At 40.4% G+C, this 144179-nt stretch overlaps 8 protein-coding genes across 11 annotated transcripts; 6 read left to right on the top strand and 2 right to left on the bottom strand.

The window, feature by feature from the left end:
- Positions 1-471: 471 nt before the first annotated feature.
- ubr3 (ubiquitin protein ligase E3 component n-recognin 3) lies at positions 472-5674 on the top strand (the record flags this gene model as incomplete). The annotated part of the gene is made up of 7 exons (XM_071522780.1): positions 472-524; positions 714-821; positions 1054-1179; positions 1505-1684; positions 2824-3033; positions 3247-3386; positions 3592-5674. Coding segments are annotated over 7 exons (935 nt in total), but the record flags the coding sequence as incomplete, so codon positions are not given.
- A 1638-nt stretch (positions 5675-7312) lies between these two features.
- myo3b (myosin IIIB) lies at positions 7313-68189 on the top strand. The gene is made up of 35 exons (XM_071522785.1): positions 7313-7329; positions 12527-12710; positions 14462-14596; positions 15289-15393; positions 15672-15771; positions 16428-16504; positions 17248-17393; positions 23727-23792; positions 26211-26366; positions 28413-28497; positions 28610-28726; positions 28870-28974; positions 29124-29207; positions 31158-31360; positions 31440-31538; positions 31692-31806; positions 31897-32023; positions 32293-32503; positions 33349-33496; positions 34750-34903; positions 35128-35216; positions 35705-35834; positions 42800-42879; positions 45096-45173; positions 46259-46464; positions 48272-48383; positions 48574-48736; positions 49204-49284; positions 50766-50862; positions 52435-52489; positions 53389-53512; positions 61718-61818; positions 62196-62242; positions 62658-62811; positions 68133-68189. Exons 2-34 carry the CDS (start codon positions 12564-12566, stop codon positions 62788-62790), a joined length of 3876 nt encoding a protein of 1291 aa, XP_071378886.1. The 5' UTR covers positions 7313-7329; positions 12527-12563; the 3' UTR covers positions 62791-62811; positions 68133-68189.
- Positions 68190-72160: 3971 nt separating this feature from the next.
- On the top strand, positions 72161-74184 carry sp5a (Sp5 transcription factor a). Of its 2 annotated transcripts, XM_071522789.1 has the most exons (3): positions 72161-72279; positions 72723-73166; positions 73203-74184. In XM_071522789.1, the coding sequence occupies exons 1-3, from the start codon at positions 72229-72231 to the stop codon at positions 73797-73799; spliced, it is 1092 nt and encodes a 363-aa protein (XP_071378890.1). In that variant the 5' UTR covers positions 72161-72228; the 3' UTR covers positions 73800-74184. The 2 variants fall into 2 exon arrangements, with proteins under 2 accessions (XP_071378890.1, XP_071378889.1); XM_071522788.1 differs by having other exon boundaries at positions 72723-74184.
- Positions 74185-83838: 9654 nt separating this feature from the next.
- Positions 83839-94352, top strand: gad1a (glutamate decarboxylase 1a). Of its 2 annotated transcripts, none has more exons than XM_071522777.1 (16): positions 83839-83914; positions 85612-85674; positions 87050-87205; positions 87930-88172; positions 88341-88431; positions 90899-91011; positions 91234-91349; positions 91529-91608; positions 91696-91750; positions 92226-92342; positions 92482-92546; positions 92789-92867; positions 93006-93155; positions 93296-93403; positions 93838-93927; positions 94179-94352. In XM_071522777.1, the coding sequence occupies exons 1-16, from the start codon at positions 83839-83841 to the stop codon at positions 94350-94352; spliced, it is 1776 nt and encodes a 591-aa protein (XP_071378878.1). The 2 variants fall into 2 exon arrangements, with proteins under 2 accessions (XP_071378878.1, XP_071378879.1); XM_071522778.1 differs by having other exon boundaries at positions 83839-83908.
- Positions 94353-102883: 8531 nt separating this feature from the next.
- On the top strand, positions 102884-109672 carry LOC139646978 (Golgi reassembly-stacking protein 2-like). Its single transcript, XM_071522786.1, has 10 exons — positions 102884-103016; positions 105691-105771; positions 105860-106063; positions 106439-106525; positions 106613-106743; positions 107406-107538; positions 107618-107750; positions 108005-108091; positions 108199-108315; positions 108742-109672. The coding sequence occupies exons 1-10, from the start codon at positions 102954-102956 to the stop codon at positions 108975-108977; spliced, it is 1272 nt and encodes a 423-aa protein (XP_071378887.1). The 5' UTR covers positions 102884-102953; the 3' UTR covers positions 108978-109672.
- Positions 109673-110015: 343 nt separating this feature from the next.
- On the bottom strand, positions 110016-126294 carry tlk1a (tousled-like kinase 1a). The gene is given in 24 exon segments (XM_071522779.1): positions 110016-111107; positions 112701-112808; positions 112891-113002; positions 113123-113258; positions 113429-113598; positions 113705-113794; positions 114050-114141; positions 114245-114326; positions 114618-114715; positions 115349-115415; positions 115729-115917; positions 116936-117072; positions 117165-117275; positions 117530-117622; positions 117748-117834; positions 117926-118018; positions 118236-118279; positions 118382-118457; positions 118562-118600; positions 119710-119781; positions 119938-120059; positions 126003-126052; positions 126054-126079; positions 126081-126294. Coding segments are annotated over 24 exon segments (2307 nt in total). The 5' UTR covers positions 126123-126294; the 3' UTR covers positions 110016-110936.
- A 435-nt stretch (positions 126295-126729) lies between these two features.
- mettl8 (methyltransferase 8, methylcytidine) lies at positions 126730-134248 on the bottom strand. Its single transcript, XM_071522782.1, has 10 exons — positions 134190-134248; positions 132847-133011; positions 132182-132273; positions 131098-131441; positions 130848-130897; positions 130240-130300; positions 128179-128318; positions 127529-127635; positions 127286-127351; positions 126730-127194 (listed from the first exon to the last, which is right to left on the bottom strand). The coding sequence occupies exons 2-10, from the start codon at positions 132996-132998 to the stop codon at positions 127040-127042; spliced, it is 1167 nt and encodes a 388-aa protein (XP_071378883.1). The 5' UTR covers positions 132999-133011; positions 134190-134248; the 3' UTR covers positions 126730-127039.
- On the top strand, positions 133889-142944 carry dcaf17 (ddb1 and cul4 associated factor 17). Of its 2 annotated transcripts, none has more exons than XR_011695501.1 (14): positions 133889-134392; positions 134485-134588; positions 134966-135056; positions 135188-135324; positions 135410-135488; positions 137833-137922; positions 138020-138127; positions 138330-138432; positions 138570-138712; positions 139677-139786; positions 140023-140110; positions 140334-140479; positions 142405-142560; positions 142646-142944. XR_011695501.1 is itself a non-coding variant. In XM_071522781.1 (14 exons), exons 1-14 carry the CDS (start codon positions 134270-134272, stop codon positions 142751-142753), a joined length of 1524 nt encoding a protein of 507 aa, XP_071378882.1. In that variant the 5' UTR covers positions 133889-134269; the 3' UTR covers positions 142754-142944. The 2 variants fall into 2 exon arrangements, 1 of the variants encoding a protein (XP_071378882.1); XM_071522781.1 differs by having other exon boundaries at positions 140334-140417.
- The last annotated feature ends 1235 nt before the right edge of the window (positions 142945-144179 follow it).

The following is a 144179-nucleotide window of genomic DNA, read 5'->3' on the forward strand; positions in this document are numbered from 1 at the left end:
TGCCAAAAGACCATATAATTATCATAAATAGAGCTGATGGGTGAAACTCTTATCTCTCCCAAGTATGCACTGATGGGTAACTCTGCTCTCTATATATATAATTAGAGAACAGAATACAGAACACAACATAAAACTACACCAACTCAGTCCTCTATTCATAATTTCTCTTTGGTCAGTTAAACTTATTCAGACAGACGAACAGCTTATAATGTTAATAGCATCCTGCCACTACAGTGGCACAGCATATCAACAAATGAAACATTAGCCTGGTTAGCCTTGTGTATAATGGAAATGCATTACGAACCAACTGGGCTTTGCCTTCATCAGGCTCAGTGCACAGCTCCGCACAGAAAATCTTACATGGAGCACAGTGGCTCGGCGGTTGACACTGTGGCCTCACAACAAGAAGGTCCTGGGTTCAAATCTTGGCCCTGGTCCATCTGTGTGAAGGTTGCGTTCTCCCTGTGTTAGCGTGGGTTTCCTCCAAGTCCTTCGGTTGCCTCCTGATGTCCAAAGACATGCAGGTCAAGTGAATTGGAGACTATAAATTTTCCATAGGTGTGAATGTGAGTGTGTGTTTGATGTAGTATGGTATATGATATGGTATTTTAAGCCCTTTGAGACATGCTTGTGATAAAGGGCTGTATAAATACCTTTAACTTTTGCTTACATACGGTCAAAATTTTCAAATTAATTTTTTTGTGCTGTCACAGAATGCTGCCAATGCTGAGAAGTCTTTCGAAGCCCTACTCAGCCATGTAATCAGTGAGCTCTCCAAGGACAAGAGTGTCTACAAGGTGAACACTGAAGAAACATCAATGGTGAGACATGAAAAAATGACTACTGTTTGAGCCCTTCAGAACATTACTGCCAATAGCATGTTGTCTCTCTTCTCTGCCGTTTTTGCTGTGCTCTTTTCTTTTCTCTCACAAGATGAATTGATCATTACCCTAATATCTCTACTAGTCTCTGAAAGAGATATACATCACGCCATTATCAGCCAGCTGTTAACTGGCTATTGATGAAGTGTTACTGTGGTGCTTCTCTCCCCAGCTGAGCTCCAGTGTGTGGTCCCCACAATCCATAGAGTTCAGCCTCCAGCAGTTCTGCCTGCCCTTCCTTCGCCTCTCCTGTCTCCTGCAGCATCATCTCTATGGAGACAACCTGACTGGCTGCCTGGTATGCCACCACATATCATCATAAATGTCATCATCGTAACTGCTTCGACTACTTTGTATCCTGGCAGTTGGTGCACCGTAACATTAGTCTGTCTTGGCTTATCCGCTTATCTGGCTCAAGTTATTTTTAGGTTTCTCACATTGGTAATGAGCAACATGAAGTCTTGCCAAGCATGATTGCGCTATCAATAAAAGCAACATGAGACATTTAGGTAGTTCAGTGAAATAGAGTGTAGAACCTCTGACATCCTGTGAATCACAGGAGTAAGGGAAAGCAAAGAGACAGAGTGAACTCACAAGTCCATTTCTTGTCTGTGTGTTCTCAGGAGGAGGAGGAGTTCTCATCCCTGGCTGTGTGTTTGGGGCTCATAGCCTCGGCCCCGCAGCCTTCCAACCCCATGCACAGTGCCTCATGTCTGGAGTGGGCGGTCAGCGCCTTCAACTTGGTGACACAGTGGTGTGCTGAGGTCACAGGGGTCTCTGAGACGCAGGCAGAGCAATCATTGGTGGGTCTGAGTATTTCAATCTTTATTCAGAGTTCCTACAGAAAATTAATGGAAAATGACATATATTCAGAGTCTTTTCTCCATGGAGTCATGGAGAAGTAATCGGATTTAAATTATAAAAATTCATTTGAAACCTGTCAATACAGTCTCTCTATGAAATCTTTAAAGCACACATTAATCAACATAACATTGTTGTCCTGCAAATGATTAATATAACTAATGTGCCAGTGTGCTATACTATTGTGACACTTTGAAACAAGTTTCAACCTTGGTTGACAAAGGCCATTGCTGTTGTTACGTGTGACTCCGGCCTCTCTAGTCTCCTAGGAGTGATGGCACGACAAGCCATGTGTCTCATACCCTCTTTGTCATTCAGTACTGAATTGATCTTGGACGTCGTACATCATGAAAAGTTGGAGTGCTTTGCTCGCCAATTTAGATTGTTTCCACATAACCCTTAACATAGGACATTATTTATTATTACATTCTAAAGCTGAAGGACAGCATAAAGACCACGTAGAAGTCAAGAGTCTTGGAAGATTTATTCAGTAAAGGCTGAAAACAAGTCAGATTTTTTTCCCCTCACTCAGGCTTATTTAAAAAAAAAGTCTGATAACGGCTAGGAAGCACAGTTTATCATGTCTTCGAGAGCTTTAAAAATTTCATCTTTATGAGAAGTCATTTTTCTTCTGATCTGGGTGTACTGATAGAGTACAATGAGCTATGAATAGAAAGTAAAGTATTTCTTTCCCCAAGTTTGTAGAAGACCTGAGGTGATGAGTCCCGTGATCAAGATTCAGAGTTAAATGTAGAGAGCTTCAGATAAAGCTCCTGGGAGGATCAACACTGAACAGTGAAGGACAGCCAGGGCACCACAAATAGCAAAATACTGAATTCAATGATCTTTGAAGTTGATGTGGTTTGAAAGACCAGAAAAACTTCAGTGTAGCATTTAATCATAAAGACCGACATATTGGTCATAGTAATTTCACCATAGTATTTTCCTTCTCACTTCCATGACCTTTACATGACAATGTGTTGGAATCCTAAATTCCTATTCCAATTCACACACAATGGTGCACAATAAATCTGTTACCTGAACACGTTTGAAATAGTGCTGTCTTCCTTTTCCTCCCCAGACTTTGCTTGTCCAGGATCCTCAGTGGGCAGCCCCCCGCCTTCTCCAGCTACCTGACAACTACAATATCATCTTCCAGTACTATCACAGGAAGGCCTGCACTGCCTGCAAAAAGGTGCCAAAGGACCCTGCGCTCTGCCTCGTTTGTGGCGCCTTCGTCTGTCTCAAAGGGCTGTGCTGCAAGCAGCAGGGTATCTGTGAATGTGTTTTGGTGAGTTTCCCGACTTCTCCTTAAAAATAATGAAATGTCGTAGTCTTGCTGTCTGTTTAAACGATGATGCGTGAGGACCAACACCAACTAATTTGTACCTGTTGACAAAATTATAAATTTTTACCCCAACTAATGCAAGCTGAATTTGCATGGCTACTTGACAGTCTCAGGATCAGTTTTGATAATGTTGATATTTGTCATCTCTCACTGCAGCACTCCCAACTCTGTGGTGCAGCTACAGGCATCTTCCTACTGATAAATGCCTCAGTCATCATCATCATCCGTGGACATCGTTTCTGCCTATGGGGTTCTGTTTACCTGGATGCCCATGGAGAGGAGGACCGCGATCTACGGTACGGTACTTCACATGCACACAGTGCATGTCATATTAGCCACACAACATTGTGTAATGAGCCTTACGCAGTTAATACATTTTTGATACTCCTGGTTTTAGTGCTTATCAGAAAACATCAAATCATGTGAGGTATTGCAATACATGCTGCAGTGGGGGGAAAAAGGCACAGCACTCAATCTTATTTCCTTCTGCCCTTTCTCCAGCCGTGGCAAGCCTCTTTTCTTATGTGAAGAGAGGTATCGAGTGTTGGAGCAACAGTGGGTATCGCACACCTTCGACCACATCAATAAGCGTTGGGGGCCTCATTACAATGGACTCTAAGCTCTCCCAAAGCCCACTAAAGAAACACAACCCCTGATGGAGAAGAATTTTTTCTGGCTTATGTGTCTGCCTCGATTAAAATATTTGGGAATCTTATCATGTGATATACACAAACATGCAGTGAGGGTATTTCTGCCACAGCCTTGGTTTATGTGAAGTTTGGTGTACAATCATGCCTAAAGACTAACAAGTGTGTGTGTTTATTTAAATGATTTAATGTGTGGTTTTCAACAGGGAGAAACAAATTTGGTCAGTTCAAAGTGAAAGCACAACTTTGCCCAGAAGTAATTGGTTTGGAAGAGGCTTTTGAAGCCTCTAATATTTGTTTGGTTTGAAAAATATTTAATGCTGAATGCCCCTGCAAAGTTTGATTATTTTTGGCACCATTTATAATATTAATGCATATCCCTCATTTATCAAAATCTGCTCTGCTGTGCTGGCATGAGTTTCAAGCTCCTGATGAGTGTAGCGATGTTATTGCGATGTGCACTCATGTTTGTTGACATGTAATGGTAGGCAGGACAAGTCCACCCATCAACACTAGAGTTTATTGCAAACAAGCAAAGGCTCTTTTTATGGGTCTAGTTGCAATCCATCCTCAGGAATTTTTTTTCTTTTTGTTGTTTAAAATACAAAGTTTTAGATATTTAAATAAATGCTGCTGCTCATTGTTCAAGTAAGTAATTTTACCGTTTGTGAAGATTTGTTTTCTAAGAGGTTTTGCTTTGAGTTTATGATAGATGGCTGGGAATGTTGAGGCAAGCTCACTTTAATGTCTAGGGAGGCATGCAGTCACCTCTTTGTTCCGCTCATTATAATTTTTGCAGTCCTGCCCTCCATCACCTCCTTGGTTCTGGTTGGTTCTGAAGAAGAGACTCAAACCCAACCCCAAGGCAGGTTTGGCTACACCAGGTCAGAATGAATCAACTATCTAAGGTGCATTTGTCCACTATTCATTGTCACTGCTCTCCATAAACCCCTGATGCCCAAGATATGAAGTAGGTGTCGGTTTTACAATAGTTGAATTAGCGTACATTTTTAAGGCATTAATGTCATTGCACAGATATGGTATTCCGCTGCAATGGCAAGTGTAAGCCATATGAAAGCAGTAATACTTTGTTCCGTTATGAGTTAAGACCCTAATACATGGAAAGGGGCATGTATCATGCATCATTTTGGGATATATATATATATAAAATAGCCTTGGGTCTTAAAATAAGAACTTGGTCTTCTATCAAGATATGAAACTCAATGAAATGTAGTTGAAGATATGCCAATACCCTTCATCTTTCTGTACTGTCAGGAAAATAGTTTGTTTCATTTTATGCTTTTGACTGCCAAAAGTAATAACTGCAGTACAGTACATTTATAGTGATGACTATCCCTCACACATCCATAAGTTGTACAAGTCAGCTAGTTGTGAATCATAGGTGCATTCCAACATAACAAGATTATCAGACTTGAGTATCCATTATACACTGTGCATGACACCCTTTCAGCCACCGTTATTTGAGTTAAGTGTCTTAGCTACTTAATTTTCTGATTATCATCTTTTTCTCTGGAAGAGAGGACACTTATCCAGTTGTGCCTGCAAGATTAATGTTACTTTTTTTTTGGGGTGATCAACAGCATACCAGTGATATCCCTGATCCCAGGTTTTGTAATGCTGGGCCACATCGTGTTAACACTTGAACAATCTCCTCTTGAATTCATGCATGCTGCTTCTCTGTTTACTGATTTTCCCTCTATTCTTATTTTGCAGTACCCACTTTGTAAATGACCGCAACCAAATAGCCAATGAGTAATGGGTGTAAATTCTAATTGAAAGCTCTTGTGTGTTCTCCTGTATGAATGAAGAGAGAATACAGTACATTACTGTAGGTGCTGACTCAAACTTTCTGAGTTTGACCAGAAAGTATGACTTGGACATTTAATGAAAAATGTAACATATGTGAATAAAATATAAACACACTGATTTGTGTCCTTTTTTAATTTTTCCTGTTGCAAGTTTTGTTTCATCTAGTTTATGTCCTTAACTTGTACAAATGATTTGTCACTGACAATGCCTTGTCTAGCCACTTGTATCTACACATGTCCTTTAAGTAAAATTTATTTTGGCCTGAAATCATCTCTAAGGAAAGTGACTATTGACCAAGCATGTGCCAGTTGGGGGAGAGGAAATGGAAACTGCAAGAGACTGGTGTCGTTTCAGCTCTTTAAATACTACGTTTTATCATGGACTTTCTCAAATTCCTTAAACAAGCCGTCTGTTCACTGATGTAGGCTGTTATGGGGAAACTTGTCTTTGGGATACAGACAGTCATCTCAAGTTGTGGCCGCCAGGGGTCTCAGTTCATTGGAGCAGAAATCTGAAGGGGGAAAAGCCATTACAAGCTGCATAGATAAACACAATGACATTTGAATTTTTTTTGAATATATAATGTAACTTTTTATATCGGAATGCAAGGTTATCTTAATAGGTGTAGCAACTTGGCCTACAAGTTACAAAATACCCTTTTCAAAATGAGAGGAAGAGCTGATAAGCTTCTGATAGTGACCTCATTGCTGTAGGCCCCGTGCATCAGCACACACTCATTTCATTGTAAACCAGTTTCCAGAAGGTACGCTATTTAATTTATTGTTTTATAGCTCATGTGGATTCTTTACTTTTTTGTTGCAGGGAAAATCAGCTTAAAAACACCATAAAACTGTACACAAGTGAGTGTAATGTCTGCAATATATACGCATGGCTTCTTTTTATGTTATATAATAGTTTATCTAAATACTTTACTGCCCTTTAGTTGAATGCTATAGCCTACCGAGATTTCTGAAAGAAATTTCACTGCGCAATGTGTTTGGAGGATAATTGGGTTGAAGTTTGATAAACAAGGGAGGCCCTCCGGGTAATGACCAATGGGCTCACAAAGCCTCTGTTTCATGCCAATTAGGGAAAAAATGTAGGGCATGTAGCAAATACCGGCGGAGGATTTCTGTCAGCATTTAAACACTGAGATTGTGAGAATAGGTTCATACTTTGAGCACTTTGAGATGTTGGTGTTACAGGCGGTGCTTCAACGAGCATCGTTGAACATTTGCTCAACCTCGAATTTAAACAGCTCGGTGGCTCCACGCTCAGGTAAGCATGTGGGTGCCTCGCGCTCAGAGTGGATGAATAGACCATTGAGGGCTGTAAAGTCATATTTGGCAGTTCTGTGTACAGCTATAGTCCCCAATCTCTTTGCTCAGTTGGAGTGGATGTTGCTTCCTCTCTGTGACGGCATGCGCAGTTGCCTATCAAGTTACTGTTAATAATTAAAATCCTGCACTGGGAAAGCAGAAAAATCAGTTCGGATATGTTGCTATGGACGGTAAGCTCTAGGACTACTACAGAATTTCAGCAATAAGTTAGTTTAACAGTAGTGGATTAATTACAGTAGGCCAGTACAATACGGTAGGTGCCTTGTTAAACTGTCTCCAGTATCGGCGGCTTGACCCCCTGGAGGCAGCTGTCTAGAGATGGACGCTTGCCTGTGCAGTAATGTAGATCAATTGATCTTTAACATTGTTTCCCCCTAATTTGCAGATATTAGAGATGGAAATACGGAGGCAGCACAGACAAGGTAGGAGTGTGTTTTCTCCTCTAACCTGCTATAGGCCTACTGAGAACGTATACACTGTGAACTGCAACTTGACAGCAGATATCGCTTTGTTTGGATAGATTTTACTCAATTGTAGCCTACATGATGAAATGCATTCTACACAGTGGTCAGTAGTTCCACAACTGCCCATCATAAGCAATAGAAACAGGTATTGATGACCTCTCTAGAGTTTAAGGACAAGACATTATAGTAAGAAACTACATAAAAAGATTAAAAACAACAAATGATCATAAACAGAGACAGGCCTGCTTGGTTTAATAATTAAATGGTTGAGTTGAATATAAGGTGGCAGGTTTGGGAATATGAGATACAATTTTAAGTAGCTAGGGATACCTCCAATGTATTTTTATAGTCAAATTCTGCTACAACATGTTGGGATATTCAAGAAAATAGCTCTGAGTGGATGTCATCAGGTCTCCAGGTTCACAGAATTATTGATGGGACCAATATCAGGTAGAGGTGTAATTCTCAAATCTTTTCAGAATCATACCACAGTTTGGTGCGACAACTGCAAGGCACATCAAGTTAGTAGTTTGTTGGAAAAGTCATATAAAGCTTGCATTATTATATAAGTAAAGGCAGCAATATACATTTTCAACATAATTCTGGCCCAAAATGCGTAGAGAAAATGCACTTGTTTCTTAGCCAGTTTGGTTAAATTTGATTCAAATGACATAATCTTACCTAATATTTATATCTGACATTTATTTTTTTTATATATACATAGCCACACATGAGCTCACTGTACAGTATTGTGCCAGCACACAGCACTGGAGAAAACTGGCATAGGGTGCTGAAACATCTGTTAGCTGTGATGTTTATGGCACATGGAGTATCACTGCTGACTGTGGTTCAGTTTTTGAGATTGAATCCTCTATCTTGGATAATAAGGTTGGCTTTTTATCAGTTTGACATACAGTTACACACAGTTTTGGGGGAAAGTTTGATGAATAGGATACAGGTTTGTGTATTAGAAGTTGTCACCTGGAGTCTAGATTATTGAGCATGCATGTGCACAACTAAGATTAGGGGTTAAGTTCCTGCTGAGGCTGCAAGTTTGAAAAAAAAATGTGTGCCCACTGGACTTTCCTGTCTTTGTTTCTGGTTGTGTGAGACTTTGGTCAGCCAGGGTGAGAACAAGGGCATGATGCTTTAGGCCTGGCTGGTGGCTGGTGGAGGTTTACTGCAAAGCCTCTCCACATCCCCTTAGCAGGGATTATAGTTGAGAGTATTTTTTTCCCCCCCAGACTTACCATAGGGCTTACCAATTGGAGTTGCGGTAAGGCTTACCAGAGACGGTGGGATTGTGTGTGAGTTTGACTGAAGCAGAAAATGAGATTACTCACTTTTACTTTGCACTGTTTCTGGTGACAAAGACAGTCTCTGTGTTGCAGCTGGTCACATAACCTAAAACAGAACTCTAGATTTACTGAATGAGGGGCATATTGCTCTTGAAACATTTGCATTTACGACTTCCCAGTACTGTAAGCAACATGCAACCATGCACATATTCCAATTTTTAGACGTATGTCCACGATATTTTATTTGTCGGCTAATGCTGCTTTGATTTTTATTCAGACCACTTCACAGTGTTTCGTAGAACAGCATTGCCAAGCACATTGAACACCACATACGTCATGTCTTATTGTCCTATGGTGACACACTATGGTAGACAAAGGGTAACCTGAGCATTGCCATCTGCAGCTTTGGTGTCCTGTTCTAAAGCAGCAATGGTGTATCTCCTGTCCATTTAAAAGAATAGTGTTTGGGTTGTTTTCTGTTTGATTGCTTTGTGGTGATAAGACAAATAAAAACATCTTTGACAGCAGGTGTATGATTGAAAGAAAGCTTCTGACATGAAACAATGCAGCATATAATATTGTTATTGCAACTGCTTAAACCATTTAAACAGCATCTGCTCATTTTTTTGTAGTCAGTTACAGTAAAGCTCTGCTTTTCTTGGAGGGCGATACATTGGCATTATTAAGGCTCCTTGGAGCTGGTGTGATTCTCTTTCACTTCGCAGGATCCCTTGGGTTTTGAACTCATGGCAACATAACATCTGGTGTTGTTGCTTCTCAGGTGGAATAATGTCTTGTTTTTAGCTGTTGTCACTCAGCATGCAGCTACCGCATAGTCCAATATTGTTTCCTGTGTTGTTATAATTAGAGGATGCCAGGACCAGGCTCAGTTATAAAGTCTTACAGTGATACTAAATAATGGAAAGCATTATGCTTCCCTGCATTACTCTAACCTTGTATTCCATGTTGTTATTTGACTGTGTAGACAAATTATGCTAACTGATAATCTAACAGTATTGGAATCCTTTTGCCATAACATTCCTACTGATGGCACAGGAATACAGCAATTAAGAGATATTCAGTTATATTGTTGTCAGTGATATACAAGAGACTATAAGACATCAACAGTTGTCTGAACTCAATCATGGATGACGAAGCAGCAGTTGTAAGTAAAGATGACATTATTTACAAAGGGGAGACAGGCAGAGGTCATGTGACCTAGCAACTATCATGAACTTCCTGGTTACCTGTGTGCAACCTGAGATGCTTCATATCAGCCACCATTATGAGTGGATACATCTGCCACCTGAATATTTAAAACTAGATCACATTGCAGATTACTAGCGAATGAATTATTAATCCTTTTAGATTAGCATGATTTAGTCAGCGGCATTTTGGTGGGAGGGATAGACGCCCAGACACTTTCGCAGACAGTGACACAAAATCAGCAGACAGGAACAGGTATGTATGACTTAAGGTTTTATGATCTAAGCGTTACTCATCTTTGAAAAGAGATGTCATGTTTTGCACAGTTTAATTGTTAACAGAATGATGTCTGTACAGTAGTTAAGGCTGATGAGCGTGCGGACCATTGGTCTAAAATGTTACAGCAGTATTTGTTGCAGGTCAAACAGTAAGGTAGATGATTTGTTCTGTAACCTAAAAGCCATGCATTGTACTGAAGACTGATTGTACTTAGTATTTTCAGTGCTCTTTCAGAAAGAGATGGTTGTTTGTAATAGACATTAGCCATTGAAATTAGTTGTACACTTTACGTTAATTCACTAAAAACAATATTCAGCTTTATGGTGGATGCCATCGCACTTTTAAGACTTTAATCTTTGTTTTGAAGGTGCAGGAGAAAGTTGATATTGTAGAATGGGTATCGGATGCTGCCAGCCATTGTAGATAAACAGCTGCTCTAGAGCAATATGAGCCTCCTGTTACAAAAGTTGGTGATGGTGCCTTGACAACAGGTGACTGGCAGTGTATTCAATGCACTATGAAATGCAGTAGATGCAGAGCAGCATAGAGAACCAAGCGCCTTACAAAACAGAATGACAGTAATAAATGGCAACAAAATAGGTTTGGATCTTGTTGATTAATAAGGCATGTGCGATGCATTATTCACCGGCGCTTGCAATGGGTAATTAATTTCAGAATGATCAATGATAGATTATTAGTCTGAAGCTGAAACTGGACTTGTAGCCAAATGATTTGGTATTCTCTCTGTGTAATCCCTATTTAATCGTGTGCTACACAAACACGCGGTTAAAAAAAGCGACTTTATTGCCTCCCTTGAAGGACACAGTGAAGGATATCGGCTGTATCTTTGCAAATCTCCATAGAATAGTGGTATATCCATCTACCATTTACCCTTACACTATTGCTCAACCTACACGCACAACAATTCATAAATCCATCCTCATGTGTGTTCCCAGAGCCCTTGAGGGTTAAACATCATTCAAGTTTTCCACATCAATCTGCTGAACTCCCCCAAAACGACTCTCCCTTCCCCCCTCAGGGTCACACAGCCTCTGTGATGCATCACACATCTATGACAGGTACAACAGTCGTGAGATTATACACAAACATTATGCTCAATCATGTTTATTTGAAATATCTATCATTTTCTGAAAATGGGATACATATATCCCAACATGTCAATACCACTTCCTCATCTATCATGTTATTCTAGTTACAATCTCAGCTGTTTTGACACTTCTCGCTTTACATCATTGATCTTACATGTGGTTGGGCACAATGACATCGCTTGAAGACCCACTGTAAGGATGATTTATACTATGTTTCGGGATCGCTGTCAATCATTAGTCCTTGTGACTGTGTCATTACATGAAATGCATCTTACTTGGTCTTGCATAGGCTGAAGACGCCTGCATCATTTCACAAAACACTGTATTTGTGTGGAGGTGGAACTGGTTCACTGCTCATTCAGGACGCCACTGGTGAAGTTAATCTCTGTCCAATCCAATTGATCTTGAAGAGATTGCACTTCTTAGTGGGCAGTGACAAGGTCCCTGTGGAGAGAGGGCTAATTCAGTGTCTCTGTGAAATGCTACTTGTTACCCGTCCTCCTGGGGAAGCGAGTGTTGCTGCTATTGGTATTGTTATATTATGATCACTTGAGACTCTTTAGTTGTAAGTAATTTGTCTCTGCCCTGATGAGTCAGAAGAAAATAACACTCGCGATGTAAGTACAGTACCGTCATCTCAGCCTACAGCCATCTGCTTTGTTTTTCGTTTTCATTTCTCCTGTTTTAACCCTGTTAAGTGGCTCCCTTGGCAGATATATTCATGTCACTGAGCTGAATCAGCAGGCCTGTGGGAAAGAATGGTTGTACTATACGTATATACAATGTAAACAGTTCATACTTTTGAATTACTTGGCACTCTTTGAATAATAATATTAATTGGGAAACTATGTGTTTTGCTTTCTTGCTACAATAGTGTCAACGCCTGTGTGAGGCTCAACTATGTTAATGTTTTTCACTTTGACTCGATTAAGAAGCTTTCTCTTGACGAAGTATTAAGTATTAGAAAGGGATTAACATTTCCCTTAGCTTCTCAAATTTTTGCACTCACCATAAAAAAGTCTACAATCTTTAATGCATTGGAAAATTCAGTTGGAAGTCTTAATTCCTCAGAATATGCAAATTTTTTTTTACCAAGGAATCATTTTCAATTTTGGTCTGCCATTGCGGAACTTGAAATAGAAATACTGAAGGACTTGCATGCATTCTTTATGTTCAATGTCATAGTTTCATTTGAAAAAGTTATATATTTTATAAAATCACATTAAGCAAAAAATATTGATCTGGTATGTGCCTATTCTGTAGCAGGTCACTGTATGGACTGTATCCCTACAAGTCCAGCATGATTGGCCTGGAGAATCTGGGGGATCCATCAGGTAATTGGGATATAGTGGAGACCATTGGTAAAGGAACCTATGGCAAAGTCTACCGAGTGACCAACAAGAAGGATGGGAGTCAGGCAGCAGTCAAAGTGCTGGACCCGATCAACGTAAGTCAGTTAAAAACATGAGTTCACCATGGCACCTTGTGCAGAACCAGAAAAGGATAATGTTGCTTTTTCTGCTTTTCACCAAAAAAATCAATGAAGACTCCCTCTGGGGAAGCATGCACAGTAATGCCAGAGCAATTTTTCGATTAGTTAATTTAATTCAAAACCCAAGACTTCTGTTGTAACGTTGGATGTGTAAGCTATTGTACTGGCTAAAACTTGTGAATAAAATGAGCTAATATTAACAGTGATCTGGTATTAGTATGTGTGCCTCCCCATTGGGAGTTTTTATTACCAGTGTTGGTTAGTTAATGCACCACAACCATACACTTTTGACAGTTTTTCTTGACTCCAATGGACTGTTAAGTGTGACAAAAAAAATCAGCTCATAGGCAGAGGCTAAAACAAACGATTTTGTTTTTCTTCACCGTTGTTTGGCTTGTCTCAGCATTCGAACCATACAAACAGAGTAAGTTGCCGGTACTTTTTCCTCACCCAGTCTCCTCTCGACTTTCTTGATGCAGTTGTAGTTGTACGAGCTCTGATGATATATATCACCTTCTCCCCGTTTCATTTATTTCCTGTCATGTTAAGTCTCACACATCCTTACCAGAAAGTGTAGCTCCTGAATTGACTATATCCTCTCTGTATATCCATTCATTTGTCTGTGTGTGATAAGGATGCTGTAGACCCTGCAGTAGCACCATACTGTGTTAGTAAGACTTGGTCTGAGGCTTGCTTGTGATTGTGTCAATGGAACAATCCCCATCCTGGCAGTGCTATCCCCTATGATGCTCCCCTGATGGCCATGAAGATGAAGCTGCCTCCTCTCTCATCCCTCTCCCTGATTAGACTGCTGACACTATCACTCAGACATCCAGGAAGAGAAATTCTACCTCTCTGACTGTTGCTCTTTCCTTTCCTCTGAGATTTACTTTGATAGAAAAGCACTTCTAGAAGTAGTTTAGTACCAGAGCCCGTCCCTTCCTTTGTTTCTGAGTTTATAACCCTAATTTAGGGGTCTAATTTTAGCTTACTTATTACCTGGTTTTCTGCTCTGTGCAGAAATTAAACACCATCGGAAATATTTAAAGATCTAGTGCTGATTTTCTCAATTCCATGGTAAAATTGAACAGAGGACCTGTTAATGTAATGTTACCCAAATTATTATAACTGTCAGCTTTGTGGAAATTTGACACCATTTGGAAAACTCCCTCTGGTTGTCAACAAAATTTACAGAGTTTATAGATTTATAATTTTTCTTTACTTCCTGGTGTAAATGACCCATGTTTTAATTAGTGCTCTGATTGGTCAACAGTATGCATAGTTAATCAGGTGTCCCATACAATCTGTCCATAAAATCTTTGTGCCTCCATTGTTGCTGGGTGCCGAAGTTCCAACGCTGGATATTTGTTCCTCAAAGACAGAAATACTGGCCTGCAGTTGATGGCACAATCATAGGCAAGGTTAGACTCTCACTCTGTCCTACAAGCTTTATACCATCTAACTATCACAAACTGAAACAAATGATGCTCATTGTGTTAGAAATCAGCATCAAATCTTTCCTGACTTAGTTGAAATCATTGCACTGGATCTTTAAGTATCAGCGTTACTGAAACTTTAGAATTAAGTAGTCTTTTTATTGTTGTGTGACTGAAGCTGATAATTCATGCTGTAACACACTTGCCTAACTGCATCATTTCCAACGGTACTCTGTTCTCATTTTGCTTGTTTTCTTGTGTCGCTCAAAGGATGTGGACGAGGAGATAGAGGCAGAATACAGCATCCTGAGGTCTTTGTCCAACCATCCTAATGTGGTGAAGTTCTACGGCATGTTCTACAAGTCAGACAACTTGGCAGGCGGACAACTGTGGCTGGTACTGGAGGTGAGTTACATACATACCGTACATACGTACAGGAATTCAACATGGTCGGTTGCTCATAAAACATAGCACAACACAATATTTAAAAAGTAGTAGTATTTAGGAAATGGGTCTATTAAAAGTAATGCATAAAAAGTAGTATATAAGTAGTATATAAAAAAAAATCTAAGAAAAATGAGAAAAAAAACTACATGCGTGTACATGAAATCACCATTGATTTTTCAGGATTATAATTATTTAGGATTAATTATGACTTTGAGGTCATTGTGATGAATGTTATGGTTATATAAATACAGGCCCAGGATTGCAGTTTGTTGGTTTCCCCTAATGCATCTTTACACAATATGGCATAGCATTGGTGGGTTTAAATAAAGTGTATCAGTTCTGATAGCTCTGTGTTTACCCTTAACTCCTGCTTATCATTTCCATCCAAATACTGTACGCCTTTATTGAAACCTTTTTTTTTATCTACTTAAGTGTACAAAGTAGTATATTCAAGTAGTACCATCAGTTTATCACAGCTACCCTCCTACACGAGTCTTGATGCTATCCCGCTGCCAGGAGAGGCTTCATAGCTTTTGAAGAGGAAGCCGTGACTCTCGTACTTCTGTGTGTGGGATAGCTCTCCCCATGAATCATAATCTAGAGTGGTGAGTGATGGAGGAGTCACTGTTGTTTCTCTCTCTCCCTCCCAGCTGTGCAACGGCGGCTCTGTCACAGAACTCATCAAAGGCCTGCTCATGCGAGGCCAGCGTCTGCAGGAGCCCGTTATCTCATACATCTTATACGGTGCCCTCTTGGTAAGATAGCCCGCTGCAAAGCTGCTAATGGTATAGGGAGGGAGGGGGTTGCATGCAAACACGCACAGTGCGTGCTAAGGATTTATTTAGGCAGGGGTTGTGTGGCAGGCAGTAATGGATTTCTCTCCTTTTCAACAGCTGTGGGTGTCCTTTTATATAGATGGCACTACCCCACTTTGTATGCAACAGATTCAGATTATACTAATCACAAATGACTAATAATGGGGCTACTGATGCATGTTAAGCACCATGGTGTTTTCTTTCCTCTGGCTTGGAAGGGTCTTCAGCATTTACACAACAACAGGATTATCCATCGTGACGTCAAAGGCAACAACATCCTTCTGACAACCAGGGGAGGAGTCAAACTTGTTGACTTTGGTAATGGTCTTTGTTCGCTTGTTGAAAGAGGCAATTTAGCCAATTCATGGAAAGAGACTGATGCATAAACAAGGCTTGAGAAGTGTTTCTCAGCATTATCTTTTCTCTGAGGTCATTATTAGATAAATGAGTCATTTTTGGTCGTTGACTGTTAATCTATGAGAAGTGTCCACAGCTCATCCCTGTGACGTTGTTTGTAAAGAGCATGAGATGAATTCAAGCACATGGATAAATCATTTAATGTGCTCCACACTTTAGTTCCTTGCTCACCATAACATCTTTTTATTTCATGGACCATAGCCTTAACCCAAGGCTATTATTGCTCATTTAAATTGCATTATTTGAGCCTTTGCATATTAAAAGAAAGCTGTTATGGCAAATGACTTTGAGTCACCCCCAGGCATGTTTATGTCCTCTGTGTCGTGGAGATGAAGTGGACTCATGCTGATAAAAATCTGTCCTACATAATTTGAAATGATTATGGCCCATTGTTATTGCTGCTTGGCAGGTTGCCACACTAAATTATATGCCAGAATTTATTGATTAATTCAAACATTTAGCCTGTACTATAAATTTAATTCACATTCTTAGTAAATTCACACTGACATGCAATCGTAATTTTTTTTAAAGTAGCCCATGAATATTATTCTTTTCAGGTGTCTCAGCTCAACTGACAAGCGCACGTTTGCGGAGGAACACATCAGTCGGGACTCCTTTTTGGATGGCACCAGAGGTCAGATTTCATGTCTGTTTATCTCTAGTAATGCAGTAGTAGAATAGCGGGTATGTTTTCACGTCAAATGTGTTTAATGGAAAATGGTGAACGAGCAAAGTCTGATATATGTGTTTGTGTTAGAGAGAGAGAGAGGGAGGGAGAGAGCTGTTCTTTGTAACTCCCTCCTGTGTCATTGTGTATTCCCCTCCACGGGCCCAGCTCTTGAGGTCACCTCAAGGTTAATAGCTGGGAGTCTGTGGCCCCCATCTTACTCTTTGGCAGAAATGAGGTGCAGTGATTGGGCTGGTAGGAGGGGCCCTCAGGGGCAATTAGAATAAACCCAGCTGTAAAATGTAGTGTCAGTAATAATTATTGACGGTGGAAAAGAGAGGCAAATGCCAGTGGCAACTCAGCTGACCTACCTTCCATGTTCAAATAGTCTTGATGTCTGTAACTCGACCAAATCTTCAGTCAATAAGAGAGTGCTATGACAAGTAAGAATAGAAGAACAGGAGATTGAGATGCAAAGCTGATTTAATGTCAGCTTTAATGATCAATATCTGTCCAATGCAAATCTATTTTTAACAGAATTTTCTTGATAAAAGTGAAGTGATCAGCCTTATTTCAAGAAATTGTCAAAACATTTTTTACTTGTTTAAAGGAAAACAGGATTTTGAGGCTTGATACGAGGCTTAATGAGTAGTTAAGAAGGATATTTTTGGCAGTGTGGTCTCATGCTCGTGCTCTCCATGTGGCGGCAGGTCATAGCCTGTGAACAGCAGTATGACTACTCGTACGACGCCCGCTGTGATGTATGGTCGCTTGGCATCACAGCCATCGAGCTGGCTGACGGAGATCCCCCGCTGGCAGAGATGCATCCGGTCAAAGCGCTCTTCAAGATCCCACGGTGAGGCCACTAGAGGGCGCTCCTGCCACACAGCTGGAGGCAGCCCACACAAGGACACTCACATGCTCCACAATGCTCTTGATTTTGTCAGAAGGACAATGACAAACTGAATTTGACAATGGATCACTGCAATGTGGAGGAGGTGAAAAAAACAAATGACAGAATATATTTTTTGCACAATTCTGAAATTAAATTCAGAATGTGAAGGTGCATTAAATCAGATCTTTGTGGTTTGATGCATATTTATTATTTCCATTGTATTTTCCTGTTTTTTATGTAGAAGACTACATCTGCTGAATAATCAGTGTTTAGAATTTTTATGATCAAAATATGTAGTAGTGTTTGGCCTTAAAATCAATGCAGTGATTTAATCTGTAAATTTTCACTGCAGGAGACAGTTTGTGTGTGATGATCATTTGAAAGCTTTGGTGGTACATGCAGTTGACCTTTTGTTATCAGCACAATCATGCAATTATCTCCCAGTTAGGTAAAGATATGCCCTTCTGATTGCAATTTGCATTGGTGATTAGCTCCATTCACATTGAGATGAGGCTGTCACTACCCACCCGTCACAATGTTATCTCCTCCCCACCAAGCCAGAGGAGGAACATGCGTGCCTTGTGTCGCAGGAATTATGGGCGCTACCACAGCAGTTTATCACAACCAAATTCAACAAGAACGTAAAATACATCACAACAATTAAAAGATCAGGGACGGCTGAGAGGAGGATGTCTTGGTAAAATGGATGCTACCAATTCGGTGTACCTAGAATTGGCTTATTCTCAGTTCAGCAGGAGGCATGCACCTTACGTCACCTTTCTGGGTAGTGTGGAAGTAGCCTAGGGATTGTATTTATTTTTGGGCAGGATGAAAATGGCAACCTGGAAATGCATGAATGTTTTCAGGCAGGTGATGAAGGTGGCACAGTAAGTGTCCTTATCAAACATTTAGCTGCAGTCATGATAAGAGGGGGGCGTAATACATTTCCCTTCATCTATGTTCAATCCCATTTCATTGTTACAGTTTTCTAAGACTTTGACTTTGGGGATAACTAGAGGGATAGCGTGAATGTGAATAGAATTAGACACATGCAGTAAACTGACATTACTGAGTCTCTTTTCAAATCAAAATAGATATTTTGCCCTGGTCCATAAATTGTATGAATTGGGACCTTAGGCTGGGCGGGTCCAGTATAAATCACAGAGTGAGTGTGCTGAACCATGAAATGATTCTGTTAACATGTCATTTATCTCAAATATATTTCCCCATCAATGCAGCAAGGCAGACAAAATCACAAGGAAAGGCTGTGTGAATTATTTCTCCTGTACGAATTCCTCTCTAAATAGGGAAATGTGTTTCACCTTTGTATCTGTGACAATAGTAGCACATTGAGAGTGATACACAATGATGCACATAGGAATTAGAGTGATGCATCATACAGGTTTTGATGATTGTGAAGATCTAGATTTTATTTTTCTTGATGTTTCTAGAGATTGCTGCCCTAGTGCTCTTTCAATTTAATATGTCACAAGCCATTACAGCAAGGGCTTATCCTGGTAAAGTATTGTCCTTGGGTAGTATATATTTTATGAAATCCTTATAGGCACTAAAACATGCAGTAGGTGTTGTCATCATTCTGATATTTTACAATTGGACACATTCATGTATTTCTAGGCTGCAGGACTCACTGTCATGCAGTATATCTTGTATGTATTGTCCTTCTTATCATTTTTCTTCTTTGAAACACATCTACATAGCAAACATAGTCAGAAAACTCCAACCCAGTTTTGGTTCATCTTATACATTTTCCTCATTGAACTATGTTATAGCAGCAGTAGTTGTCGTTTTTGTGGCTGTGCACCTAGAGCATGTAGTTGGCCCAGCAGCTGTGGTACTGTCTCTCACTCTACACGTCCGCAATGCTGTTTGCTATATGTGAACTCTTTTTCTTTTCTGACGTCACATTTATAAGCCCACGCTGGAGAATCTCCCTTTTGTCAAGCAGAAGATGTAGTGACTTAGGGTGTGGACCACTTCACTACCCAGGACTATCATCACTCTGGGACTAGTGGCACAGCAGTACCATAATCATTATGATACTGTTGTGCTATGGGAGCTTGCACAGGTGAAAAGTATTCCCTCCTACCAGGCCAATAGATGGTAAAGAGGAGCTCCGGTCTCTGTCAGGGGGGACACTGTCGAGCTCCATGAATTAGGGTCACCTTGCCATAGATATCATTATGCTGTTTTCATTTTTCAGTTTCTGTTAATTTTTCAGTTGAATTCAAGAATCAAGCTTATGCAGGTTGTCCAGTGATTGTCCGCTCTTTGTTGTGATGAAAAGCTTGATTGTAATTGTGTGTGCTACACTATCTATGACCGATATGTGAGGACTATGGTAGCCATGAGTGGAGGTAATGAAGCATGTGAAAGGGTAAAGTTGTGAAATCGTCAGCTGCAAAATCAATTATGGAAACGTGAGACAATGATGTGTCTGACGTTCAATATGTGGGAAGGTTAATTGCTTGAGCCAGTGTTCTCTGTGCAGTATACCCTTAGAGTGTCCATGTAAAGTCAAAAGAAAGTGTGTGTAAAAAGGCTCTGAAGGTTACAGACCATTGGCAAAGACGTCCAAGGTTGTGTTTATTCGGCCAGATCCCTGTAGATATTAGCCACATATTTAACAGTACTTGTATCTGTCTGAGCAGAGACCAGAACGAGCGAGATGATAGAAGTAAATGATGGCTTGTCAAAGCCAACAAAGGCTAATCAAATCATGGGCTTAGCGCGTGCAATCCAGACCAGTGTGCTGGGGAGAGGCAGCGTCTCCAGCAGAAAGCCACAGTTAAAGTCTGTAGAGCAGAACAGTCAAGGGTGATGGATATCAACACAGTTTCTGCTATTTCTGATAGCTAGAATGGATTCTCTCAAGACATTAAAAATCAAGTATGGAATGAACCCAAGTCAAGCGGCAGTGCTTGACTTATGTGTTGACATGTCACGTCAAATCTACGCATCACTGAACTCTATAGATTATAATATAATAATAATTACAGATAATAATGCTGTTTAAATCATGTTTTATGTTCACTATGAGCAACTGTGCGTTTCATTCACCCGTACTGTATTTTTCAGTGTGAAATCTGATTGCCTCTGGTAAAAACTGTTATATAAGGTCCCTATACTTATCAACAACACTGAAACCTTTTACTTCTGGAAGATTACAATTGATAACCTGTCAGCTCTTCAGTGTGTCACAGAAGGACTCCAGCAATAATGTTCAATCGAAGACTGTGTGTGACCCATGCCAATATTTCTCTCCGTATGTTTCCTTCAGTGCAACAAATTGCTCATTGTTCCTCTGTGAATAGGAAAGGCATCATTCATAAGAACTGAGATGACCACGGTTTTCTACGTTGACGCTTTATTTAAAAAAACAAGTGTCGGTTGGGTAGAGTGAAGCAGCTGTAAACCTTAATGTCACAGATTCGCAAGTCCCCCCATCCAGTAATAGGCGTTGTTCCAGTCTTGACCTCTGACTTGAGATCAGTGGCTGGTTGGGTGACATTCCAATCATGAGCAAAGGGTTTAATAGCTCCCTCTTTGATGCAGTTATTTTACTGCTCTGTGTGGTGCCCAGCACCCTAGCATGTGGCGATGCTGTTGGTGAGTTTCAGGACATGATAAATGTAGCAGTAGCTCTCCGTGTTCATTCATGTGTGCGCAAAGAACTGCTGGTGCTCCGGCTGCGGTGATGGATGAGCTGAAATTTTGAGCGGGTGGTCCATTCGCTGAATAAGTCTTTATTTTGGGCCCCTGTACTTTTTCTGTGTTACGCTTGTCTAAAGGCCATCCTAGTTTCATTATGGCGCCCGCTTAAAGGGTGTTACACTGAGATCCTTTTTTTTGGTGCTGAAAACTTTGTACTAAAGAAATACATTCAAATTATTATTAATCGTGAGTGCATATTTGATTCATTTCAAGGCAAGTTAATTTATCACAAACATGTCTCAAAGGACTTTACAACGAATGAGCCTACCTAGATCTAACTAATCAGCAATCAATCACAGAACAAAATTATGTAATTCAGTATGCAACAAAATAAAACACAAGGAAGCAAAACAAAAAGACACCACAAAATAGTCTGTTATAGAGATATAACAAGCCAACCTAACCTACATAGCCAAGCCTAGTCTACCCGGCAGCACCAACCTTAGACCCTCTGTGCATGCAAGGAAAAACTCCCAAGAAAATCTTATTAGGAAACTAGAAAGCGCAGACCTCTGCCAAGGCTTGTGCTATTATTGCTTGTTTGTGAGCTGGATCCGGATCCGCTCCAAAATTTAATGGGTTCTTCCTTGGCCCATGCTACACCCTTCCACCAGGTTTCATGAAAATCGGGCCAGTAGTTTTTCCGTAATCCTGCTAACAGACAAACAAACAGACAAACAAACAAACAAACGGCACCGAAAACATAACCTCCTTGGCGGAGGTAAAAATGGGAGAAACCTTGGGTGGGCCAAATCCAAGAGGGATCCCCCACCAGGACGGCTGAGGGTGCAATAGGTGCCAGGACAAAACAGTAAAATCGACAATAACAATGAGAAACATAATGAAAGACATAATGACAGATGGGACCAAGGCCAGCTCTAACATCCAGAGAAGCTAGAGCAGCACCTGTGTCCACTGCCAGGTAGAAACACTGCTTCATTTATAATTTTTGAGGTACATCACTGCTCACTTTTGAATTTTGACATCAACTAAGCAGCAGTTCCTAACTGAACCAACAAGAATATTATCATTATATTATTGTGATTATGGTGATCTGAGGTCTTGACAGCTCCTCTTGTGTTTTTCTGGTTTCAAAATGAGAGCTGTGTGTAGAATTACAGAGAAAGAGGGCGCAATAATACTTTAAAATGTTAAGTGACTCTTGAGTTATCACTGACACTGTTGAATTAAGTGAAGCAGTCAAAGTGTAATGCTACTCTGTAACTCTACCTAAGAAATTGCTTGAATGAATAATCAGAATGTGTTATGTCTCATGAGAATTGGAGGAATTATGAATTCTGCATACCAAGTATCATATTCATATAGTGCATGGGCATGATTTTTGTCTTTCTCCATGGCTTAGTTACAGCCTTCAAGTGCTGTTGACACCTCTCTGATTTTGCCTCAATCCACTTTGATGAACGTTTGACAGTACAAGCACTGCCTGGACCTAGATTTGAATAAGCCATTTGTGTTTACAATATGAGCCAGCACTCTCACAAATACTGAAAGAAAAAAAAATGCCTGAATTTGCTAAGCACAATGAGGGCACTTGACAGTGTTATCAGCAATGTGCTGGTATATTGACTTTGTAATGTATAAGCAGTATGGTACAACATCAAGGCGAGAACGTGGCTTCAGGCTCATATTAGAGGTTGCATTGAAGCAGTCAGTTACCGGCTTTGATCTGCACTTCAGAAAGGATTGCCTGTCTGAATCCTTATCAAAGACTCGACTAACTTAGTGCTGCGGAAAATGACAGATTTTGTACCCAAAAAATATATATAAAATAAAGATGTTAAATAGGTTGTCGTTTAGTGTGTAACTGCATCTCGCTTAGCTCTGGATGTTTTGTGATAAACAAAATGAAAGTAATTTGTTTTTATTTATTAAAAACCTTAAATTCATGCAGTTTTTTTTTTTAATCCTTAGTTTGTGTTCACTTTGTCATGCCTGATAGCTTTGTCAAACAAGACATGCATGAACTAATTAATATCAGTTAATTAATTGATATCTTGAACCAGATTCAGGTTGCCTGGCAGTAACAAAATTCTCAACCTCCAGCTGTCAGCCTGGCAACTCCTGGTGTAGAGGACTGTACCGGTCCAGTCCAGCCTTGGTTCCCTGTACAGGCCCGGTTCCTGTCATCGCACACACTGAAGTACTTGAAAAGTGTTAGCCTCATTATAGATGGCCTCCGTAAATGCTGCTGACAGAGGTATAACTGGCTCCCATAACTTTTGACTCCCCATGGCAGATGCTAGCTGCCAGACAGTGGAGGAGCTGTTATCATTTGTCACTTCTTCTTTGGCTGCCACAGACCTGGACCCCTACCAGCTCGTCCCTGGACCAAAACTCCTGCGTAACTCTCACAGGAGTCTGATGGTCACACCCTGCCAGCTATCATTTGTCAGCTAATACAGTAGAAATGCTCAATCTTCAATTTCCAGTGATGTCAATGCCATTTGAAAGCTTATTATATATTATACTGTATGGTGAATTGTAGAGGTTATTGCAGGTGAAAGGACTGATTTTGGTATGTATGTATTGATTTTGTTTCAGGAATCCTTCCCCTACATTACGCTGTCCAGATCAGTGGTGCAGAAGCTTCAGCCACTTCATTGGCCAGTAAGTGTCCTCTCCCTTCAACCTGTCCTTTTAGCCCTATTCCTGTTTAAGTCTTAATCATTTTCCAAAAAGGGATGTAAAAGTATATAGTGAACAACAATGCTTAATGTTCTTAACCCAGTCTTTTTGAGGGCAGATAGTTTCTGTGTCCATAATACACATTCCCCTGTAATAAAGTTGAATCCCCTGTAAGAAAGAAGTCATTTAAACTCAAATCTCTGACAGAAACAGTCTGACAGTCTGAAGCAAGTCCTAGCTACTATGAATGCCGCTTACAATGTGCTTTTATTGGAAAATGAGTTAAATATAATTATGTGGTAAGTGCTTTGAACCCTCAACTGTAAGAACTCCTGAATTTTAAATACTGTACATCTGCAATTATATGCTTGTTTTCTGTCTTTCTATGTTTTGAATACTTGGTCTTTAACCTTTATTATAGAGGACTTATAAGTAAATATTTATTTGTAACAGCAACCGCAATGCTGTTAAAAACAACATACAAATAATTTGTAATTTTGACAACTACAAAATGATAAATAATAAATATGAATAACGCTATTTTGAATCAGGCTCAGTCAGAATAGCTGAACATTAGCTACAGCACATTGTCAGTATCAAGCATGAATGTGCATGTAAACACTGAGGGAATTGAAATTGATATTTTATAGCCAGATTCTATCAACGCTCTTGTCTCTCTGTTCATTGATTTTCATTTGTGTAAATCTGCCACAGAGGAACAAACTCATTCACCTGAATTATCAGTTCTATCTAAGGTCCAGATAAGTTATCATTTCCTCCATTGCGCAAAGCTAATAATGTCAGTGGTGGCCTGTAATGGTTGCTCAAAATATACAACCTTAATATCTACCACGCAAGGCATGTGAGCCGGACTGATAATGAGAAAATAAAATTCAATTTGTTTGGAGAGTTATTTGTGTGGACATGGTTTCTGTCTTACATTTATGTTATCATCAGTGGACGGATGCATTGAAAAGTAATAATTGAATAGAAGTAATTGAAAAAACAAACAGTACATCCAGGAGACATCAGCCTTTCTTTTGCCACCTGAGTTACTGATTAGTCAAAACAGAGTCAAATGTATACTCAAGGGATACAACCACTTAGACCAGCCAATACATGTTGTAGTGATATTATGTTTTTACACATTTTATGCTACATAGTGTCATTGCGATGGTTTTCATTGGATAGTTTTTGGATTGCGCTCTCTGTAATGTGGGGTAATGGATTGTGTGATATCATATCAGGAATAATCTCCTCAAACAAAGCCCACCAGGACACAATGTGGGGAGGCTGGACAATCTTATCAAGCTTTGCAGGCTGTTTGTGGAGCCTTTTCAGCCCTGTCAGACCACAGTGTGTGTGTGTGTGTGTATGTGTGTGTGTGTGTGTGTGTGTGTGTGTGTTTGTGTGTATGTGGGGGGTAGGGGGGTGTTTTTCGGAATAATAAATGCATCACCAGTGTCTGCACTTGTGCAGCCAAAGAGCTGCCTTCTGTGACAAAGTGGCCTGACGTTCAGCATCCCGGCAGCACAGCACTGCTAATAGCAGCAACCTCTGCTTAATGTCCTGACGCTAATGAATTCATGGAATTAACTTCCAGAGCTGCACAAACTGATAAAAGAAACAGAATTTCAGTGCAGATTAGGTGGTAGGAATTAGATTGTTGTTTTTCTCCTATCTTGCCTCTGCCTGCAATTGTTAGTGTTGTCGTATACTTACACACATATTCAGACACTTAAGTCTTTAGTTGAACAAGTAGATGAACAACACAATGGTGGGTTGTTGATGGCTGTTCAAATGCATTTTTGAGTTCAAGTAGGGGTTTTCAAGCCTTTTATGTCACCTAGTTGTAGTATAGCTCACTCTGTGTTTTTTCTCTCTTATATGCCCAAACTGTTAAGAAATAAAACCTACCAGCTACCAGATACCTACCAGCAGCTAAGCAATGCTGACATAAAGCCACTGGCCAGTATCTCAGAGTGACATTACCTCTTGGCAAACATTGCACATCACAGATAGGGCTTGCTGCTGTGCCGGAGTGGGGCTTGTTTGGACTCGGGGGCCATGGTGATGGTGACCATGTGGTACTCAGACAGAACAGAAAGTGACCCAGACTCAGAAACATTTAGCAAGGAGCTTCCCACTGGTGTGAGTGTGTGACAGAGCTAATCCAGATAAATCAGCTTTCTGAAATGCCCAGGTGCTTGCACAGTTTGTTTCTCTTTCTCGTTTCCTCTGTTTTGAATATTGAACACTGATAATATGGGATCTTCCTTGCACAATTGGGAGATTACCTAGCTGGAATGCCTGTAAAGGTGTCCAAGATTTTCTCTGTCTCTGCACTGATGGACAGTATAAAGATGAGGTAACTGTGTGGGGTTTTCTTTGTGTGTGCAGGTGTCTGATAAAGGATTTTGAGGCACGTCCATCTGTGACCCACCTCCTGGAGCATCCCTTCATCAAGCAGGCCCACGGCAAAGAAGTGGCACTCGGTCAGCAGTTAGCTACTCTGATCCGGGAGCAGCAGGACCTGGGCTGCAAAACCAAAACTAAGTAAGTCTCTTGGCAACGTTTGGTTTTTCATTCTGAATTTGCCCTTATAGGAGAAATGATACTCCTAGCTGCTCATTTGTGTTCTATTATTACCGTGATGTTCGTTGATCATTATGGAGGCAACATACTGTAGAATGGAAAGGCATGAAATGACTGGAGGTATTTTTTCTGTCCAGTAGGGGGCAGGGTCTCATCTGCTTACACTCCAGCATAAAAAGAAGATGAGCCCAAGTAATGGACATTACAGTATGTGATTAAAGAGAAGTTAGGGGAGTGCGACTAATTCGGTAGGAGTGATTGTGCTGACTAACCTTAGATTAATAAATGCCATTTAGGCCAATGGATGTGGCAACCGTCTGATGTGGAGTGTTTAGTACAAAGCACTCTCCCACCCGTGTGATTAAACCAATGAGGGAGTAAATATTCTGTCCAAGATTGATTTACTTCTGGAAAATGGTAACGTTTCAGTACAGTCTGCATTCTTTGTCAATGAGCTAATGAGGTTAATGAATGAACCATTTTTATTCGCCGAGGATAATGACAGTTCATATGGATACAAGTCTACAAACTAGATCTTTCTTTGGATGGGGTGATGTTGTTGCGTATATAAAATGTGAACATTTATAGATAAATTTCATCCCAAAATGCAGCATGATGGATAGTTCACTTGCATGCTCACACTGCAGCGAGTGACAAAGCAGAACGTCTCCTGTTATTTGCTTGAGAAATACTGACTTTGGAAATACTTAATCTTCATTACAAAGGAGTTCGCTGAACCTGCCCTTGACTGAGAGTCTTGATGTTGTGCCAGCTCTGTTTACTCCCGAGAGTGTGTATAGTGAGTGCCTGAGCCTGATCCTGAATTCCTGTCCACAGTGAAAGTGGATAATGGGATTAGGAGCTTGTAGGGCGAGAACTGGGCTTGCCCAGTTTAGTCTTTCACGCCATAGATCAGCGCACAGTGACTTCAGATAAGAATAAAGACACAGACAACTTTAAAGTAGCTGCAATAGGTAGAATAGTGCAGTATGCTTCAAAGCGAAAGAGAGAGGTAGAAGCCGGGGATCTTGAGTCATTTTCTGAAGTTACATCCTCTGGAGGAACAGATGGCAAGTATTCACTTTACCGGGGCCAATATAACACCAGACAGGATGTGACTTTATTTCCACTCTGTTGCATTTACACTATATTCAGAATAGAAAATGAATAGGAATGCAGAGGGGGAAACAATTCCTAACCTGAAGCCTGAATATTTTGCTATGCACATCATATGATTGATTATTTATTGTAATAGAATATAGATAGCTCTTGTGAATGCAGAATTTTATTGTTATTGCAGTTGTGAACAATGAGAGGTAACCTGAGAGTTGGGAAGATGTTTTATGATTCTCTGTTTTAATTTCATAGGAATGGCCGTTTTTCCACTGCACACTGCAGCCCATTCTACACATGCACACTTGTATTTATAGTATTCTGTTACATCACCACATGGCCATCTTAGTAGGAAAATAACAGGTGATTGTAATAAATTAACAGGCGATTGTAATCAAATGACAGCCACAGCCAATGAGCTGTGTATATGGTAAAGCACCATATTGGTAGGAAACGCAGGTGACATCATGGGAATACTATGAATAAATGCATATAAGCAGTTGCATACACACATTTGGTACTGCACATAAAGAAGCAGGCACACACAGACAACCCTCTCTCTCTCTCTCTGTCTCTCTCTGTCTCTCTCTCTCTTTCTCTCTTTCACACACTCTGTGGTGTCCCTTGGGGTTTTGCACAGTCCCGTTGAGCCAGCTGGCTCTGTGTTGATCTCTGCCCACTGGGTCCCATTGGAGAGTGATAGGTCAAAACATAGATGAAGTGCAATCACAGCCTGTGATAATGGGCGAGGCGTCCCCAGGGAAAGGCCTTAAGGGCTTCAAACAAGCCAAGGAAGTGAATGGGGCTTATATCCAGGCTGCCGAATTATTGTTCCTCATTTGTTGGTCACTTTAAAGATTTCTGAGGTATTATCATGTCCTTGGCTTCATACAGGCACGAGCGGATCAATACTCGTAAAACCCTCATAATAGAGAGCTGTCCCGATGATGATCTGGTAAACCTGGAGTTCTTAGATGAGGTAAGATTTAATGTGTTTACCTCATTGTGCATTGATCGGTTCTAGGCACAGTGCAATTGATACTCGGTTGGTGCACGAAGCGATTTTTATGCAGGCTTTTCCTTTTCTGCAGGAGACAATAATCAGCCATCTGCAGAAGAGGTATGATGAGCTGCAGATATACACTTACGTTGGTGACATCCTCATTGCTCTCAATCCTTTTCAGAATCTCAGCATCTACTCTCCTCAGGTTGGTTACGGACTAGTCTCACACATTTTCTTAATGGTTAAACTTGGATTTTCACAATGGATATGATGAATAATCACTCATCGGTGCTGCCACCAGTGCTGCCTTAGTGGATGTACTGTATATATGTGTGTGTCTGTTCTTAGTTCTCTAAGCTGTACCATGGTGTGAAGCGGGCTGACAACCCTCCACACATCTTTGCCACTGCAGATGCAGCCTACCAAGGCATGGTGACGTTCTGCAAAGACCAGGTACTGTTCAGAAAAATCGTCAGATGAGTGGAAATACGCTTCTCTGCGATCATTAGATTGATAGAATGATGATGGAAATGTTGAAGGGAAATTGTTTTGTAATATGTCTTGTAAAATGTTCCTTGCTTAACTGTTTCCTTTCGTTTTAGTGCATCATAATCAGTGGGGAGAGCGGTGCGGGGAAAACAGAGAGCGCTCATTTGATTGTTCAACATCTTACCTTCTTGGGAAAGGTATTGTAGCAGCAGTAGTCGATTTGAGGGGGGATGCGAGGGGATGTCATCCCCCTTAAAATAACAATTGTCAAAAACCATCCCCTTTGTAAAACTGCCACCCCCCATTTCATCCCTCTTCATGGCGCTAAGATGTCATTTAGCCTAATCAAGAAATGTGTAAGCCATTTATTATTGATATTTAATCATTTTAGAGAATATAGCACATCTGGAGTCCGAGTCAGCAAATCCGAGGGCGGGGGTCACACGCACCTGCATTCAGGGATGGACTGGCCATCGGGACATCGGGCCGCTCTAACTGTGGACCGGTTGGGAATATTTTTTGACTAGCCCTGTATCTTTTCACAGAAAAGATACACAACAATAAACAGAGCGTTTAAACAACTGGTTAATTTCGTTTTAACACCATAGTTTGCCCGCTGGGCGGTGTTTGGACCTTTGGGCCAATCGCAGTGCTTAAAAACCGAAAACTCCACCCAACCGGGAAGCTGGGCCACATTAAACAAACACACAATCAAATGACAGGTACAGACAGTTCAATTTGAGCCGTGGAGCTGACAGGTTGTGTTGTGAAACTGTCGAGAAAGAATCATCTAGACATTCTGTCTTATTTTCAGCCCAATGTAAGTGATAAAGCAACATGTTTGGGTGAATTTAACTAGTAAACAGACAGAAATATTGTCATTTTCACATGAGCCATCGTTGTAACTGAAATTACTATAGCCTAGTGTAACTATTGCTACCTAGCAGGGCAAGGAGAGTGAAGGCATATGTAGCTATCTATTGTTGTTTGATTAACTGTAACTGAATATTAGCTTTAGCTAAATAATTTGCAGTGGTGCAGCCTATCATATATTATCGTTAAATATAAATATATTTGAGTTAAACTGAATATGGTCATTTAAAAAGTCTCCTATAGACAGCCATCAGTCCTGTAACTTCTGAATACATGCACTGATCTGTTTAATAGAACCAAATGGAGGCAGGAGTCACAGATTAGAGGAGACAGACCAGCAGAGTTCAGGTGACTCAATGTGTACAAATTAATAAAGCTAAAATAAGTGTATTCCTGGTTTTGCTAAAGATGTTGTTGATGCCATAAAAGTGATGCCCATCTCCTAACTGGCATCCTTGTGATAAGGAGCTATGTCAGAGCCATGTGGTTATCTGAAATGACCAACACCCCTCCAGCCAATCAGAATAAAGTATTCAGCCAGGCCATTGTATAATAAATATTATGAATGATATTTTGTACGATCACCTTTTAAAGTTAATGTCCATTCTATCAGTATCATAGCAACAAGAGATTGAGGGAGTCAGGGTGAGGGAGACAGCAAAGAGCAGCCACACCAACCAAACCCCAAATCCAGACCGGACACTGCACCACCCATGGCTTCACTACTGCCTTTTTTTTATGTTTGCAGCTGTTAGTGCTCAGTGTGATGGAAACCTTCTATCAAATTATAATAAGTACATAAAAGAATTCCATTCAAACATACAGAGGTAGGCTATGTTATAAAATCTTTAATTTTATCAATTTAACATTCATGGGTTAACAACTGTATAGTGATATGTACAGTACGTGCAGGAGTATCTGGTACCTAACATCTGTAACATACGTGTCTTTTGAGTGTAGAATTATCTTTGTGCTGTGTGCAATATAAACAGAATGGTGAACAGCTGGACCCCCACTCTCCATGCTGTCTTCGCCACTATCAAATTGTTTGTCCCCATAAGACCCCACCATCCCCTCTGAAATATTTGTACAAATCGACTACTGTGTAGCAGTGTGGTGAATCTCTGGAATCGTACATAGTAAATGCCTGTATTTCATTGTGTAACTATGTAAATCTAATTCTAATGCTATAACTGTAATACTTCTGTGTATAACTATGCAACCATCTCCCAAATATACTGGAGATTATTGAAGGGACATGTTGTTGCTCTCAGGCAAACAATCGGACGCTGCGTGAGAAGATCTTGCAGGTGAACCCGCTCGTGGAGGCCTTCGGAAACGCATGCACGGCTATCAATGACAACTCCAGTCGCTTTGGAAAGTACCTGGAGATGAAGTTCACACCCACTGGAGCTGTCATGGGCGCCAAGATATCGGAGTACCTGCTGGAGAAGTCGAGGGTCATCAAACAGGCAATGTATGTGCAGCCAGCGGCCACTTGTCTCATTGGAGCTCTGTTGGTTGGATTACTGACCGGTCTCTTTGTTTTCCTTCAGGGGAGAGAAAAACTTCCACATATTTTATTACATGTATGCTGGGCTTTACCATGAAGATAAACTGAAGAATTACAGATTACCAGACAAGACGCCTCCCAGGTTAGCAGTGCAGTAAATCAATTGTAATTCTACCAGCATATTCTACCCATTAGTTGTTACCTTGGTAACAACTAATGGGGATCCAAATAAACAATAAACAATATATTTCCCACCGTGGAAATTGACATTGACAATTTTCCTGTATGTCTGTAGGTACATTGACAGTCAGCACCGCAAAGTGATGCAAGACATTGTCTCCAGTAAACTGTACAAGGAGCAGTTTGACGCAATTCAGGACTGCTTCCGAATCATTGGCTTTACTGAAGAGGTACTCTAATATTTAAATTTGACTAAATAGATTCAGTCATAAATCAGTTTAGTGCTATATTATTTGTTTTTTCTCTTTTTTTGTTTTTAGGAGGTCAACTCTGTTTACAGAATTCTCTCGGCCATTTTGAATACTGGCAATATTGAATTCACTGCCATCACAACCCAGCACCAGACCGATAAGAGTGAAGTGCCTAATTCAGAGGACTTAGAGAATGGTGAGATCCAGTAGGCTATATGTGTTGTTTTATATTATTAAATATTCAGCGATTCTCCCATTTTGTTACGAAGAAAATAGGGAAAATTATGTTATATTTTTATAAGCAGAAGACATTCTATTTCCAAAAACACACAAATCCCTACCATCCCTTTAAAAACGTGAACAAGCAAAGAAACTAAATTTATTATACTAATGATATGACATTAAGGCAGATGTGCTCCTGCTCATCAAATCAAACTGAATGACTCTCTCAATCCTTTCTGTCAGCGGCGTCTCTCCTCAGCATCGGCCCTGAAGAGCTGCAGGAGGCCCTGACCTCCCACTGTGTGGTAACCAGGGGTGAGACCATCATCCGCACCAACACCGTGGACAAAGCCACCGACGTGCGAGACGCCATGTCCAAGGCCTTGTACGGACGCCTCTTCAGCTGGATAGTCAACCGTATCAACTCACTGCTGCAGCCTGACATGAATATCTGGTGAGTACGGGCCGGTGATGAGTATCTGTGCGGACGCCTACCGTTCCTCTCCACTCTCTCTGCCTTCGATTGTCTCACGCTATCACACACTGTTTCTGCAAAGCTTTGGTGACCTTTATGGAAGTCTGCAGAGGCAAACACAAGTCTGTAGAGGTAGATGCAAACACAGAGGAGAATATCAATGGGCAAGCACAAGAGAAGCAAAAGGAGAGCAAAAGAAGTTTTAATAAATTTTTGATACAGAGATGCGTGCTGAGAAAATAATATTCAGATGATTAAAAAGACTTCAGAGAGACTGCAAAGGGGCTGTTCATTGATCCAAAAGAATTCCTTCATAAATGTAAGCGTAGACTGTCAGGGAGTCATCTCTCAAAGATGTACAAAAGCCTGAGTTCCTGTCTCCATTCCAATCATCTTAGCGTTTTTTCTTATTGCCATTAATAACCTGGAAGCACAGGCTAAAGGTGACCTCTACACACAGTGGATAATGACTGATCATGGAAAGTGGCCAGCTGCAAGCGCTGGATATGAAATGCAAGACAGAAGCAAGATGTTTTGTTCAGACTCTATGCTGTATTGTAGAAATTTGTACGGTTTGTGTAGGCTTTATAAATGACTGTAGGTTAAATCAATAAAGACTGAAATAAAGTCATTTATTATGCTCTGACTTTCTGAAAGCTGATGTTTATGATTTCTCATCAGACTGAGCCATTCAGACCAGATTCTGTATTTGGGTTGAACTTGGGTTATCATTAAAGTTTTATCAATTAATATGGTTGCTGGGGATTTGCTTGTTTCGTTACATAGAAGAATAAGTTTGTTTGTCCCCTTTTTCTCCTTTGAAGTGCCGCAGAGAGCGGCATGAATGTTGGAATCCTGGACATCTTTGGATTCGAAAACTTCAAGAAGAACTCCTTTGAGCAATTGTGCATCAACATCGCAAATGAGCAGATCCAGTTCTACTTCAACCAGCACATATTTGCTCTTGAACAGGTGGGTGTTTTGAAAGGATGTGTCAAAATGTACCTCGTTCAACATCCAGAGAAAGATTATGAATAGACACAGAACAGCATTAAATGTCCGCGCTAATGCATCATGCTTAAAAAAAGAAATGAACGCATTCATGACATTGTAATGCTCTTTGAATAAAAGCGTCCACCAAATGGCCGATGTTCAATATGCACTCCTCTGGTGCAAAACAGATTCCCTTTTAAACACCGTTATGGAAATCAATCATCTTAATATTATTTGTGTGCTTATACATCCATCAGGGCAGAAATGCCCTCAACATGAAATATTTTGCTCATAGCCAGGCTGTGATGTGTAAAGGATTGTTTATCCTGTTGCGCACTACCAAATTACTCTCTTAATTGATTTAATGAAGTTGTTTACCCTGGAGTGCGAGAAGTCTTTATTTTCCTTGATGGCATTGAATAGACATTAATCAAGAACTGTTTTGCCATAATGCCTTTTAGTTAGTGTTTACTTTGCAGCAGTCCTTCTGAAAGGAATAATAAGAAGTGCAATCATTTATGAAGGGAGTTTTCCACTCAGCATAAGAACTGACAATACTAATAGTCTGCGTTCATTTATTTGAATATTCCACGACTCTCCAGGTCTTACTGCTCTTGGAGTCTATATTTACCCTCTGCCCATAAATTACAATAAAGAGCATTGAACATAAGGCATTACTATTGTGGAAAACTTTCTCCTGGTTTAAAGAAGTATTAGCTGCCCCTGATGTAGGGCTGGTGCTTAGTGGAAAAGGGATTTTTATATGGTGGGGATGTCTTCAATCCAGCAGTACACAGAACTGATTATTCCAAGTTAATGACTTAAACATGAGGATGGTTTAGATCCATTGGTTCCACTTTATTAGTAAAATATATATTTAAAAGAACTTTTTGATCTGAATTAAATAGATGCAATAATATGATACGACTCTGGGTTATTTGCAAATTGAAATAAATTATGAATTAGTAAGTGGTTCTATTTGTTAGTTCAGAGCTGTTCTGTTTTATGCATTCAGTAAAAGACTCTATTATGCTGTAAACTTCAACTGTAGACAGAGAACCGGGTGCAGCTGCAGCTGTTTGGTGTTGTTGATTAGAAACTCCCCCCCCCCACCCCCCCCCCACCCCCACCCCCCAAACATACACAAATCATATTTAGCCCAGATTGTTTAATGGGGTCATTTAGTGAAATCATTAACTGTAGATTGTTCTACATTCACTGGTTCTAATTAGATGGAATACCAGAGCGAAGGGGTGGACGCCAGCCTGGTGGAGTACGAGGACAACAGGCCCATCCTGGACATGTTCCTGCAGAAGCCCATGGGTCTGCTCTCCCTGCTGGACGAGGAGAGCCGCTTCCCAAAGGCCACTGACCACACCTTAGTGGGTAAGACATGGAACAATGCTCGGGACGTGCTCGACCTCAAGCAGACTGTAACAAGTTTTTTATATAGATGCTTGCCAAAATTAATCATATGACAGGCTATTACATTTTGTTCTCTCTTTTTTTCTTTTGCCACAGTTTATATAGTTATATAACTAAGGCTTTACTAGCTACACCATGTTAAGCATCTTTTTTTAGTATCTTTTGTTTTCTATTCTCCCCTACAGATAAATTTGAGGACAATTTGCGCTACAAGTATTTCTGGATACCAAAACGTGTGGAGCTTTGTTTTGGAATTCAGCATTATGCAGGAAAGGTATCAAATGTGTCTTGGCATCTTTGCATGATACCACTAACTTATTATATCAGTAGCTGAAGTATAATAACAACATAGATTTTGTAACAAAACATAGATTTTGTAACAAAATAGTTCATGTTTTAGTTTTTAAAAAGCCTGTCACAAAATGCCACTTGTGGTGAATGGAGCAAAAAAATATGTCTCTCATCCTATTTTTGCCTTTCTATATGGTTAAATATGTTGTAAAACAGCTAGGATGCTGTACTGAGGGTGCTAGATGTGATTTTTCAGATAAATTGTTTTACGCCCCACTAGCTTCCACAGGCATTGCTAACAAATGCTAACAATTTCTGACTCCAATATCTCAAAACCAAAATACTGCTGCAATGCTTTTGTCTGGACTGAGAGGATTCAGAGTTAATGACAAATCAGATAAGCTCCTTAAAAATGTGAGTTACATTTAGATTGTTAATTTGCCTAAATAGTTCCCATGTGATATTCTACAGGTTTTGTACAATGTGAACGGATTCTTAGAGAAGAACAGAGACACTCTTCCTGCAGACATCGTTGTGGTGTTGAGAACGTCGGAGAACAAACTTTTGCAGCAGCTGTTTTCCAGCCCCTTGACAAAAACAGGTAGGCCACTCTATATGCCTCAATAAGAAGTAGACCAATGTGGAACTTCTCAGCCACTAATACCAACAGTTGGGATCATTATTCTACCGCTAACCTGCATTTCACACAATTTATAGAAACTTTTCTGTGAGGCAAACTACTGCTGACAATACAGGGTTGCAGTTGTATTATTGTTTGAATTTGCGCTGGTTTCTACTGTTGTACGTGCCTCCATAAATGTTCAGGTAAGTGGGTTTCTTAAAGACTCGGCTCCCTAGGCATCTCCTGGTCCCCCTTCATTTCAAGCCTCTATGCGCCGTGTGTGGATAAATCTGCAGCCTCCATTATCTCTTGAGAGGCTCAGCTCTCTGCACGGGGCTCTGTTTTTATTTTCACTAAGCTGTCCCTCTTGGTTTCCCACTGCTGAATGCTATCTACAGATTGTGAGTGCAGTGGGATATTTTTAAGATAAGGTTTCTAAATACCCAGGGGATGAAGAAACAGTATTTAGAGAACACAAAAGCAACTCTTCCCACCTCTTTTCTGTTGCTTAAATGAAGGTAGTAATATGCTCATCATTAGCCATGGCTGAGGCCTCCTGGTCACTTGACTTAGCTGAAATGCTAATGGATGTGTTAAATTATCAGATTCCCACTTCCTACTTTATTTCAGCTAAGCCACATTATGTGATTCACTTCCTTTTTAGGGACCTGTAAATGCCTGCTTTCGTCCCCGGTGGAATTAAAGGAGCTTCAATTCACAATAGGCACCTTAGCTGAGTCTCCAGTAGAAATCCATGTGATGTGTCTGTAAACTTAAATTGGAGGTTGTGCACAGGGGAGCCTTCAGCCACCTCCTTTTTGATGCAATTAATGGCTTCAGAGGAATACTCTCTATAAAAATAAATTCAATGAACACTGCACTTTAGCGCTCAAAGGCACTGAATAGAAACAAAGATGTGCTGTAATGTTTACTGCTGCTGACATAGTGTCAATTAGGTCTAAAAGCCTCTTTAGTTCCATTTGTTCCCCCTGCACTTTTTTGCATGTCCTGCCATTTGGACCGGTGGATCAGGTTAAGATTGTGATGCCTCATCACAGAAATAAACTGTTACCGTGTTATTTTGTTCAAATCTTTCCATCCTATAAAAGTACAGTAGTTCCGGTGAAGTGTACAAATTCTTTTACATTCTCATTTAAAGGCAGCGTGTGTGCAGTGCGCTCTCAGTCGGCTCTCTTTGTCATTTCTTTGGAGTTGGAGGTCCAATTTCCTTATTGCAGTTCGTGAAACTGTAGATCATCTCATTAGATAAAAGCTATGACACACTCTGCTCCAGCTTATCAATCTGGAAAAGCTGGAGCACCCTTTTAAGTGAGATATAGCATAAGAAAATTATAAATCTATTCTTCAGGGTAAAATTTAGAGGGGGGGATTTAATTTGCATTTTACTTCACATTATAGATTCACTGTTATCTGTGAAATTACCATTATCTGGGGGATCTGATGGAAATCTGTTTTACCAGGGTGGTTTACACTGTGGGTTGCCTCCCCACTTAAAGGTACACAATGTCACCACTAGGGGTCACCCTTGTAGACCCGCAGCTTGACATTGTGATGAAAGTAAAACAGTGGATCTGGGATGTCAAACCACACACACATGCACTGAATGTTAATATTTCTGCCAGCGTTATCAGTACACATCAGTACACACTCCAGTGATACACAGACAATTCATCTAAATCAAATAGATTGCCGTTACTTGTTGGCCACTTTATATTTTGTTTAAAGTTCAAAACAGATTAATATTCAAATATTGTTTGATCTTTAAGGACTAGCCATGCGTCTCAGATCTCAGGTTGAGAATGCGGTGGCCTGAATATTGATGCAGGTAGGTAGCGTCTTGAGAACAGTAGGAAACTAGGAAGGCCCCGGAACGTAAAAGGCTCCCTCGTGGTGAATAGCGAGGCCACTTGAGCCCTGCAGAATGTGGGTCCTTGAGGCTTGGACATGTGGTGGTGTTTTGTCAGAGGAAATGGGATGTATTTGCATGGACAAATTCCTCAGAGCCAGGGCCTTTCCCAGATCAGTGGGATCACAGTGTTTGAATTGGCTGGGCTCATAGGGCCTACCAGGGCCTGGGCAGCCTGCGGTCAGAGAGTGTGTGTGTGTGTGTGTGTGTGTGTGTAGCCTTGGGGCGGCCTGGCCCGGCTGCTTGTAGCACAGCACATCTGCACACGCGCATGGCACCACAAGACTGCCAATCCTTTGTCAGAGCACAATGCAAATGAAGGATCTACAAACTGATGGACATGATGTTTCCCTGTGAAAACTTGAAATTTACAGTTAGTGTGCTATAAAGACACATTTTTCCTGCACACATTGCTGCTAACTGATATGCACAGTTTGTTTTTATCAGGGTTTTAACACTATATAATGTATTTTGTATAGAGGGAAAACTGCTGATATGAGCAAGACCTGGTCCGGTCTAATTTGTTGTCATTTTGAATTATTAGCTAACGCAGGTTTATTGATGAAAATATGCTAAGTAAAGGGGCAGGCTGAGGATTTGAAATATTCATGTGATTTAACTTAAGCACTTGAAAAATAATATATGTAGAGCTGTAGATGCAGAAATATATTACTTAGAAGTCTAATTTGCTATGTATGGATGGGCAGGGATTCTAAAACACTTAGCATTCGGTATTCATATTTCTCCTGATTTTAGCAAGCAGATCATTTTCAGTAGCAACTTCATCTCACATTGTACCAACTGCCACAGACATCTTTTTATCAGGCTTCAATCAACAATTCTCCCTGAGAAAGTATTTATCTATGCTATTCTTGTGATCCTAGACAGTTAATCAATATTTGTGAAAATGAATAACTCTCCCAAAGCCGTAGAAAGCAGACAACGAAGGCTTTAATCTGTCTCATCAAGGGAGAGAACTGCATCCTGTTTGATTGGCAGTGAATTGGTGACTGAATTTGTGGATTTAGTGAATATTTGTGTCACTTTCATATCCAAAGTGAGGTTTAATTTACTGTAGTGCAAATAATTATGAACCAGAAAATAAGCCCATATCTGCATAAAACGACTCTCATCGTGTCCACATACTCTAGGCTCAGTTAGGAGATTTCTGACTTGTATTTCTAGCTTTAAGAGAGACTTGTTCATGCTTAAAATGAATACCCAAGATCCTAGGAATAACATATGTGAATTCTGTTACTGTATGTACTGTATGCTTTAATCAGCGATGGAAGTACACAGTCATTGCAGCGTGTATGTGTTTTGTTTCATAATTTTTAATGGTACAAATTAATAAATCTGCTATTACTTTACAAGCTTACATACAAGCTTGTAGGACAGTAAAGCAAAACATTTTTAAGCCTCTACTGTAATTCCTCTGACACTTTTGGACCGGCTGACCGCACCACAACAAAGTCTTCTGCTGTTGGAACAAATATTCTCTCCTGTTAGATATGGAAGTCAGAAGTTCAAGTCTATAAATGAAATGTAAAAGCACGACATCTGCACAAGATGCCACAGATGCAGCCCTGTCTCTCTCTCTCTCACCCCCCCCCCCCTTCATGTTAAGAGATTCTCCTGTGAAGAAATGACAGCCTTCATCCAGTGATATGACACATTTGGCCCTTTGTTCTCCCCCAGCAGAAGGCTTTTCATCCCAGTGGGCACATTCCACAGTCCTTCACCAGGGCGCCCTACTACACTTCCACTGTCTACCAAGAGACACTTACCAAGTAATACTTTTGTTCAATTTCTCCCCTAATCGTGGTAGTGGGGAATTTTTTTTTTTGAGTCAGCAGTAGGATTTTGACAGCCCCGTACTTCAATAGCAAGGAGCAGGCTCTCCTAAGTCACATGGTAGAACATCCTTTGATAAATGCAACACTGTGTTGTGTCACTAAAAGCCAATTACACCATGCTTTTTATGATTGATCTGCTCTGACAGTAGTGGATGGCATTTAAATCAACAGCCCCTGGAGCCATCTCTAGGCATAAACGGTGGTGGTTATGGGGGGTGGGGAGGGCGGCGGGGGTTATGGGTGCTATAATCTCATTTGCTTGGTTGCTGAGTTGAGTTTCTAGATCACATGTTTTCAAAAAGAGGAGCGGGAGAGCGGGAGAGATATCCAGCAAGCCTCTGCTCACTCAGCTCGGGAAGGCTGCTCTCTCTTACAACTTTGATTGTCCCCCGTGTCGACAGCTCGATCCACAGCTTCTGAAGTACAAGGCGCACACTGGCACTCATAAAAGCATGTAGGGAGGTGTCATATTGAACGCGGGATTGCTTTTTAATCCCAAGCACATTGACTATTCTTGTCAATAGAACCCCAATACAACTGCCAGCTTGAGCTTTTTTTTTTTTTCCTACAGGATTCTTGCTGGGCTTAATTTTCAAAGTGAACGCACAGATGCCAAGGAAGGCTTTTTCTCTTTCTTTTTCCCCCTCTCTGCCTCTCTCAGTGTTTGTCCTGGAAGTCCATGCCAAGAGCAACATGCGTGAAGCAGAAACGATCAGTGGGACGCTCCTCCACCGCCTGTTCCCCGAGACAGGATGACCTGATGGGAAATATTACCCCTCACCTGCTCTCCTCTTACCATTACCCTCCTCTTTTAGTTATTAACCTTTTATATGAATACTCTTTGTTTTGTTTTGATCATATGGCCCTTGTAGAGCAGTGAGAAAAATAAGAACCGCTCTCACTCATACAAAAAAACCAAACGTGTGCTTTTTTAAATGAGTCTTCTGTCAAAAATGAATCTTCCTCATTCTCGCTCTTTTCCCTATTTGAATAACTATGATCCACATCATTAGACAGGTTCTCTACTGTATCTAAATTAGAAGGTCGTCTTTTGGGCCGGACATCACAGGTGTTCACTTGGTTTCATGTCTCAGGAGGGGGAAATCTTTGAGGATACTGACTATTAACCCATGCTCTAATCATCTAGTCAGGAGGGGATAGGAAACCGCAAGGAGAATGAATTAATACGACCCGCCAAGGAATACATGAAGAAAGCAGCGAGTGTCCATTTGCAAGGCTTAGGTACAACTGTCATAGTTTCCCTCATCACAGCGCAGCCCCTTCATCTCCCCTTGATGGTGTCATGGAAGTGAGAGGCGTGAAAGCACAGTGACACTCCACGAGCCCGTTCCACTCGCAGCCGCTAATTCATCATGACAAATGTGCTCAGATGATCTGGCCCAGCAGCACTAATGGGGAGAGGAGAGAGCGCTCTTCATTTGCACAAGACCCACTCCAATTAATCCATCCAGCTTTACTCTGGGCTAATTGGAGCGGGGCCCTGCCTGTGCACTGGTAATATACCCGACACAGTTTAACAGCTCCTGTTCTCAAAGATCATACTTTTGTGTGTTTTTGTATAGACTATGCCAGTGGGGCATTTTAAGTTGTAAAATCTGTCCCTCTGATTCCAAACAAAAGGCCCTTCACAAACATGTGTTCATTATGAGCAAGTAAATGCTAACACGTTATAATATTTTCCATTTTTCCTTTCCCTTCCCTCAATTTTTGGGTAACAGTTCGGGTGCCTGTGGATGCTTTTTCAATCACATTATCAGCAAATATAAAAGTGTGTATTTCCATGTGACAGAATATCTCGATTTTGTTTGTTCTAGCGAGTGCCAAATACAAAATGTATTAATAGCAAAATGAATGAATAAATAAATAAATAAAACTTAGCAGCCAACTGTCAAACGCTAAAAGCAATATCATCGCTAGCTTAAAAGACAGGCTGAATCCTTTTGAAGCGCTCTCACATCATATGTTGTGGGTTGTTTTGACTACAGCGGTGTGTGCGTGCATGCATTTGTGTGTTCATGCGTGTGTGTCTGTGTGTGCCATGAGACAACACATTCCTTTGGCTTGCAGTGAAGCCTTTGGCACAAGTAGGACGTTCTTTGTCTAAAGTTAGAAGTGGTCTGGCTCTTAATTAATCCACCATAAATTGATTTTGATCTCTCCAGAGATGCAGAAATGTATGAGTAATGTTTCTAATATACACTTGATAGCCCCGAGTCTTCTGAGAAAGGAAGGACTGATCCAGTGTTAAAGTTGCTTTATGGTTCATTGTCAGACCGTATCAATAACTGTTTGACTCAAGTCTTGAAATTATATTACAAAAGCTTACTTCATATTTGCATTTTAGAAGTTCATCTGTGTGCTGTGTAAAATCTAGAACAATTGTTCGCCTGTCAATTCAGCTTTATCTTAAAAAAAAACAAAGGTTTTCCTCCTTGCCATACACTGCTGCTTGGGTAATGCTGCCTCCTGTGTCTGCAGACGTATTTTTCTAAAGGTGTGTGTGGCACATCTGTGCAGCTATTGTTTATTCATGGAGTAAACCCTTTGAAATGTGTTAAGATACTTCCCACTCATTATAAAAATCCTGCCACCCATGGATTAGGACTTTGATGTCACCAATCCTGCTTCAAAGGCTTCTTTCACTGCTATTAATCACAGTTTAGCCTCTGAAGATATAGCCAGAGAAAACATTTGGACATCTTGTGCAGAAACTTTGAAATGTTCAGACTGTCTTGCATATGCTATGTTCATATCCTTTCCGCTGTGTGTGGGGCTGTAGGACTGCTGTGCACGCAGCTGCACTCCTGAGTCCATGGGATTCAGCTCAGATTTAGGCTCCTTCTGAACTGTCTTTTATACTGTGCCCGAATATGAACATTGTGGTGAACATAGTGTGGTACTTTACATTGCTTGCCTTTTATCTTTTTGTTGAAGAAGTAGACTATCAGCTGAAAAAGTTTATTGTGCCTCCAAGTTTGATGGTTTACTCTCAATAACCATTTCCCTCTACGCCTTTTCATACAGCAGTTCTAATCTTTGTAAAGCCTTCAGTGAGCCCTAATATGACTTCTTCCTGATTTCACCTAAGTACTGTTTTCCCCTCATGGGTGTCTTACAGTTTGGTTCTGTGTTTTGAACAGGAAATCTGGCAACTTCAAGGGCAAGAATCACTGCTGCGTCAAGATCCCTGCCACCGCAGCTCAGTTCAGGACGCAACAAGGTGGGGCTCGTGCTTCTTTAGCACAAATCATGGCGTCCGAGAGCATAATGCTTTTTATTTGTTGCTCACAGGCATCGCACCATAAGCACCATAGTAAAAAGCTGTGCTGTGAAGCATAGCCACCTTAATTGACTACCCTGCTATCTTTGCTCTCTTGCTTGTGGTGATACAGCATTGCCATCTGGCATTTGGTGTCTGTTGCATAGTTGTAGTTTTTCAAACTTTCTGACTAACGTTGTTGTCTTCCATTGTTATGCACACTGAAACACTGTAATATTTTGAAATAACATCTTCTCTTTGTAGGTTCCCCAGATTCAATAATCAGCTTCTCTCAGTCAAACTGCATAAAAATACTTCCATCCAGAATATTTTTATGATAAGTATAATATCACAAAATAATTCTTCATAGGTCAAACCTCAATAACTCAATAAGGAAGACATTTACAAACTGCCACTATCCAATAATGTCTGTTGTTCACTTTTAAAGCTGAAGTTCTTCCTATATAGTTTGGTGGATGCCTTTTTATGGCATCGCACACATTATTGTATGTTCTTGCAGCATCACTTAGCCAAAAAGCTTTCTTACAGAAAGGACTCTCAAACTTTCTCACCTGTGACAAAGTTTGAGTGAAGAAGATGTAAATTTCATTTGCATCTTCTTCACTGTGTCTATTTTACCTAATTTAAGGGGAAGCATGTGGTCAAATCATAATGTCTATAAGATATAATTTCCAGCTACAGATTTTTGTTGGTCTATGTAACAAAAATGCTCACATTATGATTTACAGTGTTAAACCCCTTAAAGGTTAATTTCAGACTCCTTACTCCTTACTCCTTGTCTGTCTACTTTCCTCTTCCTTTTTTTTCCATGTTTTTCTCCGACATGTGCTGTGCAAAGTCTCCCAAATACCTATTGAAGGTAAGACTCCTATGGAACATAACAAAAGTTTACCAATGTTCTATTAAACTGAAACTAAATATTATTTCAAAATTATAGAGTAGTTCATAATTACAAGCAGTCTTTCAAAATTTTCTTTTCATGACAAACCATAATTGAAATTGAACATTTGAAGTTTTTGATATATAAACCTATAATTGATTGACATAAACAGATTTTTACTATATTTTACTAACTTTGAACCATGTTCAGGTTCTCTCCTCCAACACCTGTCACACACTGGCTTCCCAAAATATTTTTGGACAAAGCTTTTTTTAATAATTTCTCACACAGTCTGCGATGTTAATGAAAGCAAATGCTAGGAGGTTCATCTTTTTACATGAAGAAATACTCAATGTGGGACACAAGCATAGGCCAGCAAGAGGTACATTTGGAAAACCGGTGGAAAGACAGCCCCACTTTGTTGAACTTCCCTTCCGTACCTACACAGTTACTCTTTGAGAAGAAAGGGCGTTTTAATGAGAACTCAGCGTGATTGATGTAATATGTATGCCGTCATGTTCTCAATCAAAGTTGGTGAAAAGTTGACAGAAATTGACGCCTAGAAAAAGTTACCAGTACAAACAGATTTAAGTAGTGCGCCCGTGTATCTCGCCCTTGTTAGAATAGCGGAAGAGAGTCCTAGATAACCGCTTGTACTTCTGTATGAACCGCATTCAACATTGCAACCTGTCACAGCATCCACTTACTCCATTCAAGTTACTCAGAAAATGTTTGACATACCTTTCCCCCTGTGCTGGGATGAAATAAAGTATTAAGATATGCACTTTGCTATGTAGACTTACCATAAAATATCTATTGCATCATTAATTTTGATGAAGCCATGAACTGAGAGGGCCATTAGAAAGCTTATATTGTGTCCTCGTTAATCCGTCGTCAGAACGACTATCTGGTTGGTGACGGCTAGTCTCATTATTCAGAATGCTCTGCAATTTTCCCCATGCCCCACAGCAGTGGAGATCTATTCTCTAGATTGTTAGCTTTAAGTGTTTATGGTGCTATGTTATACAGACGGCACAGTTAATGCAGCTGTGTATTCTCAACTGCCCCATTTAGCGGAAGTAGAAATGCTGTAATAATACCTTTATCTCTGCTGAGCTCACCGAAGACATCAGGTTGGAAATAAGGCCGTCTAATTCGAATCTGCTGCGTTTACAGTGATGCTCCTAGTGCAGTCATTATGCTGAGGTCGGGCCTACTCATGGCCTGGCCTATTCATTAATGCAGCACGTTCATTTGCGTTCATGCTTGTGTTCAGGTCGACACCATGGAGATGATGCGTCACCCGGAAGAAACCACCAACATGAGGAGACAGACTGTGGCCTCCTATTTCCGTGTAGGTGTCTTCACTACCACTACTACCCAACTATTCTGATAACAACATTCAATTCATACATAAAAATACAATTTTAAATTGATTAATTGAGTTGGTAGTATGTGTCATATATGTAAATGCTGCCTGTGTTTTTGGACATAAATTTAAAATTTGTATCTTGTAATGTATCTATCTACATACACCTGTTCATGGTGCTGGAGTATCCGTTATCCAATATTTCTTAATAATGCATTTAGCACTGTGGTAGGTGTGTTGAACAGTGTGATCAGACAGTCTTGCATAGTTAAATCTAGTTTAGGACTAGTGTAAGCAAACTGCAAACAAAAGTTTTCTAAGGATAATAAAGACATGCCTCCCCAAACAGGCTGAATGAAAGAAAAATTGACAAGCAGGTTATGACTTGCGACACACATTTATTCTATTTAGCAGAGCACCTAATTATCTTTTTAAAATATTTCCAATTCTCCCCCAAAGCTGCAAACTGCCTCATTGGTTTCTTCACACCAATAAGATTGATTATGAAGTATTAATTTCATCACTTGACTAGTTAAGTCTGCTTTAAAGAAAGAGCCAGGCTAAGGTACAAATCTGTAGCCTGAATCTTGAAGACCAATTTTTGGATTTCATATTTACTTTATTGCCTAGCTATTTCTTGTATTGATCAAAGGCACACAAGCAGCGCCTGACAAAGGAGAGTTAGGTGCCTGGAAGATTTGTTGTGTAGGCCGGAGGTAGTAGACTGCAGGCTATGGAGTCTGTCCATAACATCAGAAACTCTGTCCCTGCACTTCAAAAAGTCAAGTTATAAAACTTTTAAGTTTCAAAACAACTGAAATCCACAGTGCCACACATCCACTGGAAACACCATTAATCATTTATACCAGATAAAAACTGTCAATTACCATTCAACACAAACTCTGTTGTCAAGCGCATCTATATTTGGAAAAAGCTGGATGCTGTTTGAAGTGCACATCAACATATCATTTGACTCTGACACTGTGAATGCACATGAAAATTGCACTCTGGTTTTCTCGCCTTGTCCACCTCTACTGACTGATTGTTCCTGTCTTATCGTGTGTCTGCAGTACTCCCTGATGGACTTGCTGTCTAAGATGGTGGTGGGTCAGCCACACTTTGTGCGCTGCATCAAACCCAACGATGACAGGCAGGCGCTGCGCTTCTACAAGGAGAGGGTGATGGTGCAGCTGCGCTACACCGGCATCCTGGAGACAGTGAATATCCGCCGGCAAGGCTACTCCCACCGCATCCTGTTTGAAGACTTTGTCAACAGGTAACAGCGGTGTCAAGCCCGGCACCACCTCTACTCCGCAGCGTGCACACATGCTGCGTGCTGATACAACCCCAGAGATGGTGCAGAACAAGTGAACCCTGCTCTACATCACACAAAAACACGAGTTCCTTAATTAGATAGGAGTAAAACTTGAGCAGAGCAAGAGGCTGACTAATTGGCAGTCATTAGTGATAGAGAAAATACATCCTACAACTCTCTTAACTGGGTGAATACTCCAGTCTGCAAAATATGGATAAAATTCAAACAGGGAGGAACTGTGATTATAAGGGGTGATACATTTTAATGGAGTTCCTTTTACTATTCATAAGGAGTTTGTTCTTATGCTCAGTGTCCTGGAAAAGCTCAGCTGTGGTCTCCTTGTCCCATTGGTATTGCATTATCACACAATTAAAACAGGCTTTCATCATTAGGGCTACTTTATGTAAGGATGTTGTTTTTGTTTTTAAAAATGTGGGACAGGATTTGATAACTTTTCACAAGCGCTACATGCTGTACTAATGTTCAAATGTCCATCAGATAACTCAACAACGCAACATTTCAAAATTATACACTAATACCTCCTTGGCCCTGTTAAGGAAAAAAATACATACTCAGACAAGGTCCTTGGGAAAATGCAAGGAAACTTACGTTTGATCAATTATCCTTTGAAAAATATTCCAGGCACCTCTAATGGGGGAGGCTTTAAGATGATATAAAATTTAATTAACTTGGGCTTGTGGCCTGTGAAAAAAGCTTTGAGATGTCTGGTTAGTCTCACTGCTCTAGGGAAGCCTTAAAATTTGTGTTTAATTTTGATGAACTAAAACTTAGAATGACCACATGGTATTTCCCTGTGTGTCCTAATTTTTCTCCCAATGTTAGTGAGTGTTTTTGATCATTTCATTTTATGATAAATGGAAGATCATGAATCACCTGATCTGATAATTTACTGTTATCTCTGCAACACCTGTGCATGAAGTGTGTGTGTGTGTGTGTGTGTGTGTGTGTGTGTGTATGCAGTGCAGAGTGTGTGTGTGCATGAGAGTGAGTGGGTTAACGCATTTCCTCTTCAGACTACATTTTAACCTTGCTGTTGAATCCATATCATCCCACCCGAGCCAGGCAGAAATAATACTGACAGACCGAATGGCTAAACTGCACCTTTAGTGAAAACTGATTTAAATTTGTGCTCTCATATCAAAGGCTCGTCTGATGTTGCCAAGCAGTGCTTTGTATTTACCATCAAAGAAATAACAGGTATCAACAGGAATTAGAATGAAAGGCTGTAGACTGAGGTGGGGAGGGGAGTTCAAAGAAGTTTTTCTTCTTGTTGTTGTTCTTCTCTTTGACCAACACCAGAACACAAGGGATGAACCAGTAGTTTTGGAGCCTTGATGTCCCTGAGCAAACAGTTAGAGCCACTTTGTCCTATGCTGGTATTTTGTAAACTACGACAAGGGGATCAGTGGCCGGCCCGAGACAATACGCTATAAACACGCCGTGGAGCTGATGCACACTGATACTGGCCCTGGCTGATGGGCATCTTCTGTGGCCATTGAAATAAGAGACTATCATCAATTCAAAAGAGCTCAAACAATAGGCCTCTGTTGAAGACTCATGTCTCAGTGAGGCTCATTTTTCTGTTCAAACTGGAGCAGTCATGTTTCGAAAATGGCTCGAAAATGTTTCAAATACTTTTATTGTAAAGTTGCATGGAATAAGGTGTTCAGATTTGTATTTTATAATATCTCTGTCCTGTCGAAGGTCAAATTATTCCTCTTTTTTTCCCCTTTGTCTCCTCTCTTAGATATTACTACCTTGCCTTCCGGGCTCACCAGATGCCTGAGACTAGCAAAGAGAATGCTGTTGCCATATTGGAGCGAGCCAAACTAGAAAAATGGGTCCTAGGGAAGACTAAGGTAATGTGACTCCCATTTCATTAAAAAAGCTCTATGTAGAATGATGAAATTTGTTTTTGTATTATATGTTAGGTTGTGCAAATTTCATCACAACATGTACCAAAAACCAAGTGCTTACGGCAGTACAATCTCAGTCTGTCTGTTCCTGTGCAAAGACCTCAGTGTTAAAGTTGGCTCCGCTGCCTGTCAGGTGTTTCTGAAGTACTACCATGTGGAGCAGCTGAACCTGCTGCTGAGAGAGGTGATAGCGCGGGTGGTGGTGATGCAGGCGTACACCAAGGGCTGGCTGGGGGCCCGGCGCTACCGCAAAGAGAAGGAGAAGAGGACCAACGGGGCTGTCATCATCCAGTCAGGTAGACCGATATTAATTAGACAGAAAACAGAATTATTCAAACTTACGTGAAAGAATAGGATGTTATTATTAAATGCAAATGAAGAGAGAAATATGATGTAGCTTCTCTTTTAGTCTTTTATCGTCTATTGATGAAACAGGTGCAAATGTTTAGTGAATCTGACCGGCGGTTTTCTTAATCACCTCTAGGCTATTATGCGCTGGCGAGTCTTCATAAAAGAGATGAGTTTGATAACCACAGCTTGACCTATGGGGGTTAAGAGCAATGCTTCAGAAGAGACAATAAGACCTCAGAGAGTTCAAAGGGATCTATCCCACTGCCACCTGGTTTAGCAGTGTTTTGAAGTGGGATGTTGTGTAGTATGTGCAGTCTATTTTGTTTCACAGAGGTAGGTCAGCAGTAGCCATTTTTCTTTCTCTCTGTATCTCTCTCACGCTCACACACTCCCTCTCCCTCTCTTTCTCTAGCGTGGAGGGGCTATGTTGCTCGGCAAAACCTCAAGCAAATAAAAAAGGAGAGGGAAAAGGCCGCTGTCCGCATACAGTCAGGTAAAGAACCGGTGATATTTTCCTCTGAACTTCCTCATTCACTCAAAACGCAGACCTCTGGAATGTTCCTATAGTCCCGTGTCCAGCGGAAAATGCACGCCACTTTTTCGTGCGTTTTTCAAAAGGAAAAGGGATAAAGGCCTGAAAACCTTATGGCTTTGTGAAACACCTTTTTGATCTCAATGAGTGGCCCGCGAAACAGTAATAATTAATTAATAATGCATAAAGAAAAGCTTTTGAAAGTTTGGGCAGCATTTGGTCCCCATGTTTCAGAAGAACAGTGCATACTGAGATCCTTTTTTCCTTTCATCTCTTTCCCAGTAAAGGCAAGAGAGGGGCTTATCCCTTCTGTTTCCTCACGACTTCCTCTCTCAAATTCCTGGCCTATTACACAGCTCTCACATACCAGAAACAAGATGCCTTTTTATACTGTCAACCTTTTCATCTGAAATGTAAATTAATTCTTACTCAGTGTGCCTTGACGAAGATCAAAGTGGGCACATTAACCTTCCTGGGTCTCCCTCCCCCTCCCCCTCCCCCTCCCTCCTCTGAGCCTCTCACTGGAGGACAAGGGAGGGTGCCAAGAGGGGCAGGAGAGAGGAGGGCTGGGGGAGGAGATTTGGCATTGTTTCCCTTGGCTCTCCTAAGGGCTGCCCTCATCTGGCACATGGAGCATCTCAGTCGCCTGCACACCTTGTGTAAATGTCCTCCATTAAAACCCTTGTAAATAATGCCGCGGAATGGGTAAACAGGGTTTCGGTGTGAGAAAAGCCTCTCTGTCGCTCCCGTCTTTCTCTTTGGGGAAAGTGTGTTTGTGTGTGGGCGCTAGGGTTCAGGGAGAACCTGAACCTGACATAAGTGGGGCCTCAGCCCCCCGGCAGAGCACTCCAGCACATTCACATTGTGTGTTCTCTGCAGCTTATAGCCTTTGAGGTGGGCCGCATTTGCATTCTGAAAATAAACAGATGCCTTTCAAATGTATGAGCCTGGTGGCTTCTCAGATCTCAGCAGGGCCTGGGGGACATGCTCACCATCGATCAGATTAGACCATGCAAAATAGAACCATGGCTCAACAATGTACTTGAGCATTCTTTTCCTGTGCATATAATTTTACAAGTAAAACACAAAGCCCGTTGACGGAGTAACTCAGCAGGCTTCGTTTACCATCCATCAGAGCCCAGTCTGTCCCTTTAATCACACAGTGCTTTCCCACTGCAAAACTCGACCCTGTGTCCCTGATGCAAAGCACATTTCACTTTCTGCCAGCAAACGCAATGTTTTTAGTTGATGGCTTTCTTTTTAGTGCCCTGATAAATCATTGTAATTGGTGTTAATTACAACAGTTACATCTACTGACTGCCTCAGTGGTGTTAGTGGACTTCTTGTATGATATTCAGAATGATGACAGAGAGAGGAAAGTGGTTATACGGCCGTGTGAGTGCATAGACCTTCACCGTGTCTAACATTGGTTGCCTGTGCAGTGTACAGGGGCCATCGGGTGCGTCGAGACCATGGACTGCAGAGGCACAGATCTCTCCCCGAGGCCGGTGGGAAGACCACCAAGGAGGAGCACAACGGGTGAGCCTCCTCATCCCTTGTCCTTCAGGGTCTGTTGTCTTTGGAAGGATATTTTTCTGCGGCATGTGGGGGGTGTTTTCTTTTTTGCTATTTTTGTTATTGCTTCCTTTTTTAAATCTAGTGCAGAGAATAGACTTCAACCTTTTATTTCATTTTATTTTTCAGTATTTTTTCCAAACTCATTCCTCTGTACACAATCTTTGAATAAGACAGAAAATTAGACCACCATTGGAGGACTTGCATACCTGTCACTCATCTTTCGCCCTGCCAGACGGGCTCCTTTTGCCCTGTAATGTACTGTTGTTTCAACCGCAAGAGAAAGCTCCTCCCTACGCACCACCTCTCTCAGTTTTATAAACGTAATAAATATCTTTCCACCAAGATAGCGCACTTGTCTGACCACAAATGGGGTTGGGCGCTGCACTGGTCTCCAGATGTATGAGCTGAAGAGTTTGTGTTTATTCAGCATATGGGCAGGCCAGTCATTAAGAAAGTATGTGCTAAGCAGGAGACCAGCCGCCAACAGAACAGCAGCACACATGGTGTCAGCCCATTGCCGGCGCTTTGCTCAATCTGCAGCTAGCTTCTCTCTGCACTGCAATTCACACATATCTCATCTGGACAAAGGCTATAGCTGTTTATCTGTTTATACAAGTTCTTTAACCTTGCCCAGTAGTTAAGTATTTTGAACTTTATTGAATACTGTAAATATTCCTTAATAATTTTGGTTGTTATTAAGCTGAAAGGAATATAAGGAGAGGTTTTGTAAACGATGATGATATGGAATAGAATTATGTTGCCAACCCCAATGCACATCAGTGTCAAAATTTTAAAACAATTCACACCCATATCCAGTCTGAAACCTTTGCTTGTTTAATCCTTAGTTGACTTTTGGTCAACGTTGTGCATCTCTCTCCAGACTCCAACTCAAAAGACTAGATTTACACATCTGAAAATGTTATGCTTGTTGTATACTCAAACTGAGCAGAGTCTCATCGGGGATTTTTCTCTCCATGTTTACAATCATATTCCTTGGTGAGAAAAACTTCAAACCTCCACTTAACAATTCTGTTTAATCAGTGTTGGAATCTCTCCATATAGATTTATTTTGACATGATCTGGCCCATTTTCCTCCTGTAAGATCTATGTTCTCACCTACATGCTGTTCTTTTCTCTTTTGATATCCCTCCTCTCTGCCACGCACAAGTTCTGTGTTTGCATCCAACACCGAAGGCTCCAGTTGCATCACCAAGTCCACGCTGGATGAGATTTTGTTTTTCTAGACTCAAAGCATGACTATGACTGGCTCGCAGCATTGTGTTTGTAGATGTTACTTTAAATTTCTCTACACCTTTTTAGTAACGCTATAATGACGATCACACACAGGAGCAAATGTGCATCTCTATAAATTGCATAGCCGTAAACCAGTTGTTTTTGCTGTTACACAAGATAAATAAGAATCAATCCCTGCTCTATTAATATAAAACCATAAAACATGTTGCTCCATTACAATGTAATAACAAGATATTTACAATGTAATAAACAATACTATATGGTGCTTTACTTTCACAGGACAAATGGCCCATGGAGCAGACAGTCACATACAGATCACATATATAGAGAAAAGGTAAGTAACAGAATATCAGTGGAATGAGCATTTTCCTATGCCTGGCTTTAGCTCTGTATGCATAATACTGCACTTCTACAAAGCAGCTTTAACATAGATTATTCGTTGGGAATTTTTTGAGTCCTTGAGACAAAAGACTTCTCTTGCTCCAACCTCCATCTCAGAGGAGAAGACAGGGTGGTACGGGAATGAGAGAATCAAAAGGCTGGAAATTCACGGCTGAGAATAAATGCTCGCTGTTCCCTGAGGTGATTTGTCTTTGCGCTTCTCTTTCTACAGATGTTAGACCCCTTTTTTAGTAAAGACCTGAGGTTCTTTGGTAGCACTTTGATATCCTGCTCGAATTCAATATGTGAAATAGAAGAGCCACTCCGTGACTTGGAGCACATCACAGTCTTTGAAGTCTGATCCAATTTTTGCTGCTCACCATTTGATGTTGAAAGGATGAAATGAGGAAAATGTACAGTTTTTGCCAGTAACTCTGCTGAGCATATGTAAGATTAAAAAAGCAAAATCCTTTGGAGGATGTACTTAGAAATGTTAAGCAGATTAATACTTTCCTATAGCTCTTTTATTCAAAGATAAAATTAAATATGAGAGGAAGTCTGTATGTGCTGTTTTTCACCCTCACAATTAAGTCAGTGTGGTGCTGTTTGCTAGGAGGTAGGGCTAATAAAGGGGGATATGCAATTGCATTAGCATGTGATTAACATTGCAAAGCACATTAATGGGTTTGAGTTATATGAGTGCCAAATTGTAAATTGTAAATAAATGAATACAGCTTCCACATGACTAAATAAGAAAAAAAACACTATGGGGCTTGCTTTAACTTGTGTCTATTTATCCTCTGTTTTCATTGACATTGCTCTTCTGGGTGTGTTTACGCCTCCTCTTTCAAGGTTGGCCCCGACAGCCAAGACAGACAAGTGAAAGACATCAAGAGAGACAAAGGCAGAGCAGAAGACAGTGTAACGAAGCCTTGCAGGGAGACAGCTAGACTGCGAGACACACAGTGTAAACAAGGTAAGCCCAAGCACAGAGCTGGCGGGTGCAGGTAATTACACAAAGAGACAGGAGAAATCCTGCTTTAATGGATAAAGTGCCATTTTTAATACAGGACCCCTTTCAACCTTTCATCCTAACCAATCCTCTCCTGCCATTCTTTGTTGACAACAAAAGGAGAGAGCATTATGAGTGATCATTTCTGCGGTATTTTAATAACCTGGGTCAGCTCATCATAAATGTCTCATGGTAGTGGGGGGGAGGGGGGGAGGGGGGGAGGGGGGGGGGGTGCGGGGGGGTTTAGAAGTGGCACAAGCACTTCAAAGCCTTCATTCTCCTACACGGCGAGCCCTTCACTAAAGATCTCATCAATGACTCTAATAGACCCGCATAGTAACGGTGACAAGAAAATACACAAACCCTGATTTGTTGAACATATGTTTGGTTTGCTTTTTGCCCCAGGCGATGAATTACATTAATTCCGACTGCCTGGAAGGCTGAGTGGGTGGCTGTGCAGGGGGCCTCCGATTATGGCCGTCACCCAGCCCACCGCTAGGGTAGCCTGGGTAATGGGGGCCTGGCCCTTCATTAATGTTATTAGAGGAGTATGAGGTAAGAGACGGAGGTGGAATAGCGTTTAGCAGCGCGGCTGAGAGATTACGGGGATTAGACATGATAATGTAACACAGACAGGGCTCTCCAGCGGGCCCGGGATTAGTGTCAGCACGCCACAGCAGGTCTGGGTTAGATAGCGGCTAATTCGGTAATGCTGCATACAGGTGACCCCCGCTCCCAGGCATCACCGCTGCTGAAGGGAAGCGGTGTTTGATGAATTTATAATGTCAGTGTGATTATGGAGGGAAATGTTGCAGTGAATACCAGTCTGAGGGTATTTTGCTCAAATGTGTTTGTCCTGTGTCACTGCAGCTCCTAGCCATATTCTAACGCAGGGCTTTGAAGTAACATAGCTGAATTTTTTTTTTTGCTCATTTATATTATTTCTTTGCTACTTGCAAACTACCTACTGACTCTTTGCACATAGGATCCCATTCAGTTTGAAATTACATCAAATACATGCATGTTAAATATATTTTGTAGCCAAATGATTTTAAGTTAGTGGTATTCGTTATGGACCATGAACTCTAATCCTATACTACATGCTATATACAACTAATACTTTAACAGTCATCTTTTGCAACTTTTCCAGTTCAGGATCTATGGAGTCAGCAGTATGGCATCACAGATTAAAGGACAAATCATTTTTGTTATTAGAGAGACACAAATTAGACTCTTTGTTTTTGTTATTAGAGACACTGAGAGGTCACCACACTGACTAAAATGTCCTTGGGCATACCATATTTCACATGTGAAAATTCAGTTGTATTCCACTTAGATGTTCTGACAAAAACCATCCTCTTTTCTCTTTCAACTATGGGCTTCACTAATGCTTTAGTTATTCCGTGTGGAGAGCGCACAGATTTTCAGGTATTCATCATCACCCCTTTTCCTGCCTCGTTTATGTTCTGAGGTCTGCTTGTGGCTCCGATTGCTTTCAGGAAACCCTATTTGAATATGTTGAGGGAGGCCACGGTGGCTCAGGCACCCAGGGCACACTTTGATCCCCACAGATCTGAGGGCCTTTTTTTATCCTGAGGTTGAGCAAGTCATGGAAGCCTTGCCCCACCAGATGTTTGGAGACCAGGCTCCTTCCTGTGTCTCATCCTGCTGTCGCCTCTGGTGATCGCTTCAGTTCTGGGGCTGGAGCTCGACCTGGAGTGTTCAGGACACCAACGGAGAAAAACACAAAATTAGCCATGGAAATCGAATTACCCCACCCCCAAACGCACGCACACACTCTCACACACACTCTACACCCTACTCCCATTAATGCCAGAACACCGGGGCATGACCCGGAAACCTCTCTCTGTGTTTGACGGACATTGGGTCCTTTCTAAGTGATTTGACTAAGCCCAGTGTTGAAACAGACCAGCCCAGTCCCCTTTTTTTCTTTTATGTATGAAACAAAGCACACCAGCAGGCAGCGATATCCTTCAGCTGGAGAGATGTCTGTTTCACTATATATCTGACACCAGGCTAGGGGACTTTTCTCAATCTTTAGCCAAATACCCGAAATGCTGCATTTTATGGTGGGAAGAGAGCATTAAAGCACTTTGTACTCGGGGCGCTCTCAGATGTCTGAAGCGCCAACCTTTGATTTCCCATGTTTTTTGTCGCTGGAAAAGTTCTACATACACAGAGTACTCATGTAAGCCGAACACTTAGACGATGTCACCTCTCTCCACCTGTCTCCCAAGCCTGAATATTAATACAATATGAATATGTTTCAAAATGAGTCACAGAGGCGTATGCAGAGAGAAAGCCTTTGCTAGCAAGCAGCAGATATGATCAGAGTGCTGCTTATGCTCCTCAGCGTGGTAAACAGGATGGTGCCGAGGATCAGTCAGAGCTGACTTTATGGTTTATGAAAGCTGAGCTACTTATGTTAACAGGCTTTTTGAAGATTATAGTTGTGGTAAACATACATGTCAAGAGAGAGAGACAGTGATAAAGTGGAGCCACAACACAGAGACCAATTACCTCTGCGTCTTGGAAGATAGTTAACCTGGCTGTTTGAAGAGAGGAGACGAGGAGAAGAAAGAGGAAAATGAAATGGGGCGGCGAAGAATAGTTTGAGTTAGTACTGACTTATTGGTCATAGTTATGTACCCTCAGTCTATAGTGTGGTACAGTCAGTAAGAATTGATTTTGTTTGGCGCCCTGAGCTCACTCTCCACTTTTTAGCTACAGCTGGTAGAGTTCAATGGAAATGCGGTATTAGGACACCGTTATTCCCCACACTGAGGTCAAACCACACTCACTGATCCATCTCACTTTCCTAGCATCCAGCTCCCTCATTACCAACAGCTCTGACACCACTTCCCACATGTCCTCCCACTAGGTTTGCAACCACCAGGCGCTATTCAGCCAGCCTCTACCACCACCACCACCATTACCACCATCAGCAGCAGCAACACCATATCAACATACATCTGCTAGACAAATGATCCACCCTCTCCATGTTCTCTAGACAAATACTCTCCCTCCCTCTCGCTGTCTCTCAGCCTTTTGATTTATCTGTCTGTCTCCACATATCGAGCGTCTCAACCGGATGCTTCAGTTTTAGGCAATTACAGGCTCGACGTAGCGGCAGCAGAGATTTGGAAGGGATAGGAAAGACTCAACTTAACGGAAGGAGTTGCCTCTGTCTGCCGCTACCTACGTAATCCTCTTAATGTCAGTGGGAGTAGTTAACAGGATGTACTTCCAAACTACTCATCATCACAATTTCAACAGAATAATCTCTTCAGACATAAATCAAGGTAGAGGATGATACTGTAAGTTCTCTGTGCTATCACACAAGTGGATTGAGTCATTTGGTATAGTTTCACAAGTTTTCCAAACCACAAAATGGTTTATAATGGTGGTGGTGGTGTTGCTGGTCATCAGACTATATTTAAATAAAACCATCTTTTCTTCAGTAAAACCATTATGTACCCTACTGATCAGTGCTTTTATTGTTCAGGGAAAAGCTCATGTCCAATGTGTGTACATGTTCAAAACCATTCATTTGCATTGTTAATCTATTTGTGGGCTGGTTTTGGCTGTGACTCACTGCTCTCTTCCACTGCCTCCATTTACTCGTCCTGCTGATACATCCACATGATACATTATACATATTACATGTCTGACAAATGATTGACTTGCACAAAGTTTACATATTTTTTCCTCCACACAAAGATTTCTTTTGGAGTCAAAGTTCCAAATCTGCCGTCAGGGAAATGATTGATTTCAGTGTGAAAAATTGGTTGTAAGTAACAACATCCTCTGCCTGCATTAGTGAAAACAGATGCAGGAACTGCCCTTTGGAGCATTATCTGCAGAACCTTGTGATTTGACCAGTGTGTCTTATAATTCAAAGCACATGAGTTACCATTTAACTATGATGTCCCCAAATGAAGACAGTGGTAATAAATCTCAGGAGTCCTGAAAACTTCTGGAACTTCTCTGCAAGTTTGACTCCAGATATCTGCCTTTGTTTGCAACTGGCGAATAGTGTACGTGCATGCGTGTGTGTGTGTGTGTGTGTGTGTGTGTGTGCACGTGTTTGTGTGCATGTGCCTGTGTGTGCACACGGGTTTATGTGTCCATGTATGTGTCTGTGTGTGTGTGTGTGTGTTAGAGGGGGGTTGTGAGGTAAAGAGAGGGGTCTGGGTTGCACATGCCTCATTTAGACATCAAAGGCCCCTGCTGATGATTTTGCCTTATAATCCATGCCTTTTGTGCCTCTGCTCCCTCCATCTGAATAAACAAAGCCCAACTGGCTCTTTGTGGTCTGGGAGAAGTCAGGTGATCGCAGCACGTGATTTAGGAGAGTAAATCGATACATCTCTAATTTATTCCACTAAAAATCCCTTTTAGCAGCTCTTTTATGTTGTTTCTGAGGAGCATTCTGATTTTCAAGGGATTTCAAAGTGGTATTTAGAGATGTAATGCGAGTCATCTGCTTCTCTTTGAAAATGAAAGAAATACCTATCTCAAAAAGAATTCCCATCCTTTTTATCTCAAGAAGCAAACATGTACAATATGTAAGTCTCTCACCAAGAGGAGCAAACTCTGCTGGGCTTTCTTTTGATAGGGAGAAATCAATATTGTATGAATTCCACCGCCTCTGTATTCCCGGTTGACCATTATTCCTCCCCACCCCAAACAGCAGACGTTACCCACGATCATTTAGCAGCCCCGGTGTGAGCCACAGTCTGACCCCTTCCCAGGTCCGCCTGCCCAGGTCCAAGCAGGACTCCCATGCCAGAAGCCAGTTTGGCAGCCTCCATGCCTGTAATATATCTGCAGGAGCAGCATTCCTCTGGGGCTGGCCGGGATCAAATGGCAGTGATTTCCCAAACAGAGGCAAAGAGATGGGAAGCCTGACCCATCCTCTGATCTGCTGCACGCTCTAATCGCTGCAGGTCAGATTGGATAAATGGTGATGTTGAAACCCATGTGTTGTGTTTTGGACTTCAGATCTGCAGTAGTAGACAGGGATCCAGCAGGATATCGGGCCAAACAAGAGATCCTCTCTTTCAGCCACAGTGGAGGGTTTGGAGCAGACAGGCAATCGTCTCCCCCAAGACCTTCATAAGATTCTACCTGATTTATGTTATATACTAAGAGGGGCCCTTGCTATGAATGCAGTTACAAGTCAGTATATCACTTCTTTTTGTTAGTGGAGTTGGTTTTATAAACTGTGAATAGAATCATAAGAGGTACGTCAAAAAGTAGGTTTGTTGAACATGTATAAACAGCCCATGCGGTTGTTTGGTTACTCTATTTTGCAATATGATTCCATTTTGAAACTTTGTTCAAGGCCATCAGGATTCATTATTCGTGATTGAGTGCTTTGATGCAGTTTCAGGGGAATATGAAATTTGCTTATCAAACCCATTTCAGACATCATTAGCAGAACAATGTCCTACATACGGACATTATGTTACTGAAATTTAAGGTGCAAACCTTTTATTTATATTAGATAATTGGGTTATTTCATTTGTTCTTTCTTTCACGACAGCATGTCATGAAGATAGTTTTTTCAACCTTCAAAATCTAAGCAGCAACATAATGTTCAGTTTGTTTATCTCAATGTAATATTCCAACCCCAGTGCTTTTGATACCATGTTGGAACCAACCAAGATGATTGTTGTTTAGATGAAATACACACTGAAATCTACATTAAATCTTACCGAACCTAGCTTAATAGATCCCCAAATATTCGGGGAAATCACTGGGATAACAAGGAGAATCGTACAGTAGATGGTTAGCACCTCTAAGGCATTGATAGATAAGATTCACAGCAGAAGTTGGCTCATATCTTAGAACTGACAGGAACTTTCTGGGCATTCACAAAGTGTGAATTTAGTAAACCTATGCTGGTTTGAATAACATCAAGAAAGCAGAGGAAAGATGGGAGGTGGGGGGGGGGGTCTGGTCTTTGATGTATAGGATTGAGATGTGATGAGGTCTGTTCAAAGTGAGTACAAAGTAGTGTTAAGATGGAAAAAGCAAATGCAGCTTTAGTCAAGGTAGGGAAGCCGAGGTAGCAGGAGATGATGAAGGAATGTCCTGTCTCACCCAAAACGTAGGCAAAGAAGATGAAACGTTATCTGACATTAAATATAGATGCTTCCTTGTAAAGGTGTCTGGGCTTTAAAACACGTTTTTGTAACCCATAAATCTTGAAACCTGGGATGTACTGTTGTAGAAGAATGTACTAAGCCTTCATAATTGTCTTATGTTTGAATAATCAGGTTATCACATAGCTCATTATCTTTAGCGAAAGCCATCAATAACATTTCACTTTCTGTGGTGTTATGAATAATTCATTGTTCAATTCACATTGCTTTGAACAATGAGGGAAACAACTTTGGGCTGCCAAAGATACCATCATCTGCTTGAAGAGAAGTAGTTGGTACAGAGAACTGAGGGATTACTGTTTCTTATACTGCCAGTCCATGGATGGCAATGATAGACAATGAGTGTGCAAATTGCTTTTTAGTCTGTTTAACAGCTTAAACAAGGCTCACATTTGTGACATTGAGACTAGAAATGCCTTGCCTCCTTATGTTTGTCAGCAGGGCAAAAATCTACATCTAGAGTCTTGTAGATCTCTAGAAGTCACTAAGTGATGGGAGGATTTTTATTAGGTCTTTGTTGAACTGTGCATGGCTGAGATGCAGCAGTAATCTTTATAGGCCAGCTGATGGGCGTCATATAAGATCACTTTTAAGACCCAACATTGTGTGACAAATGCTGTTGTAAAAACACATAACACAACAATGGACACAATCCCTACTAATTACGCTAGTTGACTCCTATATAACCAATTGATTGGATGGACATCCGCTCATGCAGTATAATGCATCTAGTGTTCAGTGAAAAAACTGTTAAAACTGCACCTTTAAGTGGCTAAAAATGTAAAATAATGACACCACAACCTCCCTCATTGAATGTAACATCAAGGAGCAAGCTGGCCCCCATCCCACAAAAGCCTATTGGACTGCCACCTCAATTATGTGATACATCGATGCATACAATAAATAACTCCTCACCTACACAGATGTTTGATACATCAAAATAATACATTACTACTACTCAGACTTGTTACAACCTCATCAAACCTTCTTACTGAATGTGCAGTAAGATGTGCTTTATTTATAATGAAAATTGTTCCGCGCAACTACTCAAGCACAGTTTATTATCACACATCTACACACTACAAAAACGTATTTACAATAACCATTACATTCCAACTGAAAGATAATGACATAATAACATGTTGTTGCTGTCCAATCTTCATTTTGTTGCTCAATGGCAAAAGCAATGCTATTCAAGACTGTAAACAAATGGTTGCACCATTTTTCTTCTCCAAGCCTTTTGTTATCTGCTTTGTCATTTGCCAGGTGGTCCGTATAAATAAGAATTTGTTCTTAAGTGATCTGCCTGGTAAATTAAGGTTAAAATAAAAAATAAATAAATAATAATAATATGTGGTGCTGCCAAAACATTAGGGGTGTTGTCTGTATACATGACTGCCATAGAAAAACTTTTACACTTGTAACATTGTTACATAGTTTGAACTTCTTTCTAGTATGATGAAAATACAATATGGTTAGGGTTGTGCAACATTTGCCATAAGACTTCCAAGATGTAAGCTCCAGTGTAATCTTGGAAACCCAGACGAGAATTACTTTTCTCACTTTTTGACTTTTGGTTCTGGGCATAGGTAGTCAAAATACTTGCTTAATAAGAAGTGGATCCAATACCACACACCGCAATTTCACCTCAGCTTCCTGCCATTGTAGTTGTTTGACAAATTTAGCCATGGTCTGCTGTACACCTGTCAGGGGAGATTAATTAGATGTGGTTCATGGGGGTGAATTTGTGCAATGTTAACATTTTATTGAGTAAGCTCATCTACTAAATTACATAATCTTACCTCAGTAATTTAAAATGTTTTCACCACTTTCTGCACAGTGCGATGAGGATTTAATAAGTCGACGGCAGAATCTGTGTCTAATTGCTGCTATCGTCATCGTGATTATCATGTTGGTGATGGTGCTTGTTGTGAGTTTTGCTCGGTTGGATCACTGCCCCTGTTTTCCTCTGTTGCAGGTCCAGTGGTGAAGCTACAGCAGAGAAGCCCTCGCCGGCGGGGCCAGCAGCCCAAGCTGCTCAATAGCCCCGAAGACAGCCTGTACTACAACCAGCTAAATGTGAGTTCAAAGTGCCGATAAAGGCCTTTGTCTGACTTTGGTTCCACATGATAATACAATTAAATCTACCTGTGCCAGACCCTGGAGCCCCACCCCCACGCTTCTCTGCCTCTTGTCTTGAACATGTGCTTATGCTCTTTATCTGTTGCTTTCATGTCAGGATGTCTGCCTTCACGGTGAATAATTGATGTGGTTTATCAAAGCTGAGCAAGATGCATGCTTCATCAGACTCACTTGAGCCCTTTGATCAGAAAAAATTATGCTGTGACTTCTGATATTATCAGCATCTGCTCGCATTCAACACAAAATCACTTTGAATTAAAAATTAATGACTCTCTGCTCATCTTTTGACTGTGTGCTCTTGGCCCTTTCCTCAGAGAACTCTGGATTACCAGGGGAGCAAGAGGAAGCCGAGAAAACTTGGGTAAATAACTGCTTTCCTACTTACAGCAACTCTAAACAGAGCAGGCCCTTTGTGGAATAGGAGAATCCAGAAATGGAGTTGTTTTCTTATAATGTAAATGGAGTGCCGAAAATAACAGGCTTTTTATGAGCAGTTGCTCTGCGTCATTAGAGAGGGGGTTACATATTAAGGCTTTGTCAGCATGCTAATTTTAATTGTTGAAGGTCTGACTTGTATTTGTACTATAAATGACATCCTGGTTCAGTCAACAAGATCAGTATGCTTGAAAAAGTCTGAACTCCTTAACAGCTGTATCTGCAAATATTGTTTTTATTCTAAATAATAAATTCTAATAATAACTCTGCATCACTCCTCTACAGTATATCCTGGTGAAACACTCCTCCATCCTCTCTTCTTGTCTTCTTTCACATCACAGTCAAATCAAAGTGCTGGATGGAGAAGATGAGTACTACAAATTACTGTCAACTGTGGAGTCAATCCCTGAGGAAGACTACGCGACTGGCCCCCCTCCCACCCTGTCTAGTGGGCCTCTCGTCAGTCAGAGCTGAGCCTTACAACCATGTCAACCGGTAAGACAGACGCACCAGACACATAGACAGACACTCCAAAGAACATCCTTGGTATTGGATGTAGTGTGTGGAGCAAGTAACAGTGATGCAGAATGAGCGACCTGTACGAGAGACGCCCTCAATTGTTAATTTGTTGCGGTCAAAAGGCGTTTACGCGATGACTTACTCATCAGTGACATTTACAATTAAATTTTTTTCCCCACAGTTTTATATAACCATGTAGTGCCATTTTCTCTACTATAACAGAATTTTTTTATAGGTTTTTTTTTTAGCCCTGTTGTTGACCTACATTACCTCTCAATGTGGATGGATGTGTAATGTTATTATGGTGTCTTTCATTTTTTTTTTGTCTTTTAAGACCTGCACTAAGTAAGAAATAAGTAGCTGCTTTGCAAACTGGTGTCAGACGCTACAGATGTTGCATCAATAAATAACAAATGAATGACAATGCACATAACACAAAGAATACAACATCATGTGGTGTAGTGGGAGGGGAAGTCTAATCAAATTCATGAAGAACATTTTGCAAAGTCACAATAAAACCCTTGAATGCCAAGCTTCCATTCACATAGTTTTTATATTGTTATGCCAGATATTTAAAATAGATATGGGAGAAACCCTAGCTCGTAGTCAGGAGCCCCTCGTTTTGCAGGCAGGGTGATTTTAAACTCAGCAGTGTTAACATCTAACTATTTTCAAGCATTATGTCTATTGTCTAAGATGGATCCAGAAACAAATCCTTCTGAAACCAATACTATCCCTACGAGTTTTCCCACAGAGAGCTGTCTTGTAGTTAGAGAGGCTTTGTGCTGTCTGAATCTCCAAACAGACCCTCACAGAGGCAGAGCTAGACCTCACTTTGAATTTCACCCGAAATACAGGAATTTTCTGTTAAGATGTGAAGTGTCGGAAATGCAGGGCCGGCGAGTTGATTTGTAGAGCTTCTTTTTTTTTTTTTTTTTTTTTTTTTTTTCAATTTGCATATCATTTACTGCATCTCCTTTTGTTGACACCCCAGGGCCTGAGAAGAGATTTTGATCTTAATAGGAAGAGTAGGGTGGTATGACTGAAGATCCCATCCTCCTTATACTCAGCGGGAAAAACATTAGAGCTCTGCCTAGATAGCGAGACCAGTTGGGTTCAGGTTCATGGGAATCCTGGTGGGTTTAAAGAGGCCCAAGGTGATCAGCAGAAACCCAAAGCTCAGTACTGTAAGAGTCAGGCTCAGATCAAGACACTCTATTCTGACACACTAAACATTAGCAGAAATCCATGTTTATTTGTATTTTTTCTGTACCAGTACACACAGGTGGAATATAATGCATTTCTTTAAAAGCCTCCTCCTAAAATAATATGTAATTAAAGCATGGTGCAGATGAAATTTAAGATCATAGATGGTTATAAAGAAGAGTCTACCCATGTTGTTAGTTGACAGTTATGTGGTTTTAAATCTGTCATTTGCCAACTATAAGTATGTTTTGTGTTGTTTGAACAGTGACCATGCTTGTAGTTGTATACAGTAGTAAATCCAAATATTACACTCTAAATCAGTCTTTATATAATGAAATTTGACAACATCGTTTACCTGAAAACTGAAAGTTATTATATCATCCTCAGTCATTTTAACTGTCAGTGAATCTTGTTGTTTCTGCTTTGGTTCCAGTTGCCTGCGGACACTTATTCATTTCTAAACCTTTACCAGAAATCAGTGGTTTTCATTGTCAAACTAGCTCACATAATTAAAATATATGAATTTTAAAGTCCTACTATAGATGTAGTCAATTTTATTTGTCATATTTAACGCTGCACAAATAGGACGTCCATTCAAAAGTGCAAAATTGCAAGAATAATACCCCAGACCATTGGCAGCATTATAATGTGGTGTCGCGGTTAGTTCAAAAGCATTTCACCTCCGGTTGTGGCCGTAGATCCTGCAGTAATTATAATACTCGTTGTGCATTACTCCCTTGCTGGGATAGTTGGTTCCTCTGAAGAGCAGTCTGAAATAGGTCACCCCAGCACCCTGTAGTGCGTCTTAAAAGTACACTGAATCAATTAAGTGTGATCATGCTCCCTTGATTATTTTGGCCCTGTTTTACCATGGAGAGGAATTTCAAATAGGCTCACTAGTTTGAATAACAAGGTTGGACTGTGGTGACATATGGTGCCAGAGTGGGTGTTTCTTTCCCTGTTTTTCTCTGCCAAATTAACTCCCTGGCTGATTGCCTGCTTTAGCATATGAGAGGAGGTGAGCGGAGGTGTATATGTAATTGCCTTGGTTAGCTGATTATGTGTTGTAATGGCAAATGTTATGAAATACTGTCATCACTCTCACAAAATATTTTCTGACCTAATGAACTGAAGCTTCTGTGTTAGCCTGCCAGTTGAGCTGCGGGTCTGCCTCGCAGGACACCGAGGCAGAGAGACAGTGTCAAGTCAACACGAGAGGCCTGACACCTGTGTTTTCTTTAATACCTCTTCGTAAATCCAGCTCCCTCTTGTTTTTCCTCATTAAATCTGACTACATCTGGTGTGAGAGAGGACTCCTTTAATGTGGTTAACGTTACCGCTGGTGTTATTCTTGCCATTTTAGCTATTTGCTCCATACACCGCGCTTTCATTAAAGCTGCATCCACTGCAGCCCGAAACATTCCTATCCAAAGTTTTAAACCACCTTTATGATATCGCTCTAGCTGCAGCCTTAACAAATGATGAAAAGCTTTTATTTTCTACAGAAGCATACTTACCTTTTCACCTAATAGTGATGTCTCACTTCAAAGAGAGAACACGATTAGGCCAACATTGTTCTGTTTCTATATCCTTTGAGTTCAAAGGGAGAGCTTGAATACCAGTGTTTCACGAGCAGCCTTTTCAAACACACTGTTTTAATGCAGTTTATGTGCTTTTGATTTCCAGATGTTAAATCTCAGATTTTCACCACACTAGAATATATCAGACATTATTATGATAGCATACCGTAGTTATTCCTTAAGTAAAGAATTAATTTGTAGTAGTTTGTGTTTTTGTGATTTTGTTCCCCCAAACTTCACAGCGTATGTGAATGCGGATGGGACAAGGACAAACAGACACGTAAAATGTCTACAACCTTAGCATTGTGACGCTCTTAGCCGGCTAATGATTGATGCCAAAGAAAAGGACATGCATGAGCGTCAACCAGATGTCAGATGTGTTGAGGGCTCTGAGCAAAAGAACATTCCCTAAAGACTGCATTAATAAAGAAACTGGTTGAGCGGGGTAGAGAGAGACAGAGAGAGTAAGAGGCATAGAGGAAGAAGGAGATAAAAGAGTCTGTTGAGTACATACATCAAAGGTCTCTTAATGACAAGGGATGCCATTAGGGTTACAGTGGCTTTTGTTTCAGCTTCCTCACACCTGCAATTTGTTGAGGGCGTTCTATGCACTGTTGAGTTGTTCACATTTGCATGAATATAAAATGCATGCATGAGGGGATAGAGTTTCCTTCCTCTAATGTTGGTATAGTGACCAAATGTTTTGCTCAAAATTACAGCTCCCTTTTCAATTGCAAAGGAAGCACCACCATTCAGTTCTTACCAGTGTTAAGAGGGATGAGGCTAGCAAAGGCTTACGTAGAACAATAGAAACAGTATAGAAAAGCTGTTATCCTGTATGCCATGAAATTTGTTTACTTAAAACTTTTTTTTTGGTGCCTCCGGTGCTGGAATGGGATTTGACAAATCAGAGCGTGAAATTGTGATTAGCCTCTCTCAGTTTGTAGACTGAGTGGGGCACTAGCAGACTTGGCATGGCCAAAGGTGTAACCTGTTTTGTTTTGCCTCGGCATTGCTTTCCCAGATGGTGGGACCAGCTGCCATTGAATAAACGCTGGACGGGTAACAGTGTGAGAATTACCACGGCCTTGTTTCAGTTTGGGATGCATAACGGAAAGCTTGTCTTTTTGCCACTGCCAGGAGGAACGCGGACATATCACCTGGTGTTCAACGAAATGACCTTTTAATTGAGGTCGAAATAAAATAGCGTCCGTGGCACAACAACTGTTTTAAAAGCTGCCCGACAGGTTTTAAATTTCTCTTATTTCAGTCAACCATTTGCGTCACCCCCGGTGCAGGTAGGGGTTTAGTGTCTTGCTCAAAGACTCCCAGAAAAGAATTGGCACTGGCTGTCACCAGGGTCAAACTTGTGACCATCCAGTTTTGGTTCTTTTCCTCTAAATCCCCCTACCACTATGTGAAAGACAGTTGACAGTTTTGAATAGAGTATACTAAAAAAGGTAAACTAGTCATCCTGACAGTATCCACCCTTTCACAATTCAAGTTATGGATACTTTCACACATGCTGAAAGGCTTGTAGAGGTGCTTTTGTACTTTTTGGCACCTCAGTATGATTATTGGATATGATGTCTTTCTATTATCATTTTTCCTGGGAGAGCACTGCAGGCTGTAACCCTGCAAATCATTGCGAGGGGGAGAATTCCCCTCTTAGAGGCTGGATTAAGGCACCCAGGGTGGGCTGAGAGAAGGTAAAATGACCTGTCCCGCCTTACGTGACCCCAGGCCAGCCTGCACATTGCCAAGGCTTTGCTCTTTGCTCTTGAATATGCAGAGATCCCCTGCTTCATAGGCTGGGAGAAGAAAAAAAAAAAAGAGTTGTATCGCATTGCAGGGAAAATTAGTGAGACCAAAGTTGGAGTTTCTCTGTGTTGGGGGCTGCGAACAATGGCAGCTTTCTGTCAGACAGCAACTTCAAAGGTCTGCTGAGTGACTGCTCTGAGTTATACTTTGTTGTAGATCACTGAGGAAATTCACAGATGTTTTCTCATACGAGACACCATTATAGCGGCTCAAGTACCCAGTAGCCTCGAGCGTCTCTCCCTCTTTCTCTCTCTCTCTCTCTCTCTCTCTCTCTCTCTTTCTCTCTCTCTCTCTCTCACACACACACTCACTCTCACTCTCAAGCTCACACATGCACCCCCCCGCCTGACTCCCCAGTCTCTGATATCTCTTGTATGAGACAGATGTGGAACCTGTTTTCTCTCCAACTGTCCAGAGAATATGGAAAGTTAAAAAGGGTTCATGTTGTGGCATTGCCCCCGACTCCATCAAATCTACACTTCTCACTGTCAATTCCCTCCCCAACTTTCAAGATCTCATGCAGCTCCACTTTCTCCCGTCCATTTTGGGTGAATGATTGCCATTGAATTGTAAATCATTCCAAATTAAATGAGGTGAATGAAATTGAACATTGATAATGGGGAAAGTATTTTGAGTGTGCCACATAATGGGAAGCATATTGTCAATGTAGTTTTTCTCTCTCTTCTACAGATTGCCTTCTTCAACTCTGCACTGGACTTCAACCAAAACAAATTACATCTTAACACTTGATATGTATTGTATATTTTATTTACTCTAGTAAATTGTTGTTTTATATGAGTAAAATAAATGTAATTTGATTAATAATGTATTTTATTCTTTGAGTAAATTTATATTCACTGTTAATTAATGGTCCTTTTCATATCTGTAATCCAAAAACATGAAAATTATGATAGACAGAATAATATCCTTAAACCTCCCTATCATGGTGGTAGTAATCATCATGCACCGAATCTTAGATTTTTGCCTGCAACAAACCAATTTGTCTTCATATTAATTATATTTTTATCCCAGTTGTACATTTGTGTGAAATCTGGTGTTTAACCTGCAAATATATAAACAACACATCTGTGTGTCTTGTTTGGGACAATGCACATTTGTGGTATTTTTCAACACACTGTATCGTATGTTAATTATGTCAACATTTGCTATCATTTGCACATATTTTGTTAAAAAGTAATATCTATATATATGGGAGTAGTCCCAAACTCGAGTCACCTTTACAAGAATGTCAGTCACCTGTTGGCGCTTTTATAAATTGGTTGTTTGTGTTTTAAACTCAGGAAATTAATATTTCTGATCAAAACAGATATGAAGTGAAAATGCCGACCAGCAGATATCAACCTATTGTTTTCTTTCACTTTCATAGTAGTAGATTATTGGAAAAGTGCCTTGCTTTCAGATGACAGTAAGTTTTGAGATGATTTAAGTTCAAATCAAGTACTCATGTAACGTAATATCAGTTTGTTACCCCTTACATACAACAACTGTGTGAGTTTTATGAAATATCAACATTACAAGACTGATGTCTTCCTTTTACTCTGCTAATCTCTAAATGCAGCTTCACCCATTTCTGTGCCTCTTAATGGTATCGCAGCTGTATGATGGACTCTCCCCAGTGTGCTGTAGTAAAGTATGAAATACATGGATGGTACTGGCTGATTCAGTCTTCAGGCCCTGGGGTATACCAGCAGAAAACTATTGCAGTGGGGTTCCTCCAAGTTAATTTTCCCATCAAATGCCCTAGGAAAATTTTCCTTTAGCTGTAGCACTGCTAAGGTGACCCTGTAAAACTTGAGGCATGGCAGTGAGAAGGCAAAGGTTTGGGGCAAGTAAATTACCTCAGGGCCTGGACATTGTGTCAGGCACATAGTCATGAATTTCTTCCAAACTATATCAAAGTCATGTGCAGCCAAATCCATCCCATAGCTGAAGTCCCATTGAGATGCATTAAAATGTAAGAACTTGCATTTGGGGCTGAACAGAGATATCTCAAAGGAAGATATCAATGGTTTGGTAATGTTGATGGGTCACAAAATTCACACAGTCGTTACATGTGAGGGGGATGTGGCCAAAATTGGCCTCACACAGCATGACAGCTTACAAGTACTGCTCATTTAAGCGAAGATCCACCCTGAATCAGAATTCATATATACTAATCTTGTGATCTTAAGTTAATCAAGACTTGTAAACATGAACAACTCTTTAACAAATACTGAAGAAAACAAAGAACCAAGGCTCTAATCTGTTGTTGTTACCAATCAGTGATTTGGACTAACTACGTACGATCATAAAGCATTTCTTTGAGCATGTGCATCTAATTGAGTTTTATTTGATTGTAGTGCTAAAAGTTATGAAACAGAAACCGTGCCTGTGAAGTCACCTTCAGTGCTGTCACAGTTGGTCTCCCATCCATTGTCTTGGCATCTCTTGTTTCTACCTTTTGAAAGAGACTTGTTCATCTTCACAAATCTCTGTTGAACTGTTGAGGATCATAGGAAAATCTTATGCTGATTCTGCTGGAGGGTGGATTCTCCCTTTAATTTACTTTAATACTGTAGTTGTCTTACTTGACATGTGAGAGCAGATCACAACATTTGACATTTATCTGACATTTAAACCTGAAAGCAAAAAACACACAGAATCAATAACTGACAACACTGCTGCACTAATATCTTATCAGAAATACAAACTTTTTGAGTGTACCGCAAAAGTGATTGGTTTCACTCCACTTATTCCCCCACTGACTCTATAACTGAATAATATCTGAACTGCCCAATAATTCAACTGACAACTGGTTTACTGAGCTTACAGCATACTGTAGTTTCACAATTTAATCTCTTCTCACCTGTTCTGATCTTTGTATCAAAATTATTTTATACCAAATGCGCAAAGTGAATACATGTACACCAATAAAGTGCAATTCACAATAAAACTGGGTCAAATGGTTCTTGATTATGATAAATCTCCATACACACATTCAAAGGTTGCAACAATTTATAACATGACCTCTTCTGCAGGTATAAACAGATTTTCCAACTCAGGCTCATCTCTTTGTAGCTAATAGAATAATTATTATACAACCACAAACCACAGTAGAGGAGCAACTATTTTATGTGCCTCTACACCCTGTTTATTGTTTCTAAGCTCGGTATAGTAGCTTCACTCCTCACCACCTCTGCCATAACTTGATGTAAACAAGGTTAATCTCCACTAGTTTTATATCAGACAGCAGTGTGACTGCGCCACTCCTGTAGCCAAGTGTTTTGTAGTTCAACATGGCTCCAGTACAGCCCAGCAGGACTCCCCCTTTCCCTCATGACTGTGTGTAGAGCCGTGGGAGAGGACTGGGAACATTAATCCCTTCAAAGGAACAGATCTAATTCAAAATCTGCCGCTCTGAACTAGTTGAGAGGACAGTGATTGTTTCTGCAGGGAAGCCAGATAAAGATCACAGCATTGATATAGAAAACTACAACTTCTAATGCTACAGCTGAAGTTGACTGCCCTGCCGCAAAAGTTTTGAAATTATCCTAAGAAAACGACACACTTCTTTACCTTAATTAAAACTGTTCTGAAAAAAAGCACAAAATGCCAGTTTAGTCTTGGTGTTTTATTTTTCCCACATCACAATACATCTGCTTTATTTGAATGCTGTACTGCATGGGATCCTTGAATATGTGCTTGCCCAGTTTTTCTTCAGTTTGTAGATGGGAAGTCTTCTTTCCCAGAAGAATTGACCTGAAGTTTTTAAGGAAACATAATGGAGACATCACCCATTTCAAGTGCTACTTTTGTCACCTGAATCAATGGAGGGCTATTCAGATTTCTTGCATGTGTCATGTTAAGTAACATGTTAGACAAATTTAAATTAGCTACTGGGAGTTAGTCGCCTGCCTTTCAGCTTGTCAGAGTGGAAATGTTGATGCTCAACAAAGAACGGGAAAAAAAAATCTAAATTTTGAGTAAGATTCTGATTTTTAAAAAAAGACTGAGTAAAAGGAAAAAAAAGCATTTGAATAATTTAGTAAGGGCATAATTAAGTGTTTAATGCAGTGTTGCAGTTCAAAGACACAACAAAGAAATTTAATTCAAATTACAAATGTAAAAGAAACGCCAATTCTTAAGAGATGAGAACTTTGTGTTGAGTCACTTGATTTGGTCTCTTTCCTCTATCAAACAGCCAGGCAATGTGCTTGGAGATCTCCAGAGATAACAATGTCACATTGTCACATAGGGTTCTGCTACAAATCCTTAATTACAAAAAGAGGATCAGATGACTACAGCATCCAATACCGGGGTCTCCAGGCGGCATGGGGGTCTTTGATCAAGAAAATCCAATTATTTGTGTATATACATTTCCCACATAGTGATTACTTCATTAATTGTCCCGCCTTTATCTCCTCCCTTCCCATCCCCCCTAATAATCAGCTCTTTTATCCAGACCAACAAACACACCATAGGAGCTTTGTGGATTCAAAGGATTTGCTTTCCCCTCTCAAAGAGCCGCTATTCTTTGATGATTGGGCAGCGGCAAACTTCAAAGTAATAAATCTTATTTCTGACTGGCTGGCGGCCCACCAAAGTCCTTATCAAATTCTAAGAAGTGATCCCTCACTCTTCAGATAGTCCAAGGATATCTCGGGGAGAGGAAGCACAGAGAGTGAAGACCTGCACGACAAGATATTTTACTACGAATACACATATTTATCTCAATTAGTTTTTTTATTTTCATTTGTTTTCATCGAGAGGGAGGACGACGTTTACCATGGCAGCAGTGGCTGTACTGCGGAATGAAACACTCCAGGCTTTTCTGCAGGTTTGTCCCAAAGTTTTTGTTTACTTTGACGACTTTTTTAACTTATAAACTCGTCTGAGTTGATTTACGTTTAGAGCATGGGATTCTTACATTATGGTCACTTTTGCGTGCAATCTAACGAAGATGATAGTCTTATTACTTCGATAGTCTTGGTCATAATAGCCTATGCCTAGGATTTAATTACTAACAGTGCTTGTTTGCATGTTTATGACTCTACTGCAGTCTAACGGAGAAGTCAACTTTTATGTCACATTTTCCCGATTCAGGCTATTCTACAGAATCGATTTGGTGTAGATAGGATTCGAACTCATATAGGCAAACTTTCATTTGGTTGAGTTATAAACGTAAAAAAAATGCGCTTTCGTTGTTTTCAGCTTGGTAACCACACAAAATGTGTAAAATAGTTTATTATAATGGTGAAAATGTTTGTTTCGGTTATTCAGGATCGCACTCCAAACTCTTCTCCAGAGAACTGCAAGCACTCCCCGCTGGCTCTCCTGGCAGCCACTTGTAACCGGATCGGGCATCACCACGGATCCAACCCCGCAGATTTCCTCCAGGTCCCGTACGACCCGACTCTGAGCTCCCCTTCGCGTTTGTTTCACCCGTGGAGTAACGAGGGGAATCCTCAAACCACTCTGCCCGGCAACTCCACTTTCGGACTATCCTCCAAGCCCCAGCTCACTGCGCACATCCAGAGCTCCTTCAGCTCCCACCACGAACTGCCCCTCACCCCTCCGGCGGACCCCTCGTATCCATATGACTTCTCCCCCGTGAAGATGTTACCTTGCTCCATGCAGTCTCTGCAGTCCACCTGCCCTCCCACCTACGTCCCCGCGGTCACTTACGCAGCCCCAACTCCCATTCCGCCTGCAATGCCAAGTTTCGTTACGGGACCCTCCGGCCTTGTGCACCAGCAGCAGAGACAGTTGTCCCCAAACCCTGGAGAGGATATTCCGTGGTGGAGCCTCCAGCAGGGGAACCATGTCACTCACCCTTCATCCCTCGGCCCCCATCGCTTCCAGCTGCAGAGGGGCTTGGTGCTGGGACATACGGACTTTGCGCAATACCAGACGCAAATCGCTGCGCTGCTGCACACCAAGTCCCCTCTCGCCACTGCCCGGCGCTGCAGGAGGTGCAGGTGTCCGAACTGCCAGTCCTCCACTTCAAACGACGAGCCCGGGAAGAAAAAACAGCACATCTGTCACATACCGGGCTGCGGGAAAGTTTATGGCAAAACTTCTCACCTCAAAGCGCACCTGAGGTGGCACTCAGGAGAGCGGCCGTTTGTGTGTAACTGGCTGTTCTGTGGCAAGAGTTTCACCAGGTCGGACGAGCTGCAGAGACACCTGAGGACTCACACAGGGGAGAAACGCTTTGTTTGCCCGGACTGTTGCAAGAGGTTCATGAGGAGTGACCACTTGGCAAAACACGTCAAAACTCACCAGAACAAAAAGAGCAAGTGCCACGACAAGACACTTGATCATGTCAAAAGGGAGGACACGAGGAGTATGTTGTAACACCTTAGATCAGTCAGAAGAGTAGAAGTCTCTAGTGCAATACAGTTCTACATTAGTTCAAGTACAAAGTGAGCTGCATTATTACTAGGATATTCTGTTTATTTTGTTGGTTGATTTCTTACATACTGACAATAGGCTAGTTTCTAACATTGCTGGTCTGTGTAGCACATTTTTGTATATAATGAAGTTTCATAAGTTAATTTGGGATCATGGAGAACTTATTTAGCCCATGAGTTTGAATTCACTGTCTATATCATATCGAGGAAGACAAGTTTTCAACTTGTGTTTTGATCATTGTCTTCGGTGGAAGATTTCACTCTCTTGTAAATTATATTTAATAGCTTTTGTTGAATGAAAGTGTCCGTTTTTGCTCCATATGGGGAGTTTTTGGCATGCTCTTGAAAAGATATGCTATTGTTGAAATGACCCAAATACTGTGTGAGAATAAAGAATATAACATTTTCCTCATCTCAGAATAATTCATTTAATCTCCCTCAGCGATCTGGTTGATGAGACAGGCCGGTTATGTATCTGTTCAGTAGCTGATTAGATATTGTGTGTCTCTTGAGGGCTTCCACTCATTGTCAGTGCTCAGTTTTGAACTCCTGACCAGGCTGCGTTTTGAATCTCAATAACAGGTCAAAGTTTTAGAGCAGTAAATCTCAGTGGTTGATTGTGAGGTTCAAACTGTTTTGCTTAGTAAAATCTGAAATCAAGTAATTTGTTGACCTAATGCTATTGCTTGCAGTTAAAAGAGTGAACAATTGTAGTATAATAATAGTTATCACACTGTAACTGAGTGGCAAAAAGGACATGTTGATGCCAAAGGAGTAATTCACCCAAAATATAACTTAATTGTTTTGCCATTACCTTGGCTATACTGACTTCCCCCCCCCCCCCTAAAATGTATTTTTATTGCACCATAGTCCACCACTGGTTTTGTTGTTTTGTATAACCTAAAATGAAAGCCAAGCAGCATTGTGTAACCATTATAATCAAGTAGAGATGAGGTGACAGAAGTTGAGTTGAGTTGGATCGGACTGTATTTTCGATTTTTTTTCCAGAATGAAGTGGAAAATATAATATACACATGCTGTCTAAAAATGTAAAAAAACACCTTAAAGAAAAAATATGAGTGAAATATACCTGTGGGAGCCCTGTATTTCAGAAAATATTGGTTACCATCTCAGTAAAAATTGATGTGAAGCAGATGAGGGATTCCTCTCCGTGGACTAGAGCGCTTCAGAGGTGCAGTAAATAGTTGTAAAGCCATACAGGTGGTATCAAATATTCTGACACATAATGTACTATATCACACTGACAGATGTTCTGCACACTATAGCGGTTCATTTTTTCATAGTTTAGAGGTATCATTCCAGTGCGTTATTAGGTGGGATTATTGCTTTTTCATAAGTTAGCAAGGTCTTGCCACTTTTCACCAGTAAGAGTACAATGAAATACTGGTCCATAATATTGTACATTCAGTTGTTTGGAGAATATCAGTCATGCACATTTTCCTCAGCGTTGATGTTAATTTTTCTGCCTGTAGAATCAACTGTAGGAATGCTGTAACTTGGTTTAATGCACTCTAATAGAGGTATTCCATTTGTTCTGTGCCATGGCACTTGAATTACAATTTCACTTACTACATATTACATTTACCTTGGAGGAATTTCCAGTGACACCCGTAGCTTCAGATGAGACCCATTAACAGAGAAACACTTTGCCTTTTAGCTTGAATATCACTGGATTCATGTTACACCATGTGACACGGAAGATGTTCACCAAGTATACTCTGAGGTACTTTCTTACCTTTCTCACTGAGTATGAGTTACTTTATGCCTCACTGGATAATTGACGACAGTCCAGTTTTTAGCACTTATTCAACCAAGCAAGCAGGCTAAAAACTCTTTCTTTTTACGTCAACAGAGCGGGTGAATACCTACGACAGTAGGGAGGGAGGGTTGCACACTTTAGACACACTCACACCTCTACTGTCACAGTCATGTATTGTTTATGCTGCACCAGAGCAGCTTTGGGTGAAGTGCCTTGCTCAAAGGGCAGTTTGCAGCGACTTGCTGAAGGAGGGCAGAGTGCTTCATGCTGACTTCCTCTGCCCAGATATTCCCATGTGGACTGGGGATTTGAAGTGTCAACTTGTGGGCCAAAAAAAAAAAGCTTGATTCTCTAACCTTCAGGCTGTTGCACCCCCATAACCCATCAACACAAAGAGGTGATGATCCCTTCAGCAAATTATATGAATGATGCAGTAAGTAGCATCACTGGCTGCCAGGGGTCCTGTCCTGTCCTGTCCTGTCTTTCTTGCTCTTTGCAAGTTAGATAGCACAGTGTGGGATCACTGAAAAATGCCAGTAGGAGTAGGACAACTGCTGCTATTCATCTGAATTTTGAACTGTCAGGTTTCTGCCTCAAGAGCGCCCCCTTTTGTAAGTTGCCACAGTGGCTGATCAGTGGTGGATAAATATTATTCTAAGAATTGTTACTTATGGAAGGTGAATTGAGCATGTTGTCACTTATTGGTAGATTGTATTTATATTTAAGGATAGCCTATTCAATTATTTTACATATTACATGCATGTCATACACGCTGTCCAGGAAAGAACAACCAACAAAGCCGACATGTTCAAGTCTGTTTGTATTTCCTGACCTCGGTCAGATAAGCAAATAATTCTTAGAGTTTGTTTTAATTTCCTTGCAGTGTGAGAGCAGGGTTTTCCACAGGGGACAATACAATAACTGACAGTTTTGGCTCCTTGAAATCCATGTTAGTATACTTCTGTGTGATTGACAACTTATTTGAAACTGTGAATTGTCCTGATGCTGTAAACTCAATCCATCTGGTGTACCAAGTAAGTTAAAGCAAACACTTTGATTTTAAATGTTGGACGTATCTTCTACAATTCTAGGCTATATTTATTTGCTATGCTATTGCAGGCTGTATTCAAAGGCCTTTGCTTTACGTGTACTGATCTAAATGTGCACTGGGTAAGAGATACTACATTCTGCATTTATGAAACCTAAGTTTGGATTGAATGTCCTTCATGGTGCGCAGTACGACCATCCAGTTTTTATCAAATCCCAAGAATGAACAATCTGTATGAAAAGCACTGTACATTTATCACAAAAAGGAGAGGCATAAGGGAAAGTCCTATAAAATGAGATGTAACCATTTGAACTGCGAAATCTTTATCCAAATTTCATGATCCTATTATAAAAATGACTTCTATGGATGGATATGTTGAAAGCATCCGGAGTGGCTCCTTACAGAGGCATTGTTAGGCGCCGATTTGGCTTCAGTGTTCAAGATAGAGTCACTATTCTTAAACACTGTAGGAGGCCATAATGCTTAACTCTTCATAAAAAGGATCTTATATGTTGTGGCTTATCTCTATTTTGAATGAAAGATTTAGGAACTGTTATATTTCATATTGCTAATACTTGTCCACATAAAATCACATTAATAATATTATTGTGATTGAAAATTATATCAATTCTACTGTCGAATAGTAAAAGGAAATGTATATGGTATCTATGTCAATGTAAGCGTTATTGCAGAGATTTAATATTAATTCCTAATTACCTTACTTCTATTACTATATTTATAGGATATTTGAGTTCGTACTTAATTGGTTCATTTTGATTAAAACAATCTAGCTGTTAGCTGGTAGAAGATAAATAGGAAAATACTTTATAATGAAGTTGTCTTTAAAGTGTATTGTATCTAACTGAAAAAGTGAGTGCTGCACTATTGCTACAGTTCACTAATAGTGAGAATGAGTGCTAAAAGGAGGGTTTAGAAGTTTAATATAGCATGTTTGGGTTAGAATAGATTAGAAATAATTTGGATTAAAATGTACTGTAACATTTGCACAATACACAATAACAATACAACAATATGTTTAGGAATCCTAGTGAAAACAGAGCTACAGACCTATAGATGAGAGATTAAATTATCCACTATGGTCAAAGGAGTCCTGATAATGTTAGGTTCAGGCAGCCTTGGCAGACTCTAAGACTCTTTCAGCAGACATGATCTGCTTCACTCCAACACTGGGTCTGCAGTTGCTGTTCAAAATAAAATGACTGACAAGCTGTGGCATGAATCAAATCCCCACCGTCAACAACTCTGCTGCGGTCTGTGGAGAATACTTCAGTAGAGCTGTGAAGATTGGAGCTAACGTTACATTTGGGGAGAGAGGGGGAGGGGGGGGATACGACAGTTTGGCCAGACATTTGTTAAAATAATAACCTATTTGTGAGCTGAAACCAGACTGTGGCTAAGACGCATCCTTGCCCACTTGTCTGTGGCACCATAAACTATGATATATAAATTGCCATATTTAAATCAGAGTCTCTCCCATGTGGAAACTCAAACATTTACGAATCAGTCAAGAGGCAAAGCAAATATTTGGGCTTGTCAAGTCTCAGGCAGGGCTAGTCTGCTAAATCAGCAAAACAGACAAGCGGGAGGTGGGATGTAAAAAGAAACTGTCAACTTATAAGAAATGACAATGCCTAGAAGTCTATAGGTGTGACACAAATAAAGATACTACAGATACAGATACATACAGATATATATATTTTCACATACAATAACCCATTTTTTAAGGTGATCTTGTGCATATCATCATATCACATGGCTATGGCAGGGGTTGTGAGGAATAAAATATAGTTTACCTTTTAAGAAGTCTTTTAAACTCACTCCTGGTAAAGAAATACTATCATTCAGCTAATTTTGAAGGGTGATGATCTCAGTACTGGTACGGCTCTGTCTCAGTCTTTCAGGCACAACATTCATGGATTTGAGAGGCCTGGTAGAGCCTGGTAGGTCTTGTTAGTCCTTGCTGGCATGAACGATGCCTCTAACACTGCTGTCGTGACTCAGATCAAACGGTAAGCCCGGTTCTCTTGCTGGGGTCACTCCTGTGATGTGTGGAGTGAGTTTTGGTGAATTGGTGTAACAAAGTTGAAGCAGTTGGTTAAACTCGCTCCTTTGGTAGAAATGGTATTCTTTGTCTGATTCAGAAAGGGAGAAGGGCCTTCTATCATGGAAGCAGGCACTGGACTTACCTGGATAGGAGATTTACCCGGATAGGAAGATGTGCTGTAGCAAGACTGGCACCTGTACTACCAACAGAGATACTCTTAACTCTGGACCATATGTGAGAGATTCAAGCTCAGCTCTTCTCTACATTCTCCATCACACTTATGTCTGCAGTTGTGTGAGGGTGATCGGGGTTTTCATGTCTCACAGGAGACCAGTTCAAACTGCATCTCATGGTTAGGACACGCTGGGACTCATTCAGTCAAAGACAATAAACCTCGTACTGCAGGGTAATCAAGATGACCTCACATCCCATCTTGTCCCAGCTGTAAAACACCATAGCAAGAGAAGGGGAAAGAAGAAATCCCTTTTATTTTCAGATTTATTTCTAGTGCACATCTTTGTCATTTGGGTCCATGGCCAGGATTTCCACCAAGACCACTAGAGCATTAAAATCATTGTGCCAAAAATCTGATCTAAGCATTTGTCTTACAGTCAATACACATAGACATAGCTAACTTTTCTTCACCTAAGATATAGACGTCATGCTGGTTTCATATTTGTTTCATTATGTCATTCTCTGTATTATCGCTTTATAACTTCATAGAGAAATTAGAATTTATTTTTCATTGTTTAATAATTCCTCTGATTTTAACTAGCCATTTTGAGTCATTTACATTTTTATGAGAAAATTAAAGGATTGTGCTTTTGCATATTTTAATTGGCTTTTAAGGAAAAAAGGGGTAGTGGGTTTTTTAACCGTGAAAAATTGTTAAATTGGATTCTAACTTTGACTTGTTATAGCCAGACGTATAAAAGTGTTGTGATAAAGAGGAAATTTCATGCCATTTTGATTAAAATGAAGGCTGTTGAATGAAAACTTATGTGTAGGGGTCAGTGGAGTCAGGCGTCATGCTGAGCTTCATGTTTTATAGATCATTACACAATGATGAAAATGTGATTAAGACATGTGATTTTGTCATAACTGATTTCCATCTCTTTATTTGATACATAAATGTGTTTAGATACAGATAGCCATTTTCATAGCTTAACAGTGTATCCACAGTAATACAATGCAATGCAATTACTTGAACCAACTGCTCCCCATAGACATGTTTTTATTCCCTGGGTAGCCAGGATCCAATCTTGTTTCCATTATTTTCTTGACCCTCTTTGAGCACAAACCTAATTCATAACTTCTGCTTTTGTGAACCTCAAAAGAAAATGAAGAAGGAAGAAACTCTGCGATGCAGCGCTGGGATCGTTTTAAAACTATCATCGACAATTGCCATTGATTGTATCATAGCTTGAACTGCTTTAAGAAGATCAAACGGGGCTTTTCACACCGTGCAACGTTAGCCTGTTTTATCCTTAATCCTCAGTGCTGAGCTCTGGGTTAACCTCGCAAGCATACCTCTCCTCTCACCAGGTGCCTGTTTGCTGCAGGCTGACTTTTAGAATGGTTGTCTATGTATTGATTTTGGATTGGAACTTTGATCAGTCTTACGTTTCAGTGATCCTAAATAATACATCTGTGCCACTTGTATTTCATGATATTTCTGTGAATTGCTACATGAATGACATTATTTATCTAATCATTTTAATACAATAACTTGTAATGTCATAGAACTATTTGCTCAAAGTACCCCCAATTGTTAAAGCTAAGTTTGTTCATGAGTGCCTCTCATGTCAAAGATGGGGTGAAAAGATGAATAGTTCACAAGCAATGAGGATGATGCAGATGACAGTGAGACGCCCTCTGACAGCCAGGGGAAATTCACTGACAGCTGCAGGCTCACAGAGAACAGACCAGACCAGACTCTGTTTCATTTTCTCTCTGGATTATTTTCACAGCTTCAGTTTTCACTCACTGGTAATTCAGCAAACTAGATATGTTTAAATTAGAATTGGCCTACAGATTACAGTGGGAATAATATAACTCTTACAGTTACACAAAAATAGACAGCTAGTTACCTTCATCACACCTAACTAACAAAAACACACACACACACATACACACACACACGCACACACACACACACACACACACACACACACACACACACACACACACACACACACACACACACACACAGGATAGCTAGCATATTTTTATGAGCCTGACTTGATGCCTTGCAAACAATTCAATTGGTTCTTCTACTATACCTCTCTCTCTCTCTCTCTCTCTCTCTCTCTCTCTCTCTCTCTCTCTCTCTCTCTCTCTCTCTCTCTCTCTCTCTCTCTCCTTCTCTCTCCCTCCCTCTCTCTGCCTTGGATTATGCCCCATCTTGTGGACAGTCTTATACAGCTGCCAGGGAAATACGTAAATAAACCCCATTCCTTTCACTTTGGATTGGAGATTGTGCATTTTAAATTGATTTTAATTATCACTCCTTTACACCAGAGAGACAAAATCAGCAAAACCTGCCTGTGTGTGTTTGCTAAGGCTCATTGCCATTGACAGCTTCTTTAAAAATACAAAGTTAGGGCAGATGTTGGCTGTACTCAGGTATCAAGAAGGTGTTTGACCAAAATAAATTGCATTTATTCTTATGAGCATTTGGTAAACTGTCTACAGAGTAAAGCCCTCAGACTGAGGAAGGCTGGACTGGACAGCAGCCTTGAGGGAAAAAGCACAACAGGCTCCGGAGCTGTCCAGTGCTGAAAACACAAAAACGTCAAAATATGCCATTGTGAGCAAAGTACAGTTTTGTTTTTATTATTAATTGAGTGTCACATCATCACATATTTTCTTGTATCAGTTTCATAATCATCCATTACCATGGGGCGAGATATAACACATAATAAGGAGGCTTTTGTGAATAGATATTATGATTGAGCTCGTGCTTGGGTTCCGCTGTCCGGTGTGTCCACTCATGTTCCGCTCACCCGTGTGTTGTCGTTATGATTACGTATTCCAGATTAATAGGTCGGTTTATAATAGCTTCGTGAAGTATTTCTGGAATGGCCCATTTGTTCCCTGCTCCTGTAGAGAGGAGTCATTCTTGGTTTCTCACTGCCACCTTGTGGATTTCATTTTCGACCTTAATGTGTCATGATGTCGTATATTTATTTTACCATTCTCTACCATTGTCTCCGCACAGAAAGTGAAAAATAAAATGTTTATGAAAAATATTGTGGATATTAATTCATCAATAAAATGACAATTAGCCTGCTGATGATCTGCAAGCGTTTGTTATTAATCACTGTTCATAATGGCAAGATGTCAAAATAAATATTGGGTATTGAAAGGGCAAAATAAATAAATAAATAAATAAATTATAAAATCATTTAGACTTATGATTCTGGAGGCTTTCTTCATTATTGTCTTTCTGATTTTTCCACATGAACAAGACAGCGACCTCTCCCCCCTCCCCTCCTCCTTTTCCCCCCTCGCGTAATGTGTTGCTCATAGGATCAAACTTCAAGTCCATGCTCGTGACCAGGATTCAAAACAGAGGTATATAGGTCCGAAGACAATCATCACTTCCAAAAAGTCACACTTTAGTGCCGAAAGCGGCGCCATTCTGTGTAAATGTGCAGACTGCAGGCGAGTCTGCTCAATATTGGGAGAAATATGCAGCACCAGAGGAGGTATTTGCCGTGACTCATGCGTGCGTAGTGACAATAAATAGGCAAAGCATGCTTTAAATATCAGCAAATCATACCTGCTTCAACAAAAAAAGGTCACCTTGCTTGGGATTCAGAGGAGAATTGCAGCTCAGATCTATTTTTTTCTTGGAGTGTACCAAAAGGCGCAGCAGGCTCCCCTTACGGACTTAATTTGGTGGTAAATTCAATTTCTTTTTTTGGACTGCACCTGTTCACCTGGACCCCACACGCGCACGGTAAGCGACTGTACACAATGGGTTTGATCTAACAAGTCTAACTGGATAAACTCTTCTTACTTATGCTTATTTATTGTCATTGAAGATGCTCTAACAGGTGTTTTTTTGGGGGTTTTTTTATAAATCTTTGTGAAAATAGGTTTGATTGAAAAATTGTTGGCCTAGCCTACATATGAATTATTGTATGTTAAGATGTTGGTTTGGTTGCATATGGTTTAATCGTTCCTCAGAATCGTTCTTATTAATTTATAGACAAGCCTTTAATAGCCTTGGTGTGGTTTGGTGAGAGTGGCACGTCGTCTTTCTCTGTGTGACATTGACCTGCATCACGGTCATCAGTAGAATAATCCTCTTGAATTGACATTTGTCATTCAATCAACTTTGTGAAGCCAAAGATGCTCATAATCATTCAGGCCATATCTAATTATTTTGGTGAAGTAAAAATCTATCACCAGTTATAGGCTTTTATTATCATTTTACTGATCTCATCTCGCCATCAGTAGATTTTGACATGTCAATATGTATTTAAAATGTGAGGTTCTGACGACTGTGCTTTTCACAGCCTTGACTAAGACGATTGCGGATGTGCTCCTATTTATTATAAGGCAGACATAAACATGAGGCTCTCTGGAGCCATTTACAATGATGCGCGGCTATTCATTATCCAGCCTGACCAGGATCAAGATATGGTGCTGAAATAATGTGTCGTTGTCAGCGGCTGTGGTCGATTTAATGAAATGCATTGTTGTTGTTTTTGTGACTGCACATAGTTATCTATGATCCCATAACTTATTGTTCAGTGTCAGTGAATCTAGGGTTGATCTTGAGTCGGATAATTGAATTTCAACTTGTAAGTCCGGGCTGTGCCCTTGTCGTCTACAGGTCTGTTGCGTCCTGTGTCGCCAAGTTGAGCATCTCTATCAATATTAGAGAGAGATCTTTATCATGTTACTCATATTTAAGAACAGGCCATTATGCATTCCTGTGGATTAGACAGTTATTTTTCTGTTTCTCTGTCAGTGACTGTTACTTTTCATCTTGGATAATATCAAGAGATTTCGCCCAAAAAAGAAAAAAAGTGCCCAAGCTTTTGAAGTGAAGACTTTTGCACCGAGTCTCGGGAGTGATGGCGGCGTCTGCACCCTCCTCCTCTGGCGGCGAACCGGATCCCAACTCGACAAATTTACGACCACCGGGCTCAAGTAGGTCCATCACAGATAAAATGCTATTTCACTCGTGCTATTTACTTTGTGGGCAACGCCATTAATCATTTCCATCGAGGGAAAAAAACCGCTGCCTTTTGAGATGCTTTCCTCCCCACAAATCACCGCAGCATTGAATTCACTACGGACCTCCCGGCATCTGACAGACGAATCCTGCTGTCAAAAAATGATTTTCCTCTACTAACATTACACTGAAGGCAATTAGCCCGGAAAACAAGCCCTGAGGCTGGACCACCGTTCTGTCGGTCTGTTCAAAAGGCTTGACAAATTAACAAATTATCAGGCTATTGACAAAATTACATTAATAACATTATTATTATAATTATTATAATAATTATCATTTTTATTATTGTTGTTGTTGTTGTTGTTGTTATCAGAATTACTATCAGAATTATTATTCATGTTGTTGTTGTTATTGGCTTAGCTAAATGTGTTCTGGTTGAATAAAGTGCCTGAATGGAAAAATGGAAATTACCCCAAAGTGGTTGTTAATTCAGACATATTCAATTGCTCCTAATGGCATGCTCAAGCATTGTAGCCTTAAGGAGAGGGACTGTAGAAACCCTACAGCTACCACAGTCCTTTCATCGTCGGCTATTAACAGGGACAAATAAGCCTGATTCACCCAATGAATAGAAATCTAAAATAATGTTACAGCCCAGATATGTTCCTCATACAAAATATAGGTATATGCATAGAATGTTAGATTTTACCTTTTATAAATATAGCAAAATCCTCCTCTCATTTATATCCACAGCAAACATTAACTCATCCAATCAAATGGAGCCAAAAAGCTTATTTTTCTCACCGGAGCTGGATTTTGAGGTTGGAATGACTTTGCGGCCCATTGGCAATTCATTTGTCTCTTTCCACCCTGGTGAAATGCCAAAAGCAATGATTATATTGTGTAAGGCCGCTGCACAAAGGATCGTGCATATAGGCTACTATACTCCTCGGCGAAATGTAGCCTAGTCTGGTCTGAATCCTATTTGTAAACCGCACCTGGTCTTTTCCTATTTTTTGTTGTCTATTTATTGCCCATCTCATTTCCACTGGCTGAAAAACCACGGATCGTGGAAAAGTGAAGGAGTGAGTTAAAGTGCCTCCAATGAGCTGAGGAGGGCAATGATTTATCTAATGATCCAAAGCAAGGGTTAAATTGGGATGTGGGGATGGAACTGCCCCCCCCTCCTCCCTCCACCTGCCCCTCCACCCACCACCACCCCCACCACCACCCCACACCCCCTAAATTGCTGCTTTTGAGGATTTCTTCTGTGCTCCCATCCAAGGTGCCCCATCCCTCCCTGGCTGGAAGCCCTTGATAACGGCGTAATTCTCTATCTGTCACGGGCCAGCCGGCTCATGTCTAGTGGTGCATGCATTTTAACCAGCATCTTTTCACTCAATTAGATCTTTAGGCTGGCATGAATCCAAACGGCTAATTAATTTTAAGTCCTTGCCCAGGTCATAAATGGTAACATACATTGGAAATAGGCTAATTCAGATCCGGGGCCCAGAGAGTGAGGCTGCATGAAATCATCCCAAGATACCTGTTTTTGATGCAGCATGCTGATAACATACGTTTTTCCATTTATTGCTTTCATATAAAAATGTACTTTGTAATCGGCTTTTTAGGCTTCTGTAAGGCCCTAATTGGTTTTTCAAAATCATTTTAGGCTATGACGCATGGTGTGGAGTTGCTCATGGGTGTACTAGAAAATTGGGAATGAAGATATGTGGTAAGTTGGCATTTTTTTGTCTCGCGTTTTATCAAATGAAATTTGTTCTAAAAAAAAAAAAAAAAAGAAATGGAGACAATCAGATTTTAAGCATAACTGTATTGCTTGGCCGTCGATGGAAAGATTCTTAAAGTGATGCGCACCTTGGGGTTTTAGAACAAGATATCGGCCTTACCATTTAGATTATTCGGTTCATTAGGAATAAAGATGTAGTAGTATATGGGTTTTTCGGAGCAAGTTCATAGAGGCCATCTTGTATTTGCGCTCTGCTATGACTCACCTCCACTTCACCTGTGAGTCATCTGGCCCAACACATTCACATCTAATATTACCAAAATGGAAAACATGCATCAATTCGCCAAAACCATCAATCCAGCACTGAATTGTTCGGGTACCAATGGAATTAATTAAAGATTGAATCACTCAAGATAGATTTTTTTTGATTGGCAGCATCTCAGTCTTTTTCAGTCTTTCAGTCTCATACTAAGCCTATAATACACTAATCAAGAATGGACTGACATCTCCCATAATGGTGTGTATCATGCACCAGTGCTCAATACAATTTTCAAGCATTTCTGACCGACATGTTCTGTTGGTTTCATTAAGGCTATTTAATTACACAGGACGATTTACAAAACAAAATCAACGACAAAATGAAACCACAGCTATCGAGCTATAGCAGATTATCTAAATGGAGGAGTAGAAGGGAGATATGCTACTAACTGACTTATTAAAAATAATATCACAGAGAAATGTAGAAGTCTAATCAGATTCGTCGAGATTTCTGAAAAATATCTCAAAACCCTAGAAAATATAGAAAGGGCGTGTTGCGCAATTTCTAGATGAGATTTATATGAGATCTAGTTGTTGGCTATATTCTTCCCAACGGGCCCTAAGATAAAAAAAAAAAAGAAGGAAAAAAAGGCCATATTGATATATTCACATCTATCACAACGGCCCACTCAAACTATTAAACGTGCCTCTGGGCCATAATGCTATCGGCTCCTTGTGCTGTTCCCTGCCCACTGAAGTGCAATCTGTCGGGGGAGCTTAATAAGAATTTACAGCCACTACATGACAGCGATTTGTTTTTGCTTGGCTGGAGTTTGGTGCTGATGTCACCGGGCTCAACCCCCCTCAGAGTCCTCCGCCCATAAATAGGATTCCCTGGCCAGGATGGAAACCTTAAACACAAAAAAGTACAGTAGCTCCAGGGAGAGAGAGAGAGACAGAGAGAGATAGAAGAGAGAGAGGGGAGATAGAGTCAGATATGGGAGTGGAGAATTAGTGTAGGCCTGGTGAAGCTGCAGCTCTCTCAACATGTATGGAAATTGTAATCACCCGCTGGACTCCTCTCCTTCCTGTAATCGTTTAGGGTTTCTGCAGAAGAACAACAACCTGGAGGAGAAGAGCCGGATTGTGGGTTCCTTCAAGGAGCGCACGTCCAAGAACCTGCTGACTTGTGACAACAGCGAGAGAGACGCGCGTTTCAGACGCACCGAGATCGACTTCTCCAATCTGTTCGCCAGAGGTAGGACTGGGAAGAAGATGGCATAAAAAAAAAAACTGAATAGTGATTAAAAATCATTCAAATTTGATTTAAAATTCATCAGAAACCACATATGTGTCCAAGAATGTCTGGATTTTTAAAATCTTTATTAAACAAAAAGTAGGTAAAAGAAATAGGCCTACCCTGTATTTTAAATTTGATTACTTTTTTGGTGGTTTAGGTATGCGTAATCTTAACGGCATTTGAATTTAATCTACTTTTGCGCGAAAATCAACTTTGAGCACCGTTTTGTGCGCAATTAGCTTCACAAGAATAACCAAAGTAATTAAACAAGCTCTCGAAGATGCAAGTGTTAGTGAATCAATTTGCTCCATGCAAATTAATGGTGAATTGTTTGTTTTAATTGTTTCAGGATGATTATAATAGAAAAGATTCTAGTCAAACTACTTTTTTCATTTGACGGGATTTGCTGTTGTATGAATTGCTCAATGTCTGTGTTGGATCTGGACAGTGCATATTAATCACCAATAGAGACTGTACTCACCCTAAAAAAAAAAGAATAATTAGCAACCTGTTGAGAAATTGAAAGGTCATGAGAAATTCAACAGTGAATTGTGAAAATGGCCTGCAAAAATTCTCAACAATACATGGTGTTAAAGCATTAAAATGGAAAGCAATCCTTCTAGATCTTTTAAAAAAAGAAGAGACACAAATATTGACATTATCGAAATTTCATATATCACAGATTTATTGCCTGCCAAAAATGGGGAGGAACAGACCATGCAGTTCTTGCTGGAGGTTGTGGAAATTCTCACAAACTACGTTCGGAAGACCTTTGACAGATCTACCAAGGTCCTGGACTTCCACCACCCCCACCAGCTGCTGGAGGGCATGGAGGGCTTCAACCTGGAGCTGTCCGACCAGCCCGAGTCTCTGGAGCAGATCCTGGTGGACTGCAGGGACACCCTGAAATATGGGGTGAGGACAGGTGAGAACAAAGAGGCCAAAGGCACAGAGCGGCTCGCTGCAATCAATAACTCTCATTAGCCTACACGCTGGTGTAACGATTACAGATAAGCCTTTTTCTCTCAAATTCTCATATGATTAATAGTTTTGTGTAAAATATGCTGTTTTGTTGTCTCTTTATCAACCCCAGGTCACCCCAGGTTCTTTAACCAGCTCTCCACTGGATTAGACATCATTGGCTTGGCAGGAGAATGGCTTACTTCTACAGCCAACACCAATATGTGAGTGTGACACAGTGTAGGTGTATAACAAATGATTCATGCCACTGCAATTCACAATATATTTTCAATAACGTGTTTAATAAGTCTGTAGATAGCCACACCAAAATTAATAATCTCTGCAGTAAATAGGGTCAAATGTAGTCATGCAGATAATAAGATGAGATGAAAACAATAACAATTAGATATAATTTAGAAGTGATTAGGTTTATGTCATCAAATCCTAACCCTGCTTTCTTTTTTAAAGTAATTTCTTCCCATTTTTTCTAAATTGCCCTCGGAGAGAGGGTTTTTTTTTCATCAGGGATCACTTGAAGTGACATAATTAGGGTCTTTGGTGTGCTTTTAGCTGAAGAATCCCAGGATGCTCTCACAGGCTGTCACTCAAGCAAGAAAATCACAGAATGGCAAAAGCACAAAAGAGGAGATTTCTAGCTTTTTTTTTTTTTTTCTCTCAGTATTATCATTGTTGACCTGCACTCTGGTGTGGTCAGATAATACCGCCCTACAGGCAAGCCAAATTGCATATTGATTTGCGTTCAGAGTTTACATGGTGTCTTTGTTTTATGTAATGATGGTTCCAGTGAAAGAAAAGAGCTTCTCCCCTGAGACCATGTGTACACAATGTGAACAGCCATCACTGGGATTCAGTGTTGATTTTTTCTTTTCAAGGGGAAAGACCATTTTAACCCTCCAGAATACCAAGGGAGTTGTTTCAAAGTATGATGATGAACTGAGAAGATACAATTTGACCAGCCGCCTTCACAGTCTAGTCACATGTAGTATTATTGTATGCTTTGATCTATAGCTGCCTGTACCCTTCATTGTACAAATACAACAGGCAGTAATCACAAGGCAAAAAGCTAGTATGGATGGACTGGAGTGAAGATGTTCTTTGAGCCCTATGAGGATGAGCATGAAAATATTTTAAAAATCAAAATGCTAAAAGGTTATAAGTCTTAGTAATACATATTTAGTGTAATCTGAGTAGTAACAGTCTTCTCATTTTTATCTGGCCACAGCAGTGAAAGCTCAACCACCAAGATATAACCTTCTGAGGTGAAGGATTCAATTTGGTTTTTGAGGGTGAAATAACAGTCTTGGAGAATAGGTTTAAACCTTCATTACAATCCATAGCCATGTTTTCCATAGCCTTGTTCCCTTTGTGTTTACTGTTCAGGTTCTGCAGTAAAGCCCACAGCAGATGTCTAGCTATGCTGCAGAAATACTGTAGTTAGCTTGTGTGTTATGGGCAACATCACTGTGCATGACTTGAACCAGAGGGTGGAGGTTGCTTACATACTTGTAATTTACATTTATGAATTACTCCATCAACCCTAATTACCCCTGGCAGATATTGATTGACACTAATAGGCTGACAATCACATCTAGGACTTACATAATCAGAATTAGTGAGTGTCATCTGCATGAGTGAATGGGGTGAAATTAATCTGCGACATCTGTGAACTTGCATCTGACTTCTTATTTTTATCGTCACTGTGTATGCCCATGCCAAGCAAGAGAACTGAAGGCAACACTGCTGTGGGGCATAATGTAACATACTGTATTGTTCCACTGATTCATTAACTTTCAGTGCATGAATAGACAGATAGTTATGTAATTAGAAGCATATTGGTCAGGAGAAGATAGATGAGCCTGCCCGTATTGTAATTCCAACTCTGCTCTGCTCTGCTCTGAGGAAGAGGGTTTTAATGCGCTTTAATGATATAGAAACAATCATATACTCTGAAAAGATAAAACATAATAAACATTACTGTAATAAGAAAATTCAAGGAACCTGAAATAACTTAGTTTTTTCATTATAACAGCAAGCCATTCTTATTATTTCTCGCAATGTTTACAATAATGTTCGACTTGGGAACAGGTTCATTAGAGTCTCGACTTCAGACTCTGTTCAGATAGAAAGACTGAGACATTCTCATTGTGTTATATCACACTTCTCACTCATTTTCTCTCACTAATTCAAAGACAAGCTCTTGGTGGCATATTAATGGGTCTAAGTCTTTGTACCATTTTCCATGTCGTTTCACAGCAAAAAAGGCCATCTCTAATGCAACCAGACAGTGTCGTCATTGAACTGTGACTGTCTACAAAACGCTGTGTCTCTTCCATTCTTATTGCCAAAGCTGCATTGTTCAGTATCCATGCTGTACAATTAGAGCATACAAATGCATGCTGTTAAATATCATTGCATTTCATATCAATCCCATCAATCTATCCTGCAGACTTTTAGGGAAATGGAATTTCACCAAAATCAAACAGCAGAAAGAAAACAAATTGCATAACTCTGATCTATATACTACTATGCAATTATTACACAACAAAACACATCACTCAAATGTAAGGTAAAAAGTATATGTTCAATCAGCTGTTAACACTTGGCTTTATGGAATACCAAATATGCAAAAAGAGTCAATTGTGTTTGGGCTTTGCCGACTGTGTTTTCCAGGTTTACCTATGAGATCGCTCCTGTCTTTGTACTGATGGAGCAGCTGACACTGAAAAAGATGAGAGAGATCGTTGGCTGGCCTGACGGAGAGGGTGATGGGATATTTTCTCCAGGTGAGGGCCCAACCAATGATCAAACATCGATCAAACATTGATTAGATGACTGAATAACTTGGCCATTTTGGAGGTAATCTATTATAGAGTATGTTTTTATATTGTACTTTATCAGAGACCAGTAGAAGTGCTGTATCTTAGCTACAGTCCTGAGCCTGTATTTTGAACCTGTGTTCTGAGCCTGTATTTTCATTGCTGAAAGATGACATCTGATTTCTGCAGGAGGAGCAATATCCAACATGTACAGCGTGATGATTGCCAGATACAAGTTCTTCCCTGAAGTCAAGACCAAAGGCATGACAGCTGCTCCCAGACTGGTCCTCTTCACCTCAGAGCATGTTAGTCTCACACAGGATGTATTACTGATTATTGTCACCTTCTGTAACACAGTGTACCGTTATCAACACCTTTATCAATTAGTATTTTAGGTGTAATCCCAAACTGAAACGTGATAGTGTTAACAGGATCAAACCATTTGAGACGATCCAATACTGATAAGCGGCTTCTGTCCCGGCAGAGCCACTATTCCATCAAGAAAGCCAGTGCGGCCCTCGGCTTTGGAACAGAGAACCTGATCCTTTTGAGCACAGATGAGAGGTTTGTACTAAGCAACATGCAGCCAGTCTGGTGAAATAGATTAAGATCAAATGTCTGTTTGACCTAACATGTCATCTTCTTCTCCAGAGGGAGAGTCATTCCTGCTGATCTGGAAGCCAAAGTGATAGAGGCCAAGAAGAAGGTGAATTTCAACGTTTATCACGCTATCAACTTAGTAGAAGACTTAAACATAGAAAGTATATAGTACTGTGTATTTGTTTTTATCAGTGATGGACAGTGATGGACTTACAATGAGAACCACCCATATGAGCCATGGAGTTTACTTGTAGAGTAAGCAACAGGAACGTGTGCAATAACAGCAGCAAGGTTATTTCAGTGAGGTTAATGCTTCTGTCTGTCTCATGTGATGCCGCCCACCGCATCCCGCTCTAAAGCACAGTGTCTGGAAGTAATTCTCCTAAGGCAAAGTGATGTGCAGGCTGGAAGAAATGGGCATGCAATTCTGCCCTCACAATAACTGCAAAAAAATATTGCATAGTGCATTATCTGAGAAATGTGTTTTAACCAATCTCTTTGATGTCAACAATCACAGAGAGTGAAAGAACATCAGGATTTGAATTCAGCCCAGAATTGTAACCCGTGTTCTTGGTTGGCAGGGGTACGTGCCGATGTTCGTGAACGCCACCGCTGGCTCCACGGTCTACGGAGCGTTCGATCCCATCAATGAGATCGCAGACATCTGTGAGAAGTACAACATGTGGCTTCACGTGGATGTAAGAGAATATTGATTATCCTCAGTGCAAAAAGAACATCAGCTGTTACATGTCAGCTCCCTGTTCAGCCACCATGATCATGAGTTAGTCATCATCTGCATCATCGTTGTCATAAATCTAACTGGTGGACACTGTGCAGGGTGCGTGGGGAGGCGGTTTGCTGATGTCCAGGAAACACAGGCACAAGCTGAGTGGAGTAGAGAGGTAAAACTACGCAATAAATACATGCATCAAAGACAATAAATGGAGTACAGACAACCTTTTGTTTTTATATCTGGACTGAAATGGTGCACTGATCTAGAATGTCTGGTCTGCTCACATGACCACATACATTTCAATAGAAGTGAAAGGATCAATCTGGTCTCACATCAGCACTTCTGTTCACACACACACACACACACACACACACACACCGAGTTGTGCTTACTGTTTCAATATCTGTGCAGGGCCAACTCAGTCACCTGGAACCCTCATAAAATGATGGGAGTCCCGCTGCAGTGTTCTGCCATTCTGGTCAGAGAGAGGGTGAGAGTGTGTTTTTCACTTGCCTGCTGCACAGTCACTTCTACACAAACAGCACATACACACACACACAAACTTACACACACAAACAATTTTCTGCTAGTCATTGGTAATCTTATTGTCTCGCTCAACACGATGCAGGGAATATTACAAGGCTGCAATTCCATGTGCGCCGGCTACCTCTTCCAGCCAGACAAACAGTACGATGTGACATACGACACGGGCGACAAGGCCATTCAGTGCGGACGGCATGTTGATATCTTCAAGTTCTGGCTCATGTGGAAAGCAAAGGTATGCATTCTTATCAGCTGCTTTTTCCTATAACCATGTGTGACTCATTGCTTCTATCAACGATGCTGCCATTTCAAGATTGTGATGCTAACATTACTTTTGCCTGTGCTCTCTATTCTTTTTTTTTATCTATTTAAAAGGGAACAGTAGGATTTGAGCAGCATATTGACAAGTGCCTGGATCTGTCAGCCTATCTCTACAATAAAATCAAGAACCGAGAGGGCTATGAGATGGTGTTCGAGGGAGAGGTGAGATTACTGCAGATAGCAAATATCTTCCAAATGAATACCCTAATAAAGTGTCAGAATGCTGAGTTATCTGATGAATATAAATCAGTATTCATTAACTGGGGTACTCAACAGTCCGCTGCAGCATAAATTGTTGAACCAATAGGAAAAGGATGTAGCGTTGGGATGTACTGGGATGAAACACCCAAATGAAACTATAGGCTTAACAGTTCTTACCTCAGTCAGGAACCTTTTCTACCATACAAAAAGGTGTTTTTTTCCTCTGTGATAAATAGCTAATTCAATTAAATATTTTATATTTTATTGATTTTTTGAATCTTTTTTACATCTCGTTAGCTGACATGTTGACGTGAAAAGCTGAAATGAAAAAAAAAGAAGAAGCAGTTTTTATAATCACTTGTCGCAAATGTCGGTTTCCCATTTTGTCTTGACAGCCGCAGCACACTAATGTGTGTTTCTGGTACCTTCCACCGAGCCTCCGCAGCTTGCCTGATGGCCAGGAGAGGAGGGAGAGGTTGCACAAGGTAATGACTCATCAACCTGGATGCTTTGTGTGCTTCAGCTCCAGTTCCCCTGCCCTCTCACACTGGTTCACTTACCTGCTTAGATTCAGGGATGCATATACAGTAAAGTAATAAGTGTGTGTGCATATGTGTGTGTTTTCAGCCACTATGTGCATGTAGGGGAGGGGCGGGGTGTGAATGTACAGATGCCAGTGATGTGATACTGTTGTCCCATGGTTTTTGGGGTATTCTTTTGCTTTCTCTAATAACAGGTGGCCCCAAAGATCAAGGCAATGATGATGGAATCTGGGACGACTATGGTGGGCTACCAGCCTCAAGGAGACAAGGTCAACTTCTTCCGCATGGTCATCTCCAACCCCGCTGCCACCAGGTCAGATATCGACTTCTTGGTCGAGGAGATTGAGCGACTGGGGAACGACCTGTAAGAGCCACACCTGTATTGTGAAATATACATAATCCTTTTACAAATATCTGTCTTTTCCAACTCTGAAAAGCCTTGAGCTTGGCTTCACGTCCCTGCTGTTTCATAAAGACATAGAGATTTTAGCTTACAGGTCTTTTCAGGCAATACACAATAGTATGCCCCCCCCATGTGTTTCTCTGTCTGTTCTGCAGCGACTACATATATTTAAAAAGTTTGCACACCTTTGTTTGTTCCAGGTTCTCAGAGTAAAAAGGACACAAGTTAAAATTTGAGAAAGAAGCACCAAAGTACACTGGAATTCTAGCTAATTCATATTTTAAATGAAAATGAACCAACATTTTGGTCCACAGATCCTTCAGGGCGATAAACATTAGTTCATTTTCATGTAAAATATGAACTACCAAGAATATTGGGACACTCGGATGATTCTTTCAGCAGTTAATATGCCATTTTACTATTGTACAGTAGTCTACATGAAGATCAGTATTGAAAAGCAGAATGAAATCAAAATATTTTTTCCACAAGCAACAGAGCACAATGGAAGGAACCTTACAGCATTGACATATACAATATTAATGTAATATATATAATATGATGTACTGACTGTTGGTGCTCCGTGTTGTCTATGTAACTATCAAGCCAGATGCACCGCCACATTGTACCCTAGCTGTTCTTTCCCTTTGATATTACATAAGTGGAAATATATAACACAGTCATTGTAACAAGTACTGTACTTGAGTGCTGTGTTTTTAGAGATAATGATTTTTGTGTAGATTGTGTATAGTATTGTTACATTGCCTTTGTGCCAAATGTGTCCTAGATTTACAGTAAGAAAATCCTATATATAAAATCCAGCATATAGTAGGCCTATGTAATAGATTAATCACTTTATTTATATCAAGAGATTATGAGTGTGAATAGGTTATCCGCTATTCTATTCCATTTGTAATGTATCCCCATTTATATTTGGAAACTCTGCTGTATATTATCAAAATGTTTTGAATAACGTTGAAGTCTTTTAGTGTATTTGTGAACCAAAGAAGGGTTGAGTTACACATACGTATGTACATGTACACGGGCCTTACTCTAACTTATGGATGGATTGAGATATTTATATAGGAATATTTAACTTACCACCATTAACCTTAGTGCAATCTATGTTGTGTAACTGTGCTACGTCAATGTGAATCACTGACTGAATGTTGTAGAGACACATGGCTAGATTTGGGAGTCTGGAGTCTGGCAGTGCTGCTGCTACTGCCGGTGCTTTGTTAATGATAAAAAGCACAATGCTAAACCATGAACTGGGGCAGCTTTTATTCTAGGGACAGATGATTGTTTGTATTATAAATGTGTTAACTGAAGTATCTCATTTCATGACAGGGGCAATTCAAGCCGAAATATACTGTACTGCAAATTTTAAATCTGTAGTCTATGATATGCATAATTTTTTGTCTTAACACGTTCACTATATGCACACTTTTTCCCTGAGAAATGACATAATGTGAGAGACGGGGATTATTTGTCATGGAGCAGTTTGCTTGAACAATACAATGCACAGTGTTTGCTACTGTAATAAGATTTATTGAACTATTGTACATTCCTGAATTAGTGGGATGAAATGTCCCTTGTCAAATTCAATGTAGGCACTTTAACCTCATGCCATCATTTGCAAAGTATTACTGTTGTACTTACAGCACTAATAAAGATCTTAGCTTTAGAACTTCTGTTGGGACAATTTTCGCAGTTTGTAAGAGGACCTGTGATCAGCCTTGAAATTTACAAATAAATGTGTATCTTTTCAGTCTGCTGCATACACTGCCGTCTGCCATTCTACAATACAACTAGAACCCAATGTTTGACTATTCATTCATTCTTTCATTCATTCATTCATTCATTCATTCATTCATTTGTTCACATTCTTTACATTTATGTTTGTCTTTTGTACCTATTGCACGGATATGAAGTGTTCCATTTTACGATAGTATCATTAGATGCTTTATGCATGGTGAACAGCACTGATATGAGAGCATCTTGGAGACGATTTACCTTAAAAGACTCTCAGCCTTTGACTCTTACTGTTCATCAGTCACTGCAAAAGACAGGTTGAGTGCATCAAGTGTGGAGAGCTAAAGTACTGACAGAGTGAGTACATGAATAGACTTCTGTCTACCTCTCTACTGGTAAATGTATCCAAACATATGGAATAATTCAAATATATGGAGAATAATTCACAATGTGGTAAAATAATTAAGCAATCTGTTATGGCCTTGCATTGTCTATGTTATACAATCATATCAGTGTTGGCCAAGGACCAAGTTTGGGTAAATGTGTGTGTTTTTCATGGTAACTTTTTGTTTTTTTGTAAATCTTTGCAGTCAACCTGGTTGTCACTAACCACTGGTCAGATGAATCACCTTGGAGGGACATTTTATTGGCTGATCAACCCACAGCTGAGATTTCATGAACCCCCCACTGATTCCTCCACTCTTCTCATTACTCACACTTTTAAGATATTTATCATAAAATGCATTAGACTGTGCTCTCTTAACATTTTTTTTTCTAAGGAGCCAATTTCAAGGCTCTGCCTGGCTGCATTTTATTTCTGCACAGCCATACAGGGACTGGCTGTTTCAGCAGCTCGCCTCCCATCCTCCACCAGACGCTGCTCCTTTGTTTCATGGTTGAGTGCAGCGATCATTATGGACCTGGTGTCACTGGCTGCTTTGCAAAGTTACAAGAGACAGAGGATTAAATAAATAACCAGTCATAATGGGATAATAGAAATCATAACCCTGATCCTCCACTTCTTCCCACATCTAAAGGGAGAGTGGTTTGCTGTTTGCTGCTCTGAGGATGGCAATAATATTGTCAGAGGTTAATTGTGCCAAAGCATAATTACAGGGATAATTTGGAAGCAGGTGTCTGAGAATCTTATAATGATTGAATGCTAATGAAGGAAGGCCTATAGCTCCTATAGTTGTCACAGTCTAGTAACTCTCAAGACATAAACAAATGGCCACCGGAGGTAAGTTACATAATCACTATACCAACGAGGTGAAACCAATATTATTCGTTACTCTATTCAGTATAATGCAAAATGTTTCATCAGCATTATATTGATATTATGATTCACATCGTAATAATGTTTTCATGTTATGTATGTGTGTGTATGTATTAAGTTTTAAGTAAAGCTTCTAACAGGACCCTGATGTCTGATATAGACCATATAATCAATGTTTAATGGTATTTCATGGGCTTCATCACTTTAATCAGCAATCAGTATCCCCATCAATTTTAATTACAAGCATTATTAAACTTTGAGCAAGCGCAGATCAGGCCAGAAAAATAATACGGCTGAAACAGCACTCTTTTTTTTTTTTTTTTTTTTTTAGATTTAGTCTCTGTCTCTAGGGGGGCGCTGGCTCTGAACACCAGACTGTGAAATACCTAATGTCTGTCTCTGCACTGGTCTGCGCACCCTCCATTTCACACCTGACACACTCACACTCACACTCACACACACACACACACACACACACACACACACACACACACACCTACACCCTCTCACACGGACAGCATTCACCACTCATTTTAATATCGGTAATGAAACAGAGACCATGGCATTCCCGGTGCTTATTACGTTGCTTTTCCAATTTGTGTTCATTTCATTTTCACGACGGACTTGTTTTGTTTGTGAACGTCGTGAAATCGAGGCAAAGTTTCCTCCCAACTGCTCCCTCAGCACCTTCAAGCTTCAGCATCCATCTGCGCTGACAGTTCCCATGCAGGCTCTTCCCACACACAATAGGTCACACGCCCATCTATCCCTCCTCAGCTGTGTTACTCTGCTCTCCCATATATCCATGAATCCAGTCAGTGGTTTCCTGATGTGCCAAATATATCGCCCACCCCTGGGAATCACTGCCACATTAGCTTCCTGATAGATACTGACGTTCCCATTGTGCAAGGCAAGTCTAATGAAATGGTGATGATGATATTGACTGCGGGCCGCCTGCCAACCCTTCCCCCCTCTCCCCACACCACACACAGCTACACACACACACACACACACACATACACAACTTATATACACAATCTAGCCTACATACAATTATTTTAATCTTTAAATCCACAGCTCGATACAGGCACCATGTTGTTCTTGTATTTGGTACATTTTAAATAATCATTCAATGTGTTCCTGTACTGTAAGAAGTGCTGATTTACTCTGATAATTTACTCCTTTTGTCTTTACTTGGAGCCAGCCAGCAGGCCACTGTATCTCTCTCAGCATTTTGACATGGTAAAAGCATTCATTGTTGCAGCTAAAGGCCTCTCGCTCCTAAAGTAATTATAATGGCTTACAATTATCTAAATAGCCTCCTCTTATTGACCGCATGGTCCAAGGCTTGATTAATCTTGGCAGAAAGCAAATTTTAGGCAGGAGATTAATAGTCCACAGACTGCAACTTGCCTGTCTCCAGGGCTGGGGTGTGTAAACCTAATGTGATGCTTGTTAAAGTTGAAAGGCTGCTAGTAAATGTCTCTGTTGGACATTTTCTAAAGGAATAAGCATGAGCCCAGGAGCAATTACACTGCAGCTAAACAGTTCCCTGCATGCTGATTGCCATCGTGTACTCTAAATGAATAGGACAACCCTTTAGTACACGACAGTAATGTAGTGCTCTATACCATTCAAATATGGTCTACTGTTTCCTCCGTGAGCCACAATGACTTCGGCACGGTGCCATTTTTTTCTTCTTCTCCTGAATAGGAATTGTGGGGAAGGATGGGGAACATGTGTCTGTTGATGCTGAAATAAAAATGATAAACAACAACAATAATGACATGATAACCACTTGGACTGGTGTTTGGCTCTGCTGCGCTGTCATTTGAACACGGGCTATTCTAATTCACTTAGCACTTTATCTCTGCCTCCCAGCACAGCACAGCACACTGTGTCAGCACAGAGTCTTTCTCCAACCCTTTCATCCTGCACGTAATGACCACTCACAGGACCCATGACATTAAGCCACTAACCCCGACAACAACAACTCTGCTGTTTCTAGATGCGTCACTGTTTACTGTGTTGAGATGGGAAGTGCGAAAGAGCTACAGCAGGATAGAAGGTCAAGATATTTCTCACATTATGGACGTATTTATGATTAAATAGCCTACCTTTCTGTGCAAGTCCTCCCCACCTCCTCACACTGTCTACGGTAGATTCAAATGTACTCAAACAAAGTATAGTACATTTCTTTGCAGCTTTAGTTGTAAATTCCTTGGAGAAGTGAATGAGCATAAATCCGAGAGAGCTATATACAGAATGGGCCTGAGAGGAATGGTGATTGCAGGGTTTTAAGGCGTCAGCAGGCTGCTGGTGAAATACAGAGTTTATTTATCTGCTCCTTGGAGCAGGAAGTGTCACTGTGGACGGCATATTTCTCACTGATAGAAAATAACGCATTTGAAGATCCGATGTAGCACTGAGGAACAATGAATGATTCAAGTCTTAAATTATTGTTCACAATATCATCACCATATATTAGAAATAAATTTACTGAGCACTATCTCAAGCAGGATAAAAATTATTATATACTAAACAGCAATAGAAGTGACCTAAATTATGTTAAATAATGCAAACATAATGTAAACTATTGCTTACCTATATTGCTGGGAGTGGGACAAAATAATGTAAACACCTGACAATATATGAATAACAAGCACCTCATAAGGAGTAGGGCCATCCTTTGCCTAGAGAACAGCTTCAATTCTCCTTGTAATGCTGCCATACAAGTCCTGAACTGTGCATAGTGGGATATTGGACCGTTCTGCAAGAAGTAAAGCCTCCAGTTCTGTGAGGGATGAAGGAAACAGAAATCTACTTCCCATTCTGCGCTCCAGATCTTCCCATACAGGTTCAGTGATGTTTACATCTGGGGATTGGGGAGGCCATGGAGGGCGAAGGACTTCAGCCTGGTGTTCATGAAATCACTCCTGAATTTGTTTACCAGAGTGTATGGGGGCATTTTCATATTGGAATATGGGAACATCATGAGGGAGCAGTGTTTGCACCATAGGGTGCACCCAGTCCTGTAAAATGGCCCAATATTCCCTGGCTGTTATACAACCATACAGCATAATCATCCAACCTAATGACTCTCAGTAGATGGCTGCCCATCTCATTACAGATCCACCACCATGTTTAACAGTTGGCAACAGGCATTGCAAGTTGAAGGCATCTTTTGGTTTTCTCCAAACATAAACCTGTCTGGATGTAGGAAAAAAGGTGAAAGACAATATTACTTTTTTTCCATTGCTCTGGGTCCAGGTTTGTGCTCCTTTCAGCAGGTTATGCTTCTTTGGCGTTGGCCTTAGATAGAAGCAGTTTCCGAAAGGCAACTCTGCCATAAATACCAGTTTTGTGAAGCTCACAACATAAACTTTTTGTTCAGACTGTGTCACAGAGTTGTTGATTCACTTTTGTGGTATTTTTGAGGCCATAGTTTTGTGGCATTTAGTAGCTAACCTGTTAAGAGTCTGTCTATCCCTGATGCAGTTTATCCATGTTTGACATACTGTATGTTGTCATGATTTTCAAGACGGATCCTCTTAGATCAAATAATTTCACTGTTAAAGTGACTCATGTAGCTGAAATTCGGATACTGACGATTTGGCTTCTTTGGAACTCAGTTAGTCGCCATGTTTTTTAATAATTATAGTATAAAATTCAAACATCTGTTAAAGCTGACACATATTTCTAATTGCCATTCAAATCAATATGAATTGCCTGTATTGCTGTCTGTATTGCTTTTTAACTGTGTTTAGTTGCTTCAAATTTAAGTCATTTTTCATGTGGTGTTTCCGTTAATTTGTAGGTAGACACTGACTCTCCAGAGGCTCTGGTGCTTTGAAGTGAGGTAATTTCACCAGAAGAGAAGCTCTGTGACAGTAAGAGTAAGTAAGTTCCCCAGAGTGACAAATGGTCCTCCTGCAAGGGCAAATGAAATATGTAACTTTATATTTCTTAATGCAGGGCTGCCTACAACAGTGATTCTAAACCGTTTTCATATCAAGGACTCCTAATTGAAGCCACATTAGGGCCATGGACCCCCATTTGATTTGATTTTGTCTCTCGGACCCAAATCTGAGAATATTTTTTATTGTTTATTTGTATTTTATTGTCAGATATGATTTTGTCCAGAATTCCATGACTATCTGTATTGTAGGCAGAGAGATATCAGTCAAACTATGATCAAAACAGTCATTCTTCTAATTATTTTCTAATAATCTTAACTTCTTGAAATGAAATAATGGCAAAGTTTAACAATTCATCAATTTGCTGGGGACCCCCTGGAATCCTCTCAAGGACCCCTGGTGGTCCCCGGACCCCACGCTGAGAACCACTCGCCTACAACCCCCTGCATCATCATCCTTTTTGCCTGTACGCATGATGAAGCTACTATACACAAGGTTTCAAACTGTGATCACCATCAGCTAGAAACTGGTCTTTTGTCTGTACATTTTGAAATGAGTGATTATAAGAAATGACAATACGTGTTGGCTCTGTTAGACCACAATGTGACAGATAAAATATTTCACCCCAGAGCTTCATTTCCTCTCTTGAATGGGGGTGCAGTGGGAACTCACAGCGTCACCAGACCCCCTCTCACACCTCAGACAGGACATCAAAGTGAGCACCGGCGGACATCCAGACTGACAGGATAGCTGATGATCGATGAGGAGAACCTCAACAAGTTTATTTCAAATTATTTGATAAGACCTGCTGCACTACAGAGATATTCAATTACGTATTCATTAATCTCCTCCTGCAGCCCATGTTCTTTATGATAGTGATGATGATGATAGCTCTTATCAGCACTTGATCACATAGACAACTACACCCTCTCCCATCTGCCCTCGCTCCCATTTCTGCTCTAACATGATTATACAATCAAATCGAAGGCTGGGATCTGAATAATGAAACTTTAAAAAATAAAACTAAGGTGTTTGCAATTACAATGCTTGGCTGTGCTAATGGATAAAGATAGTGGCAGTTTACTGGCTAAGAAGCTCATTACTCACCTTACAAAATAATGTCAGGTAGGTTGTTTTTACCCTGCAGATACCTAATCAACATTCCTTTCACAAGTAGCCTCAGACAAGCAGCTGAACTACTATACCCCAATATTAAATAAATAAAAATTACTGGAATGAGGCAGAATTATGCCCGCAAACACTGTGACCACAGTAATCACATCAATCAATCTCATCACAGCACTTATTGTTAAAGTCCTAAATATCCTTAATATCACTGTTGTGCCCTTGAGCAAGGCATTGTTGTTTCATATGTGGGACTGTGTTGTGTGTGTGTGTGTGTGTGTGTGTGTGTGTTATGAACCTAAGTGAACTGGTATATGTGATTAAAGAGGGGGAAAACGCAGCACTTGGACGATCATAAAACTGTCAGCACACACCACACAGGTCAGTTCAGGTTGTCCCATCCCGGAAGTGCTCGGATCCCGGAACCACATCAAACCACTGTCGCCTCCTGACAGCCGTCTGCTAAACAAACCAGCTAGCTAACATCCAGGGAAACATGGGAGGATCTCAGAGCGTCGAGATACCGGGTGGAGGATCTGAAGGCTACCACGTCCTCAGAGTAAGAACAATTTTCCTGTCATGTGCTGTCAGAAACTCAGTGTACTGGATGTGCTGCTGGTAAGAGAGATCTAGCTGCAGAGAGAGAGAGAGAGAGAGAGAGAGAGAGAGAGGGGAGAAATGTTGTGAATTTAGCAAGCCAGCTAGTTTATTTGTCAACTGCAGCTGGTGCAAATATCTGAATATTTTGAAGTTCTTCGTTGTGCACTAGAGAGGCTTGCAAACGAAACGTATGTTTACTAACGTTAGCCAAACACACTGGTCTCCACTATTAGCTAACTAGCTTGTCAGAGGTGGCTAGCATCCAAGATAGCGATGAGCAAGATTTCTGACTTGAATGACTGTTTGGTACCCTCCATTGGTGTAGATATAAATAATTCGTGATTGACGAACGGGTCTACAGTTCTGCGTGAGCTGCCACTGATTGTTATTTTGTAAAATAATCTGTCATATCCAAACTGTACTATCATAAATCGGCATGAAACGGATGAGGAAAGTCTGAAGTAGCCAATGATGAGTTCAAGCGTTATTGGCTTGGACATGCGCAGTCGTGGACTCGATCAGGTTGACGTGTCGATTCTCTTGATAGGTACCCTCTTTGGTAGAATTCAGGATAAAGCTTTGGTAAACTATTTGCCAGAATAACCGGTGTGGCCGCTATGCAAGTTGTTTGTAGATGGGGTGTGTGCTCTCCTTTTGAAACACCATTGCTTTGATGTAGAACCTGCAATTCCCTTTTCCTGCCACCAGCTTTCCCCCTTAAATAGTTTAAATTTCAAAAGAAAAAGAAATATTACATACAGGGCAATACCAGGAATGGGCAACTATGTGCCATGGAGAGTATGCAGGTTTCCAATCCAACCAAAGAATAAAGTAGGTGATTTCACTGATCATTGTTATCAGCTGCTGTAGTCTTTGGGGGGAATGAAAACCTGCAGACTCCCGGCCTCCATGGCACATGGTTGCTTGTCCCTGCAGTATACAGTACACATACTATGTTCCTCTTACACTTTCATATACCTTCACCTACACCTACACCTTTTCCTTGACATTCATAACATAACAAAGACATTCTTGGGGTCCTATGTAATGGCTGTCTAATGGGTCCTCCATGCACTTTACGGCCCTATCCTATAATGGCTGTACAACAGGTTATTCCCACAGTGCATGCAGTCTAGTAGGAGTAAAGTAAAATCTGCACACTCTGTTATTACAACCATTGTTTGCTATCATTTTCAGCCATAACTTCAAAACTATCTATTTCAGATCAGATCGCAAGTCATTCTGCCATACAACTCTTAAATTTTCAGATGTCACTGTTCAGTTACATAATATTCTACAACAAATAGATGCTGTCTGTTTTGAATAAGGAACAGAAACGATCTCTCCTGTCACAATTTTCTTTCAGTTTTTCAGAAGCATATTTAGAAGCGTTTTCAAGTTGCATATATTTCCATACATTATTTTCATCTAGTTTATATTTCATACACATCCTTTCATATGTCAAAAATAATTCATTTTTATGAAGGTCGCTTAAGGCCTAAATCCCTTGTTTTACATATTTTTCACTCATATTTCAGGTTTGAAGCATGTCTTTGTTTAATTGATTGTTTAATCATTAGACTAAATCATTTTTGAGTGGATGAGATGAGGGTTGATGTCCTGTAAGTTTCCATCTCTTTCTGATTTCTGAGATATAACGTGTATTGGCCCAGAGGGAGCTGTCTTATTTCTTCCACCTCTTCCCCTCCCTGCTCTGCTCCTTCTCTCCTCCAGTGTTTGGCCAGTTTTCAGATTTCAAAAGCAGCATTATACAGTCCCACATTTTGAAGGCCTAATCCTCCTCTTTCTGTAGGTGTATAAATCTTCTGCATACTAATCCGAGGTCTCTTTCCCTCCCACAAGAAATTTCTGATAACGGCATTATACTGTTTAAAAACTGAAGGTGCAAAACATAATAGAAGCATCGTTGATAGATAATTAAATTTTGGAACCATCATAATTTCCCCCCCCTAAGCCTTAACAGTTTCCATTTATCTATGTTCTGCTTCAGATTTAGAATGAGTGGAAATATATTTATGTCAACTATTTTATCTAATTCTGATGTTGGTAAAATACCAAGATATTTCATTCCTACGCATCCATTTAAAAGGTGAAACCACGGATAATAAATATCCAACAGTTAACTTTGTACCCTGATAAAACAGAGAATCTCTTGATAGTTTCAAGCAGTATGGGGAGTGAGGATGTGGGATTTTTAATGAGTAATAAAATATTATCTGCATAAAGAAACAGTTTTGTGTTCTTTCCCTCCCTTATTTATTGCCTGAATTCCTGGGTGTCCCCTAATAGATATCGCTAGAGGTTCTAGTGCTATTAAAAATAATAAAGAAGAGATAGGACCTCCCTGTTTAGTCCACTTGTAGTTTAAATTCTAGTGAGACAGTTTTAGTAGCTTTAGTATTTTTGGTGAGGGTGGTATTTTTTTTAAAGACAATGATAGAAGTTCAGAAAAGGTATTTTGTATATGTTTGTGTATTGTATGTGAAAGAGAGGAGATATTATCCCAGCTGTACTATTTTACCCTCTATAGCTATCTGTTTTGGAATGGACAATTTCACATTAGTGTCTAGTGTCTCTCTATTTTTCTCTATTTACAATACTTTATTTTGCAGGTGCAGGAAAATTCCCCTGGTCACCGTGCAGGATTGGAGCCATTCTTTGATTTCATAATTTCCATCTCTGACACTAGATTGGTAAGTTCAGTAACATGGAAATAATAGCATTTTCTCTCGCTGTCGGACCTGCTGCTTCAATAAGTCTCTGTTTATCTGACAATGACAGAACAAAGACAACGACAACCTGAAAGAGGTGCTGAAGGTGAATGTGGAGAGGCCCATCAAGATGCAGGTGTACAGCAGCAAGACGCTGGACGTGAGGGAGACGACCGTCACACCCAGCAACATGTGGGGAGGCCAGGGGCTTCTGGGAGTCAGCATTCGCTTCTGCAGCTTCGAAGGAGCCAATGAAAATGTTTGGCATGTCCTGGTGAGTGGGCTCTTGGGCCATTCTGATGATGAAATTCCTGAAGGGTCCTGAAATACCCAGTGTCACAATCTGATACGTGATTTATGACTGTTTAAACGATCGTGATCTTGGAATTATAAAGTTCTGAGATATTAAGCATTAAAGATTTGATATACTATCTGGCAAAACTGGTATGTGCCTTCTGTCTATTTGAATATTTAACACAAGCATAAAGTAACATTCGAAGATCATGAATATGTGGATAACTCGATTTTGATTTAAAAATAAAGTCAGATAGAACCTATACATCATTTCAGACTCATGCAATGTTCATTGTCATTAGCTATGAAGAAAAGTTGATGCCCTGATGTGCTCTACCTGTTGTTTTGAGTCCAGGATGTGGAGCCAAATTCCCCTGCGACCCTGGCTGGTTTGAGACCCCACACTGACTACATTATAGGAGCCGATACCGTCATGAATGAGGTACCTACTATGCAGATTGTTGATGATGGTGACTTCAAATTAGTGATATGTTTATAACTGCTGTGTATTTCTGCTCTTTTTCAACAGACTGAGGATCTGTTCTCCCTCATTGAAACCCATGAGGGCCAGGGGCTGAAGCTGTATGTGTACAACACGGACACAGACAACTGCCGTGAGGTCGTCATCACCCCGAACTCTGAATGGGGCGGAGAGGGCAGGTATGGCATTATCATCTACCTGACCCTCCTATCTGCTGTCAGGTGGACACCTTATAACACCAGTTTTGGTGATTTTCATGTTTTTACCTGAATTGAAGTATGATATAGTCCTCTATGGCAGTGATTCTCAACCTTTTTCATATCATTTCTCAATTTAGTCCACATTAGGGCCACGGACCCCCATTTGATGAGATTTGATCAATTTGCTGATCAATTTGCTGGGGACCTCCTGGAACCCCTTCAGGGACCCCTGATGGTCCCCGGACCCCACGTTAAGAACCACTGCTCTATGGGAAAAGAACACTTCATTGACGTTGGGCTTATGAAACCCTTTCAAAACCAATACCCATTTCAGGTCACATACCATGTAACTGTCACGTCCGGGGTTCAAATCCAGCCAAGAAGCTTTGTTGCATGTCATCATCCCAAACCCCCCGCCCCCCCCCAAACTTCCCAAGTTTTCTCAACTTTGAACTGTTCAATAAAGGCAAAATGGCAAAAAGTAATCCTTTAAAAAATGCTTGTCCATTGTAAATTAAAGCTATGCTAGGCAAGATTTTTATATTGAACTACACTTGTAGCTGGTGGTTGTTCTGAAAAGCTGACATGTTGGGGTCACTGGGTTTTCACCTCACTGTAGTCTGTCCTCTCCGTCCCTTCAGTCTAGGATGTGGGATTGGCTATGGCTACCTGCACAGGATACCTACACTGCCATTTGCAGAGGGCAAGAAGATCAGTTTCCCTGCACAGACTCCTAGTGAACCAGTTGCTCCACTTAAAGATGGCTTCATAGAGGTAGTTGAATATTGAAAACATATTATTTGGATGTCATCTGGGTTCCAGCTCCTTGTTAAAGTAACATTTTGGTCACCAGGTCCATCTCTCTGCTGTCAGTCCCACCGTTCCACCAGCTCTGCCTTCTTCTCCATGTACTGCACTGGGACCGGGTCTCGCCGGCTTGTCGGTCAGCTGTCCCCCGCCCCCTGGCCTTAGCGCTCTACAGACAGGTACGCTACTGTCTCTAACTGTACAAAATATCCCATTTGAATTGATGTGTGAATTTGCAGATCAAGTCAAATTTTTGTGAATGAACATTTTACCACCTCAACACACAAATTTTGAACAAGGAACAAAAAGAAAACCGGAAATGGATTAAAAAAACAAATACTGCAGGTGAATTTGAAGGCTTTGAGTGCAGAAATGCAGACACAGATATTGAACAGGTAATGTGATGGTAATATTTCTCCTGCCTGTGTTGCAGGAGCTCCCACTGTCCCGGTGCTCCCCACCCAGCCCCCCTCCTCACACAGCATCCCAGTATCCGTCAACCCCACCGCCACACTACCAGGTTGGGAAAAGTAACTTAGGGGACTGTAGCTCCTCAGGTCTGGTGCTTGCATGACATTCCTCTGCTACACCTAGCATTGTCTAATTGATTTAATATTCATTTTGCAGGCTTAACGCCCTTACCTGGAGGTCTTCCACCCCTTCCTAATTTACCAAACCTAAATATAAGCTTGCCAGACCTGGGCAAAGTATCACTACCTGGAGTTGGTGGATTACAACAAGCAGGTACTGATGTTTTTTTTTTCATATTCTTAAATTGTGTTTGTTTAAACTAATAACCTGCAAATTTTTCATATTAATAAATGTCTGTTTGCTACTCTCTATTGTTGTTTGCTCTAAAACAGTATTAATTCAACCTATAGCCAGTTCATTTTCTGTACTAAACACCTGGTGTCAGGTAGGAAAAAAATCATCTGGCAGACAGAAAGTGAAAGTGTGGTTTGTTGAAATAAATGGAAGAATTGGGTATTTAGCATGGCTGAACAGATACCTACAAAAACTCAAACTTCATCAACAGAAAGTCCAAGGAAAAAGACTTATCACAAAAAATTAACTAAACTCAAAATGAGGATCTTGCAGATAACCACTTTAAATCTACCTATGCAGTAGGTAGTAATAGTTATTCTTAAGATGCTGTGTTGTGCTCCACAGGTCTCCCGCTACTGGCTTCTCTTCCTCCTCTAAACCTGCCTGGTGTGACTCTGCCTCCATCTGACTTTGTTCTTCCCCCCATCGCAACGACTATTGCAGCCCCTGCTGTCATACAGGATACCACATCTCCCTCTTCCACCATTGACATCAGCAGTTCACTGACCCAAAACCCTGTCCCATCGTCAGCAGCCACCTCTAAATCAAAAGATGTGGCGGTGTCTTTAGAGTCATCCTAGCAGAGAGCCTCTCTGGATGACCTGCTCTCAGATCTTAACACATAAGCTGGTTTATTACCTACACCACTCATGAATCGCTCCTACACACACTGGTATGATTGTTGCACTGGTTCCAGTATCTCAGAAATGACTGTACTCCTGGTCTTCTCACATGACAGCGCCTGGGGTTTACTGAGAATGGTGTCTAAAAAAAAAAAAAAAGCATCCAGTCAGCAGCAATCCTGTGGTGAGAACAGTTTGATGATGCAAGGTCAGAGGAAAATTACAAGAATCATTCAAGCTAACTGGCAGACTATAAGTAGGTAAACAATGGCACAGAACAACATAAACAGTTCACAACTCAATCATTGTCATAGATTGACACAGCAGACAACCACTCTGTTGTGCCTACTGAACTAGCTACAAATTATAATTTTAATTGTCAATCAGGTTACCATGATAACTATCAGTACATCTGGAAACACTTTTAAGTATGCAAGTACATATTTCTTTGCATCTATATATAGGGGTCAAACTACTTGAGGTCTTCGGGGGAAGACAGGGCAGTAACTTAGTGGGAAGGTCTTTTAGAAAAGCAGCTTTTGTTTGCTGCAGCGCTGTAGCCTATGAATCTACTGAATTGTCTTGTTTTTTGTTGTACAAAAATAAATTTGTAAATCAAACATCCTTAACTTGATTAAATAGATGTATTTTCTCTACTCAAGTCTCTTGTCTTATAGTGTTGTTGATGCTCATCCTGAATTACTGGTTCACTTGGCTAGGAGTGAGCATGGCTCATACTACAGCCAATAATGCAGGACCCATCAAAACCACAAGGTGTCAGTGTAAGCTCAGAAAGTGAAAGGAAAACAAGCAGCATCCTAAAATTTAGAGAATATGTAACCAGGTGATGCTGATTAGTATGAAGTTAAAGTAATGTAAACTTTGTAATGATCAAGCTCTGGTGATTCGTTATTGTACAATGGCATTCATTAGGAGAAAAAAAAAATATATATATATATATATATATAACTTGAAATGTTTCCTGGCATTTATTATTTACTCTTAACAGAACTGTACAATTTGTACCCAAAGTGGATCATACAGCCCTTTCAAAAAGTAAGAGCAACATCAAAAGCAGCAAAATGAAAACACTCCAGGAAACTAGTTTTACAAGGGGAAATTTTAACTTTTGTACAGAATGGTACTGCTGCAATTCAAAAAATTTGAAAATTATCTCCTGTACAGCATATACATTTCTCTCAATTTATCCATTTATTAATATTCCTGCATAGGATTTTGTACATTGTCATTTTTCTACATTTGGTTATTCTGTGCATTAAACATTAGTATGCTGCCCGGACCTACATGTCACTAGATGCCACTTGTATGCTAAACATTACATTCTCATGGCTAAGTAACTCAAATTAAAGCCTAACACTTCAGAAAACAAAACATATAGCCAAATCAATAGTGAAATCATTGTAGTTCTACATAAACGATGACTGTCTGCTCCTTACAGTAAATTAACTTCTAGCAGCTGAATCATTTGCACCCTGGCAGGACCATGTTATTTATTCTAAACAGCGGGCTGCCAGGTCTCCCTTCGGCCCTTTAAGGCTTTTTCCCATCCGCAAACCAAACTCACAAGTGTCCAGTCACATTTTATTCAAGGTACTTTGTCAGTTTCAGTGCTCTGTCGGACCTTCATAAGGTCCATTTACCCATGTTCATTAAAAACGTCCTTTCATTGATTAAGTCCTCCCATTGATCAAGTCCTGGTAAACACCAGTTAGAAGCCTGGCACTGGTGAGGAGAGGCCAAGTCACAACTCTCCACCACCGTCCCCGGGTTCCCGCTCCGTCCGCACACACTGCTGCATGATGGCTGGCTGTTCTCCCAAATGCCTGGTCCTCTGGGAGCTCAGCGGGCCTGGGAGCAACTTGGTCAGTTTGCCTTTTCCGTCACAGTGCAAGGCTGTCAGTATGAGATGATACTGGAAGAGGCTGGTCCAGAGCCAGCAGCACTCATCTGCAGATTCCCAGAGGAACTCGACCTCCTCATGTGGGGGAGCAGGTAGGAGTCACTTCCCAGCTGGTGGACGTCAAACCGGTCCTCCTTCCTGTACGCCAGGCAGCGCCTTATAAAGGCCTAGAGGGGGAGAAAGAATTTAGCAACACATGATGGTCACCGTTACAAACTAGGAGAACCAATGTTGAAAATACAGCAATTCCTTAAGGAAAAATCCACTCTGTCCAATCTTACACTGTTCAATATCAATTTATGATGTTCGATGTCATTTTGTGATCAAGTGTTGTAATTTACCTTTTTTGGTCTTCCCACTTTCCCCTCAACCTTCCTCATCTACTTCACTTAATGATTTACTACATTTCCCAGAATGACTTACAACAACGCCCAGAGCACGGACATGAACTTGTTACATTCAGCTGTGGGTTGTAGGGAGGTAGAGATGCAATCTCTCCACCTGGCTGGTGCGAGAAGTAAATCCTCAAGGCAAACTCCTCATAAGCATCAATGTTGTCCAAGGCTACTCTAGTTTTGTTCAGTGTACCGGTGCAGATTGCTTCTCATTTATCCATTGGGGTGTAAACATATGAAGCATAATTAAAAAAGTATGATATTTTCCAAAAAAATAAAAAGGTTCAAGAGTGTGAACTTATTTGGTGTCACTGGCCAGAAAACTACACACACTATGGAGCAATGCGGCAGGGTGTAGACCAATCAAATAACAAGTAAAGCCCCATCAAATGAGCTAGCTGTTTCCAACATAGCTGCAATGATTTTTTTCCTCTCCAACTACTCCTAATGTGTTTTTTAAAGATGACATGAAGCCATGGCCGGTGGCATATTTGGCCAAGTTAAAAATGTAGCTAGACTGTGCATACTCACTGCTCGCTGAGATAGAAGCTTGCTATTTAACGCCCTAACATGCAACAAAATTTGTAGTTCATTCACTGTAGTTCATTGGCAAAGGATAAAATATATCATAAAATAGTTACAATTTTCACTGAAACATAACATTATGATTTTACCTAAAATCTGGAAATTGGTGCCAAGACAAAATTACTGCCATTAGCTATGATGAGTGCGGAAAGAAATGTCTACTGCAGGTTGACTTCTGAAGTCATATATTTCTAGTATGTGTAGGTGGAGAGAGTTTTTCCAGTCAAGAGTCATGCTCCTTACTCAAAATGCAACATATCTTGTGGCTGCATTGCATTATGGAGTACTGAAGCTACTGTTGGTGGAGAAATTGGTATCTCTGCCTCTTCTACGATGCTTTTCTCCCTACATGACTGTTGAATATCAGTGCAAAATGATGAGTCTAGAAAGAAGCCATCGCTCTTAGATTCTGAGGGACTGACACAAAAACCTGATGTTTACCATTGATGGCTGAAAAGAATTCTGTTATCAAAGTCCACTGTAGCTGCGCTGAAAATGTCGAAGTAGCAACACGTCATCTACATTTGGCCAGTTATCCAATAACAGAATAACAGAAATGCACCAAACAACAAAGTGGGCCCAGGAATACAAGCACATCACCAATGGCTGTTTTTCAACAATGTTAGGGTGTTTTAGGTTTTAGGGATTTTTCCTTTAAAAAACACAAGCTATAAAGACGCAAGATTTAAACAAAAAAATTCACTACAGCAGTATGATTGATATTTTAGGATGGCCACAACGGTCTCCCACAAACACTCTCACATAAACACACACACACACCTTTGCTTCATTACTGGCGACAGGCTTGACAGGGAACTGAACATCTGTAGCTTTGAGTATGGTGTTCTCCTGCAGGATGTCCTGTTGTGACTGATTGTGGCCAAAAGGCTGAAAAAGAACAGTACTCAGTTAATATTGGACATAAATTACTGAAACATTATGTGGTAGAATTTGGACATGCCCTCCTTACCTTCCTTCCATACAAACACTGGAAAAAGATAACGCCCACAGACCACACGTCCACCTTATTGGAGATCTTTGGAGGTTCTTTGCCGACCACAAAACATTCAGGAGGCAAATACCTAGCCAGACAAATACATGACACAGCCATCTTAGCTCATTTAGTGTCTGTACTAGTTGCTTGTTATACACGTACCTAGTGTTATGTGTGATGCATGTACATGTTGGACATTTCCTCTTACCAATAGGTCCCTGCACCCTGTGATGTCAGGTCCATCCCATCTACGCCATAGTTGTCGTCATCCATGATTTTGGACAAACCAAAGTCAGTGATTTTGATTTCCCCACAGGCCGTGCCATCCACCAACAAGATATTGCCTTAAAATCAAAGTAAAATACATCATCACTACAGAAGAACTTGCATAATCCCACTTCAGATTACTGTTCACCCCAATGATCACTGCCACTCATTTAGGACAACCTCATTTAGTGCAGAATAATGATGATATTCACTGAATCCTACACTATTGTCAAGAAGGTGTGTTTACCTGGCTTGAGGTCATAATGGATGATGGGAGGCTTGATTTCATTCAGGTATCTCAGTGCGTTCACAATCTGCATGACTATGGACCGTGCCTCCTTCTCAGACATTAGCTTGTGCTGTTTCAAGTAGAAGTCCAAGTCGTTGCCTTCGCAGTACTCCAGAACGGTGCAAAACCTAGTGAATGGGGAAAAGAATAAATAAGTAATACAGTCCACCTCTAAAATAGCAACCAACTGGGGAGAGCTGTAAACGCATGAACAAGAGCACAGGAGTGACTAACGTGTCTGTGTCCAGTGAGAAGTAGTCGTAGAGTTTCACAATTCGGGGATGATCCAGCTGCTTGTGTATTCTGTACTCTCGACATGCGTGCCTGTGGAGAGGAAGGTGATTATGCTGCTGTTGGCAACCAAAGCAAAGGCTTGGGTAGAAAAGTGCAGGTGCTGTATTCTAGGCTGCATGGATAGCCAGACGCTAGGCTTGTGGAGCAGAATAACAACACACTTGAAAACCAAGGACATCGAGGAGACAGAACAGCATGAAGTGCCTGCATACGTCACAACACTCAAGACAAACTAATTAACTACCGCAAGTGAGGTCACGCATTTCATGTTCTGGGCCAACATACTTGTGGTAGTTCTCTTTTTTCTCTTCTCTCCAGTTCTTGTTGAGTTGGTGGATTTTCACAGCAGCATATCGTTGCTCAATCAAGTCAAAAGCCTGTTACACAAATGCACATTAAAAAAAATTGTCTTACACATTGAAAACCAGTAAGTGTAGCATTTCCTATTGAAACTTGTGACATCAAAATTCAATCACCCACCTTGTAAACTTCACTAAAACCCCCTCTCCCTAGAAGGTGTAGGAGTAGATACCGCTCATTCAACGTTGGGTGATCTTTAAATCTTTGAATGCAAAAGCACAGAAATTACAGATATAGACAGAACTATCAATTACTAAGATATTTACAATTTCAAACACTGGCCTTATTGTGCTAATGCGTGACCAATAAAAAAAGCCATGCTGGCTCCATGCGTCAGTCTCAGTTTTAAGCATGTGTACTCCGAGATGAGCTTAGTCCAGTCCATAGGCATTATGTTACTTTACAACAGCACTATGACTGCGGATAGCAGCCTTAGTACATCGTGACCTGATGTCGGTGAAGTAACTAGCATCAGAGATTGATTCAGACTCACTGTGAACTGTCTTCGTTATTTATTCTCTTCAGCTCCCGAATGTGAAGGTTGCGCACTCTCTCCAGACGCTCCAGCTCCGCCTGGATCTCAGCTTCTTCCTATAAATGATTCAAGCGCACAAACACACAGACGCACAAGAGGAACATCAGAGCATTGACTACAAGGAGAGGGAGCTCATCAAAATCCACTTCTACTCGGCTGACTAGTTCCGTATTAAATATTAACGGTTGACTTGGTAGAGAGTCTGTCGGGGGGCTGCCTGTGATGCTTATTCATCAGGAAAACAACGAATACTTCGACAAACTACAGGCTCACTCCATCCTTGGAGAGATTCACACAAAGGCACAATGGTTCAGCTCATGAAACGAGAAGATCAGGCTGTATGTCATATGTATTCAGTTGACTTGATCTATGATATGTCTATATAAAAATATCTATGATATTTCCACAACTAAAAAACAAAGATTTGCTAAATCATTTGCCACGTCACTCATACCAGTCATCATTCGACTGCTTAACAGTTTATAAGGGCAGTGTGCCTTTCTTATATTGTGGTTCCTGGATGAATTCAGTGCAATTTATGAAATGAATGAGCATGTTATGTCCTGTGTCCATCTTGTACATGAAGAGCCAGCAGTGCAGACCGACAAATTCCCCTCAGGGCCTATAAAGAGCTATTCTAACAATAAATAGTTGCTGGTTCACTTTGCCACATTCAGCATTTCACCAACCTTCTTGAGATGTCCAAGTCGCAGTTTGAAGATCTCTTCCTGTTCATGGTACTCGGCTAGTGTCAGCCTTTCAAGGATAAGAGAAATATGAAAAACAAGAAAAGTATTGGCTTGTGTCAACAGTATCTTCACATTCACCTACATTTACTTTCTTTACACAATCATGTAACCATTCTGATGCATGCTGTTAAACTTGCTGTAACGATTTCCATTTCACACTAACTCAGATGTTTTAAAAGGGGGTTTTTTCTCTTCAATTTGTCATCATGGTTGGTAACAATACAACAGAATATAACCCAAGATTACAGTAAATCTTATCCATTGCCTTTGCCTGGAGATTGGTTGCTCTGATCTATGATTTATACAAGGCCTGGACTCACAGCTGAGGTAGGCTGGGCTTTAGAAAGGGATCACTTTCTGCTCCGTTCACTGCCTTTGTTTTGCGTTGCTTTGGCTCAGAGTTTGTAGTTGGTGCTTGGGAGTTGCTTGAGGATGGAGGTTTCCTCTTGGCTAAAAGTTTTCTCTGCCTCTCAATTTCCTCTCTCTGTTGGTTTATCCACTCTTGCTGTCTGCAGATGAAAAACATTGTTTAGCGTTAGATGAAATCAATACTATTTCTGTACAGTGTATTCCACCCATGGTCAAGGCCTCAAAATAATAAACTACAGCATCTTAACAAAACTGGTACTCGATTTGAGAGAGTAAAGGCCAAGTTATACTTCTGCATCGAAGAGCCGCTGTTGCTGCGCTGTAGGTATCTACGGTGGTGCAAGCATTTACAGTTCTGCTTTGGTGATTCTGCGCGTACACCGAAAACACGAGATGGCAGTGGCGTGCTTTGTTAGTACAGAAGTAATAACAGAAGTAGTAGTGTTTACATTCTCTGAAACTCATGTTCTGGGACATTTCTCACATTCAGTGACATCTAGTAGTTTATAATTCGGAGGTGATGTGTCGTACAAATGTATATTTGCAAACCTCCTCAGCTCGTATCTCTTTGATCTGCTCCATTGCCTTCAGTATTGGCAGACATGAACCAGATACAGGTAGGAAGAAATACAAAGCGGGCCAATCACAGTTCTTGTGGTCCTGCGTTACATACGCGCAGTTACATTTTTGGAGAGGTACATGTAAGCTACGGTGGCAGCCTCTGCGAGCAACGCAAACACCTACGGCATAGCCACAGCAACACTTCGACGCAGAAGTATAAATTGGCTTTATTAAAGATGATCAGCATCTGGAGTAGCAGTCATTTTGTTTAAAACCAACACCAAGAACACTATAACAGAGTTGTCGTTTTTTTTGTCATTTAGGTCCCCTATACCGTTGAACAACCTGTCCAAGGTTGGCAAAATCAGTTCAGTCTTTTAAATCACTTCTTAAAACCCATTGCTCTCTGTGACTTTTATTACTGACCAATTTTTGTTGTTTCTTGGTGTAATGTCTTCTCTGTAACGCGTTTTGTAAATTTTGTTTTTGAAAAGCTGCAGTAGAAATTAAGTTTATCATTATTAGTAGTAATAATAATTAATTCTTTCCTTATCCATAACAATGAGAACACAGACAATGTCATCAGAAGGCGCTCACTTGACAAGGTTTTGGAAGGCATAGCCGTCTGTCCACTGCTCTGTGAAGGAGGCTCCATGTCTCACTGTAGTGAAATGGCCTAAACGTAGTCTGTCCTGCATGCTCTTCTCCCGACACGCCTGCTTCTCCTGTGTGCTCTGAACAACAATACACAATATAAGTTTGCATATAGGTTTGCGCAGACACACAAATGTAAAGCTGTTTATAAAAGGGAAAAAAATGTATTTACCTTCTCTATGAGCAACTTCTTGCTCATGGTGATGCATTTATTCAAGCGTTCCTTGTACTTTTCAAGTAATTTTTGTTGTTCATCTATCTGTCTCCTGAGATCACAGTTTGCCTATGGAGCAGAAAAAAATTAACTTGATTCAGCAATATCACATAATTATACAGCCAATCCAACAATTATTTAAGATCTGTAAATAATGTGGATGCAGACCAAATCAGGGTCTGTTTTACTCCAGAGTTTATAAACATTACTTAGGCCAAGTTTATCCATTTCGATCCAGCAGCCTGTGCTAGAGTAATCTATCACAGGCTGGTTAAGCCTGTCTGCAAGGTAGTGAACAGGGTACAACTCCTCCTTCTCCTTACCCTTAGCAAATCATCTATTCTCCCCTCCTTCTTCTCAAGGTCTAGATTCTTAGTACTTTCAAGGGCAGCCAATTTCAACCCAGTAAGGTCAGTCTGTGGTGGGAGACAACAAAGTTAAGAACTTGTTCCAAAAACGTGCTCAGCAACCTCGAACATGGTGAATACATTATGAGAAGAATTACAAAAAAAGCCAAACTTTCCACCGTCACCCTCCTCACCTGGACAAATTTGACTGCTAGTTGCTTTGGATGCATCATGTGGTCCCCAAAAGACAGACTAGTAGGAGATGAGCTATTTTGTCTAACCTGCAACAGAAAAGGACAACAGCTCCATAAGAAGACAAAGCCAAATGGAGCGGCTAAATGGATTGGGAGTAGAAGTTTGGGAATAACTTACAGAGCCCTGAGCGGAGTGGGAATGTGAGTTCTGGGGCGAACGAATCACAGGGGGGAGACCTCTCACAGGACTGGACCCATTTCCTCCCTGGAACTAAAAAGGCAAAGAGAGGACGAGTGACATCATCGCCTACCACTTGGCAACAACAGATGCAAGTAGCTCCTTTTATGCCACAGGGTTGTTATTTTAGAGACAGGACTCTGAAGTGGATTATGGCTCAGACGCTGAAAGAGGATTAATATAGCACAAACCATTCATCCAGCGCTTCCTTTCAATGTATGAAATCTTTGATACCAAATGAGTAACTCACATCAAAGTAATCGCTAATTTTGGGTCCTCGCACAATGGATTTTCCTGTGAAGGAGAACACAGAGCGGTGCGATTTACTAAAATATTTCAGTCAAGTTGCAATGATCCAGAACCAAATTATAACCAGCTAGATAAAGAGACACTCACCTTGGCTGCTCTCTGATTGGTTATCTGGTTTCCTCTTTCTGCCTCTAGTTGATTCTGACTGTTTCTTCTCTGGGGTCTGAAAGAGAAATATTTAACAGCTTTTCACTAGATAATTATTACACAACACAACTGTCTCATCAAGATATGGCTATTCATCTTCAGATTTGATCATATACCTACCGAATAAGCAGGAGAACTGCCTCTTTTCACATCTGACCCCTATAAAGTAAAGGAGAGAAAGAGTTTTAGACCAAAACAATGAAGAAAGCCTTTATAAAATCAGTACTTCATTACCAATACACTCTTGCCCAAAAGGTCTACAAGAACACATGAGCACTGAAGAGCTAGTTTATATCATTTTTAGTTCTTCAAAGATAAAAGAACCAGTGGTATGCAAGCAAGCACAACTATTTCACGCAAGTTCAGGGCCACAGGATCCGGCCAGAGCCTTGTGCAGCCGAGGAATCTGCTGACAGGTGCTGGTCTGATTGAGTGCAACACTGGTGCATCATTAGGGTGCATGTGACGTATGGGGGTAGGGGGTGGGGGGGTGTCTGTGAGGATGACATCTGTGCACATTCAGCAGCTTGGCGACAGAGGAGGCCAGGGCTGCTTTACTCTGCCAGCCTCCTCCTCTTCTCTCCCCTTCAAGAGACCCAACGGCGATGACTTATTACAGCAGCCTGGGGGTGAATTACACAGGGGGGATTGAAGGAGTAGAAGAGCATGAAACGCAGCAACCCATCCCCCACAGGTCGGATGTTGCCGATATAGCTGCAGCGTCACACACTTCACGACGAGGAGATTCAGGACTATTAGAGTTAACCTCACAGCTGGAGTCTTCCATCACCATGCCCACATTCCTCTTATGACCGACCCCACCATCATAGGCACAGCACTATCACTAAGAATACTAGCATTGGCATTAATTAGCCCAGGGCAATGCTAACAAGCAACCGAGCAGTCGCATCGGGCCATCTATTGAGGATCAGTCACAATATACAGGGTCTGGACGATGATGATCATTATAATTACAAAGCAAATAATAATGCAAGAGTCTAGATACTCCTTAGGTGTACCCAATTAAGAAACATGTCCTCACAAAAAGAGAACAGTTTGGTAATAGCATCATTCCACTTTTTGTTATTGTCCCTTGGAGCTCCAACGTTGGGAAAACAACAAAAGAACACAATTCAGTTTCCACCTCACCAACGAGCACAAAGGTAGGTCTTATCCGCAATGACTATGGTCAATCAATGTCAGCAGGTTTCCAACTACAGGCTAAGATTTGTTGTTTTTTTTTTTTTTTTATTCACATCCAACTGTACCTCTGACTCCTTGTCGCTTGAGGATCCCAGACTTCCAAAACTGTGATTAGAACATTCATTGTTGGTCAGGCCCTAAAACAACAAAGGATCATTATTTTGAGTTAAAACTGGACGTGGACATAAAACAAAAACGAACAAAAAAATAGTTCTGCTTGTTTACCAATTACTACACGCTAACATTTAGATAAGTACATGAATGCTTATGAATTTGTTCACAAATCCACTCACTTTGGTTCCCCCGCTGGTGCTGCCGGTGCTGCCCCCGGTGCTGCCGCTGACCCCGCCCATAAAGCGCGCCTCCAACAGCTCCTGTCTCCGGGGGTCCAGGCTGTGCAGCTCCTCCATGGTGCCTGGGAGGATTAGCAACAATTCACTGTATGAGTCAATGTTTCAATGACTTTCAACGGCTTAATTGAAGCCTTTGCCCACCCACTCAAGAGTAGATGGCATAAGAGCAAAATGTGCATGTCTTCAAAGATTTAAGAAATATATAGATTAAATAAGTCACCCTTCAATTTAAAATAATAATAATAGCAATAATAACAATAATGGTATAGTCTTCACTTTTAAGACAAGAATAAAGGCCAAGCCTGATTTAAAGGCTGTTACCAAGGGATACCCGAAAACATTCTACAATTATTGTAGCAGCGGGGAGAGAGAGGGGTAATTTTGGTTATGGAACCCATGTTTATTCCTATTCCCACTATCAGTTCCAGTACCTGTAGCTTAAAATGTTCTTATTGGATTGGATATAAATCATGGTGAAATATCATAATACCATAATTGTTTTAATTATTTTGGATGAGCAATATAGCTAAATGATGAATGAATTTACATTCTTTTTCTGGCATTGGGTTTTCACGCAGTGTTTTTCTGGATTTACAGGCTGAAGTGATATAATCTGTTAAAACAAGGTATTGGAAGTGACAAAATACCCAGAAAACTACCAAGAGTGTTATGTTAAAATCAAAAGGTAAAGCAGAAGTTGAGAAGTAAAAGGCATTTCTACACCACAGATTCAAACACCACATTATTACTGCGAGAGACCACAAGAGCAATGTTTCAACTGCTAGGCAATGATGAATACTCTGCTCCTGTGGGACAGTTAAGCGAGCTCCCTGGGCTCCAGTGTCACAGCAGGCTCAGAGGGGGTCTGCTGACAAAACCTGTACTTTAATGAGAGCACCATTTTGAATCTACAAAGGCCTACAGAGTCTTGGCACCAATTCAGTCAGTGCAGCAGGTAGGGGTTTATGAAATCCATTCAAGTGGATTAAAAACATAACCAAATGGCAAATTCTTCCTAGTAAGAAAGTATACAATCACAACCAACAACAGCTAGCGATAAAGCCTACTTTTGAATGATGCATGTGTGCACCAAATCCATACCAACTGACAAAGGGTTAACAACTACTCAGCCATTTCATTTAGTGCCGCGCATCTATCCACTGTTGCAGCAACAGATGTAGCTGGTCTTTCTCTCAAAAAAGTGATTGCAGAATGGGTGAATGAGAAAAGCAGGAGCCAAAATACGCCCTACAGATGGGAAAAGGCAGGCTATAGTACCATCTAATACTCCCAAGATTAATGCGACTTTGGCTCATCTGTGAGGTAGGGGTGACATAAATGCAGTTCAGTGGTGCTCCAGGGAGCTGACACAGAAACTCCAGATAATGAAACAGAGCCAAAAATCTCCACTAGATAGATGGACAACAATAAATCTAATCAAAATGTGGCTGTCCAAACAGACCCCAACAGAACAGAAACCAACATGTTAGTTACCTTGTATTTCAAAACTACTGGCCTAATGAACATGCCTGATAAGTAAAAAGTTGATGTGTAAATGCAAATAACATTTGTGCGCAATTTCAATTCTTGATATATGCAAATGACCATATTCAAACTTCAAATTTAACTGTACAAACCATTTCAGAACGCATGTACATGCTTCAGGTTTTGTATAATTTCCGGAAATTTCATTCCTCAGAAACTCAGATATTATCTTACAGTTGGACAGTATGGTTTGGGACCAGAGCTGTAGTGTCCGACCGATATTCTACACTGTAAAACATCAACATACCAAAAACTGCATCAGACAAAAAGAGCATATGCAATAATAGCTAAATGGAAAGCTGTTCATTTATTATATACACTGTAGAACAAAAAACAAGCAGTGTCTAAGACACAAGAGTGTCTCACAGAATTTAGCCTGCCGTAATATTGTGCCTTGTATTACAGTGGCCAGCAGACAGGCTTATGTTCAGTGCAACATGAGGTAAGAAATGTCATGTAACAGGTATGATGCAGCCGACTCAGTAAATAATACTCCACTTATTGACTAAGCACTGCAAAATATCATTATACATTTCACAGATTAGTAAAAGAAAGATCACCAAGCAGGTGATCAAAACCTTTTTATTTGATGAGGCTGCTCTAGCCTGATCAAGGCTTAAGAGGCTGCAACATAAAGTACAAAATGGCCAATGTCACAAATTCACTTCCAGTCCTTCAATAGGATGCAGGAATCTAGCTATAAAATGTGTTTACCCTTCAGACAAACAAAATAAATTCTTCAAGGAAGTTCTTCAACATTTAGCTCCATGCATAGTGGCTGAGTGCATAACAAATTTGCCTAAGTGAGCAAGACAACATGTACTATTTCACTGTGGACAATTAATATCAACTCAACGAACATCAAGAACAAACCAGTAGTTTGTACCTTATGCCAACTAACAAACAACTAGCAGCAAAACCAGTCACACAAATATTGCCCGACCAATTTTATATACTGAGAGCGTGAACAATAGCAGCTATTAGAGCAAGCAACAATCGAGTTTCACTGGAGATTTTTTGTCAATCTTTTGAATTAACTTAAGGTTAAGGTGGGGATTTTTTGACAAAATTTATACAAATCAAGTCTGACTCTCCAACTAACCTGCTGATCACTCATCTCTGTTCAGCAATGACCCATATTCTGATAACTGGGGTGAAAATTAATGACAAATTCAAAGCAGGCTTGTGATAGATTCAGCTTTCCAAAAGTACAAATGTATTGATACTATGTATCAATTCTCAGTCAAATTGTGAAAAATGTGATTATACTCAATGAAGCTTTGTACATCATATGAACCAGCATATTTTAATGTGACAAAGCCTCAAATTCTAGCAGCACAACACAACAACACAGGAAATGTAGGCCACATTTGTGGCCTTGTCTGCCTGAAAATGTATTTTATCACGTACGCATAATGGTTGAATGATAACGGCTAGGCATCAACTGATGACCAGCCTTTATGACTGGATTTAGACAACACCGATATTCATATATGATTTCCTGGACTGGCATTAAAAAATATCTGGTCCACTCCAGACTCTTGATCCCTTTTATACCATGGCTAGTTGCCAAAGATGAAAAAAAGAGTGTTCAGGTTTTCAAAATTAACTTTTGCCATTAACATCCATTTCCCTGGTAACACCTGTGGATCTGATTAATGTGTAAAACAATCACTACCATGCCATGCTCAGAGATCCTTGCGCAACTTGACAACACCAGCAAAAATGAGAAATCTTAGTAGCAACCTGGCAACTTAGTAATAACCTGGCAACAGGCTGATTTCCTGTTCCTAAAACATCTAGCCTACATGTTTTGGGGACATGTATGAGACAGTAAACTAGGGTTATTATGTTAGCCAAACTTACATTAACTAACATTACCTATGGTGGGCAAGTATATAGTATCAGCATGTTTGTTAACATTTTTAAAATCTCCAATACAATATCATCATTATTCGGCTCGAGAGATCACAGGCTATGCCTACTGCTGGGCGCAGCCAAGGAGGGCATCACGGCACGTTCACCTGGGCAAACAGGATGCCAGATACCTGGGATGGAAAGCAACTTAAAATGAAGTATGGGTAACTGGAATTCTCTGAACCAGGCAGGTAAAGATTGACATCCATCTCCTATTCATATGAACTAAAAATGGTCAGGCGTTCAGTTGTTTCAGGTGTCCAGTCATGCTGTACGTAAAAAGTTTTTGATAGACACTCTCCAGCTAATCAGAATCAAGTACTCTCCCAGGCCATGGTACATTTAAAAATGTAGTGCTTTCTCCAGGTGTGGTGTGTAATGGCTACTAAATCACATTATGGAGATTGCCATTTTTTATTTTCTGTACTTCTGATCAAATGTGCAATATACGGTATACTGTTCAAGAAATGATCATCTACCTCCATCATCTACCTTACAGGCCTACAACTGAATGGACAAAGCCTGGAGATGCAAGCACAAAAGGTCCTGATTACGCTACTCATGTTCACTGCATGTTTAATAGCATCAGCCACAAATTTGAGAGGAAAACTAAAAGCTCCAAAATCAGGAAAAAACTTGCGCTTTTGCATTGTGCAATTAGCTAGTTTGACAATTTTGCAATGAGTACATAGGTTAATACTAAAATAAACAGCCTCAACCCTGCAAAATTGATTATCCCTGTAATCACCAAGACGTTTTCAACTTAATTTCAAACCAACCAAATCAATAAGACAAAAGTAAATTTCAAACTATAATGTAACCTTTCACATCACTATGGTTTGACAGGCAAACATGGGCCGAGGCTGTGATTAAACAACTGGTATTTTCAGTGTTCCCCTTTGCTCTGCCATTTCAACCTCAAGATAATTAGTTCTACACCAATTCACTCAAAGTAGCTGATGTAGGGAATGTTAACAACAAGGCCAGTTAAAATTCTATAATCCTGCTAGAAAACTGTCAGAGATTGCAGTTTTAAAAATACCTTCTACTGCAGTTGATGTTTTCAATAGAGTTTTTGTGTTGCTGAGATGGAGAACTAACCATATCTAAACTTTCATCCAGAAGCAATGCTTATGCCAGTTTTACATCTGAAATACAATATGCTATATGGCCTTTACTTTGGCAAGGAGGGATGATTTCCTTTTGTTTGAAACATGAAGAAGGCCTCAATGCCTAACTATTATCTATATTCAAGCCCCTGCAGAAGCAAGCGGTTGAACCCTTAGAACTCTTGCTGTGGATGTCATTTTAACTCCATGCTGTTCAGCAGAGTGACCACCTGTTTATGGCAGACACTTGGAAAGTCATTAAAATATCTGGCCTGAGCCAGCAGATTCTGATCATAAGTGGGCTAAGCAACAAAAATCAACAATGCAACACAAATAAAGCCATGTTCCCAATGTAGGTCTATCTGGGAGTTTACAAGTGTCATTCTGGTGTAGGAAGCCAACACTGATTAAGGCCAATTGATGCATGAAACTTGGATAATGCCAAGAAATCCAAGGACCACCTTCATTTCTCAAAGCTAAGCAGAGGTTCTCCATCATAACAACATCCCTGCAAAACTACTGGGGAGGAGGAGCGTCATGTATAACAATGTTGCTAACTACATAAGGTTACCAAATACCAATTAGGTATTTTCACACACAACAGCAACATTTCTTTGATTGTGTGTGGCTGCGCATGCATGCTGCACAGCCCAAAGCAGAGCAAACTGTATCTAGCCTGTATCCCAGGTGTGTCACTTGACTTTCGCAGGGGCATCTAACGTTTAGCTTTCTAGTTATCCTGACGTGTCAAAACAAGGCACTGATTACAGTTGCCAACACAGCAGCAGTAACGGCTCAAAGCGGCATCTCAAAGAGAAAACACCTAGATTCCCACTGTCTTGATGTGAAAAGTCGTCCCTGATCTGAGACGCTTCTCCGCTGTAGCGAATTAACATTAGCTACAAATGCAAACAAATGATGAACAATGTTGGCAAGGGAAGACCACAATCCAGATCCAGATAGGAGCTAGCAATGCAAACCTACCTAGGTTAGCTAGCTACCAAGCCAGCGAAATACGTTAACGTTAACCATCATCAGAAATTGCTTAACATTAATTCCGTTGCCTGCATTTACTGTATCATTTCCATAGCTATTGTTAATACAACACATAACATGCATGGATGGATAGGATGCGCGGATTATAGTGGTAACCTTCCCGTTATCATAAAGGCTTGTTGCCGTTATGCACATAATTATCTTTACGTTACTGCACTGGCCTGAGCATAGAGACCGTCCTGTGTCTTCAGTGCTACTAGCTAGCCAAACAGGCTCCATGGACTTTGGAGCTGACGCGTTACTATAGCTAGCTTGCAGATTCGCCACCTAGCTTACTAGATCTCTTCGTCATTTTAAGACATTTCCCTTTGTACTGCACAAAACGACCTACGCGAACAAGAAGAAAAGACTTATGCGTCTTATTAAGTTGCACGATACCTTTCTTAGCCTTCACCACTGCCGTGATATGTGGCTGAAAAAACAATCCGTGTTGGGGACGTGGAGAGCTGGGACCAAAGATGGCGTCCCCTCCAAACTTCCACTACTTTGGACACTCATCAAGCTACTTTTTGTGTAGATACTGCAGCGCACATGATGAATGTTTTCCACTGGCTGGGAAATTATCTGATTGACGCCTCACAATAATCTTTATGTGGGCACAGCTGCTGCCGCTGACTCAAAATGTCTAATTATCCTTTTTTGGGCACAAACCTCTTCACACCTCGGCAGTGCGTCCTGGCTCCTGGGCTACCTCTCTGTCTTCAAGTGGCCTGAAACGTCATGCATCGTGTGCATTTTTTTTTTTATCGCGAGGGTGATGCATTTTTATCAATACCACTGTTATCTTTTCCAAGACACTTTGCACATATGGATGACTTTGCAAATGAATGGTGAAAACTTTCACAGCTAAAAAAAAAAAACAGTACAAGACATACATGTGAAATAATGCATTATCACGTTAGTGTGCAAGCTCTAGAACAAAACATTAAACATTTGTAATAATGGAATAGGCGTATTTATAAGTGAAAGAAAAAAGAAAATGATAAAATATTAGATTTCACTTAAAAGACAAGAAATAAACAATTGGATGGGATCACATAGTAACTTAAAAGCAGAAGTAACGAAACAATGAATTTCATTTCCCAACACTCATCCCTGTCTGGCAGGTATAGCCTATATATAGTTGGGGTTTTTTTTTTCAAATGTTTCAATGTTTGCATATTTCCCATAGACCTATAGAGGTTCCTGTAGAGGAGGTGAAAACCAATCCCACAAAGAAGTATATACACAGTAATCTATACAAAACCAGATAAGACCATTGTTGTATCATTTACAGCATGTTTTGTAAGTTTATTACAAATTAATGGTTTGTCTGTGTAGTTCACAATCTCCTCTGAAAAACAGTTTCCAGTATTGAATAAATGTTCAATAGTAAAATAGAAAAGGTCCCAGATGGAGCTGTGCAAGGTGGGGTGTTAAGATGGTGGAGGTGGATATAATTTCCTGTACTTGCTCTGCATCCACACCCGGTGCATTGCAACTTTTTTTCCTCTGTTCACTTGTAGTCGCCTGTCCTCCAGATTCTGAATTTCCTCCAGTCCAGCATTGGAAAATAAATTATGTACCTCTTCTGTAAAAAGAAACCATTGTCAGCAAAAAACTCTTTAACATCATGTACAAAAAAAATTGCACCGCTTAAGAGTTGAGGAGTTTTGAAATACCTTTGGTGAAAAAGTAAACACAAGTTCCATCTCCACGTGTGTAGAAATTCTCTGATAAGCACCGTCCTGGTAGTAAGAGGAAATATTTCATTGTCAAAAAAAAAATACTCAAGACATAGTATAGTATATAGCTAATATACATCACAAAAATGTGAGTTAAATGAGTTAAATTTAGGCTACATATCAAAGATGCACTGCAGTATTCTGAGTTTGGGAAAGGTTTGTCACTATTTGGAGACTCACCTTTCTTAAACCTGAGCTGTGAAAAGTCATATCTGCCATAATCACGGAAGAGGAATATCCCTCCATGTTTCAGGTATGCAGACAGTCGGTTCACGACGCCTTGCATTCTGTCAATAACAAGAATAATGGAACAATAATGTTATGACAGAATTGAGTTATCGCAACTAGTGAAGATCCAGGTAGGTCTGGACAACATATTATAGTAATATATTCATTAGAGGGCTCAAAATATAAGCCTCTGGTATTAAATGACTACAAAAAAGCAAAGTATTCCAAGCTGATATAAATGTCTTATACAAACTGGATCAAATATAAACTGCAATCTCCCATGGGCTCAACATAATGGAAACATAATGAAAATATACTTGGTATTTTTTTAAATATTATGAATAATGTGAAATCCCAACATCTAGGGTGCAAGGGCTTTTCATGCAAACTTCCCCACTGAAAATATAGTGTACTGTACACTTAATATATTGAACTCAATATATACACAGTATGTGACAATGGATCTGTATTTAGATGTGGAGTTGGGTTTAGTAATGACATTCAGACAAAGCCTGGGGAAAGTGAAGGGGGGGTGGAGGGGGGTCTGGCAGGTGATAAATGACATGAGGCTCCCCTATCTTTGTCTTCCAACCTTCACCTACCGCTCTGGATGAATGGAAGAAAGCACAAAGACCGCCAGAATAACATCCAGGCTCCGAGGAGGAAAGGGAAAGGAGGCCGTCTCCTCACAGATGTCATGGACGAAGGCGTGACATGCAGCATGATCATAGTCTGGATGCTCCTATGTGAGGGAAATAAAGAAAAAACTGTTTAAATGTCACACAAATTTAAGTTCCAATTTGATTATATAGGGATTTTGGTAGCTGAAGTACAGATTGAAGCCACTGGTCTGACAGCAATTATAGTACTGCAATTGTCTAACAATTTAATTTATTTCCCAAGCTTCATATGTATTAAAAAAAACGATTCTACCTTTTCTCCCTTGCTCCTTCTTTACCTCGCACCTCTCCACCATATAAGATACGTGTTAAATCTATTGCCTGGGCAGTGTCACTTTGACCTTTGCACTCCTTACTATTGGTTGCTTATACTAGTCTAGGAATTTAAGCATGTTCTACTGCTGCACTCATTGTAAGTCAATATGTCTAACACCATCAACTAAATGCTTAAAATGTAAGTGTAAATGTATTACTTTGAGTATCACTATGAATAATCCTATCCTCACACAAAAAGAGAAATTAATAGTTGTCTGGTATAACTGCTATAATCAGAATATGCAGGCACATATGAGGAAAAATCAACTAAATAATGACAGTCATGGATTAAGTTCTGTCTATAAGAAGTGAAATTATCAGACATAAAGTCATTTTTTAGTTTCAATTTTCAAACAGATATTCAGCTTTCATTTCAGCTGCCAAGTCATCTGTCAGTCTGATGCAATTACTTTAAATATACAAATTTCTCCTCTCCCTCCTAACTGAAACAAATGTCAAAATAAATGTAACTCAATAAACAATGAAATTAAGAAATATACAAGTTGATTTTGGGTTGACTTTTTCCCCAAACAACATCCGCATCCAGGTCAATATTTGACTGCAAGGGTAAGACCACTGCAATTAGAGTGTATAATTTGAAAACTACTTCCCACTGGTAAGGTTTCTTTTTTAATCATACAGACTGACAGATAGTTAGTTCAGATAGTGACAGATAGTTCTGTCTACAGACTCCTTCTCTGGTCTTATCAACTGCCACTTTCTTTATGGCTGATTCTATAGTACATGATGTTGTGATTTGTTATGCCTGTGTTATGTGTGTGCAAACCAAATTTCCCGTACAGACAAATTAAGATTGATTTGACGTGATTACATTAGTTCTAAATTAGGACCAGATGATATTTTGGATTCAGGCTCTTACTTTAGATGCAAAATGACTGTGACTCTTTAGACCTTTGACTGTCAGTTTTAATTTAAGTTTTTTGTAATGTTAGTGTCTATATGAAATGAACAATAATAGAACATCAGCGTCCCACTATTTCAGGATGCCAGTGTATTTAGACAGATTAAGATGAGATTCATTAAGGTGGTTACTTTTCATGTACAGCCAAAAATAAAAAATCTTCATGTTCAAATCACATCTAAAACTGTGCATATCACTAGACTCCTTATTATCAGGCTGTCTTTTCAACTTCTTTGCATTTCAATTAATCTCTATGATGATTCAGCTGTAACTAGGCACAGCTTGAAGTTATTCTGTAGCAGTATCAAGTATGTAAATTAGTGCAAGTGAATAAGGGTCTGAATTATCAAACCCGATTTGAATCATCATGCCACTACTGGAAAGCTCAAAGATTGACATGAACAACAATTTTACAGTAATGACACAAACAACAATTTTACAATAAGAAAAAAGACTACTTAATTAAATGTAAACTTAATCTGTCTAGATACTTTTGGCAAGATGGACTTGTACAAGACAGAAATAGCTGCAGTTCTTTAAATGATAATCTACTATGTCTGAAAATACCCTCAATATATTCTTAAAATGACCACAACAAGCACGCCCAACAAGCCTGCCAGTTTCACAGAGATTTTACAGGCCTGTGTTGTTTTGAAAGATACTCATATTTGTGTTACATGGTAAAATCCGACTAACATTGATATGGAATTTGCATATCAATGCCCAGCGATATCAGAAATGCTAACCTTGACCAGCTGAATGGCACGTGGGGAAAAGTCACAACAGTATAAGAATGCGCCTGTTTCCCTGTGAAACAGAACAATCAAAATAACCCCAAATCATTACCTGCGCAGGTAACGGAGTGACAATTAGATAAAGCAGTTAAATGATGTGCCTCCAAATCAATAATAACCCAACAAATGTATTCAAAGGTTTACACTTTGCAAAGAGCAACAGCCAGCAAAAGAGTTGACAAAATGCTTGACTAGCAAACAAGAATATGTATTTTGAACAAGTGCCTCTAATTTCTAAACTACACAAAGGAGACTAATGGACTGCCAACTGTTTATTTTCCCTTTCATACAGGAACTCTTAATAGGATTATGCACAGAAGTCAAGATTTAAGACTTCCTGTTCTTTATTTTCTTTTCCTGGCCTTGCAAAGTGCTCTAGACAAAATGTTCCGCCTTCTATGAAAAACATGTCATATTTGGGACTGCCTGCTTGGAAAAACAAATATACAGGACTGGGAATCCATGGTTAATTCCAACAAAGAAAAGGACAAAAGTGCCAATGGGAAATTGGCAAAAAAAAGTGTTTCTTATACATGCAATATCTCCAAAAATATACTCACTTGATTGAATTAACGATAGGGAACACACTGTTACCCACCCCACATCCAACCTGTGAAGAGAAAATATTTAATTGATAATTCTGCCTACAGAAACCTGACAAAGCAACTTTGGATGTGAAATCATTCAGCACTTTCTGCACAGTATCTTATAACCTACTTTATATATTACAGTGGTGCAGTGGCCCATGTACAACAGTCTGCATTATAGCAATCAAAATCAAGGTCAGTAAACGTGAACGTATTTATAAACCTCCAAGATCCTGAAAGACGCATGCTGTCCAGGGAAAGAAGAAGGTTGTGTGGCAGCTTCATTTTCTAGCTCCTCTCCATGACAGGAGCGTTGGCATCCAGGAGTGTCTGCTTCTCTGTGCTGGTGAGTGGGACTGCCATGTTGACGGTGTCTGCCAGACCCACTAGGTTGTGGGTTTGCGGCCAGTTGCCCACCCTGACACCCACTCGTGGCGAGGCTTTCTGCACCCAAAGGAAGCAGCTCCGGGAATTCCAAAAACAGCCACTTGCGATCTTTGAAGAATTTGTCCTGGTGCGTCCCATAAAACTTGTCCCAGTACCTGCAAGCCTCTGTGTCATATTTACCTGAGTGGAGGAAATTTGGAAATTATGTTTATTGATTTTTGTTATTTGACAAGGCAATAAACAACATAAGAACACACAACAATCACCAAAGCAAAGAAATACACAACACCATTCGGATTGTTTACAAACCCAAAATATATATATAAAATAATACAAAACAAAACACCAAAGAGTCTCACATCACATCCAGAGGATCTCACATCACATCTAGAAGTATATGACTGTAGGTATAGGGTGGCAAAAGTGGGAGAGTGTAGAATGGGAAAAAAAACAAAAAAACAAAGGGGCTCACGGGTTGACACGCTCAAAGTAGGCCCAGAATGGAAACCAGGTCACATAAAAACATTCAGGTTTTCCACGGGAGCTGAAGAGTGGAGGGAATTTGAGCACATTTTCAAGTTACATTTTTTTGCCATGTAACTTGTGATGGAAATTCTGAAAATAAAGTCTATAAAACAAGTGTCTAAGTCATCTGTTTATTCAGCTTTCTGCACAGAAAGGATCAGTTACAGAGCATACAAGATCTCGTGCAGACCGATACAGAGTATTGGGTGAATCTGCCTTTTAAAGGAGGAATGTACGTGTCACTGAGAGAAAGAGCAAGTGTTACATTTGGAGGCCTGCGCACCAGGCGTTGACCAAAGCCTGGTTACATGAATGCATAGTAATTTTCCATTACAAACTCTAATCAAATCTAAATCTATAATAATAATATAATCTAATCTAGAATAAATTCTTACCTTGTTCTTGTAAAGGGATTTGTACGCGGGAATTTTCTTCTGCCTTTTGACGAGCGTTTTCTTTCTCCTCCTCTGTCCACTGAACATGATCCCTGAAACATGATGCAGTTCAGTTAGGGATGTGCAACACTCCAGATGGTCAATGACTTACTAATTGTGCAATATGGAAATAAATTGTATTTGTTTCCATACTAAAAAAAAACATTTTATTTATACTTCAGAAAATGCTTAGAGATGTTGTATTTGTAGATGATATGCTTTCAAAATATTTTCTGAGTTGATTGTCAACAGCACATAGAAAGAATGTATTTCCAGTGTCAAAATGTGATGTGTATTTGGAATGTATGCAGTATGGGTTCCCAGCAAAACATATTTGAAATGCCCAGCTAGGCATATGAAACTAGAACATCTCATTGAAGCTCTCAACTGAAACCCCAAATTTCTGTTAGCTGTTGTTAAAAGTGAGCAGGCCTATACTTTAATCCCATCATCTACATATATGGCATATGGTATTTAAGCTTATAGGTGGGTAAACTACTCAGTGGCAGGTGTAACCAAGTGATTGACACAGAGAAACCTCAGTGTCACGCGTTAGGTAAGGTACCCAGAAAAAGAGGAGTGTATATTGTTATACCAGCCCATATATACCCGGCTACAACACTGACCACATGTTGTGCTTGAAGATGTCCTCAGGATCGGTCAGAAGCCTTGATCCCAGTGGAGCAGAAGGTCTTCCTCCACTGCTGTTCAGTCTCATGGACAATCTGCTAAAAACCTGAGCCACTATGGCTGGAGAGAGGCTCCGCAGTGTATGCATTTACTCTGCAAAACTGCAAAAAGAGGTGAAATCATTTCAGGCAAAATTGCATACAAACATTCTCTCTGTCTCTCTCTCTCACACACACAAACACACACACATACATACACATACATAAACACACACATACTTTCAAATTTAACATCAATCACACTGATGCAACAAATGCTAATAAAAGCTGTGATATAGACATGTTTATCACATTCCAAACAAAGTGCAATATGTATAGTTGATATACAGCTTGTTCAGTGTAAAACTACCTGATACAAATAGCTGTTGATATTTGTATTATACATTACTACAGTGGTTCTCAATGTGGGGTCCTGGGACCACCAGGGGTTCCAGGGGGTTCCCCAGCAAATTGATTAATTGTAAAACTTCGCCATTATTTCATTTACAAAAAGTTAACACGATTAGAGAATGTAGAAGAATGGGTGTTTTGATCATAGTTCCACTGTGGTTCTCTACCTACAATGCAGATAGTCATGGAGTTCTGGACGAAATCATACCTAACAGTAAAAATATTCTCAGATGTGGGTCAGAGAGACTCAAATGGGGGTCCGTGTCCCTAATTTGAACTAAATTAGGAGTCCTTGATATGAAAAAGGTTGAGAATAACTGCATTACTGGATTGCACATAGCACAAAAGTTGCACACTGAGGAAAAAACGTGCTCATACGTGCTACTTGACTCACCTGCTCCTCTGAGTTACTGTTGCCAAAGACTTTTAATCGCTCACTTTCACTTTCATTTTTTTCTATTCACCATCTCTGTCCTGTTACCTTTCTGTCATCATTTTGCTCCTGGATGACAACCGGATATCATGAACCGCACCCGGAAACGAGAGTTACAAAACTACAAAAATGGCGTAGGAGTGGCAGCCAACGACAGCTAAATAAATGCTACAGCGGGCAACATGCAACGTTACTACACTACCTAATTTTTAACTATTGATTACACTCCGTTTCTTATACATACAAACTACGCCAGACCACATATCGCTTGATTCCGGTCACATTTAGTGAGCTAGGTCAGACTTTTCAGTGAAGTTACGATAGTGAGGTTCGCTAGCTCAACCGCTACACAGTTGTGAACTTTTCCATTTACAAACTCAGAGCAGGTGGCTATGTTGGAGAGATCCAGGCTCGGTAAGGTTTGTTATCTCGGGTTGGGCAACCAAACTGCTCCTACCTGGCGTTAGTTGCGGTTCAGCTTCCCTGTGCCATGCTCCAGAGCCGTCCTCGTCCTCTAGCTCCAAGTGCCACCTAGTGATGGCGCCTCACCGGAGGAAGAGCAACGCCGCCGAGCTGCTGAGCCTGAGGAGAAGAGGAGTCCGTGATGCTGGGACTCTGTCCAGGCAGAACATGAGGATCCTCAGAGGTGTTGTCCTCCAGGTAGTGAGCAACACACTGTGTTAAAGTACTTATTGTGACTGGTTTCAGTGAACATTTCAGGGAACATATACTTTTATTGTTATTCATTGTAGGATAACAGAAGTTTCATCAAAGTATGGAGCAAGACCTCAAAATCTACAATAACGTATGAGAATGGGAAAATCTACTTTGAAAATTACCAGAGTTGCTACAGTTGGTAAGTGTTTCATGGCCTTTTTCTCTACAGATTGCAGTTTACACTTAATGTACAAAATATTGGGGTCTCTTAATCTGATGTGAAGTACACTGATGAGGTGAACCCAAGTAAAAGCCATTATCCATTATAGATTTCCTTTATTAAATCTATACCTATCACAAACAAGGAGAAGCAGATGAGTAATAAGAAGAGAAGGATGTTTAAGCTTTAAGACAATTGAGATGTGGATTGTGCTGCTGCATCTCAATATCAGGAAGATGTCCCTAATAGTTTGCACAGTCAGTGTATATCTATAGGCCTGTGCTTAATAACATGGACAACAGGATAAAATGTTTATATTTTGACACACAATGAGTGAATGAGTCTTCTGGTTTCAGTGTTCATTCAGAGCCTGACGTTCTGTACAAATTGCCCAAGCGGTCCAAACTGGAGAAAATTGAAGATGCGTTGCTATGTCAGAGCCCACTTGTAAGTGAAACTGAACACCTCATTTAAATTCAGTCAGACATTTTATTATTCAACTTGCAATGAGTAGAATTTTACTAAGATTGATTCAGACTATGTTTTGAAAACTCGCCCTTGTGTGTTCTTATTGACAGGACAAAGCGTTAGCCTCTCCCTCTGATCAGAAACCCAGCCTCCTGGCTTTGACGGCCAATAACTGGCTGTATCGCCTTTCAGCTGAAACGGGAGCAGAACTCCAGAGAGTTTATCTCTCCCCACACCACAAGTTCAGGTATCTCCCACTTTGTGAGTTCTTTATTTTCAGTTTTACTTCATTATATAAGCCTGCTAACCTTATGTGTTCCTACTTTTGGTAGGTACCTTGGCTGGGATGTTGCTCAGGAGACATTTTATGTCAAGTCCATTCAAAACAAAGGAACACCTTTGGCACGTCAGGTAATGTTAATCTGTATTTATTTATTTATTTGTTGATTTATTTATACTTTTGTGGCATTTCGAAGGTGACAGGAGAGTGTATAACAGGTAAAAAAGCCCATGGTTCCCGCTGCTCATTGAATTTCTGGATTATCATGAATTTTGAAAGGTATATTCCGGACATTAAAGTCATAAATTAAGGAAGGAATAAATATGAAATCATATAATAGGCCTACCAGGGAATTTTACAGTATCATTAGCCCAGGATGGGAAACCTGATGTGGACAGGACATTGTATGTGCAACAGTGGCGTTCACAGACTCTCTAAGGGGCAGGGGCAAAAAATGAAAAAGGGCCACCTCTTCTGCCTGCACCAACCTGAAGCCACCTGGGTTTGGGGGGCATAAGTGCATGCTGATATAGGGTTGGACTGGGTTGGAGTGAATCTTAATTTAGGCTGAATTAGGTCACACACACACACACACACACACACACACACACACACACACCTTACGCAAGAGTGTGTGTTTCAGTGGCATGGACACTTTCTTTTTCATTTTTAGGGCCGTTAGTGTTGTTGCAGTTTCTTTGCACTTCATTTGATGAACAAACCAAACCCTCCCTCCATTCCAGGTTAACCCTAACATGTCACATAAACACCAGTGAATAGGTTAAAATAACTGGGATGATTAATCAAATCAAAACTTGGATACCAACTCTTACTCTACGATTAATCTTTTATTTATGATTCTGAACTCACATTTAAATAAATTAAAGTATAATTCTTCAGAAAGTACATTTACTAAAGTGCTGTACCTCAAGTACAAATTTGAGGTACTGTCACTTTACTTGAGTATTTCCATTTTGTGAGACTTTATACTTTTCATCCACTACATTTCAGAGGGAAATATTGTACTTTTTGCTCCACTACATTTATCTGACAGCTGGAGTCACTAGTTACTTTGCAGAATAAGGTTTTACATGCAAAACATACAACAAGATCATAAAATCTGTTGCCTTATTGGACTCCCCAACCGTATATAGAGCAGTTAGATCTATATTAAAATACTTATACTTAAAATACACTCTGAAAGGTACCGTTCTTCAAAACGAGTACTTTTACTTTTATTACTTAGGTACCAGGGTCGGCCCCAGGGTTTTGCTGTCCCTAAACAAATTTGTGGCCCCGTAACACAAAAAAATATGCATGTATAGAGCTCAAACCTGGGTAATAAGTCTAATTCAGTTTCTTCAGTGTCATTCAGCAACAATATCATGCTTTCTATGCCTGTTCATCATTGCGTTCCATAGTGAATTTATTGATAACCTCTGGAGGCCTTGCTTTCCTGTATGATTTCACTGGAACAGTAGATCTATATACTCAGGTGGAACACTAGTAGTCATATCAATGCTGTGTAGCAAAATCACAGTATACACTGTCAATAAAATGAGATGAACAAACATAACTTAGCCAACTAAATATAGAGAGAATAGAAAATCACTAAAAGTAATCGGGTAAGTAAAAGGGTAATCAAGTATGTGATTCTTCTGAAGGTGATTTCATTGAGCTGTGAGTGTCTTTTACACAGCTCTGGCTCTCTCGGAGGATGAGAGAAATGTAGAGTAATGTAGCAGCTCCACTTCCATGTTTTGAGTTTGACAACAGCATTTAAATTGCAGAACCAGACAAAAAATCCATATGTCAAAAACATTAAAACAACTATAGATCCAATACAGCTAGCCTATATTTTCTCTACAACACTGTCTCTGTCCAGCTGTCTTAAAAATGTTGACTGCAGTGCCACTTTCACTTCTCTACAGGAATAAAACAATACAGGAAGAGCATTATTTTAATTGATATTTTATTTTATAGAAGTTAGGGTATGTTTGGGGAAGGTGGGTTTAAAATGGGTGTTAGGGTGTGTGGGGGGATGGTGGGTTGTAAACGGGGGTGTGTGTGTGTGTGTGTGTGTGTGTGTGTGTGACCTGGCTTAGCAGCCAGGTTGTTTGTGGAGAAGGCCATCTTTCTCTGGATCATGGCCTGCTCCTCCAGTTTTTTGCTGAGGTCACTCTTCTCAGCCTCGCAGGACTTAAACTTGATGGCCTGCTCCTCCAGTTCTTGTCCGAGGTCACTCTTCTCTGCCTCGCAGGCCTTAAATTTGATCGCGTGCTCCTCCAGTTCTTGATGGAGGTCCCTCTTCTCGGCCTTGCAGGCCTTAAACTGGATGGCCTGTCGTGCTCCCCCCGCATGTGCCTGATGTGCAAGCCTGAGCAGGATGAACCAGTTTTAACTGTTTTAAACATGCTTATCATATAGCTGGGAGAAAAGACAAATTTCACCTTTTTTCATTTCTACATTTCACAGGCAGGAATTGATCAGAATACTCTGATGCACCTGGCCATCTTTCATGTTTTCCCATTGCAAATTGTGGGCATTATGGAGATCAACAAAAAGGTATGCAAACTTGTTTGTATTTTCATACCTTTTTTTCAAATTTGCTTATGGGAGTCATATAGAGCTGTTAAAGTATTCACAAATCTTAATCTTTCAGGTGTTTGGGAATGGTGTTACTGATGTTGTTCTGTCTCAAGGTGTCCTTGCTGTCTCCTACAGCACCAAGTCAGTGAAGCTGTACAGCTTTGAGCACATTGTGAATAAGGTACATATCTTTTAATCCTTAAAGAACTAGGTGACTGTCTCCGTTTTGATAATAGAGTCAATAGGATAGCATCAGAAATCAAAAAATGTTGTTCTACTTTTAATATTTACATATTTGTTTGTTATTCTTTTTCTGGCTGCTCACAGCTCTGTCAATCTGATGTATAACATTTCACCTGAAATCCTCTTTTGTTTTTTTTCAGTACATGACAAAGAAATTGGCTCTTGGAGAGCAGAGTTCATTTCATGGGGGCAAAACAGTGGGAGAAGCTCCTTTCGGTATCCCAGTGAATATCCACTTCAAGGGTGGGGCAGTTGTTCAGTCTAGACTTACAGTATGTCTTTGTGTCTGAAAGATTTTTATTAGACCATCATGCCCCCTATGAGCGGGAATGTTTTTCCTCTGAGAAACAAAACAGATTTTTTTCATCCTTATTCCACAGATTGCCCTCCAGTGCTTTTCGAGGTGTCATGCTCTGATAACAGTGTACTGATCGGAGGCTACCCATGGCACTACATCTGTACACCTCCGCATAAGAAACACAAGGGGACTCACCACATCAGTTCACTCAACAACAGCACTCTGGTATTTTCAAAAAATTGACTTCTAAAGAATTAACTATACAGTATACAATTAAAATAAAAATGGTAGTTTCAGTATGAAATCTAGAATGTGTTTGACTATAATAAATACACGTCCCCCAGACTTGTGTGATAGAGTATCTGCCTACAAATTGGTTGGAGCCTATTGAAGGTGTCAGTTTAAGGGCCACAGATGTTTCTGACAGTCTTTGTCTTCAGCTGTTAGACACAGCAGGACAGAACCAAAATGTCCCAATCAAGACTGTACAAAATGGCCTAAGCTGTTTTGTGCAGCATTTTTGCTACATGTCTCAAACAGTTTCTCTCTGTATTCCTCTTTTTTTTTTTTTTTTTTTAGATACTTAGGAGAGATTACTGTTTTCCTACATTTCAGTTCACATCCCTGTTTGGATATAGTTACACCTGATCCAATGTAGATTTCACAAAGGATTTGGTTTTCCACATTATGACATCTCAAAGGACAGATCAGATTTGTTTTACTGTCTTACGTTTGTCAACAACTAAGTCTGCATAATAAATTGAGAAAAAAAAACCAAATAAATCGAGTTAAAACCACTGCAATTTCCAAAACACAGGAGGCTGCACTAGTGTCTTTGCCCCTGATGAAGGCAGCCTTCCTGTTGAGACATTGGTAAAAAATAAAAGCTTACAGTGTAACAGAGGAATGAATGTGTGGTTCTATTTTCAAATATTGTGCACTACACACCGTTAGCAGGGACATTATTAATCCAAGTGTGTGTTTTCCCTTACCTTTCCCAGACTGAGCAAATTCTAAGCATTATATTCACCTCCCTTGAAGAGACATAATATAGTAATAGCTTTGTCCACATGTATGTAATTCATAGTCTCTGATATTGTTTCTGTCTTGCAGCCCTAGTGACAATGTCATATGGTATAGTTTTTGGGTTTTTTTACAACTGCATTACTTTGTATTCTTGTGAAATTAGGCAACAAATGGAATACAAGATATGAACTGCTGCTCTCTGGAGACGGATTGGATCTCCTTCCACCCTGATGACTCAGGAAGAATCATTCATGTTGGACCTAGCACCATAAAGTGAGTACCACTGTCAACTCTTGCATATAAAAATGAAGATGGTGTAAGGTAACAGTACTGAAAGTTCTCTTTTGTTGTAAAAAAAAAAAAAGAAAGGCATCCTAAGACATTCTTTTAGAATAAAGGTTTAAAGCCTTTAATGTGTTCCGGCCTTAGTCTTGGTCCCTACATGCAACAATACCATGTTCTTGGGTGCATACAATGATCCAGTTTTTATTTTTATTTTTTTCTCCAAGTGTCCTAAAAATTCTCAGTGAGCTGAACAGTGGTTTGCCATCTAAAGTAGTTGAGGATTTCTCCATCACTACACGTGGAAACAACAGTGTGAGTGTAATACTTATTTACTTATTCGACCTACTATGTGCAGTGCTGTCTGTGCACATTTAGTTCACACATGTATGATGTGTATTTACTGCAGCATTCATGAGAAATCTCATGCAGTGACTCCCTACCTAAAACAGAGCCACATGGTTGATTATCTCATCACTGTAGAAGGGTAAATGTGTGTTAATTTTCTTTGTGTGTTCAATATTTCCATCTACTGTAGGCTGCCTCCCAGGTCAGTGTCACTTCCTCGGGCCGCATAGTGAAGAGACGATTTCATCAGCTGGATGATGACCCAGAGCAAGAGGTATCAAATGATTATGCCTGTGTCATCAATCCGCTAGCCCCACAAACAATATACTGGGGGAGGTATGTGTGGTATTTGTCTTCTGCTTTAACAAAACATATTCAAAAGTGGAAGCACAGTCTAAACGGTCCAAGTAAATTATCAGTTATTACATTTATTCAGAAGCCAGCACATAAAACAGCCCTCACATGATGCTAAAATGCTAAAATCATCCCTCCAAGTTTCATCAAAATCGGATTAGTAATGTCTGAGATATCACATTTGAGGTAAAACTTTTGACCTTTAATTACTGCACCTCCATTAGGCCGGTCAGTGTAATTTGTAAGGATAGTTGAATCTGTGTACTGGACTAATGTTGTAGGAGTTAACCTGTCATTTTGAACTTTTGACCTTTTAATTATAGCGCCCGCACCAGGCCAATCAGTGTAATGTTTTTAAATACCAGAAAACGGTGTAAAGATGCATCACCCTTCCAAGTTCCATCAAAATTACACCAGTGGTGTCTAATATATACTGTACTCTCTCTCTCTCTCTCTCTCTCCCTCCCTCTCTCTCTCTCTCTCTCTCTCTCTCTCTCTCTCTCTCTCTCTCTCTCTCTCTCTCTCTCTATATATATATATATATCTATATATATATATATATATATAAAAACATCGCACAAAAAGTTCGGAACTTTGTGTTTGGTAGATTATTTCTCTGTTGTAACAATGCTTCTTGGCAATACATTTTATTTTATCCCCATTTGTAAGGAACATGCATTTGTGGGATGAGCAGCACAGCTGAGTATGTGGGTTGCGCTCATGTAAAATTTGCCAAATCTTCTCTGCCAGTGCCAAACAGCTTATTCTGCTGTTGCTATTGACTCTTGTTTGGTGTTGTTTGGTGGATTGGATGATTGAAGTCTATCAGTAACAAGGAAGAAACAAGACATATTGGCAATTTTACAATTTATTCATTTAACAAACAGTCAGGAGCCTCAGTAGCGTGTGGAAGAACCATACACAGCCACAACAGCCTGGCACCTCCTCCTCATGCTGGTCACCAGCCTGGTCACACACTGCTGTGGGATGGCATTCCACTCCTCAACCAGGATTTGTCGCAAGTCAGCCAACGTGGTTGTGTCGGTCACTCTAGCACGAACAGCACGCCCAGGCTGATCCCATAAGTGTTCAATTGGGTTGAGGTCAGGACTGTTGGCAGGCCATTCCATTCTCTCTACTCCCAAATTCTGGAGGTAGTCTCTGATAAACCCCTCTCTGTGGGGGCGAGCGTTGTCATCTTGGAGGATGGAGTTCGGTCCCAGACTGTGGAGATATGGGATCGCCAGTGGTTGCGGAATCTCATCTCGATATCTCTCTGCATTGAGATTGCCTCCAATGATGACAAGCCTCGTTTTTCCAGTGATGGAGATGCCGCCCCACACCATCACACTGCCTCCACCAAAAGGTGTTACTCTATCGGTGCAGCAATCAGCATAGCGTTCTCCCCGTCTTCTCCACACTTTGACCCTACGATCCAACTTCCGTAGGCAGAATCTGGACTCATCGCTGAACATAACGTTCCTCCACATGTTCAGTTTCCAGTGCAGGTGCCAATCAGGTACCTGATTGTCAGCACCTGGGGGTACCGGAAGCTCAAAACAAGAGTCAATAGCAACAGCAGAATAAGCTGTTTGGCATTGGCAGAGAAGATTTGGCAAATTCTTCATGAGCGCAACCCACATACTCAGCTGTGCTGCTCATCCCACAAATGCATGTTCCTTACAAATGGGGCACCATTTAAAAGGGAAATAAACAGGCTTTCCAACGGTATAAAATGTATTGCCAAGAAGCATTGTTACAACAGAGAAATAATCTACCAAACACAAAGTTCCAAACTTTTTGTTCGATGTTTTTATATATATATATATATATATATATATATATATATATATATATATATATATGTATATATATTTATTTTTTTGAAATTGCCTTTAATTGGACAGACCTTCCGTATGGTGGAGTATGAAGATGAGCTGGACCTTCTGGCAGTAGTTGTAACAGACGGAGAGGAGGGGGAAAGCAGAGCCAAGGTTCGACTGCATGACAACAAGAGTGGTGCGTTGCTCAGGACGGTTCGTCTGGTGGAGCCTTGGGATGAGGTGAGTGGCTGACATTACTGTGCCAGTACATGAAGCTGAAGTGCCTGTGTATATAGATTCATGTGTGCTCTGTCTATTGTTTCAGACTTACCGACACGAGTTGTTCTTTGACAAAGAGACAATTGTTCATATTGAACAAAAGAACAGTAACTTCTGCTGCCATGTCTACAAACTCCAGGCCACCAGAAAATAAGTCTCTGGTGCAAAGGTGACTTCAGGTGCTGGAAATCACGTAATGGTGATATGAGAATCTACTTTTGTTAAGATTTTGTAAATATTTGTTTCCGACTTATCTCTTGTACTATTTTTCTGTAAAACTGATAATGCTGGGCCTGGCATTCACATCTGGATTTGTTCTGTGTCATTTTTGCTGTTGTGCTAAATTAGTACTGATCAACTTGCTACTAAAATAAGTTGGTTATCTATGATCTGATGTAATAAAAATGAAAAATAAAAAAAAACATTCTCAGCTACTGTGTATTTCTGCCAACCACTATCTGTCCATTAGCATCACGCTTGTACAAATATGGAGATATTTAATGTATAACAACAGGGATTTTTGGCGCTTTCATGTGTAATATTTAGTCATGATTCTAATCTGTGCAATGGGTTTCTCATGTTTTTAGTTCCATCCACAAATAAGTTGGTACAATCAGAGCTGGCAATATTTGAAACTGCAGCTACTATACCAAGCTGTAGCTGGTTCTTCTAAGTTCTGTAATGGTTTGCATTGTGGACTTGTTTGTGTGAATTTGCAATTGAGATTTTGGTGCACTATGCCATCTTTCTATGTCTGGTTTAGCCATTAGGGCCTTTCAAAGTTAGAAAATGTGCCCTTTTTAATGCGAAGGTTCATCGCTCCAAGTTTTGTCAAAATCCGATCAGTGATAGGATATGGCAATTATGTCCTACCAAACTTAGAAATTTTGCCCTTTAATGAGAGAGCCCCCATCAGGCCGATTCATATATTTTTTTAAACACCAAAACACAGTGCCAATATGCATAGTCCCGCTAAGTTTAGTCAAAATCGGACCGATTGTGTCTAAGATATGTTTGAGTTAAAAAAATTTACCTTTAATTATAGCACCCCCATAAGGCCAATAAGGTTGAACTTTTCCGGTGCGGAAATGCATCATCCCTCAAGTTTGATTCAAAATCAGACTAGTGGTATCGATTTATCATATGCAAGTTGTATCTGAGATAAAACATTTGAGTTAACAATGTTGACCTTTAATTATAGCGCCCCCATTATGCCAATCAGAGTACTTTTTAAAAACGGTAAAACAATGCCAAGAGTGTCATCCCTACTAACAACTAGGTGAAAAAGGCACCGCTGTCCAGCCTCACCCTGATTCACCTGCTGCTTTCAGAGAAGCAAACCAGTGAGAAGGAGTTAATGAAGTCAGTGGAAGAGTCAGCCAAAGTAGAAAAACGAGAGTTACGAATGTAACTAAGGTTCTATGAATTCTGGATGACCGCCAGAGACGGTATGAAATACCTAGATATGCATCGTACGCATGCGCAGGAGGTCGAGACATAATACCAACAAAGTCACACGTGTGACCTGAGTGACGCAAGCAACCTGATAAAGGGGCCTGGCACCCAGCAGTCGTCTCCTA

The sequence above is a fragment of the Centroberyx affinis genome, unplaced genomic scaffold (genome assembly GCF_046629955.1).
Source record: "Centroberyx affinis isolate AG114_WGS23_722 - 3 ecotype Tasmania unplaced genomic scaffold, CSIRO-AGI_Caff_v1 ptg001027l_1, whole genome shotgun sequence".
NCBI classification, from domain to species: Eukaryota; Metazoa; Chordata; class Actinopteri; order Beryciformes; family Berycidae; genus Centroberyx; species Centroberyx affinis.

Coding starts and splice junctions, on each gene's coding strand:
- myo3b (XM_071522785.1), top strand. CDS start 12,564: ATGATTGGCCTGGAGAATCTGGGGGATCCATCAGGTAATTGGGATATA. Junction 26,367..28,412: donor GGCTGCAAAACCAAAACTAA/GTAAGTCTCTTG, acceptor GGCTTCATACAG/GCACGAGCGGATCAATACTC. Junction 35,835..42,799: donor CAGCCCCTTGACAAAAACAG/GTAGGCCACTCT, acceptor TGTTTTGAACAG/GAAATCTGGCAACTTCAAGG.
- sp5a (XM_071522788.1), top strand. CDS start 72,229: ATGGCAGCAGTGGCTGTACTGCGGAATGAAACACTCCAGGCTTTTCTG. Junction 72,280..72,722: donor CACTCCAGGCTTTTCTGCAG/GTTTGTCCCAAA, acceptor TCGGTTATTCAG/GATCGCACTCCAAACTCTTC.
- gad1a (XM_071522777.1), top strand. CDS start 83,839: ATGGCGGCGTCTGCACCCTCCTCCTCTGGCGGCGAACCGGATCCCAAC. Junction 87,206..87,929: donor CTCCAATCTGTTCGCCAGAG/GTAGGACTGGGA, acceptor CATATATCACAG/ATTTATTGCCTGCCAAAAAT. Junction 93,928..94,178: donor GGAGGGAGAGGTTGCACAAG/GTAATGACTCAT, acceptor CTCTAATAACAG/GTGGCCCCAAAGATCAAGGC.
- LOC139646978 (XM_071522786.1), top strand. CDS start 102,954: ATGGGAGGATCTCAGAGCGTCGAGATACCGGGTGGAGGATCTGAAGGC. Junction 103,017..105,690: donor AAGGCTACCACGTCCTCAGA/GTAAGAACAATT, acceptor TTTATTTTGCAG/GTGCAGGAAAATTCCCCTGG. Junction 107,751..108,004: donor CCTTAGCGCTCTACAGACAG/GTACGCTACTGT, acceptor CCTGTGTTGCAG/GAGCTCCCACTGTCCCGGTG.
- mettl8 (XM_071522782.1), bottom strand. CDS start 132,998: ATGCATACACTGCGGAGCCTCTCTCCAGCCATAGTGGCTCAGGTTTTT. Junction 130,898..131,097: donor CGTCTTTCAGGATCTTGGAG/GTTTATAAATAC, acceptor TTCTCTTCACAG/GTTGGATGTGGGGTGGGTAA. Junction 127,352..127,528: donor ACAGCTCAGGTTTAAGAAAG/GTGAGTCTCCAA, acceptor TCTTACTACCAG/GACGGTGCTTATCAGAGAAT.
- dcaf17 (XM_071522781.1), top strand. CDS start 134,270: ATGGCGCCTCACCGGAGGAAGAGCAACGCCGCCGAGCTGCTGAGCCTG. Junction 134,589..134,965: donor TACCAGAGTTGCTACAGTTG/GTAAGTGTTTCA, acceptor TTCTGGTTTCAG/TGTTCATTCAGAGCCTGACG. Junction 140,418..142,404: donor ATGATGACCCAGAGCAAGAG/GTATCAAATGAT, acceptor TTAATTGGACAG/ACCTTCCGTATGGTGGAGTA.